The sequence below is a fragment of the Prunus mume genome, linkage group LG7 (genome assembly GCF_029339155.1).
Source record: "Prunus mume cultivar Tortuosa linkage group LG7, ASM2933915v1, whole genome shotgun sequence".
Lineage (NCBI taxonomy): Eukaryota > Viridiplantae > Streptophyta > Magnoliopsida > Rosales > Rosaceae > Prunus > Prunus mume.
In genome coordinates, this window is record NC_142704.1 from 12,307,197 (window position 1) to 12,440,950 (window position 133,754).

At 36.6% G+C, this 133,754-nt stretch overlaps 13 protein-coding genes, 6 long non-coding RNA genes and 3 pseudogenes across 43 annotated transcripts; 5 read left to right on the forward strand and 17 right to left on the reverse strand.

Moving 5' to 3' along the window:
- Nucleotides 1-3,222: 3,222 nt before the first annotated feature.
- On the reverse strand, nucleotides 3,223-7,093 carry LOC148915486 (catalase isozyme 1-like; annotated as a pseudogene). The gene is made up of 8 exons (XR_016128606.1): nucleotides 6,951-7,093; nucleotides 6,679-6,775; nucleotides 5,698-5,975; nucleotides 4,500-5,276; nucleotides 4,256-4,345; nucleotides 3,952-4,019; nucleotides 3,744-3,836; nucleotides 3,223-3,604 (listed from the first exon to the last, which is right to left on the reverse strand). The product of XR_016128606.1 is annotated as a catalase isozyme 1-like (transcript).
- A 5-nt stretch (nucleotides 7,094-7,098) lies between these two features.
- Nucleotides 7,099-11,855, reverse strand: LOC148915487 (uncharacterized; annotated as a pseudogene). Its single transcript, XR_016122276.1, has 3 exons — nucleotides 11,286-11,855; nucleotides 11,091-11,174; nucleotides 7,099-7,238 (listed from the first exon to the last, which is right to left on the reverse strand). The product of XR_016122276.1 is annotated as an uncharacterized LOC148915487 (transcript).
- Nucleotides 8,927-9,969, reverse strand: LOC148915488 (uncharacterized; annotated as a pseudogene).
- A 168-nt stretch (nucleotides 11,856-12,023) lies between the features above and the next one.
- LOC148915489 (catalase isozyme 1-like) lies at nucleotides 12,024-17,042 on the reverse strand. The gene is made up of 8 exons (XM_089055942.1): nucleotides 16,863-17,042; nucleotides 16,592-16,688; nucleotides 14,436-14,713; nucleotides 13,291-14,067; nucleotides 13,047-13,136; nucleotides 12,760-12,827; nucleotides 12,584-12,677; nucleotides 12,024-12,446 (listed from the first exon to the last, which is right to left on the reverse strand). Exons 1-8 carry the CDS (start codon nucleotides 16,875-16,877, stop codon nucleotides 12,387-12,389), a joined length of 1,479 nt encoding a protein of 492 aa, XP_088912068.1. The 5' UTR covers nucleotides 16,878-17,042; the 3' UTR covers nucleotides 12,024-12,386.
- Nucleotides 17,043-20,488: 3,446 nt separating this feature from the next.
- Nucleotides 20,489-23,157, reverse strand: LOC103336678 (uncharacterized). 3 transcript variants are annotated; one of them, XM_008239768.3, is made up of 4 exons: nucleotides 23,011-23,157; nucleotides 21,392-22,140; nucleotides 21,197-21,280; nucleotides 20,489-21,051 (listed from the first exon to the last, which is right to left on the reverse strand). In XM_008239768.3, exons 2-4 carry the CDS (start codon nucleotides 22,089-22,091, stop codon nucleotides 20,981-20,983), a joined length of 855 nt encoding a protein of 284 aa, XP_008237990.2. In that variant the 5' UTR covers nucleotides 22,092-22,140; nucleotides 23,011-23,157; the 3' UTR covers nucleotides 20,489-20,980. The 3 variants fall into 3 exon arrangements, with proteins under 3 accessions (XP_008237990.2, XP_088898225.1, XP_088898226.1); XM_089042099.1 differs by having other exon boundaries at nucleotides 20,489-21,070; XM_089042100.1 differs by lacking the exon at nucleotides 23,011-23,157 and adding an exon at nucleotides 22,461-22,609 and having other exon boundaries at nucleotides 20,489-21,070.
- Nucleotides 23,158-24,126: 969 nt separating this feature from the next.
- Nucleotides 24,127-32,131, reverse strand: LOC148915490 (arabinosyltransferase XEG113-like). Of its 3 annotated transcripts, none has more exons than XM_089041638.1 (13): nucleotides 31,709-32,131; nucleotides 30,519-30,815; nucleotides 30,163-30,368; nucleotides 29,942-30,047; nucleotides 29,358-29,614; nucleotides 29,025-29,160; nucleotides 28,360-28,454; nucleotides 28,209-28,262; nucleotides 27,168-27,281; nucleotides 25,561-25,659; nucleotides 25,323-25,442; nucleotides 24,774-24,860; nucleotides 24,127-24,669 (listed from the first exon to the last, which is right to left on the reverse strand). In XM_089041638.1, exons 1-13 carry the CDS (start codon nucleotides 31,860-31,862, stop codon nucleotides 24,502-24,504), a joined length of 1,893 nt encoding a protein of 630 aa, XP_088897764.1. In that variant the 5' UTR covers nucleotides 31,863-32,131; the 3' UTR covers nucleotides 24,127-24,501. The 3 variants fall into 3 exon arrangements, with proteins under 3 accessions (XP_088897764.1, XP_088897763.1, XP_088897765.1); XM_089041637.1 differs by having other exon boundaries at nucleotides 29,358-29,617; nucleotides 31,709-32,129; XM_089041639.1 differs by lacking the exon at nucleotides 24,127-24,669 and having other exon boundaries at nucleotides 25,310-25,442; nucleotides 29,358-29,617; nucleotides 31,709-32,126.
- A 1,575-nt stretch (nucleotides 32,132-33,706) lies between these two features.
- LOC148915491 (uncharacterized) lies at nucleotides 33,707-35,007 on the reverse strand. The gene is made up of 3 exons (XM_089041657.1): nucleotides 34,330-35,007; nucleotides 34,196-34,244; nucleotides 33,707-33,791 (listed from the first exon to the last, which is right to left on the reverse strand). The coding sequence occupies exons 1-3, from the start codon at nucleotides 34,802-34,804 to the stop codon at nucleotides 33,713-33,715; spliced, it is 603 nt and encodes a 200-aa protein (XP_088897783.1). The 5' UTR covers nucleotides 34,805-35,007; the 3' UTR covers nucleotides 33,707-33,712.
- Nucleotides 35,008-43,626: 8,619 nt separating this feature from the next.
- LOC148915492 (uncharacterized) lies at nucleotides 43,627-46,160 on the reverse strand. The gene is made up of 4 exons (XM_089041928.1): nucleotides 45,167-46,160; nucleotides 44,719-44,800; nucleotides 43,855-43,932; nucleotides 43,627-43,752 (listed from the first exon to the last, which is right to left on the reverse strand). Exons 1-4 carry the CDS (start codon nucleotides 45,781-45,783, stop codon nucleotides 43,627-43,629), a joined length of 903 nt encoding a protein of 300 aa, XP_088898054.1. The 5' UTR covers nucleotides 45,784-46,160.
- Nucleotides 46,161-56,916: 10,756 nt separating this feature from the next.
- On the reverse strand, nucleotides 56,917-59,955 carry LOC103337098 (uncharacterized). Its single transcript, XM_089041640.1, has 3 exons — nucleotides 59,166-59,955; nucleotides 58,713-58,767; nucleotides 56,917-57,995 (listed from the first exon to the last, which is right to left on the reverse strand). The coding sequence occupies exons 1-3, from the start codon at nucleotides 59,639-59,641 to the stop codon at nucleotides 57,021-57,023; spliced, it is 1,506 nt and encodes a 501-aa protein (XP_088897766.1). The 5' UTR covers nucleotides 59,642-59,955; the 3' UTR covers nucleotides 56,917-57,020.
- Nucleotides 59,956-60,123: 168 nt separating this feature from the next.
- Nucleotides 60,124-62,261, forward strand: LOC148915493 (uncharacterized). Its single transcript, XR_016122120.1, has 2 exons — nucleotides 60,124-60,409; nucleotides 61,661-62,261. It is a non-coding gene; the product is annotated as an uncharacterized LOC148915493 (long non-coding RNA).
- A 5,081-nt stretch (nucleotides 62,262-67,342) lies between these two features.
- Nucleotides 67,343-77,797, forward strand: LOC148915494 (uncharacterized). Of its 4 annotated transcripts, none has more exons than XR_016122123.1 (4): nucleotides 67,343-68,555; nucleotides 69,911-75,878; nucleotides 75,955-76,004; nucleotides 77,479-77,797. It is a non-coding gene; the product is annotated as an uncharacterized LOC148915494 (long non-coding RNA). The 4 variants fall into 4 exon arrangements; XR_016122122.1 differs by having other exon boundaries at nucleotides 67,348-72,615; nucleotides 72,913-75,878; XR_016122124.1 differs by having other exon boundaries at nucleotides 67,357-72,615; nucleotides 73,960-75,878.
- Nucleotides 77,798-81,058: 3,261 nt separating this feature from the next.
- LOC148915495 (uncharacterized) lies at nucleotides 81,059-82,398 on the reverse strand. Its single transcript, XR_016122125.1, has 3 exons — nucleotides 82,331-82,398; nucleotides 81,888-81,948; nucleotides 81,059-81,145 (listed from the first exon to the last, which is right to left on the reverse strand). It is a non-coding gene; the product is annotated as an uncharacterized LOC148915495 (long non-coding RNA).
- A 27-nt stretch (nucleotides 82,399-82,425) lies between these two features.
- Nucleotides 82,426-85,479, reverse strand: LOC148915496 (uncharacterized). Its single transcript, XM_089041929.1, has 4 exons — nucleotides 84,468-85,479; nucleotides 84,214-84,290; nucleotides 82,590-82,635; nucleotides 82,426-82,478 (listed from the first exon to the last, which is right to left on the reverse strand). Exons 1-4 carry the CDS (start codon nucleotides 85,114-85,116, stop codon nucleotides 82,426-82,428), a joined length of 825 nt encoding a protein of 274 aa, XP_088898055.1. The 5' UTR covers nucleotides 85,117-85,479.
- On the reverse strand, nucleotides 83,493-84,204 carry LOC148915497 (uncharacterized). Its single transcript, XR_016122127.1, has 2 exons — nucleotides 84,031-84,204; nucleotides 83,493-83,982 (listed from the first exon to the last, which is right to left on the reverse strand). It is a non-coding gene; the product is annotated as an uncharacterized LOC148915497 (long non-coding RNA).
- A 1,943-nt stretch (nucleotides 85,480-87,422) lies between the features above and the next one.
- Nucleotides 87,423-89,894, reverse strand: LOC103343208 (uncharacterized). 3 transcript variants are annotated; one of them, XM_089041643.1, is made up of 4 exons: nucleotides 88,835-89,894; nucleotides 88,350-88,431; nucleotides 87,870-88,028; nucleotides 87,423-87,773 (listed from the first exon to the last, which is right to left on the reverse strand). In XM_089041643.1, exons 1-4 carry the CDS (start codon nucleotides 89,308-89,310, stop codon nucleotides 87,753-87,755), a joined length of 738 nt encoding a protein of 245 aa, XP_088897769.1. In that variant the 5' UTR covers nucleotides 89,311-89,894; the 3' UTR covers nucleotides 87,423-87,752. The 3 variants fall into 3 exon arrangements, with proteins under 3 accessions (XP_088897769.1, XP_088897768.1, XP_088897767.1); XM_089041642.1 differs by having other exon boundaries at nucleotides 87,423-88,028; nucleotides 88,356-88,431; XM_089041641.1 differs by having other exon boundaries at nucleotides 87,423-88,028.
- Nucleotides 89,895-96,667: 6,773 nt separating this feature from the next.
- On the reverse strand, nucleotides 96,668-98,747 carry LOC148915498 (uncharacterized). Its single transcript, XR_016122126.1, has 3 exons — nucleotides 98,556-98,747; nucleotides 97,730-97,790; nucleotides 96,668-96,993 (listed from the first exon to the last, which is right to left on the reverse strand). It is a non-coding gene; the product is annotated as an uncharacterized LOC148915498 (long non-coding RNA).
- A 4-nt stretch (nucleotides 98,748-98,751) lies between these two features.
- On the reverse strand, nucleotides 98,752-101,532 carry LOC103343207 (uncharacterized). Its single transcript, XM_089041930.1, has 3 exons — nucleotides 100,498-101,532; nucleotides 100,249-100,325; nucleotides 98,752-98,859 (listed from the first exon to the last, which is right to left on the reverse strand). The coding sequence occupies exons 1-3, from the start codon at nucleotides 101,144-101,146 to the stop codon at nucleotides 98,752-98,754; spliced, it is 834 nt and encodes a 277-aa protein (XP_088898056.1). The 5' UTR covers nucleotides 101,147-101,532.
- A 5,312-nt stretch (nucleotides 101,533-106,844) lies between these two features.
- Nucleotides 106,845-109,342, reverse strand: LOC107881916 (uncharacterized). Its single transcript, XM_089041651.1, has 3 exons — nucleotides 108,470-109,342; nucleotides 107,988-108,063; nucleotides 106,845-107,230 (listed from the first exon to the last, which is right to left on the reverse strand). The coding sequence occupies exons 1-3, from the start codon at nucleotides 108,916-108,918 to the stop codon at nucleotides 107,051-107,053; spliced, it is 705 nt and encodes a 234-aa protein (XP_088897777.1). The 5' UTR covers nucleotides 108,919-109,342; the 3' UTR covers nucleotides 106,845-107,050.
- Nucleotides 109,343-109,765: 423 nt separating this feature from the next.
- LOC148915499 (uncharacterized) lies at nucleotides 109,766-113,364 on the forward strand. The gene is made up of 2 exons (XR_016122138.1): nucleotides 109,766-112,194; nucleotides 112,591-113,364. It is a non-coding gene; the product is annotated as an uncharacterized LOC148915499 (long non-coding RNA).
- A 1,577-nt stretch (nucleotides 113,365-114,941) lies between these two features.
- LOC103343210 (uncharacterized) lies at nucleotides 114,942-118,069 on the reverse strand. Of its 3 annotated transcripts, none has more exons than XM_089041650.1 (3): nucleotides 117,091-118,069; nucleotides 116,697-116,727; nucleotides 114,942-115,499 (listed from the first exon to the last, which is right to left on the reverse strand). In XM_089041650.1, exons 1-3 carry the CDS (start codon nucleotides 117,567-117,569, stop codon nucleotides 115,182-115,184), a joined length of 828 nt encoding a protein of 275 aa, XP_088897776.1. In that variant the 5' UTR covers nucleotides 117,570-118,069; the 3' UTR covers nucleotides 114,942-115,181. The 3 variants fall into 3 exon arrangements, with proteins under 3 accessions (XP_088897776.1, XP_088897775.1, XP_016652463.2); XM_089041649.1 differs by having other exon boundaries at nucleotides 116,667-116,727; XM_016796977.2 differs by having other exon boundaries at nucleotides 116,661-116,727.
- Nucleotides 118,070-118,144: 75 nt separating this feature from the next.
- LOC148915500 (octanoyltransferase LIP2p, chloroplastic-like) lies at nucleotides 118,145-123,590 on the forward strand. Of its 3 annotated transcripts, XM_089041648.1 has the most exons (6): nucleotides 118,145-118,512; nucleotides 119,846-119,913; nucleotides 121,904-122,359; nucleotides 122,437-122,701; nucleotides 122,841-122,991; nucleotides 123,207-123,590. In XM_089041648.1, exons 3-6 carry the CDS (start codon nucleotides 122,190-122,192, stop codon nucleotides 123,560-123,562), a joined length of 942 nt encoding a protein of 313 aa, XP_088897774.1. In that variant the 5' UTR covers nucleotides 118,145-118,512; nucleotides 119,846-119,913; nucleotides 121,904-122,189; the 3' UTR covers nucleotides 123,563-123,590. The 3 variants fall into 3 exon arrangements, with proteins under 3 accessions (XP_088897774.1, XP_088897772.1, XP_088897773.1); XM_089041646.1 differs by lacking the exon at nucleotides 119,846-119,913; XM_089041647.1 differs by lacking the exons at nucleotides 118,145-118,512; nucleotides 119,846-119,913 and adding an exon at nucleotides 120,603-120,918.
- Nucleotides 123,591-123,744: 154 nt separating this feature from the next.
- LOC148915501 (uncharacterized) lies at nucleotides 123,745-127,478 on the forward strand. 10 transcript variants are annotated; one of them, XR_016122129.1, is made up of 9 exons: nucleotides 123,745-124,188; nucleotides 124,282-124,327; nucleotides 124,646-125,502; nucleotides 125,592-125,723; nucleotides 125,827-126,003; nucleotides 126,132-126,257; nucleotides 126,347-126,409; nucleotides 126,542-127,078; nucleotides 127,256-127,478. XR_016122129.1 is itself a non-coding variant. In XM_089041645.1 (6 exons), the coding sequence occupies exons 1-6, from the start codon at nucleotides 124,648-124,650 to the stop codon at nucleotides 126,707-126,709; spliced, it is 1,521 nt and encodes a 506-aa protein (XP_088897771.1). In that variant the 5' UTR covers nucleotides 123,745-124,647; the 3' UTR covers nucleotides 126,710-127,301. The 10 variants fall into 10 exon arrangements, 1 of the variants encoding a protein (XP_088897771.1); XR_016122128.1 differs by having other exon boundaries at nucleotides 124,282-125,502; XR_016122130.1 differs by having other exon boundaries at nucleotides 123,745-125,502; nucleotides 126,350-126,409.
- The last annotated feature ends 6,276 nt before the right edge of the window (nucleotides 127,479-133,754 follow it).

Genomic DNA, 133,754 nt, shown 5'->3' on the forward strand with positions numbered 1-133,754 from the left:
GATGGTTATTTATAGGCTTCATTGTTTTTACTAGGCTCTGTGGGTTCCCTTCGTGTATCCTATGTTGCATGTGTTGTAGAATGATTGGCTAGTCAGATATGGTATAAATCAAGAGTCTCCCAAGTTCTCAATTAAGAAGAGACTTCTTGGTTGGGGACTTGCATTTGTCTTCGGCATTCTGACCAGGCATGTTATTTCACAAAGATGATGAGCATGTCCTTTGCTTTCTTGTCAATGGCAATTCCCTAGTCCCCCCAAGTCTCTGATCAAGGAATTTCTTAGATAAAGGGTGCTTGGAGCACAATGTGCCGAATGGTAGGGTGTCTATTAATGTATCAAGGAACAATGGGTAGAACCTTGCCGAATAGTAAAGCGGGCGTACCATTCGATGATCACATGAGTATGCATTATGTTGGCTCATGAAATGCCCATTGTCGTTTGATATAGTTGTATACATGTCAATCGTGACGCACTTGTCTTTTTTGGGGAGAGTTGCTCTGAGGAGAATGGCATAACATAAGGCTTCGTCTTCTGTGCGTGCATGGGTGAACCTTTAAATGCGAATGGTGGGCCATATATCAGAGCCTAGGCACACTTGGGTGCAATAATGATGGCGCATATTGGTTAACCTAGGCGGTCCTCATAAGCTTTCCATATAAAAGGGAATGGTTCGTGTTTAGGAAATCACTTAGCATTAAGAAAGCAAAATTTGAGATTTGTGTTAGGCGATTTCCAGCGAGCGATTCCTTTTTGTGAAAGCGATTTACGGTGGAGTATAGGGCAATGCAATGTCCAGTGACTCTCTGAGCCATGTGAAACATGGTATGCATATTTTTTCCTTGCCTTCCGGATTAAATGCCTTGTATTGTTCGAATTTTAAGTATAAACATGTATGAACCTTAGGAAAACGAGGTGGGATAAGAGGATATGCGTCAGAAGCCGTAGGAAACCTTAGTTTGATTCAAGCATGGAATTTAGTTTCCCTTTATTTTTGTTTGCAGATGTCAGAGAGAGAATCAGAATATGAGAAGTCCTCCAACGTTCGATGGGGAATCATCGGACGATGAGCAGACTACCGAGAATGAGGATATCGATTATGATAAAAACGATAATGAAGGTGCCGATCTTAAGATTATGGATTGAGGATCATCCTAGAAACCTGCTGAATAGGGTAGGACAAACTCTTTATATATCGAAGGATTTGGGCTCTTGGAAATTAACCCTTTCTCTGGTGGTGTCACCAACACCCGCCTAGTATTGTGAGTTTATACATGCGAGTTACCAATTAGAGGCTTCTACTTTCGGTCATGATGACGTGGCTTACAAATCATCATTGGTGCCGATTGAAGAGCTGATTGAGGTAGCAAGTTGTAACCGGAGAATACCTCAAAGGCCTTTGTTTGGTATGGACTATCTGGATCTGAGCAAGATAACGACATGGGAGTTGACAAAAATTCGTGCAGACTATCGGGTTCCAGATTTGGTGATTATGCGGATTCCTAGGGAGACAGGAATCACTGAGCAATCCATCAAACAATGAGGTTGTATTTTTTACAATGTCTTCAAGCATGGACTTCAATTGTCGTTGAAGCCATTATATTCAAAGGATTTTGGAGCAGTTTAATCTAAATTTTTGGATTGCTCTTTTGGGAACCATAATTGCCTTGGCCCATGTTGAAAAAGGGGAGCCCACCTATGAGGAGTTTTTGCACCTTTACAATGTGATAAGGGCGAAGAGAAAAGGCCATGAGGCTGGGTGCAGGCCAATTGTCTATAGCGAAGGCCCGAGGACATTTTGTGATGGGAGTACCGACCTCCCAAAAGTCATGGAGGAATCGGCTTGCTCCATGCATTGGGAGTCTGAACCTAATAGGCTGGTTCATTTTCACATCCCCACAACCTTCCAAACAGTCAGTAGGTGCTAGGTGTCGTTCGATAGTGTGGGAGTTATGTTGGTGTGTGTGTGTGTGTGTGTGTGTGTGTGTGTGTGTGTGTGTGTGTGTGTGTGTGTGTTTGTTGTGTGCATATTTCTGTTTCCCGCATATGGCGCCAAACTATTGATGGCCAAAACTAGATGACCACTTATGGACCCAACTTATAGATGTGATGCCTTTGGCCTTGTGGGCCCTTCCGCAGACATGGATGATATGCAAGGCAAATAGCAACGGTAAAACCTTGCGTGCTAGTGTAGTACAGGCCAAAGGCTCTACGATGCTTAGCTTAAGGATAGAGTGAATAGTAATTTAGACATAGTAAGGGCTAAGTAGTGGAATGCTATTGTTACCTCCATTTTGGGGTCTTGTGCCCTTATTTATAGACCTTTGAGGGTGAGCACTTCGAGTTGTGTTTCGATGTGGGATTGTGGACATTGTCTGAGAGGCTACCACGTGTTCTATGTAAGAGAGAGCATGTGAGGCGCCTTCTATAACCAGATTGACAAGGATAGGTTATGCCGAAGGCTCACCTACTTCCGATGGTTGTTTATGGGCCTCAATGTTTTTACTAGGCTCTGTGGGCTCTTTTCATAGGTCCCTTATGTTTCACGTGTTGCGAAATGATTGGCTAGTCAGATATAGTATAAACAAGGAAAACTTTTAGGAAAATCGTGAAATAGGTCTAGAGTGCATGAGTCATTATTCCATGTGGATTTGTCACTTCTTCAGCCACTTACGACTCTTTGGATTTCAATAGAGGACGCAATGCCAACTTCTCATTGGGATCAAGTTTCTTTCTTTTTAAAAAAAATTTGCGAGCAATCTCCCTTTTCCTTTTGAAAAATGGTGAAATTATTCACAATATATGATTATGTTATTGTATTCAATGAAATACAGTATAGAACTTAACCTCCTTATTTGAATTTGAACCTAAAATCAGTAGCCTCCTTGTTTGAGTCCGAGCCTAAAACCACTAGTCTGCAAATCAAGTACTTTTTCTATTGGACTAAGACCTATTGGCAACCTTTATTTTGATTTAATACCCTTATTGAACCCCCCTCACAACTTCAAAACATGTACTGGGCTAAGACCCTGTTGGCAACCTCTTATTTTGATTTAATACCCTCATTGAACCCCTCAAAACTTGAAAATATGCAAAACTTATCTCCGTAGCTCCATGGATGTGTAGATGCCAATAGAGCTGACTGATATAGGCGTTTAAAGGAGATTGCATGAACGCAATAGAAAACGTTGAGACGTCAAGCTTTTGCCACATGACTCACCTGAGTTGGATAAGAATCTAATATTAATACTTATATTAATACTTAAACCAAACCAAATGACAATCGAGTCAGGAATTACGACAGGACATTAATATGCAAGTGAAGTACAAGTACAATTGCATAATATCTTGTATAGAAACAAAAGAAAATCGGCACGTACAACCGGCACTTATTACATTGGAGCTACAGGTCACATTACATGTGAAATTTAGTATAACACTTTCAAAGGATAAACAATTTAACATGTGATTCATCCTCCCATATTGTCCTTTTACCATGTCTTCTTGCCCACTGCTGGGAACTCAAACATCTGACTTGGCATAACCCTCAAATGCTTGGCCTCACATTGAGACGGGATGCGAGCTTTTGACCCAGAGATTTATCTGCCTGCATTGCCAATACAAAGCATAAGACATCAGAACATGGCTGCTTTATTCTAATACTAACCCTTCATATTCCAGTATAACATTATAAAGTTACTTAACTGTACAAATTCACAAATGCAATAAATTATAAATAGACTCACCTGAGACCAGTATGAGATCCAAATGCTGCGAATCTCATGGGTGACACGTGGGTCTGATAGGCATCCACCCATCGGCGGATGAATCGCTCTTGCCTGCATGAAGATACACGATTAAGAACAAGTATGATGTTTTTTTTTTTGGGGCAGACAACTATGATGTTTAAATACAATTATTTTCATATAGAGACATCATAGGGTTGCCAGGTACCTGTCTGGCGCCCAAGATCTGTATCTCTCTCCAGGTTGCTTAAAGTTGTTCTCCTTCTCAATGATGCACTGAATAACCAAAAAAACCAACACACTCAAATATACAAAAAGTTGCCATAGGAATTATTATGTGCAGCAACCTAGGAAAATCCAGAAATGCAATCGGTGCATATGTATATACCTACACTAGTGTATGTGCCCGGGTGACTAAAAAAAGGGAGAGCTGTAAGAAAAGATAATGTACAGAAGAGATGGGGAAACTAAGGTATATTCAAAGCAATATTCCTCAATTGATAGAGACTGACCTTCTCACGCTTTCCAGAAAGGATATTAGGAGGAATGGGGAAGCGCTCAGCATTACGAACAGGATCATACCTTGAAGGGAAGTAATTAACCTGAAGATAACAGTATAGCAACTCATCAGAGAGAACTCAAATGAATAAACAAGCATACAATTGGAGTTGTCCTCCCAGAATATTGAGCAATCCAAGTATACAAGGGCCAAAGGGATTCCATATGAGACATAACAATTGAGTAAAATAATAATACCTCCTCATCCCTGTGCATGAAATTCATGAATCCCTCATGATGATTGTTATGATGAGAACACTTGGGAGCATTCACTGGGAGCTGCAGATAGTTCGGGCCAAGACGGTGCCTCTGAGTATCAGAATAGGAGAAGATTCGAGTTTGGAGCAACTTATCATCTGAATAGTAGACACCAGGGACAACAATGGCAGGGCAAAATGCAAGTTGTTCATTCTCTGCAAAGAAGTTATCAATGTTTTTATTCAGAACCAGACGGCCAACTGGCTGCAGAGGAAGAATATCTTCAGGCCAGGTCTTAGTTACATCAAGTGGGTCAAAGTCAAATCTGTCCTCATGATCAGGATCAATTGTCTGAATATAAAGTTTCCACTCAGGGTAGTTGCCAGCTGCAATGGAATCATAGAGATCCTTGGTAGCATGGCTGTGATTAGCTCCTCCAACCTTAATAGCTTCATCCTCCAACAAACACTTGACTCCACAAGTAGGTTTCCAATGAAATTTCACATACTGTGCTTTCCCTGCCTTATTGATAAGGGTATAGGTGTTAACACCAGAGCCTTCCATGTGCCTGTAATCTTGTGGAACTCCCAGATCATCAAATAGGAAGGTGAACATGTGCAGGCTTTCTGGGTGGTGGGAGAAGAAGTCAAGGATCCTCCAAGGCTCTTGAATGTGCGACTTGGGGTTCGGTTTGAGAGCATGGACCATGTCTGGGAATTTCATTCCATCACGAACAAAAAAGACAGGGAAATTGTTTCCAACCAGGTCAAAATTACCCTGTGTTTAAGAAGAACAAAGTCACCACATGAGTATTCACTACACAGCAAAATAAACCTGAATAAAGTCGTATATAGTGAATAATAATGTTACCAAGAAATGAACCATCTGTATAAGCATCTAGATTACAGATGGTATGCTACATGAGCAATCTTTTACAGCCAGGTGACTACCCCCATTATTAAAGGAAAATGAAAAGGCAAAGAAAAGAAAGGAATGAACGCAATCTTTCATCAAAGTCACAAGATTGCATAATTTCCAACAACTATAATTAGTCAAATATGAATTGAGTACTTCATATTTTGTCACCACAGCCACCTCAGCTGCCACTACAGACACCAATACATATCCACTAAATATGCCTATGCTATTGAAAAAATAAATAAATAACACATTGATAATATAAAGGTAAAAACCTCACCTCTCTGGTGTAAAACTTCACTGCAAAACCACGAGGATCCCTCAGGGTTTCAGGGCTGCCACGCTCATGGATAACAGTGGAGAAACGCACAATGACAGGTGTCTGAACACCAGGGGCTCGAAGGAAGTCGGCACATGTAAGCTGAGAAATATCATGAGTGACCTCAAAGAATCCCTTCGCACTGGCTCCCCTAGCATGGACAACACGCTCTGGGATTCGTTCTCTATCAAAGTTGGCAATTTTCTCCACCAGATGATAGTCCTCAAGGAGAATTGGGCCTGACAAATAGACACAGAAATTTAATTAGGAACTGCACCGACTCAACTCACCATATTTAAGCATCTAGATTACATGCAAAAATAGGATAAAAATGAAATTAGTTGTTATACATTCCAGAAAATCAAATAAAGATGATTGCTGCTTGGTTGCAAATATTCGTAATTTTTATTTACATTTAAAAGGGAGGTTTTCAGACAACCAGATGATCAAAAAATCCATCTTGACAACCTAAAAGGAGGCTGGAGGAATTAAAAGAGAACCAACAGTGCGGGAGAATCATTTTTCAACTAAAGTAAGCATAAAATTTTAAAATAAATGTCAATAGGAAAAGGATCAGCTTCAAATACAAGATATATAAGTATATATATACATATCTTAAATCCCACAAGCGTTTCCAAAGATTAATCATCCTCAACATGGTAGTGGGTGGGAATAACATCCAAAAAGCAGTTTACAGCTCATAATCACATGAATATCAAAATCTTGTTCAGAAAAGTTGAGAAAACCATCACAAAAATTCAAAACCCAGGTAAGCGAAGAACCAATGATAACAAAGATGAATATATACACACAAATAGTGAATAGCATCATAAGATAGATTGGTGTGGAAGCGCAACTAAAAAAACAATAAAAAAAATAAAAAATAAACTGTGTTGCAATTGAAAACCCAGCATCAATCAACGAAGAGTTGTGATGAATTACCTCTAGATCCAACAGTCAAAGAAGAGTTGTTGTTCCAAACTGGAGCACCGGAGTTTGTGGTCCAGAAAGGGGAATCAAAAGCACTTGAAGGGCGGTACTGCAACATACACAACGAAAACGAAACAAGACCATGATGAGCTAAAAGAACAACAAACACAAAATTTCGAGCTACGCTTAAATGACCAATCTGATTGATCAAGAAGATTAATTCATCAAGAAATCAAACTTAAACAAATCAACAAATATTGAGATTAGGACAGGGAAATGAGTACCTTGTAAGGATCCATGGAGAGAGAGGGGGGAGAAGGAGTTTGATAAGAAGGTGAGAAAGCAGAGCAAAGCCACCCAAATGGAAGGTCGTGTGGCAAATGAGAATCCAAGAGCGAAATGTCAAATTGGGGAATTTATAAACACTTGTGGGTCGTGGGCGTGGCTCGCGCTTCTGCGCAAATTACCAACCTCAGCAGGTTATCTTTATCCACACAGAGTGGAAGGTCAAGAGAAGAGAAGACATATCTTTGCCAATTTAGCGTCGCGAGTCAGAACGATTCTCGCCAATCCTGTCAACGAAACATTCTTGTTTGTATGCACAATTGTGGCAAAACGTGCTTCACTCACTTCAAATCTTTTACAACCAATTTTATGAGGAGGGTTTTTTTTAAACCAAATATATATATATTTATTTATTTTTATATATACAATTTTATGAGATTATTGTCCTCATACTAATTTTATACTAATTTATTGCTATTTATCATTTTCAAAAGATTATCACTGTCACGCTGAATTCATCATCCATATATGATTAAGAAATAACAAGTTTCACGATGAACTAGAAAAATCCCTCAAGCACATTAACTTTAACATTAGCATCAGTTTTTGGAAAGAAAAGAAAAAAGACCTTAACTTAAAGATTAATAATTTGTCATATAAGTGAGTTGTTATATTATTTGGTTTAGATTTCATAAAATGGGGGGTAAATGTACAGATTCCAAATGTAGAAACTCAATATTCGTCTGCCATCAATATCACTTTATGAATGAAAATCTAGAATACTAAACTAAAATTATATTTCTTCGCAAAAATTGCATCAAAACATGAGGATAAATTGATGTTCATCCGTACATTGAACAAGCACAATATATCGTGAAGATATTCGATATATTGAAAACCTCGCCGATATTCATGTAGGAAGGCTAAACGATGGGAGCAACAAAGATTATTTTTATGGCAAAAAATTCAACAACAACAACGAACAAACAAACAAACAAAAAGAGAAAAAAAAGAGGAGGCAAAATTGAAAATAATTGAGAACGTCATGCATTCATCGTTCCTTATCCAGGTCTTGGAGCTTTGCTAACACTTTGGCGCAACCACTCATGACAGTGGCGGGTATGGGTGACGTGGTCCACTCACAAGACGCCACGACTACCAAAGTGTACCTTGAAATGTGTGCTCTTAGAAAATAGCACAGAGATTCTCTCACAGGGGATATGCTTGAAATTTATGAACCAAGAAAAAAGACTGGAAGAGGCTGTTTTCTGGTGTTGTTTTGTTTGTGTGAAAGCTGCCAAAACAGCAAATATGCTGATAAGGTTAGATGGGCCGTGAGCTCAGATTAGCCACAAAGACTGTTCCTCTCTGGGCCCAATGTCTTTTTCTACGGGATTTTCTTTTTTAATTATCAATATTTTAACAATTTTTTTTATGGAGCTCCACAATGAACAAATTTTGAAGGTACTTGATGTTAGTTAGAGAACCTCTATGTCTAGTCTAGGGGAACTATGAGTTGAAGGAAGCTTTGAGGTATGCTCATGTGACCCTACTTCTTGTTCTTTATGCATAAACATATTCAAGTTCCATGTTCAAGACTTGGCATCTAATCATTATACTGATCATCTATAATAAATAATAAAACCAAAAACAAAAAACCAAAAAAAAACTATGTAACTAGGCGTTGATGCAATAAGAACTTAAGCATTAGCTTCATGTATGTAGGAAAAGTAGCAAATAATTTCAATTGTAAAATTAATGTGGAAGTGTAGGGATGAGTACAAGCATTTCGAAGTAAACACATGTTAGTGTAATAATGTTGGTGTAACAAAAATTAGAAGGGTTGCTTTGGTTTCTTTTTCTTGTTAATGCCGTTTGACTGGTTGTGTAGTCTCATAGGTTCTTTGACCTCTCTTTGGTCTTTTTAATGAAAGTTCATCTTTACCCAAAAGAAAAAAAACAACAACAACAACAATTTAGAAGGGTTGCAATTAGATAGGCTTGCTAGCCTCCAAGAGGTGCAAGACTATCTTTTGATTAAAGTTCAAGCTCCCAAGTCCAAATTTGGGGCACCAACTAGCCTATCTCATTGCGGGCGCTTAACATTTTCGCTTCCTGCACTTGAAGGGATTGGCGCAGTGGTTCACTAGTAAAATTTGTAATAGCTTAAGACTTCCCTAGTATCATTTAGTAGTTACAAATCACTTTACTTCGCCAGTAGTGAGTCCCAATATCGGCTGAATTTCTCTTTCACCATTATTAGTCTGTCAGTAAAAGCTAAAATTGTAGTATTGTAAGCTAATTCTTGATTTACTGTAATTATTCCCTTATTGGTTAAAACTTAAAATCATCGAAGAAAATCAGAGCACCCTCTAAGAACTTCACCCGTTAAGAGTGCATTGAGGCAAACCTAAAAAAATTCATCATCATCATCATCTTGTCGCGCTTCTTGAATCCACCATAGGAGATTTTAGTTTGGCCCTCTGGATGTCCTCTTTTGTGGTCTTTATGCACCGCTTCTTGGGGCTCATCACTTGAGCTCCCAAAGATCACTCTCTTAGCTTCAGCAAAACTTTCGTTGTGATCTCGCTTGCGTTTCCTTGGGATCTCCAAAGCCTCCAGCTGTTTTTGCATCTCTTTAGAATAAGAAGTTACCATCTTTGATAACTTTTCATTTTCTGCCTACAATATTTGAAGCTGGAATTGATTCTCCTATGTTGTCTTTGCCCTATTCTTTTTCAATCTTTTGATGTCATGTTGATATTCATCAACCAAATTCTGCTATGCCACCAACTGAGCTCTCAGTACTTGCACCTCATAAGATTTTGCAATGAGGCGATGTCTCACACCTGCGATAGTTGTCACATTTTGCACGCTCAATGCCACGACATCGCTCACTAACCAGTTGTCATCCTTCGTTCCCAGTATGCGTACATCCCTGAGAGTCACCAAACTCCTCGCAACTCCAATGGTAGCCTCGTTGTCAAGGAGTAACGAGTTGCTTTCTGTCACTGGTCCTTATGAAGAAGCAAAGTAGGGCATCCAGATCGATGCAACTCCTTGTCCCCATGTCTGTATTGGCGGAGCTAGTTTAAGATCCAAAGAAGATGGGAAGGGATACAACATTTTCTTTCTGCTTTCTTTTTCTCTCTTTTCTCTTTCTTCTTTCCTTTCACTTTTCTTTCTTTCTTTTCTCTCTTCTGCGTGGTTGTAATTCTTCTTTTTCCTTCATTTCCTTTAATAGATGAACCCTAGCACCATTGCACCGTCTAATTTTTCCGCATTCCTCGAGCTCCACAGCCTTCTCGCTTTCCACCGTCTACAACTTTGTCGCGACTTGCGCAAAGTCGTACCTACTTTCCATGGCGCCCGTAATTTCCGCTTGTGGATTTGTCATACCTCTGCGCGTCGACACGTGTCTCCTCTCTCTAGGGGTGGGCATTGGATTTGTGGTTCAAATTGATTTAGGGTTAATTAAAATAAAATGACAGCCCTAGAAACAGTGACCAAGTATCTATCCCATATGACATAAAACATTTAAAAACATCCATGGGACTATATTTAAAAAATCAACATGATAATGTTTAATTGGATTATATAATGTGTTTTGTTTTGTTTAGTTAGATTATAAAATGTTTAAGTTTCTGTTTATTTATTTATTTATAAATACATCCATGGGACTTCTTTCGGTTCAAGGTTCCATTTTTTAAGAAAACCGGTCCAAACCGGACTGTGCCCGCCCCTACCCCTCTTTCTCTCTCTCTGTCTCTGTCTCTCTCTCTCTCTCTCTCCCTCTCTCCCTCTTTTCTTTCTTTTCCTTATATTTTCTCTCCTCTCTGTTTTTTTATTTAAATTTTTTCAATTGTAAGTTTTGTAACATGCATGTTATTTTATTTATGACTCCATTACACGACTCGAAATCCGCATGGAAAAAAGATGACTCAAACCCGACAAGACTCGTTTATTAAATGGGTTGGATTCGGGTTGAGCATTCTTGACACGTTTGTTAAATGGGTTGGGTTAAATAAATCAATGACAGCATAAAATGAACACAGGGTTTGTGAAAAAGGTGATATTTTCAATGACTATATTAATAAATCTTTATTCTTTGAGTAGTTAGATTTTTGCATAAAGCTTACCTTCCTCAACTGATAGCTGCATTGATCTTTTCTCTAGCTCAACGGCATGTCTACTAAGCTCAGATGGCGATAATTGACCAAGCGCTGATAACATGATGAACAAAGAGCATTTTCAGTGCTGGCAAAACTAAAGGCAGAAAAATTGGTATGAAATTTTTTAAATTGAAACAGCAGTGCCATAATACAATGACCTACTCTGGATGTATTCTCTCTGATCAGAATCATCAAATTGCTTCAAGCGGTTCTACATATGTAGAAACCCTTCTGTCCTTTGCTCATCATGGTTCTTCTCAGAACCAACCAAGTGAGGAACCAGAGATTCAGGAGTGAATCTAAGTTGCCTGGAATGAGCAGTTGGCAATCCATTACTGGCCTTTCCAAGAAACATTGGAACAGGTGGTTTACCAGGTGAAAAATCTACCGGAGAAGCCAAGGGCATTGGTGCGAACGCAGATGTCTCATGTTCCTGCTTCTTGGTTCTGTCTCTAGGTAGGTCTTGCTGCTTTTGCAAACAAATCGTTTGAAATTGAGAGAGTAAGTATTTTGTTCTGTCACATCTTGAACTCTTCGCTTGCCTAGTGCTGAATCTAACTTCCTCGCACCACCACCATGCATGAGCTGATCACTTGCACCTCTGATGCTCGTGAATTGGTGACAAGGGGAGCTCCGTGGCAACTCAGGGTTGAGTATCTTAGTTCCCAAAACCTTAGTGGGATCCGCGACTGGTCGTCCTAGAAAAACATTCTTGTTAGGGTTAGAGGTCCGTCAGAGTAGTCATTAGCTGCTAATCAACCCGGGAGAGAGAGAGAGAGAGAGAGAGAGGATAGCAAAGAAGAAATGTAGAGTGTGTTTTTTTTCCTAATCTTATAATTAAGCGTGTGTTATCTAAATCGGGATATATAAGTTGTATTAGTTAGTCGGGTAATGAGAGTATTAAAAACTTAATCTGTTTATTATATTCCAGTAATTAAATAATACAAGTTGACATCAAACAATTGACATTGACTATTTACTCATATCCAGAGTCTAATACCAGGTACCAAACATACTGTACGAGCTTTTGCCACATGACTCATCTAACATGACAATCCAAGTCCACAAACACAAGCATACACACTAAGACAGGACACTAGTATGCATGTGAACTACAAGAACGACTGCATAATATCTTGTATAGAAACAAGAGAAAATCGGCACATACAACCGGCGCTTATTACATTGGAACTACAGTTCACATTACATACCAAATTTAGTATAACACTGCTAGGAATTCAAACATTTGACTTGGCATAACCCTCAAATGCTTGGCCTCACATTGAGACGGGATGCGAGCTTTTGACCCAGAGACTTATCTGCCTGCATTGCCAATACAAGCACATAACATCAGAACAACATGGCTTATTCTAAAACTAACCCTTCATATTCCAGTATCACATCATCAAGTTGCTTAACTGTACAAATTCACAAATGCAATAATTTATAAATAGACTCACCTGAGACCAGTATGAGATCCAAATGCTGCGAATCTCATGGGTGACACGCGGGTCTGATAGGGCATCCACCCATCGGCGGATGAATCGCTCTTGCCTGCATGAAGATGCAAGATTAAGAACAATGTTTAAATACAATTATTTTCATACAGAGACATCATAGGGTTGCCGCCAGGTACCTGTCTGGCGCCCAAGATCTGTATCTCTCTCCAGGTTGCTTAAAGTTGTTCTCCTTCTCAATGACACACTGAATAACCAAAACAAAGTTCCCATATGAATTATTATGTGCAGAAAACAAGGGAAATCCAGAAATGCAATCGGTACATATGTATACACACCTACACTAGTGTATGTGCCCAGGTGACAGAAAAAGGGACACAGCTGGAAGAAAAGATGATGTACAGACGAGACGGGGAAACTAAGGTATATTATTTAAAGCAATATTCCTCAATTGATAGAAACTGACCTTCTCACGCTTTCCATAAAGGATATTAGAAGGAATGGGGTAGCGCTCAGCATGACGAACAGGATCATACCTTGAAGGGAAGTAATTAACCTGAAGATATCAGTATAGCAACTCATCAGAGAAAACTCAAATCAATAAACAAGCATACAATTGGAGTTGTCCTCCCAGAATATTGAGCAATCTAAGTATACAAGGGCCAAAGGGATTCCATATGAGACATAACAATTGAGTAAAATAATAATACCTCCTCATCCCTGTGCATGAAATTCATGAATCCCTCATGGTGATTGTTATGATGAGGACACTTGGGAGCATTCACTGGGAGCTGCAGATAGTTCGGGCCAAGACGGTGCCTCTGAGTATCAGAATATGCGAAGATTCGAGTTTGGAGCATCTTATCATCTGAATAGTAGACACCAGGGACAACATGGGCAGGGTTAAACGCAAGTTGTTCATTCTCTGCAAAGAAGTTATCGATGTTTTTATTCAGAACCAAACGGCCAACTGGCTGCAGGGGAAGAATATCTTCAGGCCAGGTCTTAGTTAAGTCAAGAGGGTCAAAGTCAAATCTGTCCTCGTGATCAGGATCCATTGTCTGAATATAAAGTTTCCACTCAGGGTAGTTGCCAGCTGCAATGGAATCATAGAGGTCCTTGGTAGCATGGCTGTGATTAGCTCCTCCAACCTTAATAGCTTCATCCTCCAACAAACACTTGACTCCACAAGTAGGTTTCCAATGAAATTTCACATAGTGTACTTTCCCTGCCTTACTGATGAGGGTATAGGCGTGAACACTAGAGCCTTCCATGTGCCTGTAATCTTGTGGAACTCCCAGATCATCATAAAAGAAGGCGAACGTGTGCAGGCTTTCTGGAAGGTGGGAGAAGAAGTCAAGGATCCTCCAAGTCTCTTGGATGTGCGACTTGGGGTTCGGTTTGAAAGCACGGATGGCGTCCGGGAATTTCATTGCATCACGGACAAAAAAGACGGGGAAATTGTTTCCAACCAGGTCAAAATTACCCTGCGTTTAAGAAGAACAAAGTCACCACATGAGTAATTACTACACAGCAAAATAAACCCGAATAAATTCGTATATGGTGAATAATGCTACATGAGCAATCTATTACAGCCAGACGACTACCCCCCATAGCTTAAAGGAAAATGAAAAGGCAAAGCTAGGAAAGGAACGAATGCAATCTTTCATTAAAGTCACGAGACTGCAAGATTTCCAATAACTATAATTAGTCAAATATGACTGGAGTACTTCAGATTTTGTCACCACAGCAACCTCAGCTGCCACTACAGACACACCAATACAAATCCATTAAATATGCCTATGCTATTGAGAAAATAAATAAAACATTGATAATATATAGGTAAAAACCTCACCTCTCTGGTGTAAAACTTCACTGCAAAACCACGAGGATCCCTCAGGGTTTCAGGGCTGCCACGCTCATGGATAACAGTGGAGAAACGCACAATGACAGGTGTCTGAACACCAGGGGCTCGAAGGAAGTCAGCACAAGTAAGCTGAGAAATATCATGAGTGACCTCAAAGAATCCCTTTGCACTGGCTCCCCTAGCATGGACAACACGCTCTGGGATTCGTTCTCTATCAAAGGTGGCAAGTTTCTCCACCAGATGATAGTCCTCAAGGAGAACTGGACCTGAAAAATAGAAACAGAAATTTAATTCGGAACTGCACCGACTCAACTCATCATATTTAATCATCTAGATTACATGCAAAAATAGCATAAAAATGAAATTAATTGTTATGCATTCCAGAACATAAAATAAAGATGACCGTTGTTCGGTTGCAAATATTTGTAATTTTTATTTAAATTTAGAAGGTAGGGTTTCAGACAACCAGATTATCTTGACAACCCAAAAGGAGGCTGGAGGAATTAAACGAGAACCAACAGAGCGGGACAATCACTTTTCAACTAAAGTAAGCAGAAAATTTTAAAATAAAGGGTTTACTACCGAAATACTCCTTGAACTTGTAGCTCACTTTCAATTAGCCTCCTATCCTCTTTTTTTAGAAAATTAAGGATAATAACTTTTTTTTCCGCCAATTTCCCCCCTACCGTCTAAATTCTCAACATTTCATCCAATTTGATGTTAAATATAAGGGCATATTGGTCATTTCAAATATTAAAAATTAAAAAAATTAAAAAAATTAAACATTGAAATAATAATGATATATTTGACAGCCACCAACATCACACCCTCTCTTCGATCTCTTTCCCCCTCCTTCTCTTCAACATCCACCAACGTCACCATCCTCCACCCTCTGTCTCTTCTCCCCCCATATGCCCACCCCTCCTCCTTTTCCCTCCCACTCTCTCTTTTTGCGTCTCTCTCTCCCCTGCCATGGTTACAGAGAGGAAAACAAAATTTAATAATAAACATCTTGATATGTTTTGGGTGGCTGTTTAGGATTTTGATCTTGAATTTTTTTTTCTTTGGTAGCTGTTTGGGTTTCCTGGGGGGTAAGGTGAGGTTAATAATAAAGATCTTGAAATTTTTTGGGTGGCTATTTAGGGTTTTGATCTTGAATATATATATTTTTTTGGGTGGCTGTTTGAGTTTTCTGGGAGGTGGGTTGTGGATGTCGAAGAAAGAGGGAGACAGAAGGAGGAGGGGGAGGGTGAAGGGTGGGCGGTGATGATGTCTGTGAAGAGAGAGAATGGGGAAGAGAGAGGAGAGAGAGACACACACACTTTGTAGAGAACAAAAGGAAGAAAAACAAAAAAGAAGATCAAAACCCTAAAGCCTAAGGGAATAGGGCGATGCGAGAGAGAGAGAGAGAGAGAGAGAGGGAGGCAGGAGGAGGTGAGTTGGGGGGGGAGGGGCGCTGGTTGACCTCGGGAGAAGCATCAGGCAGAGGAGGAGGGGGAGAAAAAAACCAGAGGGGAGGGGGAAGAAAAAAAACTGAGGAGATAAGGTTTTATTTTGTGTTATCTTTTTCTTCTTGTTTTCCAAATATTTTTTTAATGATTTAATAGAAAATTAGATGAAATGTTGAGATGTAGACGGCAAGGGGAAATTAGCCAAAAAAGAAGAAGTTTATATCCTTAGTTTTCTATAATAAAAAAAAGATAAGGGGTTAATCGAAAATTAAGTACAAGTTCATGAGACAAATCACCAATATACCTTAAAATAAATGTCAATAGAAAAAGGATCAGCTTCCAATACAAGATATATAAGTACGTATATATATACATATCTTAAATCCCAAAGGCGTTTCCAAAGATTAATCATCCTCAACCTGGTAGTGGGCGGGAATAACATCCAAAAAGCAGTTTACATCTCATAATCACATGAATTTCAAAATCTTGTTCAGAAAAGTTGAGAAAACCATCACAAAAATTCAAAACCCAGGTAATCCAAGAACCTATGATAACAAAGATAAATATATGCACACAAATAGTGAACAGCATCATAAGATAGATAAGATGATGAAGCGCAACTTAAAAAAAAAAAAACAACCGGGTTGCAACTGAAAGCCCAGGATCAATCAACGAAGAGTTGTGATGAATTACCTCTAGGTCCAACAGTCAAAGAAGAGTCGTTGTTCCAAACTGGAGCACCGGCGTTTGTGGTCCAGTATGGGGAATCAAAAGCACTTGAAGGGCGGTGCTGCAACATACACAACGAAAACGAAACAAGACCATGATGAGCTAAAAGAACAACAAACACAAAATTTCGAGCTACGCTTAATGACCAATCTGATTGATCAAGAAGATTAATTCACCAAGAAATCAAACTTAAACAAATCAAGAAATATTGAGATTAGGACAGGGAAATGAGTACCTTGTAAGGATCCATGGAGAGAGAGATGGGGAGAAGAAGAAGGGAGTTTGATAAGAAGGTGAGATAGCAGAGATAAGCCACTCAAAGGGAGGGTCCTGTGGCAAATGAGAATTGAAGAGTGACATGTGAAATAGGGGAATTTATAAACACTTTTGGGTCGTGGAAGGTCCCTCGAGCTTCTGTGCAGATTACCAATCTCAGCAGGTTATGTTTATCCAAACACACAGTGGAAGGTCAAGAGAAGAGAAAACATATCTTTGCCAATTTAGCGTCGCGAGTCAGAACGATTCCCGCCAAACTTTTCAATTGAAAAGTAAAAGAGATTAAAATGAGTAAAAAGGAGTAGAAACACCATAATTGACTGTGTAATTATAAAATTTATGGAATCGTCTTTTTATTTTTCAAAATTTGTGAACATATTATCGCTAAATAATGAACACAAAAATTGATTTAAATATAATGTTGGTGTTGATTGCAATTAATAGCTAAGAACATTCACAATGGACTCTCTAAACCACCTACTTAAACAAATTTTAGGGAAGAATTCGAAAAGTACAACTTCAAACATGCCCTCCATATCAACCTCCTAAAATAGGGAGACCTCTAGGAACTTCTAAATCTGAGGAGAAAGAAAAGACTTCTGACTCCCTATAATTTAATGATGTTTTATTTAATGAGTATTTCAAACTTGTAATTAATGCTAACTATTTTTTATATTATTTTTAAATATAAATGGACCAATTAAAAAAAAAAAAAAGCTAAAACATTTATGACTCTCTAAATTAGGGAGTATGGTTGGAGTTGAAATTTTTTAAAGAGCTCATAAAATAGTTTTTTTGTATTTTTACCTAAATTTTAGCTAAAAAATAGATAGTATCATTGTGGATGCTCTATCTATAGAGATTTGATTGAAACAATTAAAAACATTTCACGGCGAACAACAATGGCAAGACAAAATGCAAATTGTTAATCTGATTATTGTTCTTAATTGAATTATTAATTTTTGTTAATATTTTATTTTACTTAAGAAAAATAAAGTCATTCGTATATCTCACATTATCATTGAACTGGTTTCAAGACAACAAATTTAACAACAAATGCCAAACCTCTATATTTAGGATCTGTGCATTTAACCGCATTTTGTGAAATTTAAGTCACTCAAATAATCTAACCATTTAATATATGACACATCATCAATCTTTAATCTAAGATTTTTTTTTTTCAACATTGAAGCTAACTTTAAAGGTGTTTAACTAAAACACCCAAAATGGGGGTTGAAATTATAAAAAAACCCAAGCACTATTTAAACATATAAACACACCAAAAACCCATCATTACACACACTCAAAACCTATTTATAAACACACCCAAAAAGTTGACTTTGGGGTTGATTTTGGGTGTGTTTCTATGTTTAAATAGTGTTTGAGTTTTTTTATAAATACATGTCTAGGATTGAGTTTATTTATAAATTTGTAATATTTTTTTCATCATGCTTCCTCCTTGAAAAAACTGTAAATAAAATTAATTTATTGCTATTTACCTCCGGTTTATAGATCGAACCCTAAAGCACAAAGTGAGCTTCAGCACTTTGATTTTCTAGTCACAAAAATCGAGCAAATCATGTAATTAAGAAATTAAGAAATAACAGATATTAAGATGAACTAAAAATCTCAAGCACGTTTACTTTAATGTTAGCATCAATTTTTGGAAAGAAAAAAAAACAGGACTTTAACTTAAAGATTGATGATGTGTCATACAAGTGGTTAGATATTTAGTTTAAATTTCGCGGATAAATGCATTCTAAATGTAGAAATTCGATATTCATATGGCATAAATATCACTTCATGATTGAAAATCCAAAATACTAAACTAAAATTATATTTCTTCACAAAAATTGCATCTAAACATGAGGATAAAATGATGTTCATCCGTACATTGAACAAGCACAATATATCGTGAACAATATATTCGATATATTGAAAACCTCCATATTCATGTAGGAAGACTAATCAATGAGACCAATAAAGAATTATTTTTAGGGAGTTTCACTAAAACACTCAAAATGGGGGTTGAAATTATAAAAAAACCCAAACACTATTTAAATATATAAACACACCCAAAATCCATCATTATACACACTTAAAACCTATTTATAAACACACCCAAAAAGTTGACTTTGGGGTTGATTTTAGGTGTGTTTATATTTAAATAGTCTTGAGTTTTTATAAATACATAGACGCGTTTATTTATAAATTTGTATTATATTTATTTATGTTAGAGATTAACTTTAGATGACAGATCTCTAATAGAGCACCAATACAATCTATTAAAAAGATGGTATACAAGTTAGTATCTAAAGTTGATCTTCATAATATTTTTCTTATTTTTAATGGCAAAAACTTCAACCACCAAAAAAATAATAATAATAAACAAAAAAGGAGGCCTGGAAAATTATTATTATCATAATCGTGGTGGGACCAAAATTGAAAATAATTGAGAACGTCATGCATTCATCATTCCTTATCCAGATCTTGGAGCTTTGCTAACACTTGGGCGCAATCACTTATGGCAGGGGATATGCTTGAAGTTTATAAAAACACAGACAAAATAAATAAATATAAATAAAAAACTGGAAGAGGCTATTTTTAGGTGTCGTTTGTGCGAAAGCTGCCAAAACAGGAAATATGCTGATAAGGTTAGAATGGGCCCGACCTCAGATTAGGCCACAATGAGTGCGATTCTCTGGGCCCACTTCAAAATTGGATACTTAAAAAACGATAAATGAAAATGACTGAACTCTGGGCTCGCTCAGTGTCTTTTTTCTACAGGACTTCTTCTTTGTTACTTGTCAATGCTGATGTTGTAAAGTCAAGAATGTGGAGCCAAAAATAATAGAACCTAATTGATTGAAGATGAATAATGGTAAAGCTTGTCTGCTAACACTCACGTGAAGCCAAAGAAATATGAGTAAGCAGCCACCGAATTCTGCCTACACATAAGGCTTCCCCCTACATACCATCTGAGAAGAAATGAGAGCCCATGTATAGAATAAAGAAAGGAAGGAAAGAAAGAGGGTGAATGAGTGGAGAGAAAATGAGATCTGAGAGATATTCTCCAAGAGAGAAGATACATATATTATAAACACTAAAATTGTAGCTTTTTTTTTTTTTACATAGTGGAAAAGTTACTGCTGCTGCTCACCGAGGATGTAGGCAAGACCGAACCTCGTTAAATATTGTGTCTCATTTACTTTACACGCAGCTTAATATTCCAGCATATCCCGTTCATTTTGCAACAACTAACAATCTTTTTTTATTTTATTTTTTATTTTTAACGGAGCTCCACAAAGAACAAATTTTGAAGGTGATTGTCATGATAATTACTTGATGTTAGAGAACATCCATGTCCAGGGGAACTATGAGTTCAAGGAAGCTTCGAGTTATACTCATATGACCCTACTTGTTCTTTATGCATAAACATATTCAAGTTCCATGTTCAAGACTTGACATCTAATCATTCTAGTGATCATCTATAAAAAAAAAATTAAAACAAAAACTACGTAACTGGGCCTTGATGCAATAAGAACTTTAACATTAGCTTCATGTATGTAGGAAAAGTAGCAAATAATTTCAATTGTAAATTTTAATGTGGAAGCGTAGGAACGAGTACAAACATTTGGAAGTAAACACGTTAGCATAATAATGTTGGTGTAATAACAATTAGAAGGGTTGCAATTATATAGGCTTGCTAGAAAATTCTAACATCCGTTATAATGGATAAAAATGGTTGCTCTTGTTGGAGCAATTACATTACAACATCTTCTGCCGTGGAAAAAACACATAAAACATAAAAGAAGAATAAAAAAAGAGAGAGATAACAAATTATACTGGTAAGAGTAGACTACCTCCTGTTGCTCTTGTTGGAGGGGAAAAAGCAATGAGGGGCATATTACAGTAGAAGAGTCAGCATCAACTTCACAGCTACAAGTCCCGAGCTGCAAAGTAAGCTCAAGGTATTTGGGAGAGTTCATTCTGCTGGCCATCACCAAAACCAGCATATCAATGTATTTTGAATCTCTAATCGCTTTCCACTTGTTGGACTGAACACGCTCAAATTGCCTATAAAAAATTGCTTGTCATTGAAGACTTCCCCAATATATTTAGAGCCATCATCCTTTGGATCTCTTTTGCTGCATGATGCATTGATCACTAGAGTTAAATAAATCAATGACAGCCATAAAATGAACACAGGGTTTGTGAAAAAGGTGATATTTTCAATGACTATATTAATAAATATTTATTCTTTGAGTAGTTAGATTTTTGCATAAAGCTTACCTTCCTCAACTGATAGCTGCATTGATCTTTTCTCTAGCTCAACGGCATGTCTGCTGAGCTCAGATGGCGATAAATAACGAAGCGCTGATAACATTATGAACAAAGAGCATTTTCAGTGCTGGCAAAATTAAAGGCAGAAAAGTTGGTATGAAACTTTTTAAATTGAAACAGCAATGCCATAATACAATGACCTACTCTGGATGTAATCTCTCTGATCAGAATCATCAAATTGCTTCAAGAGGTTCTGCAAATGTAGAAACCCTTCTGTCCTTTTCTCATCATGGTTCTTCTCAGAACCAACCAAGTGAGGAACCAGAGATTCAGGAGTGAATCTAAGGTGCCTGGAATGAGCAGCTGGCAAACCATTACTGGGCTTTCCAAGAAAAATTGGAACTGGTGGTTTACCAGGTGAAAATTTAACCGGAGAAGCCGAAGGCATTGGTGCAAACGCAGATGTCTCATGTTCCTGCTTCTTGGTTCTGTCTCTAGGTAGATCTTGCTGCTTTTGCGAACAATATCGTTTGAAATTGAGAGAGTAAGTATTTTGTTCTGTCGCACCTTGAACTCTTCGCTTGCCTAGTGCTGACTCTAACTTCCTCCCACCACCGCCATGCATGAGCTGATCACTTGCACTGCTGATGCTCGTGAATTGGTGACAAGGTGGGCTCCGTGGCAACTCAGGGTTGAGTATCTTAGTTCCCAAAACCTTAATGGGATCCGCGACTGGTCGTCCTAGAAAAAAATTCTCAGGATAATTTGGCATAAAGTTCCTATTATCATTCTGTACATCTCTCAATGCTATCTTTTTCATCGGTAATGTTGATTGCTTATGGCACACAGATGAACCAACCACACTGGTTCCCAGTGCATTGTTGTTGAGGTTAGAGCTCACCATTTGAGGGATCAGAACAACTAATTTGGCTAAGAGGATCCTAAGGTCCTGGCTGCAGAGGCATTAGCAGAAAAAGAAAGATATAATCAATAAAGATATCCTTGAGTGAAAACAACAGCCCCAATTTAACCATCATGCTAAAACACATTTAGCTTAAACAAATAGCGGATACAACAAACATTTTCTTCCTGCTGCCCTACTTGAATGAAAAGAATCACACAAAAAAACAAAAATTTAACTCCTCCTGCTACACAACTTGAGGGATTTAACTTTTTATAGGAGGGAAGCCACAATCTATGTCGAAAATGTAGTCATTATAACATGGAGTCACCATAAATGGCATGTTATCATAGGGAGATAAAGTTCAATTACTCAAGAAAATAGGAGCACTTTGCCAGTTTCTGAAAATGCCCTCCATCCTGAAAGCAATCTCAAATTTAAAAGACCCACCTAGAGAGTGTTTAAAGCTGGTCACTTTATCAAATCACATAGTGGGGAAATATTTCAACCATCCAATCTCAACAATTGGTAACAAGAAAAACAAATTTGATGAGCCCATGAGTCCAATTTTAACAACATATAGACATCACCTGCCTTTTTCAAAACCCATTTGCAAAACATAATAAGAAAAAGAAGAAACTAATCAACTCTGCTCTAAACTGAGAGTATCAGTACAAATCTATGGTGGGTATTCATCAACTGTTTTGCATACAAAAGTTGCAGTCTAAATGGAGCTGCCACTATTCATAAACCCTATGAAGAAGAAGTTCAAGAGCCAAAGGAAATTAAATTGAACAAGATTCAATTATATAATAAATATTTGTGCGTGCGTGCGTGTAAGAGAGAGAGAGATAGAGAGGGTACGATGCTCAAATTTGTGATAGATAAACAGCAGAGATTCATAGAGTGGAGAAAGAATTACCGTTTGGAGTTTGGAGTTGGAGTTGGAGTTGGGGGGATCTGCAAGTGTTTGGAATGGATCTGAGGGTGAGGGAGGGAGACTGTTCAAAAAAGGAAATTTGGCTCCAAAGGAGGCGGAGAGGTTTAAACTGGGTTTAAAATATAGGCGGGCCCCACGCTACGTAGATTGGGCCCATCGGCGGCCTATGCAGGAAGGTGCTTTTTGGATCCAACAACTTCCATTCCATGTTGTGCGTTTACTGAATTTTTTGTATTTTCACAAAAACTCGTGAAGTTTTTAAAATTGCATTAAATTAACCACCTCTTTGTTTTCAATTTATTTACATTGATACTCATAGAAAATTTTTTTCTTCATATTTTCACAAAACTTATGAGGTTTTTAATCGAATGAATTTTGTAAAAACAATTTGAAATTTCGAAGGATATTAGTGTAATTTTTGAAATCTCGGGAGTTTAGTAAAAATACTAACAATCTTTATAAGGTGTCAATGTAAAAAATTCTATCTACTACCCGCCAGTAAGTTACCTGAGCGAGTAGTTCATTGTAAACAGGTATAAAAATGTCGACTATATTTTACCTTTCAACGATTTACTTACATTGTACAGGTAAATTAATAGACTAATTGGCCAACCAAGTTACGTATATATTTTACACCAACAAAACCACTCATTAATCAGAGAACATAAGCAGCCAGCCGAGTCCTTAACTCGGCATTTATCTGCAAATCTTTAGTTTCATATTCGAAATCCAACGTCACCTCTCCTCCCCTTCCCTCCCCTCCCTAACTTTGACAAAAATAAAATAAAATCAAGGACCATAACCATAAGCATAAGTCCCCAACAAAAAGACAGAGAGAACCAAACCAACGAACCCATCCACATGCTCAATTTCTCATGAACCATTATGTACTATGAATCATAATACCGACCCCCATCTATCCCCACCCTTTGGATCCCAAAATGCAAGTGAACGTTACAATCATCTAGAATGGAAGTAACATGCCCAACATAGTGTGTAGAAAGACACTACTGTAGTAGATCATGTTATGGGGTGATCCTACTTTTTTTTTTTCCAGCAAAATAAATATACTGTTGTCACATGGAAAAAGAAAAAAAATTAATTCTAATTAGTTTATTGATAACAGAAAACCCTATATTTCCAAAAAAAAAAATAAAGGATTCCATTTCAAAATCTTACAAAATAAATAAGAAACGTGTAAATAAAAAGTTTCCGTTTTTCTTTTATTTTGAGCTATGGAGATACTGATACACGTCAAAAAATAATTCTTTACTGATACACAAGATGACGGCATTTCAGCATCAAATTACATTCTTAAGATGGGCACAGCCTCTCCATGTACAAATGTGGATGCAGTCCTCTCCGTTGGATATAATTATAAGTTAGGAACTAATTTGTGTGATATATTTCTTTCCGTATTTCTCCCATGCTCTGCTTGTGTGTTGACAAACATACACACGTGTAGCTAGAGTTTTATGTTGGCGGGTGATCATCCTCTGGTGTTTGAGGTGGGATAGGTTTCCAACCTGGTTTCTCATCCCAGTACATGTCATAGTATATGTGACCAGGAGTGTGTTCCGCCACACAACACCATATACCAATGTACCGCTTCACGCGGTTCCTGAATTTCTCTTCCCTTGCCTGAACATAAATTCATATATCATCAGAACATGATAAATAAGCATGTACTAACGGTTCAACCATTAATATGAGACCAAAGAAAAAAATATATCGAAAAGACTTGCCTTGTCAGTGAAACCTGGGAAGGCATCTTGCATAGAAGAAAACTGAATTACTTTTACATCCTTGAATGAGGAGAATATTGTCTTGAACTGCATATAGAAGTGAAATACAATATGGTAAGAACATTAGAGTTAATAGAAACATTGCTAGACAGAGTTGGAGGAAAAAAAAACATTCTAGAATATTATGTCTCAAAAGTCAGTCTGAGTCCTGACCACCTATATCTTGTCACAGTACTTATCCCCTTTAAAGGCCACTTAAACTCTGACCATTTCATGAGCCAATGATGAATATAGTTTGATTAACTGATAATGTTTGAACAAACTGGCCCAGTTTCAGCTTCATAATAAATTAGAGATGATTATAGACGCCGGCCCTATAAGGGTGTCCCTCAAATAAGTTATTTGAGGGATCCCTCAACTGAAGCTCTGCATATAGAGTGCCAAAAATGACAGATAGCCTTTCACTAAACCGTATATGTATATATTAATAGATGTATAGAGTCTTTTCAAGAAAATAAGTGCGTACACACACGCACACATTCAGAATACCGTTTCTTCATTGCTTCTCTTTGGAAATCTCAGCACTCCTGATGAGCTGGTAGTATTTGAAGCAACGCAGTCTCGGGTTCCTTCTTGACAAAGCTGGACCTCAAGCCATGATTCTTTCACCTGAAAAAAAGATTCATAAATGTATAAGTTGTACTCTAAGAGAGGGGGGTGGGGTGGGGGTAGAGAAGAAAAGTGCTACTTTTGAGTTAAGTGTTAAGTTTCACTGATACTCATTTACCTGTTTTGGCATCAATGGATTGTCAAAAAATGAGTATTCTCTTATATTGATCTGGGGCCCAAATATCTCCTCTGGCAATTCCTTGAGCATGACATTTACCTGCGTTCACAGTAATCTTTCATTAGCTTCCAGAAGGGACTCAGAATAGGAAAACCAGAGTAAAATGTGACTTTGAGATCCCTTAATATTCCTATGATTTATTTGTTCAACTCATAGGAAGCTTCACTCAGTACAAACAGACCCATTATTATGAACAACAGATTTCAATTCGGTTTAAACGAAATGTAAGCTTTGACAAATGATGGAAAATAGCTATAAAGTAAACAACAATTTTTAGAAATAAATATTAAGAACTACTCCAGATAAACAAAAGTTGGGCAGGAAGAAGCTGGTCCAGACTAATTTCAGAGAGAGCTTGGTATGGATTAAAGAAAGAGGTAAAACAAAAGCAAAAAAGAGAAAATCGATTGTTCTGAGGTAGCTGTAGGAAAACAATATAACTGACATCCGCTTCTTACTGCCTCTTTTTCTCTCGGCGAACCTTTTTCCAGTATATTTTGTATTTCATCTTTATCTACAATGAAAACCTTTTAAATGATTATAACAAAGGGTCCACAGATAGGATAGAGAAAGAAAAGAAAAATAAAATTATGCACACAATCCTTGTGGTTAGATTGTAAAATTCGTATTGTCCTTGGGGTTTGCTTCATGACACTTATTGTTTCTTTTATGTGGTTTCCTCAGTAACAAAAACTCATTAATTTTTAGAGAAAATGAAGCATTTGCATGCAGCACGATGATTTTTTAGGTTTCCATGAAAAATAATTTGTGAAAAATACCATACATATTGTGGTTTCCTCCATAAAAAGTGGAGATTAAGAATGAAAGAAACAAGGGTCACATCATCTATTCAGCACACATTTTCAGGGAATCATACCAAAAATCAAGTGACCATGCTTAGTTTCCTATCGGAGTCAAATTTTGTGTAATTGAGGAAAATCCAAGGGAAGCATAACCCCTAAACCATCATGACGGTGCCAAACTACATCCAACAAGACACAAATGACAAGGAAAAGGCACTTCCAGAATCCATACCCTCTAGGAAAACCCCCTTTGCAACTAATCATGCTCAAGAATGGCGAATAGAAGATCATAATCAATTTCAATCAGAAAATTTAACTGACATTTCTAGTAATCCTTATAGGTTTTCAACCAGGGTAGTGACATCTAAATAATCAGCACAAACACTGGTCAACAGACTGAATCAGAAATTTAAATAGGGGAGGAAGGCTAAATTTCTAATTTAGACCATAGCAAGGATGACCAAGTTAATATTATGATCATTATTTTTCTCCAATGACATTATAATTCACTCACTACTTCAAAAACTAAACTCTAGTGGCAAAAGCCATGAATTTGTCTGTCAGCTGTCTTGACGTCGAGAATGTAACTGATATCCTGCTGTTTAAGTACAACGGCTGCTTTAATAGGAACTTGTCCCAATGGATGTCAACCTCTAACAACGAAAATTTTCTGAGCAATCTTGTCTATTGAGGAAGCAAAGAAAACAAAAGTATATAAAATTAACTCCGACAAACAGGACATACCTCAAATACATGGTCAAGAGGGCAAATAAAAGGTTGTCGAGTGATAGATCCCTCAAGGACACCAGGGTGGGGAAACCACAGCCTATCCAACCTGCACCACAGTGGAGGAACGACCTGAAAATCACAAATACAAAATATGAAGAATATGAACTCCATATGCATTAGTTCAGCAACAATTATGGATTTCAAACCAGGTACGTAATATTGGCACAATGTTGATTGATTATTTAGCGGACAGATTCTAGAGCCTTATCCTTATAACCAAACCAATAAGCAAAACAGCACGGTATATAGGCTAAGACCAATTTGATGTAAGTGACCAATTTGATTGCACTCTGTTAAAGTTGATGCATCCATCCTAAGACACTACTAGTGGAGAGGCCTAAGAGTTTGTATAACACCCTGCTCATGTGTGGATGGACTAAGCCAAACTGATAGATTAATTATGTAGGATGACATGGAGCATGTGAGGCCAATTGGGCCTAAAACATGGATAAATTGCCCACTCTGATACCATGTTGAAGTTGGAGCATCCAACCAAAGTGGGCTATAGTGGAGAAGCACATTATTTTGTGTATCGAGATGCAAGGCATAGAGTGCCTCATGTGCCATTTCTATATTCTCATAGAAGAAACAACTATTTACTTATGATTATGATAGTTAGGATCTTGCTACATGTCAAACTTGCAGGACCCTACAAAATTTACACTAAACCTTGTATGTGATAGTAAATGAGACATGCACGATAGAACCTGTTGAATAAGTCCACAATTTCCATCCCTTTATAATTCTATTAACAGCTATCAGTGTCATGCGAAGCATTTTCAGGTGAAGAGAAGCTAAATACACAAAAATAGTAACAATTGATTGTGACAACGGTGAATCAAAATTTGCAATATCACCCAGATATGTATAAATAAAACAAACACAAATTCCTTCATTTATCCCACACTAAAATTCATTCACTCATTTATCACTGAAACATTCCAGTCCAACAAAAATGTGCAGTGAAATAAAACAAAATGATAGATATTTTCTCACCAAGGTGCGATTCAACAAGGAAGCAATAGCAAGTGCCATCCTTATCTGCTTTATCTGAACAAAGCCATTTCGGATATAAATTATATGATGCAACACTGTAATATCCAGATCATTGCTAAAAGTAAACGGAAGCAGGTTAGTACATACATACTTGGTAATTAATAAGAGAAAAATGTGATTTAACATTATGCTCCCCATCTAGTAACAAGCTCTTCGGAATAGATGGCTTAAATGACAAAAACCCTCCTGCATAAATTTCCAAAGATGTCAAGCGGCATTAGCATGAGAACAGTCATCAGAACAATATGAACAAATGCCAGAGTAGCGAATCCAGATATTCAAGTGGTCAAATTTTCAGTTCTATGCAAACTTTTTTTTATTGCTGATGAGGTGGCAAGGTTTGAAGAAAATTCAGACTTAGGCAGTGGTTTGGTTATTGGAATGAACAGAGAAACGGACTGGCATTCCTATAAAATGTCCATTTCCCCAAAATGATACCAATTTTCAATTCTTCCTACTTTACTCTCCAGCTCTCAGCATTCTATTCTAATTCTAATTCCATTATGTTCTATTGGTTAAATCTACCAATCAAAGAGTACCTTAGTTTCTTCAGTACAAGAGCAAATTTCAGAAATGTAAATGAGCATGAAAGATCAAGCTCCATGAGATGGGAGGAAACTTAACTGAGAAGATGCAAAGAAAATGATACACATTCACTTTCACAGAAGCAAGAAGTTGCAAGAAAAATGCATCCTAAGAAGATCGAGAAGATGTGCAATGCATGACACAAATATTGGTGATATTTTATGTTAGTACCTGGTGCATCATAGTATTCTGGTGGGTCATAGAAAACCATGCCTTCACGTAGTCGGTGGCGCTTTCCTTCAGTACCCGCATACTGGAATGTGGTATGCACTGCGTATGGCTCCAACCTCAATTGCTGATACATGGCCTGCCATTAAACCATTAAAAAGCTTAGGACTTGTGTGATACACAACCTTTTATAGCTTATATGGACTACGTTCATGCAAGAAACCTAAGTTTGAGGGTGCAATTGAGGAAAAGATGGAAGAAAACTATAAATCCATGCCAAGATTAACTATGAAGATACAATGTCCAAACTACCAAAGAAAAACAATACAACCCTACCTGGACAAAATATGTATGCCCGCTACAAAATATGCTTGCAGGCAAAACTCCCAGCTTCAGATTTCCATCAAAAGCATACACAAGTCCACTCTCTCCATCAACAGGTGGTCCTAACTGCTTCCTTACAAGATCATTAAACCCATTCTGATCCCATATCTTTTCATCAGCTAGAAGCATATCTTTCCATTCCTTAGCCAATCTTTTAGCAGCATCTGTTGGCCGCCAGTGGAAAATTCCAATATTGTAGGCAGCACCAACTGCTAGAGGGAAGAAATCAGCAAAATAACCAAAGCAATAACTTTAACATAAACAATCAACAAGGGTAACAACAGAGACTACGCTGGAGTCAAAATTGAAGAACAGTAATGAAGGTATCCACAGAAACAGGGAAAGTTACGGATCCTATACTAGTATCCCCAAGGGGTAGACCCCTCCCAAAGTATTAGCATAGTTATAATTTGCGGCTGGACACAAATTCATGTCACCAGATACAGAGATCCAGCACATGGAATAGCTGCAAACATTTTATGCACGTATAGGATAGTGGAGATGAAAAAAGAAGTATTTTTACACAAAATCTTCACCTTGTTGCCAAATGTCCAACCTGTCATCAGTGACTGTTGGTACAACTTGATCACTGGAAGTCAAGACATCTGCTTCAGGATAGCGAGCAAGATATGGAAGTGGGTCCTGTTCCACGAAAAAAGATATATGATAACTCATAATCGTCAGACGAAACAAACTAAACAAGTAAGCATTCTTGACAAAAAAATATTAAGAATTAAAGTACTAGCTGAAAAACTACCTTTAACCAAACCATGTCAGTATCGCACATCAAGAGCTCATAGCCATAAGGGAGGATTGAGTCTATCAGTATAACTTTTTCTCTCCCCATCTTGTGGAATGTTGGTGATCCCCATCCAACATCTATTGTGCTCATATGGCTGCCCATATCAAATACTGGAACACCTTTCCAGTACAAAGCCTCCAACAGTTTGGTGTCCATTGCACCTAAGCCATCAATTTCAAACTCATAAGTGCGGCATAAATAGAAATACAAAAACATATGTTTCCTTACAAGGAAATGGAATAGATATGTAAAGAAATTGGAAAGGCCAAAAAGACATAAAAGTGCACAACCCAGAATGAGGGGTAGCTTACCAATGAGAAGGTTAGAAAGCCCCAGATCAGTCAAGTGTTTAACCCAAGTCAGGATAAAATCCATGAATGCATAGTTCCCAAAGGTCACAATAATGACGTTATCCTTAACTCTTTCCTGAACCAGTTCTTTGCTCAGTCTAAATTTCTTCAAGGCTGGCATTTTCTTTGCGTGTAGAGGAGCTTCCCAAATGGGTCTTGTTGACATGCTTCGAGGCTCTAGGGAAGGTGTGGGAACTGCTTGAACTAGTGTTGGTTGAGATACATTGGGTGCTTGCTCTACAGGAGGAGAACCTACATCTGTAGCAATTTGTGAATTCACAAAAATTAAAGACATGCAGGGAGAGGGAGACGACTGAAATCATAGACAGAAAGCTTACTGAATGAACACCAAATATTGCAAGAAAGGGTGCATTGACAAGAAGCAAATGGCTTGAGTTCTACAATATTACTGATGGCACCATGGAAAATTAAATTTACTACTTTACTATGTAGGAACCGCATGCAGTGTAATCATTAATAAAGCGAAAATATTTTTTATATATACATATATACAAAATTTGGGGCAGATACCCAAATCCCATTTCACATTGGGGTCTGCCAATAGCTCAATCAACTCTTATGCAAACTCCAGAATGCTAATATGAGGAAATTAAAATATGAAGAAATGATATACAAAAGTGCCACAATGTTTAAAGCTTGAAACTTTTGGTGTGTAACAACAAACAAGAACCACAAAGTTGATCCACTCTTTTCAACCCAAGAAAAAACACAAAAAAACTAAACTAAAGCACCAAAAGTCAGACGTTTGATCACAGGACAAGAGCAAAGTTTGGTTTAGTTTCTAAATGAGCTTATGCTGTCACAGTCGAATCAGTTAAATCACTTAGCGATATACGTTAGTAGTTGTCATTAGTTAGAGATGGGGCGGGAAGAGTGAAATGGATCCTGTATAAACAAGAGCACCATTGCGACTCCACAAGAATAAAAGACAATGAAAATACAATTTCCAGTGCTGAGCACATAAGCGTTGAATTATTCAACGGGCAACTAAAATCTCAAAAACCCATTTCCAATATGTGATGAAAGTGATAGAAATTGAAGGATAAGCGTAAGAAACAATAACAAAATCAATGGGCCAGGAAACCCAGAAGAAAAAGCAGAGAGAGAGAGAGAGAGAGAGAGAAACTGACGGGAAAGCCAGGAGGTGGTGGAATCTGCAGCAGACTTGCCAGAGTAAATGGCCGATATCACATACAAAGACGAGAAGATGATCCCAATTATTACAGTGGCGTATATAGTCACGAACACTGGCTTCGCATTGTCAAAAGCATTCCTCCACCCCATTGTTTCGGTTTTGGGATTTGTTTGCTTGTTTGATTATCCTTCCCACGCCATTAACATCATCTTCTTTCTTCTTTCTTCTGGGGAAGAAGAAGAAAGAAAACCCTAAATCCGAATGGAATCAATCTGAATCTGAGAGGTTTATTTCACTTGTTTCTCTCTGAGCTCTCAGGTTCCCAACTGCTAAAGGTCAACTCCAGGCTGAGCCTCCATGTTTGTCTCCTTTATTTGTCTCATTCTTTACTCTCTTTGCCTAATTTTTTACCAGTAAAGTTATTTCAATATGAGAAGGGAAGATTCTGATATAATTGAATAGTTTATTATGAAATAATTGACTAATTAAAATGTTGATTATTCTATCTTGTATTTCGTAGGTGAACAGACTTCCTTCAAATTTTATTTCATTATTTTGTGTACCATTTTGCCCTCGTATATTAAAGAATCATCTGTTTTAGTACATTTATTTCTCAAGGGCATTAAGGAACTTTCAAAAATTTAACCCTTCTTTTGCTTGATCGGTAAGAAGATAATAAATTTTAACCCTTTTGCAAATATTAAATTTGTTACGTTCCACGTCAATTTCATCCACATGTCCACCTCTGTCAATCCTTCTTTGGCTTCGACTTCGACTCCGACTCCGTGGCGGCAAAGATCGGCTTCCGCCGACTTCGACTCGACTTCCGCCGACCGACTTCGACCGACCGACCGACTCGACCGACTCGGCTCCGGCCGTGCGGCGCATCGGCCGACTCGACCGACTCCTGCTCCGGCGGGCGGATCGGCCGCAAAGATTGGCTTTGACTCCGACTTCTTCGACCGACCGGCTTCAACTCCGACCGGCTTTGACATTGGCGGAGGTGGCTGCGGCCGACCGACCGACTCGACTCGACCCGGCTGCGGCAGATCGACTTCGACCGACTTCTTCGACCGACTCGACCGGCGGCCGCGGCATCGGCCGCAAAGATCGACTCGACCGACTGACTGCACGCAGATCGGCTCGACCGACTCGACGGCTTTGACATTGGCGGAGGTGGTGCGACCGACTCTAACTCCGGCGGCCGGTGCGGCATCGATCGGCAAAGATCGCCGACTCGACTTCTTCGACTCGACGGCCGACTTCACTTCTTCGCAACATCTGCTCCCCAACCTAAAAAGATAAGAAATTTAGTGTGCATGAAGAGCCTCAAACCTTGACCCTCAAAGGAGGAAAGCCTCGTTCACAAACCACTTCACCAATCTTGTCTTTGTGCTATTTTGTCAGTTACACAATATTTATATTAACAATCAATGGTTTTTTTTAATTTTATTTAAAGAAAATTATTTCACATATGGGCCTCCTCTTTGGCCTAATTCAAAACAAAATTTCATTCCTATATATTAAAATCCAAAAAGAAAATACACTGTCTCAAATCCTAATTAGTTGTTATGTCTAATACCTAATTTTTCTTCATTGTATTCAATCCCAATGTGGCCATCCCAAAGTGAGCTCCAAATTGACATTCCGTGATACATATGGGACTTCATCATCACGTAGGCCTTCATATGGGACTTCATAACTTAAGCCTTTTGGATACATCATGTCCTCTCGAAACAAAAGATATGTACACACACACACACACACACACATATATATATATATATATGATATGCATACAAATACGATGAATAAATAGAAGGATAAATTTCACTTTACTATCCAGAGAAAGATGGAAGCATAATTTCCTTTATTTTGTTCAGTTATGCCCATGATATATATACAAATGACAACTTTTAAATTAATATTTCAAGATTATATATGTGCGTGTCTATATATATGTATGAATGTTTTGGAAATAATTTACTTTAAATCGTAATTAAATTGGTACCTCTACCTTCGGATCATCTTCATGTGCATTGCACTTCGGGCTTGGAGGCAACAAAGTTTTGTCCGTGCTACAAACCAACAGATTGAGAGAATATTTTCTATCAGTGGAATGGAAGTCATGCATACAGATGAAAAAGCAAACAAAGATCAAAAAGCAATCTTTTACGACTATCTTGTTTATTAGAGATAAAGAGCTAGCGTAATTAGCTACTCTCTCTCCATCCGCTCGCACTTTAGTGTTTACATATTGGGCTGATTGAAATAAAGTAGAATTTCCATGTAATATGATATCCATTAAAATACCCCTTAATTATTTCTTAAAATTTCCATCTCGTCTCCTTCCAAAACTAAATAAATAAATAAAGAAAGAAGAAGAAGCCTTCCTTTTGTATTATCTAAGACTACAGAGCTGCAAAAAGATTTAATATACAAATTAATTAAGCAGCAGATGAGCAGTTTAATTCGTGTTTACCTTGAAGAATTTCCCTTGGAGTCCTTGTGAACATGACTAGTCTGACCTGCTGAATAAACCCACAACATTATTAATTTAACAGAAAAAGAAAAAGATTTAACAGGAGAAAAAATCATAATAGGTAGAGGAATTACTATCCAAAAGCCTTGTCGACATTTTATCAGGGGTATTGGCGTTCATTCGCTTATTACATAGTCTTGAACCACCTAAACACATAAGGAATATGGCAGGCAAAAGGGATGCTTTCAAAGGATTATCTGCATTCCGAAGGCAGTAAACATACTGAATCACAGAGCAAATGCACTGTGAGATGCCAGCAACGAGTCCATAAATGTCAGGAAGAGTACCAAAAGGCGTATATGGAGGAATTGGTGGATGATAAAACCACATGAGCATTCCCCATCTCCTCAACTCAACTCTTTCCTTTTTACCTCTGTAAATTAGCTCCCCAATGGAAATGAGCAGAGCTGCAATAGCCAACAGCATCCCAAGTAGTGCATAGTGGGGTCTTCTTGGGGAGGAAGCCTGATCACAAGCAGCTGAAAACATCTCTAGGCCAAGGTTAGTGGCTAAAAATCTCCACTCGGCTGGTTCTGAAGTATCCGACATCCCTGAATCTCAAGAAGGGTCTGTACAGATTACTACTAGGTGTTAAAGATGGCTCAAAAGAAGACTGATCTCCACGACGAGTATTTGCAAACTAGGAAACCAGTTGTTGCTCTCTCAATTTCCACAGCTAATAAGCAAGTGCTTTCTTTGAGACATAAATACCTCTGTTTGGTTACTGAGAAAACGGAGGAATTTACATAGAAAAAGAAGATGTTATAGTGTTAGTAAAGGCAATAATGCTGCCACAAGGGCAAGTTTTCTAGGTAAGGGAGAAAAAAGCCTTGACCCATGAAGGAAAGCTTGAGAGCACATTGCAAACAATGCTGCTACAAATTGGTAAATTAAATAAAATCACAATGCTAAATTAAATTTACACAAGAATAAATTTATTACTAGAACAAGATTGACATACCTGAAAAAGAATCAAAGAATGTATGGCCAAGGTAAAGGTGGAGACTTGAAGGAAAACCGCAAGGGTTAAAATTATAATAGTATTAAAGAATCTATTAAAAATTAAAAATTATGGAAATTTTCTTATACTGTTAAAATTATAATAGTATCGAATTTTAGTGCAGTCAAAATAGTTTTCTACACATTATTTATTTTATGATTAAAATAATTTTTAGGGTGTGATGGTCAAAAAATAGATTTAACACAAGAATTACATAAGTGAAAGTAAAATTGCTTTAAAAAAAAAAAATTACCTAAACCCTAAACATAGGAGGGTTTGTTTTTCTTGGTTTCTGTCCCACTGACTTGTCTGTCTTGGACGGAAATCACAAGACTGGGTGGGCTATAGCCTATAGGCTAACTTCTTTAAAAACAAAATCTAGGTGTTTATTTACTCTCAGCCTAAACAAAATCAATGTATTATTATTATTTTGTTGTCCATCAGCACCTCAAGCTTTTCATTGCGGTTTATTGGTTTTGGGAATGATTAGATTTGGTTCCTCTATTTTCTCAAATTCACATCTGATTTGGATGTGGATTATGAAGGGGTTTGTTGGTTTTCTTATGGAATTTATGCTCACGGACATACAATTAAGATTTTAGCTTATGGGATAATTAGAGCTGCTTTACAAACACGATTTGGTGGTCAGTGAGAAAAAATTGATGTTCTAAAGCAGCTGTATCTCACCTAAAAATAACTGAATAAAAACACTAATTGGGTAGAAACAAGTATTAGAAGATTGTGATTCACTGTTACATGTACCATGGAAACCTAATTTGAAAGCGAGAAGTGCATAGAAATAGACGACAGATTAGCAAATTTTCAACAATTAAAATGATAAACGAAATGATACAGAAATGCGCAAGAGAGTCTTGAACTTGAATTTAAATTGAGATGATGTTCCTTTGGTATGTTTATTACTGAGTAGCTCAATTAGAGACTGAGATTTGCTTTACTTCTTTCCCCCTTTTTTTTTTATTTTTTAAATTTCATTTTGTGTCTTGCAAGTTACCCATCACAACAAACCTACAAACCTACAATCAAAACATGAAGAAGATGAATTCATATCCCTATCCAAAACTTGCAAACCTACAATCAAAACATGAATGCACATGTATCTGGGCTAGCTCCTAATTGGATGTATATATTGAGAATGAGAAATGAGGGATAGAAAAAAAATCTCCAAATTGGATGTTTATATTGATTTGAGGCCTTTGTTTTTTAGAAAGAAAGATAGAAAGCTTTAAGCTATATCAGAATTTAGTTTAGCAATTGTACTAGCTGATGCACACAGCTAGAAAATGACAAAGGAAAATACTCAGAGATGGAAAAAGAGAAGTGAACTAATTAGCCAAGCACTGTTGATGGACAAAACTTCAAGCATTCACACACGCTGAAGAAAGAAAAGGGCACATAGGAGTGGCAGCACAAACTTTAGCTTTTGAGTTGGAATTTGTCTTGAGTTCAATTATAACTATAAAGAAACAATGCCGCCCAAGCACCCGGCGCCGCACAAGCACTGTCGGTGGACAAAAGAAAGAAAAGGACACTTTGGCTTAGGGGTGGCATTTTAAACCGAAAAACTGAAAAACCGCAAAAATCAATGACAATTTACAGTAATGAAACCGCAATCGCAGTAAACCGAACCGCATTTGCAGTTGCGGTTGCGGTATTTGATTTTCAAAACTTGCAGTTACCGCAAACCGCAAAGTATAGCCACACGGATAATGAAGTTGAATTCTACAAGGAAATGGAACATATGACAACTTGTAAGTAATTAGTTTATTTATGCTAATGTTATTTATGCTTCTTCTTATAATAAAATGTACTAAACTATGTTGTTTTATTTGTAGATAACATTGGTGCTCAAACAACACAACGGGGTTCTTCAAATCCACTCACCACCAACACTTGAGTTTGTAACTTTAGTTTGTAACATTGGTGCATTGCATTTTCCTTTTAGTTTGTAACTTTAATTAACTTTGAATTGAATTTTTCTTTTTGATTGTAACTTTAATTCATTTTGCTTTGTGTTTTCCTTTTGGTTTATAACTTTAAAGGATTTAGAATTGGAATGCTTGAGAAGTTTAACTTTAATTGGAATGCTTGAGAAGTTTAACTTTAATTGGAATGCTTGGAATTGTAACTTTAATTTTCTTAGGTTGTGAATGCTTGAGAAGTTGAGTAGATTGTGAATTTATGTATGTTTGAAAAATTGAGGTTGTGTATTTATTTATTTAGGTTGTGAATTTATGTATGTTTGAGAAATTGAGTTTGTGTATTTATTTATTTAGGTTGTTAATTTATATTTTTGTGAATGCTTGAGAACTTGTGGTTTTAAACCGCTAATTGAATCAATCGCATTTTGCGGTTTCAAAATCACCAAACCGTAAATAATCGGTCGGTTTGCGGTTTGAGTAAAAATTTGCAGTTACTGAACCGCAACCACCCCTACTTTGGCTTTTGAGTTGGAATTTGTCTTAAGTTCAATTATAACCATAAAGAAACAATGCCGCCGCTAGAAAATGACGAAGGAAAATACTCAGAGATGGAAAAAGAGAAGTGAACCAATTAGCCAAGCACTGTTAATGAACAAAACTTCAAGCATTCACACACACTAAAGAAAGAGAAGGGCACATAGGAGTGGCAGCACAAACTTTGGCTTTTGAGTTGGAATTTGTCTTGAGTTCAATTATAACTATAAAGAAACAACGCCGCCCCCCCCCCCTCCAAAAAGCACTGTCGGTGGACAAAAGAAAGAAAAGGACACTTTGGCTTTTGAGTTGGAATTTATCTTGAGTTCAATTATAACTATAAAGAAACAATAGGGCCCCCCCGCCCCGTTTTATGCGTTTCACTTTTAGGTTATTACTTTGGTACATGGGCAAGCCGAAGGCAACAAGAGAGTCCCAAACAAATGAGGGGATTTTAAGCGGGGTTTAAGTGTGGAGGCGCCTTTGTGAACGGGGATTGGTTTAGTTGGTAAGGTTTTTGTACTGTGTGTAGCCCCATTAGTGTTCGGGTCACGTTGCAAGCAATCCTCATTGGTGTGCGATAGGTAATTTCTACATAAATTCGTGTTGGTGGCAAGTTGGGTGCCACGCATAAGTCCTTCCTCAAGTCACAGGTCACCTAGCGTTAGTGATGAGAGTAGCCAATCTCCTCCTAAACTTTTTTTTTCTTTTTTTAAATGTGGGGGCTCCTTTAATAGCTAATCGAATGGTTTATATCAACTTTCAATTTATACTAAAACCGGGTTGCAATTACCCATTTTAAAAATTTGTCCGTGAAGTTTTCCCAAGTAAAACGCATTCCAAGGTATGAGTCAAGTTCTCACTCCACCCTCTGACTCTGAGAGCACCATTTATCTGAGAAGTTCACTTTGAAAACCATGAGAAGTTCACCTTGAAAACCATGTGAAACTCATGTAACAAGGATATCATTTTTTGCTATTCTCGATCAATAACGCAATGACACGTAGAATAACTTTTCCACATGTTATTATGTTATTGGTTGGATTACATGTAAGTTTTAGTCTGAAGTAATTCTTATCTCTCCTTATAAACCCACAAATATATACAAATCCAGAAAAACACATGAGAAACAGAGCAATCCCAATTCGGTGTATCCTATTATCAATTTCTTCCTTCAGCAACCACAATAAATTATTCCCAGCGAACCCACTCTGCCTTTCTAAATGTTGGGATCTATACATGCCATCTACAATTATCCGTTCCTCATTTAGTTTGACCAAGGTCTCACTCCACTTGTTTTTCATTTTTTTTTTCTCGATATTCCTTACTTCCCCCTTCAATTGGAAATGTCTAAGATTCAATAGTTGAAATTTTCTGAGTTCTTGTTTACAGTCGTCGTGCGTACGAAAAGGTAAAAGAGTTTTTCCATTTAAACTCCGCACTTTTCTTTGTTCATCTAATACTTAAATCATTAAGTTGTTAAGTTTTATTATTGTGAAAAAGACAAAAAAGGTCATCCAACTTAATATTTAACCCTAATGCATCTATATACACAACCACCACTCTTCATATTAGATATTAGAAAAACACAACTCCTCTACATCTTATTGCCAAATTACTTTTCTCTTTTAAAGAGGTAGAAAACGTTGAGGAGCCAATCAATAAAACTAGAAAAGTTGTCCTTAGAGTTTGATTGGTCTTATTGTACAAGCAATCAATCATACAAAAACCATGCCTGCCTTTGACTGACTCTAGCTCTATGAGCATCAAAATAAAATTGAGGGGAACATGCATGCCTATTAAATTAATTCCCGATGATCAGGTTAAATACATATTATTAATATTGTAATTTAATTCATTAAAACCAGCATCTCCATTCCATCCATATATGATGTTTGTCTAGTTTTGGAATGAAATTAACATAACTAAGGAATTTAATTACCTAAGTTGACTGGAGTCAATTCCGCTTAAGAGCCGGAATGGAAATACAGAGAGGGTGGTATTTCTATGCCATGGAACTACTTGGAATGTAAAATCACTGCAAATGCCCTTTCATTAATTGGCTGTATTAAAATTAGAAAAGAAAATAACTCCAAGATAGTGAGGAAATGAAGTGCATTCCTATTCCAACTGTATTATTCCTGTCAAACAAACAGGGCCTGATTACGAAGTAAATTACTTGGTTCACTTAGAACCCACCTTTTTTTGTTTTCAAACGGAACCTCCAGTTTTTGTCACTTTAGTCACAAAAAGCGGAGGTTGGGTTAGGATTAGATTACAACAAGGGTTGTAAAATGAGTTAAAGATTATGTTAGACCAAAGTTCAACTATTTTCAATTGTAAAGAGAAAAAAAAAAAACTTCAAGAGTTTTCGAAATTTTAGTCTTGGAGATCTAGCAATATAAATTTTAGTCCTCAATAGAAGGGGACTGATATATATTTAAAGTCAAAGTCTTTGCTAAATACAAGAAGTGCATGTCCTTAGTTGCTTAACATGCTAGCATAAACTATACTTCCATCATTTTTATTAAAATTTGAAATTGAATTTTTTAAACTTAATTTAGCGTAGTATTATTTAGAGTCAAGACATCTTACTAGGATCCAATATTATGCACTCGATCCTAGGCTCACATTCCAAATTTTCCACATAATTGTTTATAATATGTATTTGAATCCATGTTGGACTCTTCTTTTGGGCTATTTTTTGTCAAAGTTAGGAAGAAAATGGGAATTTTCTCATGCGCAATGCTAAGGCGTCATTTGGGTTCGAACTTAAGATCACTGACTTGCAAATAAAGACCCTTTTTTAACTGAACTAGACTTCCTTTGATGCCATTGATATTTTTTTAAAAAAATATTAATTATAAAATGGGACATTTTAGAAAAAGTAAAAGGAGAGAGAAAAATTTTAAAAGAAGCAAAAATGGACAAAAATGCCCTTATTTATTTTTAGATTTCTAAGAATCCAATACATTTGCATGTCTTTGATTTGAAAGTTGAGCGATTTTTGTCTTTTTTGAAAAAGCTTTGGCTTTTTTCAAAGTGAAATTTTTTTTATGTCTAAAACCTAAAAAACCTTTATAAAAACGATGTAAATCACAAGCAAACGTCATGGGAAGCTCAATAAATAAACTAAAATGTTAGAATATTTAGCCCAAGCTTACATTTTACAAGTTGCGGTCTACCCCTGGCCAAGTCTGACCCACGAAAAAGGTAAATAAATGTATTTTGTTCTGTGTTTATTCCATCAAATGGTCTTTGTTTTTGTATTGAATAGATGCTCTCACATTGCAATGATTTGGTCGCATTTTATGTACTGGGTCTATTGATTTGATTTGATTCTTCCATTTTCTGATTCTCCCCATCAATTTTCAAGTACCCAAATTTATCATCTTAATAATGGTTAGGTTATGGATCATTGGTGTAGAAACCAGTTTCAGGCTCTCTCATGTCTGCATTGTTCACTTGTGTGCTTGTTTAAGTTTCTATTTTGCATTTACTTTTGATATGCAAACCAGCAGCAGCGAAGGACGCAAGAAAAAAATTTCAGAAAAACGTATTTATTTTGTTTTCAATAATAGGGATCTTTTTTTAGTTTGTTTTGGGTTTGGATTTTTAAAAATGGGCATACCAAACGAGTTTCTGAGCCTTTAAACTTAAAATTTATTTTTAAATTTATAAAATTGGACTCAAATCAAATACCAAACAAGCCCTAAATATTCTCAAAAAGACTGGGCTGTGGAAGCTCAAATACTGTTTGGTGGTTTATGCTATAAATTTGACCTCTTTTAAATTGTTGTATATTATGCCGGTATTTAATTTCCCATACATTGGTTCTTCATCTTTGTTGGACGTTGGAGTCAGTAATCAATTGTACAAGTATATCTCCATGTTTGTCTCGTTTTTCATTTATCTCATTCTTTACTCTCTTGGCCTAATTTTTTACTAGTAAGAGAAAGTTTGGTTTGGTTTAATGTGAATCTGTTATCTTGTATTTGGTAGGTGAACGTGAACAGACTCTTCCTTCAATAGTAAAATACTATAAAAATCAGAAAACTTAAAAAAACTTAAAAAACCTAAAAACTAAAATGCCCAATAGTAAAAAAGAAAAGAAAAAAAATAAGCCCACAATTCCCCCCCCCCCCATATTTCTTCTTTCCTTTTTTTTCAACAATCAAACAAAGCTAAATTCCCAAATTAAACAAACAAAAAAACCAAAAATTAAAATATTCGTTGAAACCATTTTAACACCAACACCCTTGCGAGCAATTGGGTACTTGGAGAACATGGCAATGAAGGTGATGGTGGAGGCGAATGAGAGAAAGAAGATGCAGAGGAGTAGATGCTTCTAAGACCAAAGGCTATTGGCGGTGAGGACAATAAAAAACATGAGTTCTGGTATAGTGAGAACTTCTAGGGCTACGATGCAGGTGAGGCTTTGTCTCTTGATTCCATGGCTGGTCTGGTGCAATGGTTTGGGATGTCGTTCAGGCAAGCATGTCAACATCCAGCACCCTCTTGAGGTATGAAAACGAAAACAACCTTGTCAAAGCCTTTTGAGGTATGAAAAAGACGCATATACCCATCCTACATCTCACCTATAGCGTAGACTTGACTAAAATTCACAAAAAATGTAAGTATGACTAATTCGCCGATTAATATAAAGTTAGTGGACCATTTGAATGAATAGTTTAATTGAGAGACCAAAATCCAAATCATGTATAAGTTTGAGAACTATTTGAGTAAATAACCCTAAAGAATCATTTGTTTTAGTACATTTATTTCTCAAGGGCATTAAGGAACTTTCAAAAATTTAACCCTTCTTTTGTCTAATTGGTAAGAAGATAATAAAAGCGATTGATGAAAAAAAAATTATGAGAGCATCTCCAACCGATATGTTAAAAGTGCCACATAGACATTTAACAACTAGAAATAACATCTTACATCACTCCAACCGATGTGTCAAAGTGATGTGGAATGAAGGTGGAGGTTGAGATGTTATTTTTGACATCCCAGAAGCAAGATGTCAAATAAATATTTTATTAGTTTTTAAAGACAACTAGTTGTTACTTTCATTTATTATTTTATTATTTTAATTTTTCTTCTTCTTTATCTTAAATGATTTGACTGTTGCAATAATTATTTATTTGACATATCGGGTGGAGTGTAAAACCGTGTAAATGTCAAATTGCCACATCAGCCATCAAATTTAAATTTGATGTTTGGTATTTGACATCTCCCTTGGAGATGCTCTGATAGATTATGGTTCATAAAACCCATAAATTATGGATCCTATTTTAGCTTAGTCTCAATCTTTTAAATGTTTCCGTTTTTCAATGCTTTTGGAAATATTAAATTTGTTACGTTCCACATCAATTTCTTCGTTACATGCCACTATGTGACAAATGTAGTTCTTATCTCTCACAATATTTACACAAATTTGATGTTTTAATTAGGAAATCTACTCTTTTTTTTCATTATGAAAAATTTGAGTTTTGTTTCAAGGGTGACGTGTCAACTTTAAATCCTTTGGATTGAAATTTAAATGACATGGCATGTGGGGAATGAAAGTCTAGCAGATCCTAGGAGAGAAATTCAAAGTAGAGGATCCGAATTCTGTTTTGCTTCTGATTACTTCGATCGGTACCTGATTCTCATTCCCATGGGAGCACCCATCCATTCAGAGACATAATATAATAATGAATTAAAAGTGATTAATAGATTCAATTAATAATAGGAAGCTTTCATTTTAATAAAATATATATTTTACTAATTTGGAAGATAGGAATACAATTTCACCTAATTAGCAGAAGGCCAAACACCAAAAAGTAATACCTAATTTTACAATAATATAATTAAAAAATATCAAAATTACACACAATGCCACTACTACGAAGTCATGCCACATGTCCACCTCCGTCAATCCACTTTTGGCGCAGATTGCTCGCAGCTCGATACCGCAGATGTGGCGTTGCAATAGCCGCGGTAGCTCCCATAGCATCGGATACCACAATTGCGGCAGTCTAGATGCCACGATTGCGAGTTCAGATACCGCAGATGTGGTCGCGGCAGTCTAGATGCCACAGTTGCCATAGGTCCAGATGCGCGGATCCAAGCTGACAGACCATATCTTGCGACTCAGACCATCGCTCCAATCTGCGGCTCCAGTGCAGCTCCATCACTGTTCTTTGGTTGCCCTCAACCTTAAAAAGAAGAAGAAATTTAGTGTGCATGAAGAGACTCAAACCTTGACTCTCAAAGGAGGAAAGCCTCATTCACAAACCACTTCACCAACCTTGTTTTTGTGGTATTTTTTTAGTTACGCAATATTTATATTAACAGTCAATGGTTTTTTATTTATTTATATAATAAAGAAAATTATTTCACATATGGGCCTCCTCTTTAGCCTAATTCAAAACAAAATTTGATTCCTAGATATTAAAATCCAAATAGAAATACTCTGTCTCAAATCCTAATTAGTTGTTATGTCTAATACCTAATTTTTCTTTATTATATTCAATCCCAATATGGCCTTCCCAAAGTGAGCTCCAAATTGACATTCTGTGATACATATGGGACTTCATCATCTTCATCACGTAGGCCTTCATATGGGACTTCATAACTTAAGCCTTTTGGATACATCATGCCCTCCCGAAACAAAAGATATGTATATGAATAAATAAAAGGGTAAATTTCACTTTACTTTCCAGAGAAAGATGGAAACATAATTTCCTTTATTTTGTTCAGTTATTCCCATGATTTATATACAAATGACAACTTTGAAATTAATATTTCAAGGTTATATATGTGCGTGTCTATATATATATATATATGTTCAAGGGTATATATGTTCTATATATATATATATATATATTTCAAGGTTATATATGTTCCATATATATATATATACATGTATGTATGTATGTATGCATGTATGTATATATATGTATGTATGAATGTTTTGGAAATAATTTACTTTAAATTAGTACCTCTACCTCCTGATTATCGAAAAATGGTATATTGGCAGGTGCATAATACTTCGGGTTTGGATGCAACGAAGTTTCTTCCATGCTACATACCAACAAATTGAGAGAATATTTTCTATCGGTCAAATGGAAGCCATGCATATAGATGAAAAAGCAAGCATAGAAAAGAAAGCAATCTTTTACGACTGTCCTGTTTATTAAAGATAGAGAGGTAGCTTAATTAGCCACTCTCTCTCTATCCGCTTGCACTTTAGTCTTTACATTTTGTGCTTACTGAAATAAAGTAGAATTCTCATGTGATATGATATCACATAAAATCTCCATCTCGTCTCCTTCCAAAACTAAATAAATAAATAAAGAAGAAGAAGCCTTCCTTTTGTATTATCTCAGACTAAAAAGCTGCAAAAAGATTTAATATGCAAATTAATTAAGCAGTGTAATTCGTGTTTACCTTGAAGAATTTTCCCACGAGTCCATGTTATCAGTGGTATTGGCGTTCATTCGCTGCCGCAACTGCTCCTGCGGCTCCCCATGTTGCCGCTGCCGCTCCAGCCTCTGCTCCTGTGGCTCCCCAAGCCGCCGATGCTGCAGCTGCTCCAGCTCCAGCTCCTGCTCCTGCTGCTCTATGTTGGCGTTCATTCGCTTATTACTTAGTCTTGAACCAGCTGAACAGATAAGAAATATGGCAGGCAAAAGGGATGCTTTGAAAGGACTATCAGCATGCCGAAGGCAGTAAACATACTGAACTATAGAGCAAATGCACTCTGCGATGCCAGCAACTAGTCCATAAATGTCAGGAAGAGTACCAAAAGGCGTATGTCGAGAAGGTGGTGGATGATAAATCCACCAGAGCATTCCGCATCTCCTCAACACAACTCTTTCCCTTTTACCTCTGTAAATTAGCTCCCCGATGGAAATGAGCAGAGCTGCAATAGCCAACAGCATCCCAAATAGTGAATAGTGGGGTCTTCTTGGGGAGGAAGCCTGATCACAAGCAGCTGACAAGATCTCTAGGACAAGGTAAGTGGCTAAAAATATCCAGTCTGCTGATTCTGAAGTAGGCCTCATCCCTGGAACTCAAGGAGCGTCTGTAAAGATTACTACTAGGTGTTAAAGATGGGTCAGAAGAAGACTGATCTCCACGACGAGTATTTGCAAACCAGGAAACCAGTTGTTGCTCTCTCAATTTCCACAGCTAATAAGCCAGTGCTTTTCTTTGGGACAGAAAAACCTTTGTTTGGTTACTGAGAAAACGGAGGAGTTTATATAGAAAAAGAAAGGAACTTTCCAAGACGGATCCTCTGCTTTCTTTCTTTAATTATCTGATTTTCATCCCGCCCAAACTGAAAACAATGAGAAGAAGGTGCTATTGTGTTATGGGATTAGTGGAGAAGAGGTTGTAGTAAAGGCAAGGCAATAACGGAAAGGAGAGAGCTTCTTGGAAAAACGCAGTGTGGTGGAAAAGCTCTTCCCAGGGGTCCCTAGCTAATGATATCTAAAGGCATTGTAATTTTCATTAACTTTATAATGATATCTTCCACTCAGTTTGTGCATGCTTTATATTAAAATACAACAATGCGCTGTCAAATACAGCTGTAACAAACTAATTATTTACTGCTTTTAATATCATCTTCTTTGTCCATCACTACCATTTTCAAAACAAAAGAAAAAGGATCTGTGACCCATCAAGGAAGTTTCCTAAAATGGAACATAAAGTTTACACACGGTTTGGTTGCACCTGAGATTAAGAATGAAAGAAACAAGGGTCATATCATCTATTCAGCACCCATTTTCAGGGAGTCATGCCCAAAATCATGTGCCCATGCTTAGTTTCCTGTCGGAGTCAAATTTTTGTGTAATTGAGGAAAATCCAAGGGAAGCATAACCCCTTAAACCATCATGTGAGGGTGCCAGACTACATCCAACAAGACACAAATGACAAGGAAAAGGCGCTTCCAGAAACCATACCCTCTAGGGAAGCCCCATTTGCAACTAATCATGCTCAAGAATGGCGAATAGAAGATCATAACAGTTTCAATCAGAAAATTTAACTGACATTTCTAGTAATCCTTATAGGTTTTCAACCAGGGTAGTGACATCTAAATAATCAGCACAAACACTGGTCAACAGACTGCATCAGAAATCTAATTAGTAGAGAGGGGAAAAGGTTTACTTGGAAGGCAAAATCCATGAATTTGTCTGTCAGCTGTCTTGATGTCGAGAATGTAAGTGATATCCTGCTGTTTAAGTACAACGGCTGCTTTAATAGGAACTTGTCCTAAAGGATGGCAACCTCTTACAACGAAAATTTTCTGAGCAATCTTGTCTATTGAGGAAGCAAAGAAAACAAAAGTACATAAAATTAGCTCCGACAAACAGGACATACCTCAAATACATGGTCAAGAGGGCAAATAAAAGGTTGTCGAGTGATAGATCCCTCAAGGACACCAGGGTGGGGAAACCACAGCCTATCTAACCTGCACCACAGTGGAGGCATGACCAGAAAATCACAAATACAAAATATGAAGAATATGAACTCCATATGCATTAGTTCAGCAACAATTAAGGATTTCAAACCAGGTACGTAATATTGGCACAATGTTGATTGATTATTTTAGCGGACAGATTCTAGAGCCTTATCCTTATAACCAAACCAATAAGCAAAACAGCACGGTATATAGGCTAAGACCAATTTGATGTAAGTGACCAATTTGATTGCACTTTGTTAAAGTTGATGCATCCAACCTAAGACACTACTAGTGGAGAGGCCTAAGAGTTTGTATAACACCCCCTCACAGAAACATTCCAGTCCAACAAAAATGTGCAGTGTGTTGATGCGAAAAAGTGGTTCGGTACTTTTGGGCTCAACTTAGTGATGTCTGGGCCTTCGGAGTGCTTAGGTTTCGGTAGGGCGTGATCCTGCAAAACAACGGTCCGCTCGGTAAGACTTAAGGCACCGGTGTGGTACCGGCCGAAGGCTCTCCGATGCTTAAGTGAGTACGGATTTAGTAAGAGATTTGAACATATGTAAAGGCAGTATGCCGAAAGTTCTCATTACCTCCATTTTGAGGAATTGTGTTCCTTTTATAGACCTTAGGAGGTGTGCAAGTTTTGTAGAATTTCGATGTAGGACTATAGACAATCATTATGGAGGCTCAACGTGTCTAGTGGGCGATTTTGTCCTTTTTCGTTGCAATCGGTAGCTTGGGTGCCGAGGGCTTCCCCGCCGATGCCATATTTTGTCCACGCGTCTTGTTCTTATTGGCCGCTGATTTTGGTATCAACACAGTGAAATAAAACAAAATGACAGATATTTTCTCACCAAGGTGCGATTCAACAAGGAAGCAATAGCAAGTGCCATCCTTATCTGCTTTATCTGAACAAAGCCATTTCGAATATAAATTATATGATGCAACACTGTAATATCCAGATCATTGCTAAAAGTTAATGGAAGCAGGTTAGTACATACATACTTGGTAATTAATAAGAGAAAAATGTGATTTAACATTATGCTCCCCATCTAGTAACAAGCTCTTCGGAATATATGGCTTAAATGACAAAAAACCTCCTGCATAAATTTCCAAAGATGTCAAGCGGCATTAGCATGAGAACAGTCATCAGTACAATATGAACAAATGCCAGAGTAGTGAATCCAGATATTCCAGTGGTCAAATTTTCAGTTCTATGCAAACTTTTTTATTGCTGATGAGGTGGCAAGTTTTGAAGAATATTCAGACTTAGGCCGTGGTTTGGTTATTGGAATGTGTTAGAATTTCCTTAAGCACAATCAAGATCTTTCACACAAACTGTAACACGTATAAAGACGTGAAGCCATACTTGGAGCCATCTTCCTTGAGTACACAACTTCTGAACTCATCCAATCCGTAGCAGCATCAATCCTAGCAAGAACAAGAACGGCTCAAGACTTCTGCTCTAGCTCATAATCTGTTTCAACTCTCTCTTTATGATGAGAATAGGTTTAGAGAACGTGTCTGATGAGAGCAGGGCCTTAAGCGTATATAGGGCTAGGTCAAGTCGTCTCTACTCATCACCGAGGGCCAACTTGACTAATCTTCCAAGCCCACCAGATCGGTTCACGCATAAATGGAAATAAATAGGACCCCTTAATAGGCCTTCCTTATTTCACTAGGTTTCGGGCCTCAAGGTACAACTTAATTTAAACTCTTATCAAAACCTGATATAACTTAGTATCTAGTGCACCGATCTAAATAGGAAAACATAACATTCTCCCACTATATCAAGCACTAGAACACTAAGCTTCTGTATTCCGAAAGGTTTGATAATCTTTATTGGCCATGAGTTTAAAACAGTTAAGTCCTTCCCCTCAAGCTACCATGAAAAGTGATTAGACAAAACAAACTATAGACAAGCACTGCTTTCTCTATTAAAAACAGGTCATCTATAATCACATAATGCAATCTCAAAACACATGAAGCACCTACAACGCGAACCTTAATATGTACTAATCCTTACTATGAATCTTTATGCATTTCAGTACAAGTACCCCTTTACGACTTAGTAAGAGTCAATCCGCAATGTTATTAAAACAATAGTATCTCAAAAGAGACCATAAACTCATATGCATAAACAAAGTTGCATAATAAGTTTAAACAACTAAATAGTCAAAATAGTAGGATTTATTCAATAATAAATAAAATTGTCAACCAAATTAACATCCTTAAATGCAAATCCCTCAATCCAGAAAACATCAAAATAAACAAAACAACCAAACTAGTAAAATATCGGAATGGAAAACAAGACTCCCACTAGATTGCAACATCAAAACTAGGAAATAGTTCCATGCTCTCAACATGTCTCAGAAAAGCTTCTGAAGGCAAAAATTTTGTGAATGGATCTGCAATCATATCTTGAGTTCTGATGTGATCAAACTTGACTAGTTTGTCCGCTACCTTCTCCCTCACTATTAAATATTTTCTATCAATATGTTGAAGTCCAGATGACATCTTGTTGTTCATGCAGTGAAAAACCGTTGCAGTGTTGTCATTATATATCTATATTGGTCTAAAGATCGAGTCCACCACCTTAATGTCTTTAATAAAATTCCTTAGCCATGTTGCATGAGAAGTGGCTTCATAGCAAGCTATGTATTCTGCGAACATGATTGAACTCGAAATACTAGTTTGTTTAGCACTCTTCCAAGCAACAACTGGTTCTGCCATCTTGAAGATAAAACTTGAAGTAGAGATGTAATCATCCTCTACTTTTCTAAGATTCGCATCAGCATAACAACAAGCTCTAAACTCTCGGTGCGTCTGTAAATCAACATATAAGCCTTTGTTCTCTGTAGTTACCTTAGATTCTTCTTTCCAGCTATCCAATGTTGCATTCCCGGATTTGATTGAAATCTCCCTATCTTGCTAATGCATAAGGTTAGGTCTGGCCTTGTACACACTTGTGCATACATAATGCTTCATACTAAAGAACCTTATGGCTTCTTCCTCATCTCATCATCTTCTTCTTTATTTTTAGGGCAATGTTCCTTCTTTGAATCCCCTTTAGCTAACGGAACTTTCTGTCCAGAATACATACTCATGTCAAAATGTTTGAGTACCCTCTCAATGTATGTTTTCTGTGATAGGCCTAGAAGGCCTCGAGCTCGATCTCTCTAAATTTCAATGCCCAACACAAGAGCAGCTTCTCCCAAATCCTTCATCTCAAAATTATTTGAAGGTAGCTCCTTGGTGTTCTTCAGGAAATTATGGTCACTTGTAGCCAAAAGTATGTCGTCGACATACAACACCAGAAAAATGAATCGACTCCCACACTTCTTCAGATAAATGCATTGGTCAGCTATGTTCTCTTCAAAACCATAAGAGGAAACAATTTGGTGAAATTTGAAATACCACCTCCTACTTGCTTGCTTCAGTCCATAAATTGCCTTGCCAAGTTTGCAAACCATATGCTCTTTTCCCTCCTTTGCAAACCCTTCAGGTTGCCTCATATAATTTTCTTCTTCGAGCTACCATTCAGGAAGGCAGTTTTGATATTTGCTTCAGGATAACGAGCAAGATATGGAAGTGGGTCCTATTCCACGAAAAAAGAAATATGATAACTCATAATCGTCAGACGAAACAAACTAAACAATTAAGCATTCTTGACAAAAAAATATTAAGAATTAAACTACTAACTACCTTTAACCAAACCATGTTGGTATCGCACATCAAGAGCTCATAGCCATAAGGGAGGATTGAGTCTATCAGTATAACTTTTTCTTACCCCATCTTGTGGAATGTTGGTGATCCCCATCCAACATCTATTGTGCTCATATGGCTGCCCATATCAAATACTGGAACACCTTTCCAATACAAAGCCTCCAACAGTTTGGTGTCCATTGCACCTAAGCCATAAATTTCAAACTCATAAGTGCAGACATAAATAGAAATACAAAAACATATGTTTCCTTACAGGGAAATGGAATAGATATGTAAAGAAATTGAAAAGGCCAAAAAGACATAAAAGTGCACAACGCAGAATGCGGGGTAGCTTACCAATGAGAAGGTTAGAAAGCCCCAGATCACTCAAGTGTTTAACCCAAGTTATGATAAAATCCATGAATGCATAGTTCCCAAAGGTCACAATAATAAAGCAGCAACAAACAAATACATATTCATTTTTTGATAGCTTCCCCAATACTTATCATACTTCTTATGCATATTCTCAGCCACCAACTTAAGAAAGATATCTTTGCTTTGACTCCTGTAGGGGGTTTTCGTTCCGACAGCTGCAAATGGGATGAGCTGCCGTAAGAAGCAAACTGATGAAATTACCCCTTGTGTCCGAGTTCAAAGATCAAACCCCAAGAATGCTTCGAAAGGGTAGCGGAGCCTTAGGAAGCACCTTGGTTATCTTCACCAACAAAAAAGACAATTGCTTACAGATAGATTCTTAGCTTGGCATGAGAAGCTTGTGGCATGGGAGCAAAACCATCATGAGTTTTAGCATAAACAGATAGGGGGCTGTGAATTTCTATGAGAAATAAGGGTTTTAAGACAAGGGGGAATGGATTCTAAGAGGGTTTGTTGAAGAGAGAGACGGATGGGGGGTTAATGGGTGTGTTGAGTAGTTTCCGGCAGCTTGACAAAAAGTCTGGCAAGCTCTGGAATGATTTAGCAGAAGAGAAAATGAAGGAATAGGGCACGAAATTGTAGAGGTTTCAGATATGAGAGATGAAACTTGCTTCCTGAATATGTGTTGAGTTGATGGGTAGGAAATCCCTCTTTTTATAGGTGCTGGAAGCTCCTTATTCCCAAGAAACCCTAGATGGTTCCTTCCCAATCTACCAAATCTCTCCCTCCCTTTCTCTTCTCTTCCTTTAACTCATCCTATTTGGTGAAATTCTCTCTTCCCAATCGCACAAAAACAGGGTTTGGGGAGCTCTAGGCTTTTCCCGCAGCTGTTCCAGTAGGGGACTCCCATTTTCAGCCATCTTTCTTCCTTCTTTTCTCCCCTCTTCCATGGCTAGGTCTGATGAGGGGAAAGAAATGGGTATGTACACTGGTTTGAAGGGTGCCTTGGCTCCTACGGACTCTAATATCCCTTGGTTCTTTGCGTGTTCCACCTTGGTGTTCGTTCTTAGCCCATGTGCTGGAGCCTCCCAGTAGCTCACTGACATAACACTTTGGCTTTCATTGTGGTTCATGTTTCCAGCTAAGTGATGGAGACTATACTTACTGGAGACTATGGATAGTTTCTTGGCTGCTTGGGCTTTTGCTAAAGTGATTGGTTAGCCTACCAAGGGAATGGGCTTAAATGATGGGCTATTTTATTTATGGTGATGGGCTAATTTCCTAGGGTATTGGGCTCCCTTTTCCTCTCTTTTATGCTTACCCACATATTTGGGCTCAAGAAACGGGCTTGAGTTTCGGGGCTCCCAAGCGGCCCAAAACTTCCGTTTCTTGGCTCATCAATGGGCCTCATGAAATTTCGTTACCATCCATGCCACAACCCACTCAGCAAGCCTTGGGAATTTGTGTGGCTTGGGCTCACATAAGCTTGTAGCATGGCTAGGTGTAATAATAATGATTTTTCGCTTGGCATTGCATGTGGCTTGGCGTGCTTGAATTTTGTCACCTTTAAAAAGGGATATGATGCTTGACAAGATAATTAGCATGGGCTTGTAAAGCCTTATTTCAACTCTTAGCGTGACATATTGCACAGCACGTGGATCATGACTCGTACAAGCGTGAATGACGAACTTTTGCATGCTCCAAATAGGGTCTTTTCTTAATACGACATTGCGCTGGGCCGGAAATTCATTTGGGCCGAACCGTGGATTTTTTGGGCCTCAACAACTCCATCTTTGCAATTGAGCATGAATCACACAGAGTTAATTCAAAAACAAATTTGAAGTTACATACAAAGTACCTGAAAATTCTAAAGTTGCATCATAAAACACTTTCAAAAACTTAATAAAGCCATGTGCATAATTCCAATCCAATGAGGTGGGAGCCTTTTTATTTTCATCCATACAAAATTCACAAAAATATTATGTATCTTGCTCCTCTAAGCACTCAAAAGCTTTTTGATATTTTTCTGCAACTTCTAACATTGAATAACTAGAATTCCACCTTGTCAGAACATCTAGACATAACCCCTTATGTGAAGAAATTTTTACTCGCTCTGCACATGCCTTAAACTTTTGGGACCTCGCTGGAGAAGACTTAACATATCTCACCACATTATGAATTCTAGTGATTGACTCATGATAATCTTCTAGACCCTCCTTAACAATGAGATTTAGTTTGTGTGCACTACACCTCATGTGCATATTTTCACCGTTCAATATTGAACCAACTTTTTTGGACAAACATGCAACAGTGAGATCATTTGAGCTTGCATTATCAACTGTCATAGTCAACACCCTCTCAATTTCCCACTCTAATAAACATGTCTCAATTGCCCTTCCAATTGTGTCACCCTTGTGATTTACAATTGTACAAAAATTCAGAATTTTTTCTTCTGTAATCTCCATTCATTATCTATATAATGTGCTGTGAGACACATATAGTTAAGATTTTGGCGAGATGACCAGGTGTCTGTGGTGAGACCAACTCTTTGGCAATTACCAGCTAAATAATTTTTCAACTTTATCTTTTCTTTTTTTATAAAGGTTTAACACATCTCTTGCAATTGTAAAGCGAGATGAGGCTTGAAATCTAGGTTCACAAACACGTAACATGTCCTTAAAATCCTCACCCTCTACAACTCTAAAGGGTTGTTCATCAAGTATGACAAACTTAACAATTGCTTCTCTACATGCCTCTGGACTATAACTTGTTGCAATAAGTTTTCCTTCTTCCTCCCCTTTCTTTGGTTGGAAAGACAAAATTTTTTGCTTCTTATTATCTCGACCAGGATACTCCTTACATTGATTTGCCAAATGACTCAACAAGTTTGATGTCCCATTTTTCTTGCTACCACATGCATATATTTTATTGCAATACTTACATTTTGCTTGAGGTTGTTTTGGATCATCTTGCAATTTAATAAAGTGTTCCCAAACAACTAAAGGAGGTCTAGAAGGTTTTCTCTTACCTTCAATGGGAATAGAATCGCTGGGTTTTGTTTCTTGTGGCAACACTTCAACATTTGAAACTTTGACATCATCAAAGTTGAAGGCACATCAATTGGTGGTTGACTTGTATTTCCAGTTTGGTTTCCCATGGAAGTTGAAGTTGAAGTTGCCATTGGTTTAATAAAACCATGTTATAATAACTTAATATTATGCTTGAATGATGAATCACCGAGTTCTTGAACCCAAAAATAATAAACACTTACCAAATATGCTGATGAAGGGTGTGGGAATTCTTCTGAGCTTGCTCAAACTCGTGGACCCTTGGTAAATAAAGCAAGCATGCTATCTAATATATTAATAACATATGGGAGTTTGTGAGCATATTGAGCATGCTGTGTTGTCTGCAGGAAACAAATATTTGAGAGTTTCTGAGCATGTTTAGCATGCTGGGTATGGGTAAGGTCAATATATTAATTTTTATAGTAAATTTGGCTTACACCCTTCAAATTTAATTTGCTGTACCTAAAACCCTTCACTTTTTGTTCCTATAAATAATACCCAATTTGTATTAGTAAAAACCCATGACTAGGATCCAACTCAGCAAGTTACCTAATTAAGTATAAAATCTGATTTATTGTACTTTTCAGATTCCAAAAATACCCCCAACTAAGCCATTATTGCATTTTGTATATTAATGTAAGAATCAATATGGAAACAGTTTTTAATTGGATTGTATATAATGACAGATGTTGAATTTGGAAAGATCTCCAAATGGTTGTAATGGATGTAGGAATTAATTTTGAAACATTTTAAAAAATTTAACAATAAATTCAAATTTAGGTAATCGGTTTGTTTAATAAAATGTTTATGTTATTTTCTTTTTATGAATTATACATGACTAATAATCCACTTTATAATTGTTTATGAATAAAACTGTACATACTAATTATGTTGAAAAAATAATGTACCTATTACTTGTTTGTTTTATGAAAAACATAATTTACCTAGTATGAAAAGTGTACATAATTATCTATTCCAAATAATGTACCTATACACATTTACAGGTATAGTGTAAAATAATTTACCTGTGGGTAAATAATGTACCTATATTTTATATAAATTATTGTGTACCTATTTTTAATTATGAAAAATATACGCAATTACAAAGTAACTGACTTTGTTTTTTTTTTGTAAATAATATACCTATATTTTATATGCATATATTTATATTATATTTTTCATAGGTACATTATTGGATATGTAATTTACATATTTTTTTTGTTGTTGTAATTTTAGGGGGCGAGATGTGAGAGGGAATGACAACTAAAAGAAATGGGGTGATTGATATGCTATTAATAGGGAGTATATTAATTACAATTATGGTACTTAATGAAATGCTTGAAATAAATTATAAATAAAATATGAAGTTTGGTGGCAATGATGTAAAAACATAGAAATACTACGACCTCTTATATCATACTAGTCATTTAAATTTGAAATTGGGTTTTACACATAGATTTATATAGTGATGGGTATATGTCAAGGAAATAGAAAATGTAGGGATCTATATTGGACAAGCCCTAATTTTTAATTAATGTAGATTTATATATTTTACAATAGGAACGTATGGGAAGAATAATATTTTATATATATATATATATATATATATATATGAATGTAGATATATTTGATTGGTTCGGTTTTGGTTGGATTTTAAAAACTTGATCTGCCATCCAAACCGATCCAATTGGATTTTCAATTTTCTGATCCAATCCAATCCACCGATGTTATTGAAACCAATAAAAATTGAATTGGATTGGATTGGATTGGTCGGTTTTAGCGGATTGGTTTGGATCCTGCACTGACATAATTGATTGAATAGTTTATTATGAAATAATTGACTAATTAAAATGAAGACTTTTCCTTCAAATTTTATTTCATTATTTCGTGTTTACTATTTTGCCCTCGTGTATCTCATTGGCATTAAGGAACTTTCAAAAACTTAACCCTTCTTTTGTCTGATTGGTAAGAAGATAATAAAAGTGACAAAAAAACATTTATCATAGATTATTGATCATAAAACCCATAAATTATGGATCCTATTTTAGTTTAGTCTCAATCTTTTAAATGTTTCCATTTTTTAGCCCTTTTGGAAATATTTAATTTGTTAGTTCCACGTCAATTTCTTCTTTACATGCCACTATGTGACAAATGTAGTTCTTATCTTTCACAATATTTACACAAATTTGATGTTTTAATTAGGAAATCTACTTTTTTATTATTATTATATAATTATGAAAATTTTGATTTTTTGTTTTAAAGGTGACATGTCAACTTTAATTCCTTTGGATTGAAATTTAAATGACGTGGCGTGTGGGGAATGAAAGTCAAGTAGATCCTCTACACTGACATCATTGTTATGATCTGCTTTACTTTTGTTCTTCATATGCCACCTAATTAAAATTTAATCTAAGGGATTTAAAAGTTGACACATTATTTCTAAAAGTAAAGCAGATCATGACAGAGAAAATCAATATAAAGAATCCATATCCCATGGGAGCACACATCCATTCAGAGACATAATATAACAATGAATTAAAAGTAATTTATGCAGAGGATCTGGATCCCATGGGAGCACACATCCATTCAGAGACATAATATAATAATGAATTAAAAGTAATTAATAGATTCAATTAATAATAGGAAGCAGATGCCACTACTTCGAAGTCATGCTACATGTCCGCCTCCGTTAATCTGCCTTCACTACTCGTCGCTGGCGCAGGGGCTTCAGCAGCTGATCCTGCCCCAGCAGCAGCTCCTTCTGCCACTCCATGTGTTGCGCATTCAGCTCCTCTTGCTGCACCTTCAGCTTCCTCTGCTGCGCTTGCAGCTCCTCCTGCTGCTTATTCAGCTCCTCCTGCTGCTTATTCAGCTCCTCCTGCAGCTGCTTTAGCTCCGCCAGCTGCTCCCGCAGGAGGAACCAATGGATGTCCTCCTGCCGCTCCTCAAGCTCCTGGAGCCGATGCCGCTGCTTCTGCAGCAACTTTTGCTGCTGCTGCCGCTGCTCCTGCAGCAGCTTCTGCTGCCGCTGCCGCTGCTCCTGTAGTCGAAGTTGCTGCTCTTGTAGCCGAAGTTGCTGCTCCTGCAGCGGCAGCCTTTGCTCCTGCAGCTGCAGCCTTTGCTCCTGCAGCTGCAGCCATTGCTCCTGTAGCTGCAACGGCTCCTTTTGCCGAGCCTGCAGCAGGAGCAACGGCTCCTCTTGCCGCGCCTGCAGCTCTTCCTGCTGCTCCTGCAGCTCATCCTGCTGCTCCTCCAGCTGCTCCAGCTGCTTACACAGGATGAGCCAATGGCGTTCCACCTGCCACTCCTCATCCTCCTGCTCCTCCAGCTCTTGCAGCAACTGCTCCTGCCGCAGCAGCTCCTGCAGCCACTGCTCTTCCAGTTCCTGCAACCACTGATCCTGCCGCCTGAATTGCTGCTGATGCAGCTTCTGCAGTCGCATCCGGTGCTTCTGCAGCTGGTGCCACCACTGCGGCTGTTGCTGCCGTTGCTCATGCTGCCGATGCTGCTGCTCTTGCTGCTTTTGCAGCTTCTGCAGCCTTCGCCACCCCTGCTCCCGCAGCAGCTGCCTCCGCTGCTCTTGCAACCACTCCTGCTCCTGCTCCTGCTCTTGCTCTGGCTCCGGCTGCAGCAGTAGTGGCTGCTGCTCTATGTTTCCCTGAGCCTAAAAAGGTAAGAAATTTAGTGTACATGAAGAGACTCAAACCTTGACCCTCAAAGGAGGAAAGCCTTGTTTACAAACCACTTCACTAACCTTGTGTTTGTGGTATTTTGTCAGTTACGCAATATTTATATTAACAGTCAATTGTTTATATATATATATATATATCACATATGGGCCTCCTCTGTGTCCTAATTCAAAACAAAATTTCATTCCTAGATATTAAAACCCAAACAGAAATACTCTGTCTTAATTCCTAATTAGTCATTATGTCTAATACCTAATTTTTCTTTATTGTATTCAATCCCAATGTGGCCTTCTCAAAGTGAGCTCCAAATTGACATTCTGTGATATATATGGGACTTCATCATCTTCATCACATAGGCCTTCATATGGGACTTCATAACTTAAGCCTTTTGGATACATCATATCCTCCCGAAACAAAAGATATGTATATATATGATATGCATACAAATACGAAGAATAAATAAAAGGGTAAATTTCACTTTACTATTAAGAGAAATTTGATGATTTCCTTTATTTTGTTTAGTTATTCCCATGATATATATACAAATGACAACTTTTAAATTAATATTTCAAAGTTATATATGTCCATGTGTATATATATATATATAGATGTATGTATGTATGTATGTATGTATGTATGTATGTATGTTTTGGAAATAATTTACTTTAAATCGTAATTAAATTGGTACCTACCTCCTGGTAATCAACAGATGATATACTAATTGCATGCGACAAATTTTCTTCCATGCTACAAACCAACAGATTGAGAGTATTTTCTATCAGTGGAATGGAAGCCATGCATACAGATAAAAAAGCAAACAGAGAAAAGAAAGCAATCTTTTATGACTGTCTTGTTTATTAGAGATAGAGAGCTAGTTATTTAGCCACTCTCTCTCCATCCCATAACACTTTAGTCTTTGCATTTTGTGCTAATTGTAATAAAGTAGAATTCCCATGTGATATGATATCCATTAAAATTCCCCTTCATTATTTCTTAAAATTTCCATCTCATCTCCTTCGAAAAGTAAATAAATAAATAAAGAAGAAGAAGCCTTCCTTTTTTTATTATCTAAGACTAAAAAGCTGCAAAAAGATTTAATATGCAAATTAATTAAGCGGCAGATGAGCAGTTTAATTCGTGTTTACCTTGAAGAATTTTCCCAGGAGTCCTCTATATCAGTGGTATTGGCGTTCATTCGGTTATTACTTAGTTTTGAACCACCTAAACACACAAGAAATATGGCAGGCAAAAGGGATGCTTTGAAAGGATTATCAGCATGCCGAAGGCAGTAAACATACTGAACTATAGAGCAAATGCACTGTGAGATGCCAGCAACTAGTCCATAAATGTCAGGAAGAGTGCCAAAAGGGGTATGTCGAGGAGGTGGATGATAAAACCACCAGAGCATTCCCCATTTCCTCAACACAACTCTTTCCTTTTTACCTCTGTAAATTTGCTCCCAGATGGAAATGAGCACAGCTGCAATAGCCAACAGCACACCAAATAGTGCATAGTGGGGTCTTCTTGGGGAGGAAGCCTGATCACAAGCAGCTGACAAGATCTCTAGGCCAAGGTTAGTGGCTAAAAATTTCCACTCTGCTGATTCTGAAGTAGCCCTCATCCCTGAAACTCAAGGAGAGTCTGTAAAGATTACTACTAGGTGTTAAAGATGGGTCAGAAGAAGACTGATCTCCACGACGAGTATTTGCAAACCAGGAAACCAGTTGTTGCTCTCTCAATTTCCGCAGATAATAAGCCAGTGCTTTTCTTTGAGACATAAATACCTCTGTTTGGTTACTGAGAAAACGGAGAAATTTACATAGAAAAAGAAAGGAGCTTTCCAAGACGGATCCTCTGCTTTCTTTCTTTAATTATCTGATTTCCACCCCGCCCAAACTGAAAAACAATGAGAAGAAGGTTTTAGTAAAGGCAATAACGGAAAGGAGAGAGCTTCTTGGAAAATCGCAGTGTGGTGGAAAAGCTCTTCCCAGGTGGCCCACACGGTTTATCATTCACTTTCCCAGGTGGCCGACACGGTCCCCTCCTTTTCCACAGAAGAAAGCAAAGCTTGTAGTCCCATATGAAAATTCAGAGAGTTGCAATTCATCTTTGTGGAGCCCAATTTAGAGAGACGCAGTAGCAGAAGAAGAGAGTGTTTTGACCAACTGGTTTCGATTTGTGGTGCCGCCATGGCTGGCCGGCTTTTCAGTTCACTGTAAAGTTGGGTTTTTCAGAATTTTATGGGTGCACTGAATATATCAATGGGTGCGTGTATAATTTTCTGTTTTCCACCCTTCTCTGTCCCGTGGTGCCGTTCACTCTCCTAGTTCTTCTCATTTTCTAATTTCAATTATGCTTCTTATAAGCCTCAGAGCTTCACTGACCCCAGGTAATCGTCTAATCTTCTGTCAGTTGCAGATTTTTTAAATCAACATTTTATTTCTCAGGTATAATTTAAGGTGTTGTTTGATTAGTATTATTATTATTTTGTGCATCAACTCCTCAAGTTTTTCATCGCGGTTTATTGGTTTTGGAAATGATTAGATTTGGTTCCTCTATTTTCTCAAATGCACGTCTGATTTGGCTGTGGATTATGACGGGGTTTGTTGGTTTTCCAAGTCTTGTGCATTTGGGTCTTTTGCTTTTATATATGCATCAATTGTGTTTGTATATCACCTTCTGTGTACCAATTAAGCTGTTTTTTAATTGCCTATAGTGAATCAGTGCCGTATAGATTTAATTTTGGGAAGGAATTGTATGCATCTGATTGTTGGGAATGTGCTGGTAGCTCCATTGAGTTCATTCAGATCATTGCTAATTTCGATTATCTAGCCTTAATGATATGAATGTCCATGCTTCATCTGTGTTACCTGATAAAATTCTATCCAACATGTTAATAGACTTGCTAATTTTTATTACCCAGCCTTGGTTTACTTTATTGGGCTGCTGGGTCAATAATGTTGCAGTAACCATATATGAGTTTGATGCAGTTGCTATTTCCTTTGGGTCAATGATGTATAATTTTACTACATAAAAATTAGATAGTTAAATTCAAGAAATAAACTTGCAAGTGCACAAGGTTAATGCAATGTAGCCAAGGCAAGTATAAGGTCGTTCCCATAGAGACTGAATAAACTTTCAAGTTGTTGTGAATTATAAACTAATTTGACTAAGTAAAAATATAAATGCATAAGATTATTTAATTACTCATTATAATTGATTTAAAAGATAAATGTTAAGGAAAATAAACATGTATTATTGTAATATTATTAGGCATTAAGGAACTTTCAAATATATTTTGTCTGATTGGTAAGAAGATAATAAAAGCAACTGATGAAAAAACATTGATGATAGATTATGGATCATAAAACCCATAAATATATTTTGTCTGTTCGGTAGGTACGTGATTCTCTGCTTTGATTTTGTCTGCCATGTGATCTAAATTCTCTACTCTGATTTCTCTGTCATTAAAATTTAATCTAAGGGATTTAAAAGTTGACGCATCATCCTAAAAGTAAAGTAAATCATGACAGAGAAAATCATCTAAAATGTTCCCATGAGTCCTTCTTATCAGTGGTATTGGCGTTCATTCGCTTATTACTTAGTCTTGAACCACCTAAACACATAAGAAATATGGCAGGCAAAAGGGATGCTTTGAAAGGACTATCAGCATGCCGAAGGCAGTAAACATACTGAACTATAGAGCAAATGCAGTGTGAGATGCCAGCAACTAGTCCATAAATGTCAGGAAGAGTACCAAAAGGCGTATGTCGAGGAGGTGGATGATAATACCACCAGAGAATTCCCCATCTCCCCAACACAACTCTTTCCCTTCTACCTCTGTAAATTAGCTCCCCGATGGAAATGAGCACAGCTGCAATAGCCAACAGCATCCCAAATAGTGCATAGTGGGGTCTTCTTGGGGAGGAAGCCTGATCACAAGCAGCTGACAAGATCTCTAGGCCAAGGTTAGTGGCTAAAAATATCCACTCTGCCGATTCTGAAGTAGCCCTCATCCCTGAAACTCAAGGAGGGTCTGTAAAGATTACTACTAGGTGTTAAAGATGGGTCAGAAGAAGACTGATCTCCACGACGAGTATTTGCAAACCAGGAAACCAGTTGTTGCTCTCTCACTTTCCACAGCTAATAAGTGCGTGCTTTTCTTTGAGACATAAATACCTCTATTTGGTTACTGAGAAAACTGAGTAATTTACATAGAAAAGGAAAGGAACTTTCTAAGACGGATCCTCTGCTTTCTTTCTTTAATTATCTGCTTTCCATCCCGCCCAAACTGAAAACAATGAGAAGAAGATGCTATAGTGTTATGGGATTGGTGGAGAAGAGGTTTTAGTAAAGACAATAATGGAAAGGAGAGAGCTTCCTGGAAAATCGCAGGTGGCCCACACGGTTTTTCACTTTCAAGTCCCTAGCTAATGATATCTTCCACACGGTTTGTACAAGCTTTATACTAAAATACAACGATGAGCTGCCAAATAAATACAGCCGTATAAGATTAGTTACAGAGATTAAACTAAGACTACCTAACAAACGATTTTGTATTCTCCAAAGAGGGAATGCTAGCAACCTTCTCTTTAACCTTCTCCTTTTAGACCTTCTCCATTTTCCTCATGACATGTGTCATTCTCATTACACTTAAAACAATGTCATTAATGCATTATACAAGCTAACTTTTGCTTTCCAAGTTTACCCTATTTAATTGATTTATTTATTTTTTTTGACAACTCTCTTACCATCTTAATAAATAAAAATTTTAAATTTTAACGTCAATTATTTTTTTGGTCTTTGCTTCTTGTTTGTACAGGTTTTGGCTCTCCTCCCTTTTGCCTTGGGTTGTTATAAATGTTTCTCTTCATGACCATTAAAAAATAATAAAAATAGAGTAGAGCAACATATTATAGCCGCTTGTATAATATGGATGGAGACCACTCTTTTGTTTTTTCTTTTGTTAATCTAAACTGCAATTTATTTATTTATTTCATATTGAATTCAATTTTGATGATTTTTTATTCTTTTGCTTCTATATATTTTATCTCAAGCCTATGCAGTTGGGGGATATTTTGGTTTATTTAGTAGCATAAAAAATGCAATCAAGCAATTTCCTTTATAAAAAAAAGTTAGTCTGTAAACTTTGTACCATTGAGGTGCTTACGGATGTGAATGATGTCTTTTATATATATAAAATAGAAAATTGACATTTCTTTTGTGTTAAAAAAAGAAGAAGACGAAAGCAGACATTTTCTTTCAAAAAAATAACTTACGTTAAAATTAAAAAAAAACTTTTTATTAAGATGGTAAGAGAGTTGTCAAAAAAATATATAGATTAATTGAATAGGGTAAACTTGGAAAGCAAAAGTTAGCTTGTGTAATGCATTAATGACATTGTTTTAAGTGTAATGAGAATGACACATGTCATGTGAAAAATGGAGAAGGTCCAAAGGAGAAGGTTAGAGAGAAGGTTGCTAGCATTTCTCTCTCCAAAGAATCAAAAGATTTGCTCTAGAATTTCATATGAAATAAAAATTATATAATAACATGAATTAATTATGCCACATGGATAAATAACCAAATGATAAAAGTAATAACAGTAAGGTCATGTAGCAACTAGACATGGCTTAAGAAAAACAAAAGTTATTCAAGACGTAATAAACATTTGTTGAAGCTTCATCTCCTCATATGTCCTAGATAGCATCTCTCCACATAGCTAAAGCTATGCTAGCTCTCAATGTGTAAGCATCCTCTCTTTGTTGGTCTTGGGAAATTTCCTAGTGATGGACTTCTTCTAGTCATTCCACTGTTCACTATTTATTAGTATTATATAAAAAGAAAGATAAGAAAGACTAGTTTAGATCAAAATAAAACAAGGAAGTCTCAACGATGATAAGCATCTGTGCACCCAGTGGCTTCTACTAACAACACGTTTTTCAACAACAATATCTTTAAAATATTATATATCCCTACTAACAACAATATCTTTAACAAGACTTGCATCGTATTGATCTCAAAATATATATATCCCTACTAACAATTCTGCCATTCTATTTTGAATTCACTTAGGACTTTTTTGTATTCTCTGACGAATCAAAAGATTTGCCATCTGGAGGATTCATATGAAACACAATCATGTAATATAACCAAATAAGAAAAGAAAAAGGAATATTTAAACAAAGAGAGGAAATTTAAAATAAATAAAAAAATAGAGAGGAAACAAAAATGATATATTTTAAATGAAGGATTTCCTCTGCATCAGAAATTTGACAGTGAAATATCGAAATAGGCTTGAATATGGGGAGCCCATCTTGTTTTCTGTTATTAATCAAGAACATTAATAAAGCTCACTGAACCAATGTCGATATCTTGGTTGGGGAACTATATCGAACATTTGGTGGGCATGATACCCACTCTCATATACCCAAATTGTAACACCCCGACTCTATTTAATTTTCCAATTCAAAAAGTTAAAACTAAATTAACTGTGAAATTATGAAACTACCCTTGGGGTAGGGTATTTCGGTTATTTTCTTGTCCGGAAGGATTTTGGGACCATAAGTGGTTTGGTTGCGTAGGTGGTTTTGAGATGAATTCGTGGACAGGCGGTAGGCTTGAATCGGAGTTATAACGAAGTTTTGGCGATCAAATTTCTTTCGGTGGCAAAATCGTAAATAATTCGAAAAGGGTATTTGTAAAAAAATCAGATTCTTTAATTTCATTTTCACTCTTTTCTCTCTCTCCCGTATGCGTTCTCTTTCTCTCCCGCGGACTCTCTCTTGTCACTGCTCACCGAACATAAATATCCACGCCGCCACCACATCCGCCACCCCAAACCCTCGAGATCGGTCCCGTTCGACTCGTAGTGAAGTCCCACTGACCCACCCAATTTCCCCGGAAAACTCAAGAATCGACGACGTTGAGACTCGTTCGAATCAGATTTCTCCGATCGTTGCGCCGCCACTTCAGCCGTCCATTTCGGTGATTGAGGTGAGGTTTCTTCCTCTTTTTATCTGTTCTAGCTGGCCTTTGAGTAGGTTTGGATCGATTTGATGCGTAGAAACCGATTTGAAAACCTAGGTTTTTGGCCGGATTTCAAAGTAAAATTCCAACCAGTTGCCGTCCAAGTTGGACCTCCCCGTAGTTGAATGAAGTGATCCTTGCCTCGAGTAGTATCTAGGGTAGGAAGGGTGAGCTGTGGTGTGAAGTTTTTCCGTTGTCGAATTTCTCTGCACACCCGCTAGCTGCCAGCGCGTGTGGCGGTGCGTGGACAAGTGTGGTGGAGCTGCAAATTGTTCCAGTGTGATCCTTAGGTTGTCATGAGCGTGTAGGATTTCACGGATCTCGATTCCTAGGTCGTTTGACTATCGAATGGATTATCGCATATTGTGCGTTATCCGGGTTCGATCTTGTTCTGATCGTTGGATCGTTTTCAAATTGAAGTATGTTACTCTAGACAACCTTAGGATCGTGTAGGATTCGACAGATTGAAAAACGGAGATCGTGGGTCCCGTGGGCCCGTTGACCCGAATTGGGAAATTTGACCGTCGGTTGACCAAGTGTCTTCCGGTGTTTCATCGTGCGAATCGGGTAGTTAGACTTAGAACACGCTCTTCCTCGACTCACCGGAAACCCGAAGCTAGGTTTTATTTTAAAGTTCTCGTTTTGAAGCGCTTGATGTTCATCGATTTTCGTGATTCAATCGTTCGACTCAAGATACGCAGCAGTGGGACCTCTAAGGGTCAAGTTGTGTAGGACTACTTGTGAGTGGACTTTTCTTTTGAAACTCAGTATGATTTTATTCATGGAAATATAGCATATTGTTTTATTATGTCTATTAATTATTTATATACGCTCGAATGTGAATTCGAGGTTTTCATAAAACTTATTATGATATTTGAATTTTGAGAAGCTATATTTACATGCGGCTATGCATGGGGTACTTGGTGGTTAATATGAGCTATGGAAAGGTAATGTTTGATCTGTTAATTGGAGTGCGTTAAGCACTAATTTATGTACCTTCCCTGATCTGAATTTGGTTACGGATATTGGATACTTTTGAAATTATTAGAACTCAGAACATCCTTGAGGGGATGTTGCTGTGGACCCTGGATTTTGGGTAGTCTGCGCGCGTAAGACGGTATTTCGAGGTACAAGCTTTGACCGTGTCAGTACGTCTTGGTGAGAGTTAGTCCCCAGTTGGATGGGTCGTTCCTAGACACATGATGAATTAAGGAATGGCTCGCCATGTGGACTAGTCAAACAGTCCCGGTTGGATTGTTTCCCCGCTACAATTAAATATTGGTTATATTTATATACTATTATTATTATTATTATTATGTATTTATATATATATATATATGAATGTTCCTTTGTTCTATTTCTCGGTAAGAATACTTCCTCGCCAGTCGTACCTTTGAGTACGTTTATGAGAGTCTAATCTCTCGGGACTCTTAAGTTGAATGGTGGGTTTCGTGAAGCATTATTCATGGATTACAGATTTGAGATCCGGTAGATATACGTTAGTATATATTTATATACTGTTTCTAATGGTTTTGTTATGCTTATGGTTTCATTGCATGTTTTAATAAAGGTGGGGGTTATACTACTTTGATTTCACTTGAACTGAACTTGATTTTTGTCTACTCACAACTTTCTGTTTTTTGCCCCACCGCCAACAGAGCGATCGAGCTCTGATTGAGCTGGACGGTGCATCTTGGAACTCGAGTCTTCGAGAGACTCTTGGTACTTTTTCCTTTCAGTTAAACGGTACTTGGTTGTATTTTGAATTCGTAGATATGCTCAGATCGGCCACGAGGGTTTAAATTTGTGAGGTCGAGGCCTTGTTTGTAAATTATTGTATTGCTTGTAAAGCATGCCGCCGATTAGTTGTAATTAATAAATTTTGAACAGTTGAATTTTGGGAATGTTCAATTTACTGGAGACTCCAAATTTTGGTAGAAAGTCTCGATCTTTAGTAAGTGGGCCTATGATCGGGTTGATGTCGGTAATTAGGCTGGTCCGTCCGCATTCCGAGGAATTTGAGTAGTCTTGTCACAAATCGCTTTCTTTCATCTTCTTCAATAGGAGGTTCGCTTTTTTCTCTATACTCCACAAAGTAATTCAAAAATTATTCTTGTTTCTTATTATTGTTTTCATTCAAGTAGTGTAATCAATTTGGAAGGACCATCTACCCATCGCTCGTCTTTTGCACAAACTGCAGCTATTCGCTATCTCGTTGGTTCCTTCCACAACAACTCAGGTCGTTTGTTTCACAATGGTCACCTAATTTGTTCAGAAACAAGGTTCTAACAGGGTTTGGCGATGGATTGTTGGGGGTGACAACCACGCAAAGGTTGCAAGGTCTCACATAAAAGAAAAATAGAGAAGAGATAGAAAGAAAAATAGAAAGAAGTGAGAATCTTGCACAGAAGAATGAGATTTTTCATAGGGCTTGTTATTTATAGCACCTGCTCAAAAATCTCACACAATACACCATTTAATCAAATACTTCAAAATCAATAAGCTTTTGAATACCACCAGACTTATGTTTAGTACTTAAAAATTCTAATTGAATACCACTAGATTTTAAAGCTTCAAAACAATCTATTTTAAAATCCTAATTGAATACCACCAAACTTTTATTTATTACTTAAAAATCTTAATTGAATACCACTAGATTTTTAAGCTTTAAAACAATCTATTAAAATCCTAATTGAATACACCCTCCTTAATATCATCTTTGTCTATGACCCATCAAGGAAGTTTACTAAAATGGACACGAGAGCAAGTCACAAGAGTAAGGGAGAAAAAAGCTTGAGCACATTGCAAACAATGCTGTTATAAATTGGTAAATTAAATAAAATCACAGTGCTAAATTAAATTTACACAAGAATAAATTCATTACTAGAACAAGACAGACATACCTGAAAAAGAATCAAATAACGTATGGCCAAGGTAAAGGTGGAGACTTTAAGGAAAACCGCAAGGGTCCCACTTTGGGAGGCAAGTCCCCACCTTTTCCACAGAAGAAAGCAAAGACTGTAGTCCCATATGAAAATTCTGAGAGCTGCAATTTATCTTTGTGGAGCCCAATTTAGAGAGACACAGTAGCAGAAGAAGAGAGTGTTTTGGCCAACAGGTTTCGATTTGTGGTGCCGCCATGGCTGGCCGGCTTTTCAGTTCACTGTAAAATTGGGTTTTTAAGAATTTTATGGGTGCACTGAATATATCAATGGGTGCGTGTATAATTTTCTTGGGTACAAATGGAGGCCCATTGGGATGAATTTTCACAAACAGTAATTGCCCCAGCAAGGACAAATACGTCTTTCCTCCAGTCTCTCAGTCGCTCGCTTGGCCTCTCTTTCTCTCGGTCGGACGCCTGCACAGTCTACGACCGCCAGCTCTCTTCGCCAACCCATTCGCAGAATCGCAGAGCACAAATCGAGACCACCTCTCTCTCATCATTCCCATTCTCCGATTCCCCAATTCCCAACATCCTCCACCATCGATCACTCCAAACGAAAAAGGTAAATAAATGTATTTTGTTTCTGTGTTTATTCCAGCATATGGTCTTTGTTTTGGTATTGAATTGATGCTCTTACATTGCAACGATTTGGTTGCATTTTATGTACTGGGTCTATTGATTTGATTTGATTCTTCCATTTTCTGATTCTCCCCATCAATTTTCAAGTACCCAAATTTATCATCTTAATATTTGTTGGGTTATGGATCATTGGTGTAGAAACCAGTCTCAGGCTCTCTCGTGTCTGCATTGTTCACTTGTGTGCTTGTTTAAGTTTCTATTTTGCATTTACTTTTGATGTGCAAACATAGGAGGGTTTGTTTTTCTTGGTTCATTCCCTGTTGAGTGTTCACTGACTTGTCTGTCTGGGACGGAAATCACAAGACTGGGTGGGCTATAGCCTATAGGCTAACTTCTTTAGAAACAAAATCTAAGAGTTTATGTACTCTAAGCCTAAATCCTCTCAGCCCACTCCAGCCACTACCCAGGTTTTCAGAACGTTAGCCTTTCCCTCCTATTCTCCACCTCTGCCAACCTTCTCTGTCCCGTGTGCCGTTCACTCTCCTAGTTCTTCTCATTTTCTAATTTCAATTCTGCTTCTAATAAGCCTCAGAGCTTCGCTGACCCCAGGTAATCGTCTAATCTTTTAGTTGCAGATTTTTTAAATCAACATTTTATTTCTCAGGTTTAATTTTGGGGTGTTTGATCAGTATTATTCTTATTATTATTTTGTCCATCAGCTCCTCAAGTTTTTCATTGCGGTTTATTGGTTTTGGGAATGATTAGATTTGGTTCCTCTGTTTTCTTAAATTCACATCTGATTTGGATGTGGATTATGAAGGGGTTTGTTGGTTTTCTTATGGAATTTATGCTCACGGACATGCAATTAAGATTTTAATTTATGGGATAATTAGAGCTGCTTTACAAACACGAATTGGTGGTCAGTGAGAAAAAATTGATGTTCTAAAGCAGCTGTATCTCACCTGAAAATAACTGAATAAAAACACTAATTGGGTAGAAACAACTATTAGAAGATTGTGATTCATGTTACAGGTAGTATGGCAACCTAATTTGAAAGCAAGAAGTGCATAGAAACAGACAACAGATTGGCTTATTTTCAACAATTAAAAGGATAAACGAAATGATCCAGAAATGCACAAGAGAGTCGTGAACTTGAATTTAAATTGAGATGATGTTCCTTTGGTATGTTTATTACTGAGTAGCTCAATCAGAGACTAAGATTTTCTATACTTCTCTCCTTCTTTTTTTCTTTTTTTCATTTCATTTTGTGTCTTGCAAGTTATAAGTGCTTCCACTTGTTTAGAATCCTCTGAATTTGGTTCATTTGTATGCTTTCAGTATGTTCTGTAAATCTGGAAAATATCAACCCCCTGCCCACAAAAACAAATGCGAATCTTTTCACTCAGTGTAAAAAAGAAAAACTTAGAGATTCAGCCCATTGTATTTTCAAATCCTGGCTCCGTCCCTACAACTGGGTATGTATTGTGTTTCTTGGTTATATTGTAGTTGGTTCAACCTCCCTAGAGTGTTGTTTTTCTTGCAAATTAGTTCTAGATGACAATTTTTTTTAAAGTACAATCTACATAACAGAAGATATTTCCCAGGAACTGTTTTTAGAAGAAAACAAAAATTTAACAGTTATGGAAGCTTAAATATTCTAAAAAAACTGGGCTGTGGAAGCTCAAATACTGTTTGGTGGTTTATGCTATAAATTTGACCTCTTTTAATTTGTTGAATGTTATGCCAGTATTTAATTTCCCATACATTGGTTCTTCATCTTTGTTGGAAGTTGGAGTCAGTAATCAATTGTACATGTATATTTGATAGGATTTACTTTTTTTTATTTTTAAACTATGATCCACATCTACCATTACTTGCTTATAACTTATTGATTTAAACTCTTTCAATTCTTTTTATAATTGTATGCTTTTGTTTTGTACTTTTTCCTATTTACTTTTATTTTACGGTTTATTGCATCCCATTACAAACGCAAAAGCAAACAATGGAACTGATTCCATTCCATCCTAATTCCCAGCCAAACTATGTACTAGATTCTATTCTTTGTTTAATTCCATTTCATTGCCTTTCCTACTCCCATTCTCAATCCCTTAAGGCCTGTTTGGTGGGCTGGCTTCGACGTGGGCTTTTCTCTCCCTCAGCTTCCTTTGCATTCGTCTCTACTCTTTTCTGAATCTCTCTCTTATTTGCTTTCTCCACCATGGTTTCAACGGCCCCTCTGTGTTTGCTGTGATTTTAGCCATTGTTGCTAGGTAGCTTTTTTCTTCTCCATTTTCTTATCCATTCAAGTTTTATTTTTCTCGATTTCCATGTTTGATTCCAACATTTGAACTCCGTTGATTTGGCTGCTTCACGGTTTACTTTCTAGAACTTTTTTATGAATCTAACTCATTGGTTGATGTGGGCATTTCTGTTTGATTTAAGTTTTGGGATTTCCATATTTGATTCTATTAAGTTTTCACAATTCAAAAACCGCACAAGACGACCTGTGTTTTCTTTTTTTCCTCTTTTGATCTAAAATTTTCTTCCTTTTTGACATGGAATTTGTCAATATAATTAGTCACAAATATTGGGTTTTGTTGAAGTTTTGTTTTGGGTTGTTTTTTCTCTTATTGGGTATGCACTGGAAGGTTAAATGGTTTTAAGGAAATTTCATGGCTTTGGGCAATTGGGCCTTCTGGGAGAGTTTGATTGTATAGGCTGAGGCTGAGTCTTGTGCATTTGAGGCTCTTTCCAAGTCTTGTGCAATTAGGTCTTTTGTTTTTATATATGCATCAATTGTGTTTGTATATCACCTTCTGTGTACCAATTAAGCTGTTTTTTAATTGCCTATAGCAAACCAGTGCTGTATAGATTTAATTTTGGGAAGGAATTGTGTGAATCTTATTGTGAGAATTTAAAAAAAGCCAAAACTTGACCCTTAATTTCAAAAATGTCGGTTTTTGTAAAAAATTTCAAATGTAGCAAAAAACTCACCTAAATAGACGCAAATGCCCTCAAATTTAAAACGTACATAAACCTACATAACCTAAGGAGGGTATGGATTAAAGAAAAAGAGGTAAAACAAAAGCAAAAAAGAGAAAATCCACTGTTCTGAGGTAGCTGGAGGGAAAACAATATAACTGACATCCTCTTCTTACTGCCTGTTTTTCTCTCGGCAAACCTTTTTCCAGTATATTTTGCATTTCAGCTTTATCTACAATGAAAACCTTTTAAATGATTATAACAAAGGGTCCACAGATAGGATAGAGAAAGAAAAGAAAAATAAAATTATGCACACAATCCTTGTGGTTAGATTGTAAAATTCGTATTGTCCTTGGAGTCATGCCACATGTCCACCTCCGTCAATCCACCTTCACTACCCGCCGTTGCCGCGGTCCTCCTTCATACCGCCGCTGTCGCTGCTCCTGCTGCCCTAGTAACTGCCTCAGCAGCCGCTGCTCCAACTCCAGCTGCTGTTCGAGCTCCTGCTGCCGCTCCTGCTGCCGCTTCTGCTCCAGCTCCAGCTCCTCTATGTTGCCCTCAACCTAAAAAGGTAAGAAATTTAGTGTGCATGAAGTGACTCAAACCTTGACCCTCAAAGTAGGAAAGCCTCGTTCACAAACCACTTCACCAACCTTGTTTTTGTGGTATTTTGTCAGTTACGCAATATTTATATTAACACTCAATCGTTTTTAAAAAAAAAGTTGGGTTTTTTAGAATTTTATGGGTGCACTGAATGTATCAATGGGTGCGTGTATAATTTTCTTGGGTACAAATGGAGGCCCATTGGCATGAATTTTCACGAACACTAATCGCCCCAGCAAGGACAAATACGTCTTTCCCCCAGTCTCTCAGTCGCTCGCTTGGCCTCTCTTTCTCTCGGTCCAACGCCTCCACAGTCCACGACCTCCATCTCTCTTTGCCAACCCATTCGCAGAATCGGAGAGCGAGCACAAATCGAGACCACCTCTCTCTCATCATTCCCATTCTCCGATTCCCCAATTCCCAACATCCTCCACCATCGATCACTCCAAACAGAAAAGGTAAATAAATGTATTTTGTTTCTGTGTTTATTCCAGCATATGGTCTTTGTTTTGGTATTGAATAGATGCTCTTACATTGCAATGATTTGGTTGCATTTTATGTACTGGGTCTATTGATTTGATTTTATTCTTCCATTTTCTGATTCTCCCCATCAATTTTCAAATACCCAAATTTATCATCTTAATATTTGTTGGGGTATGGATCATTGGTGTAGAAACCAGTCTCGGGCTCTCTCATGTCTGCATTGTTCACTTGTGTGCTTGTTTAAGTTTCTATTTTGCATTTACTTTTTATAGGCAAACATAGGAGGGTTTCTCTCCCTTTTGATGTTCACTGACGGAAATCACAAGCCTGGGTGGACTATAGCCTTTAGGCTAACTTCTTTAAAAACAAAATCTAGGTGTTTATGTACTCTTAAGCCTAAATCCTCTCAGCTCACTCCAGCCACTACCCAGGTTTTCAGAACGTTAGCCTTTCCCTCCTATTCTCCACCTCTGCCAACCTTCTCTGTCCCGTGTGCCGTTCACTCTCCTAGTTCTTCTCATTTTCTAATTTCAATTCTGCTTCTTATAAGCCTCAGAGCTTCGCTGACCCCAGGTAATCGTCTAATCTTCTTTTAGTTGCAGATTTTTTAAATCAACATTTTATTTCTCAGGTTTAATTTTGGGGTATAATTTAAGGTGTTGTTTGATTAGTATTATTATTATTATTATTTTGTCCATCAGCTCCTCAAGTTTTTCATTGCGGTTTATTGGTTTTGGGAATGATTAGATTTGGTTCCTCTGTTTTCTTAAATTCACATCTGATTTGGATGTGGATTATGAAGGGGTTTGTTGGTTTTCTTATGGAATTTATGCTCATGGACATGCAATTAAGATTTTAATTTATGGGATAATTAGAGCTGCTTTACAAACACGAATTGGTGGTCAGTGAGAAAAAATTGATGTCTAAAGCAGCTGTATCTCACCTAAAAATAACTGAATAATAACACTAATTGGGTAGAAACAACTATTAGAAGATTGTGATTCATGTTACAGGTAGTATGGCAACCTAATTTGAAAGCAAGAAGTGCATAGAAACAGACAACAGATTGGCTTATTTTCAACAATTAAAAGGATAAACGAAATGATCCAGAAATGCACAAGAGAGTCGTGAACTTGAATTTAAATTGAGATGATGTTCCTTTGGTATGTTTATTACTGAGTAGCTCAATCAGAGACTAAGATTTGCTTTACTTCTCTCCTTCCGTTTTTATTTTTTTCATTTCATTTCGTGTCTTGCAAGTTATAAGTGCTTCCACTTGTTTAGAATCCTCTGAATTTGGTTCATTTGTATTCTTTCAGTATGTTCTGTAAATCTGGAAAATATCAACCCCCTGCCCACAAAAACAAATGCGAATCTTTTCACTCAGTGTAAAAAAGAAAAGCTTAGAGATTCAGCCCATTGTATTTTCAAATCCTGGCTCTGGGCTGTGGAAGCTCGAATACTGTTTGGTGGTTTATGCTATAAATTTGACCTCTTTTAATTTGTTGAATATTATGTCAGTATTTAATTTCCCATACATTGGTTCTTTATCTTTGTTGGAAGTTGGAGTCAGTAATCAATTGTACAAGTATATTTGATACGATTTACTTTTTTTATTTTTAAACTATGATCCACATCCACCATTACTTGCTTATAACTTATTGATTTTTCCTTGTTTTTAAACTCTTTCAATTCTTTTTATAATTGTATGCTTTTGTTTTGTACTTCTTCCCATTTACTTTTATTTTACAGTTTATTACATCCCATTACAAATGCAAAAGCAAACAATGGAACTAATTCCATTCCATCCTAATTCCCAACCAAACTATGTACTAGATTCTATTCTTTGTTTAATTCCATTTCATTGCCTTTCCTACTCCCATTCTAAATCCCTTAAGGCCTGTTTGGTGGCCTGGCTTCGACATGGGCTTTTCTCTCCCTCAGCCTCCTTTTCTTTCGTCTCTACTCTTTTTTGAATCTCTCTCTTATTTGCTTTCTCCACCATGGTTTCAACGCCCCCTCTGTGTCTGCTGTGATTTTAACCATTGTTGCTGGGTAGCTTTTTTTTCTCCATTTTCTTATCCATTCGAGTTTTATTTTTCTCGATTTCCATTTTTGGTTCCAACATTTGAACTCCGTTGATTTGGCTGCTTCTCGGTTTACTTTCTAAAGCTTTTTTCTGAATCTAACTCATTGGTTGATGTGGGCATTTCTGTTTGATTTAAGTTTTGGGATTTCCATATTTGATTCTATTAAGTTTTCACAATTCAAAAACCGCACAAGACGACCTGTGTTTTCTTATTCTCGCTTTCTTCAGTTCTCTGTTCTTGTTTTTTCTCTTTTGATCTGAAATTTTCTTCCTTTTTGACGTGGAATTTGTCAATATAATTAGTCACAAATATTGGGTTTCGTTGAAGTTTTGTTTTGGGTTGTTTTTCTCTTATTGGGTATGCACTGGAAGGTTAAATGGTTTTGAGGAAATTTCATGGCTTTGGGCAATTGGGCCTTCTGGGAGAGTTTGATTGTATAGGCTGAGGCTGAGTCTTGTGCATTTGAGGCTCTTTCCAAGTCTTGTGCAATTAGGACTGTTCTGAGAGAGCTTCTATAGTGAGTGGAAAGTTATAAGGGGTGTGTTTGAGGGGTATCTAAGAGCCATCGAATAAAATCCAACGGTGAATTTTCAATGTTGTCTTTTTGGTAAAACCGGGTTGAAATTACTAATACCAAAAGAGGCAATCCGAAAGTGCACAGCACGCTCTTTCATCCTGGTTAACCCGCCTTCCCCGCAAGCCACACACTCTGCAATATGTTCTTCTCTCTCTCTCTCTCTCTCTCTCACCATCTCTGGTTTGTGGTTATCAAAGAACCAAAATCCATTCGGCAAATATCTTGCAACCAACACAGACAAAACGGAGGGTTTTGAGTTTTTTTTATTATTGACACTTTATCGCCTCAAAAATTCATTTCCTAATGCCCAAGTTCTCCTCATTCCTATCCTCTCTCGCACTCTCCCAAATCTTGCCTCAGCTCCAGCTCGCCAGCCATCTCGATATTGTCCAATCCCGTTCTCCACCCATCCATCGTCATAATCCAGCTCTCCTCAAATTCGGAACCCTAGTTTGACCCTATCCAAGCCGCCGCAACTCACGACCTCCATTGTCGACCTCCACCGCGAAGCCACTATCGCGACTCCATAGCCAAGCCACAGTCGTGACCTCCGTCGTCGTTCTCCACAGTGGTGAGTTTTGATATTGGTTTTGTACTCTCTGTCTGTTATAAATTCGTTGATCCCCCCTTTCTTATTATTGCAACAGTAGGGGCATTCATGGCGCCGCGCCAGCCTTCTCTCCTTTGCTCTCCAACTGTAAGTCCTCTTCTTCTCCATCTTCAAATTTCAGTACTCCTCTTGATCTAAACCACCTACTTCTCTGGTTCTCTTCTTTATGTCATTCAATTTCAATTTTTTTTTTCTTTCTAAATTCTACTTTAGGGATTTAGGAATTAGGGATTCAGTTGGGCATTTAGAACTTAGTGGTTAATTTTAGAAATTCTAATTTAGCGATTCATTTAATGCCTAATTTATAAGTTGTGGCTTTTTGAATTATCAAGTGGACTACTTGTTTTTAATTGATAATTGATAATGGTATTATTGTAGTTTTTAATTGATCTTTGCATATTTCAGATTTTAGCCTTACAATTTTAGTGGCTGGGTGTGTAGACAGGTTATTAAATTCTTCTAGTATTAATGGAAGTTGTGTTACTAAATTATCAGTACCTACGCTCTTGGTTGACATGGTTGTTCTGAATTGTAAGATTAGCTTACTATTCGATGGACCCACTTGCTGATATTAGGAAATTGAGTTATTAATTGAAATGAATGGGAATGTGCTTGTTTCTTATGCTATTAGATTTTGTGCGAGTGTGATGCTAATCAGCCATTGAAATACACATCTTTTGGTGTTAATATTTGAAGTGTTGGAACATGGGAAAGTTGAAAATAGGCATCTTCATGAGATGCTTGAGCAAAATTTGAAGTATTACAAGAGCATTAAGTAGACCTCCCTTGATATGGCTTGCTATAAAATGTAAAATATGGATCTGATTTCCTTGTTCTAACGGTGCCCTCGTAGATTATTTGTTTCAATTCATGATTCTCTTACACCTATATAGAAACATAGGATTGGTTTGTTTTTATTTTATCAGGAATTGTTTGTTTTTTAGAAAATGGAGAATATTGGACTGCTTCAGAAAATTGTGGTTGTTCTGTTCACTATTGCCTTCTTTAGGAAGCTTATATAACGTACATGTGGAGCTTCTTGAGTCAGACAATTCCACATTGCCCCATTTTTTGCCAAACCATCTGATGATTTTTTAATGGTTCTTTTTGTTCCTAATCATGTTCCCGTAATATTACTTTGAACATGAATAGTTACTTTTCTTCAATCTTATCGGATTGGAATGCAGCTGTTTTTTAGTTTCATTGTTCTGTGTATTGCTATTATGGATGTTGTAGTTGTATCTGGTTCTGTATTGATGTTATGAATGTTGTTTGGTTATATTGATTATTGGTTGGTTGATTAAGTTCACCCCTTGAGGTGTTTTGATGTTTGGTTCTGTCCCTCTTATTTAGTTTAACATTTTCTTTGTGCTTTATGTGTTCCACTTTTTCCGATTTTCTCTTGCTGGTGTTCTAGGTTAGGAAGCTATTTGCCTATTAGTATGAGTTTCTTAGGTCTTTTAGTTTCTGATTGTGGTTTTCTTGTCTCAGTTTCTATTTTGTTTTTTTGGTCTTTGTTTCTCCTTTTCGCTAATTTCTTGTTTTGCCATCTCTTCTGCAGGTTTTTTTTTTTAAATGACAGTTGGACCTAGATTTTTGACTTATGGAAGATTGTTGTCCTTGAGAACCATCATCAATTTGGCTTGGGACAATATTCCATTCTGTCACTGGAAGTGTGCTGTAATTATATGGAAAAAAAAACATGTAATTGAGGAACTATATTTTAGTCATGTAATTTAGTCCTCATTCGATGAAATTGAGTTCAATTTACTTGAGAAATTTCAGTCTTGAATTTGTTCTTTTTATATTTGCAAGTGTGTGCAATAGAAACATATTGTTTTTTTTTTTTTCAAAGAACAATGGAAAATTACTTTTACTTATATTATACATTGAAGAAAGAACATTGTATACGTTGTGTATTTTGCCCCTGTATCCTCCCCCTCTCTCTCTCTCTCTCTCTCTCTCTCTCTCTCTCTCTAAGATGGACTATTGGAGTTTTTGTATTGCTAATGTATACCCTCCTATTGCCCTAGTATTGCTGTTATATAGCCTCCAATTGTCTTCGTATTGCCATTGTATTGCCCTAATTGCCTTTGTATTGTTATTGTATTGCCCTTAATTGCCTTTGTATTGCCCCCAATTGCCTTTGTAATTGAAGATAATGCCATAAGGAGTTTTTAACAATTTTCAATGTATTTTTCTGATTTTTAATTATTTATTTACGAATTTTTAAAAAAACAACAAAAGAAGGATCAAAATGGATAGTGGTGCAATCACTGGAGGACAGTCGTCAGCCACACTGACCGCGCCCATTCAGCTTCCGTCATGTGTCACTCCATACAATTTAATAATAATTTCTAGGATTTAACTTACAAAATTTATAATAAATTAAATACAAATCCAAAAAATTCACCGAAATTTGGTAGGAACTCCTTGTGACATTCTTTACGCCCCAAAACTCCAAAAATATAATTTTGACTTATAAAATTTGAAAATGATGACAAAAACTCAACTTTGTTTCAAAACAAATCAAAACACTAAATTATGTTCCATAACATAACACTCGTGTTCTTCAATTTTGACGCTTAGCATGAACTCAAATAGGTGGAATCATGATTTTATGTTATCAGGAGTTTGTAGCAATTTTCAGCGTATTTTTCTGATGTTTAATTAATTTTTTATGAATTTTTAAAAATAAATTTGATCAAAGTATCAAACCTGACACGTGGCGCATTGACAGGAGGACAACCATCAAACACACTGACTGCACCCCATCAACTTCCGCCATGTGTCGCCCCACACGATTTAATACTATTTTTCTAGGATTTAGCTTATAAAATTGCTAATAAATTAAATACAAATCCAAAAAATACTCCGAAAATTAATACGAGCTTCTTGTGACATTCTCTACGCCCTCAACCTCCAAAATATAATTTTGACTTATAAAATTTGAAAATGATAACAAAAACTTAACTTTGTTTCAAAACAAATCAAAACACTAAATTATGTTCTATAACATAACACTCGTGTTCTTTGATTTTAACGCTTACCAAGAACTCAAATATGCAGAATCATGAGTTTATACCTTTATAATCGAAGATAATGTTATCAAGAGTTTGTAGCAATGTTCGGTGTATTTTCTGATATTTAATTCATTTTTTAATGAATTTTTAAACATAAATTTGATAAAAATATCAAACCTGACATATGGCGCGTTGACAGGAGGTCAGCCATCAAACACACTGATTGCGCCCCATTCAGCTTCGGTCATGTGTCGCCCCACACGATTTAATACTATTTTTCTTGGATTTAACTTATAAAATTGATAATAAATTAAATACAAATCCAAAAAATACACCGAAAATTGATACGAACTTCTTGTGACATTTTCTACGCCCTCAACCTCCAAAAATATAATTTTGACTTATAAAATTTGAAAATGATAATAAAAACTCAACTTTGTTTCAAAACAAACCAAAACACTAAGGGCCAGTTTGATATTCTTGAGTTGTGAAAATAATCATTATGATTCTTTGTAAGATAAATCAGCTATGAGATAAAGCAGTTTGGCGTTCGATAAAATTTTTGTTAAAAATGTTGTTGGTACTAATTCCATGCATAATTAGAAATTGATTATTGCATAATTATTAAACTCAACGGCTCTTTGAAACTGATTCCTGCATAATCAGAAAATGAAAGCACCTCATTAGTTGCTTTCATTTATAGCTTTCTCTCACAAATTTTTTTAACAATAAGTGATTTTCTCATAGTTAACCAAACGGGCTGGTCTTCCCAAATTTTTTAAAAAATCACTTATCACCCCAAATAAGCAATGTCAAACGGGCACTAAATTATGTTCTATAACTTAACACTCGTGTTCTTTGATTTTAACGCTTACCATGAGCTCAAATATGTGGAATCATGATTTTAGACCTTTATAATTGAAGATAATGTTATCATGAGTTTGTAGCAATTTTCAGTGTATTTTTCTGATATTTAATCAAATTTTTATGAATTTTTAAACATAAATTTCATAAAAGTATCAAAACTGACACGTGGCACATTGACAGGGGGACAGCCATCAGACATACTCACTGCGCCCCATTCAGCTTCCGCCATGTGTTGCCCCACACAATTTAATACTATTTTTCTAGGATTTAACTTATAAAATTGATAATAAATTAAATACAAATCCAAAAAATACACCGAAAATTGGTACGAACTTCTTGTGACATTCTCTACACCCTCAAACTCCAAAAATATAATTTTGACTTATAAAATTTGAAAATGATAATAAAAACTCAACTTTGTTTTAAAACAAACCAAAATACTGAAGTATGTTTTATAACATAACACTCATGTTCTTTGATTCGACAATTACCGTGAACATAAATATGTGGAATCATGATTTTAGACTCCATAGTCAAAGACAATGTTGTAAGGAGTTTGTATCAATTTTCGGTGTATTTTTCTAATTTTTAATTATTTTTTAATAAATTTTAGAAGTGAAATCCAAGAAAAATAATATTAAATTATAGAGAATCACACGTGGTTGCAGCTGAAAGGAGAGCAGTCATTGTTTTCGACAGGTGGCGTCGTACAATTGCGCCACATGTCATTTTGTTTATTTTTTTTTCCAAGTTTATCTTTAAAAAATCATAAAAAAATTATACAAATTTATAAATAAACCTAATCCTAGACATGTATTTATAAAAAAACTCAAGCACTATTTAAACATAGAAACACACCCAAAATCAACCACAAAGTCAACTTTTTGGGTGTGTTTATAAATGGGTTTTGAGTGCGTGTAATGATGGGTTTTGGGTGTGTTTATATGTTTAAATAGTGCTTGGGTTTTTTTATAATTTCAACCCCCATTTTGGGTGTTTTAGTGAAACTCCCAAAAAATTAATTAAAAATCAGAAAATAAACCGAAAATTGTTACAAATTCCTTATGACATTGTCTTTGACTATGGAGGTCTAAAATCATGATTTTACATATTTATGTCCACAGTAAGCCTCGAATCAAAGAACATGAGTGTTATATTATAGAGCATCAACTAGTGTTTTAAATAGTTTAGAAATAAATGTGAGGAAGCTTCTGCAGTTGCTCCTACTACTGTAGCTTCTACGCCCACTCCGCTTCTGCAGCTTGTTGCACCCTCTGTTGCTCTGTCTCCTGCTTGCTGCAGTCGTTGCTGCTCCCTCTGCTCTATGTTGCCCTCAACCTCAAAAAAAAATTTAAGAAATTTAGTGTGCATGAAGATGAAGAGACTCAAACCTTGACCCTCAAAGGAGGAAGCCTCATTCACAAACTACTTCATCAACCTTGTTTTTGTGGTATTTTGTCAGTTACTCAATATTTATATTAACAGTCAATGGTTTTTTAAAAGAAAAATATTTCACATCTAGGCCTCCTCTTTGGCCTATTTCAAAACAAAATTTCATACCTAGATATTAAAACTCAAACAGAATTACTATGTGAATCTTAATTAGTTGTTATGTCTAATACCTAATTTTTAATTTTTCTTTATTGTATTCAATCCCAACGTGGCCTTCCCAAAGTAAGCTCCAAATTGACTTCCATGTACATATGAGACTTCATCATCTTCATCACGTAGGCCTTCATATGGTAACTTTAGCCTTTTGGATACATCGTGTCCTCCCAAAACAAAAGATATGTATACCCTATGTATACTCTCTCTCTCTCTCTCTCTCTCTCTCTATATATATATATATATATATATATATACAAATACGATGAATAAATAAAAGTCTAAATTTCACTTTACTATCTAGAGAAAGATGGAAACATGATTTCCTTTATTTTGTTCAGTTATTCCCATGATATATATACGAATGATAACTTTTAAATTAATATTTCAAGATTATATATGTGTTTATATATATATATACATGTATGTTTTCGAAATAATTTACTTTAAATCGTAATTAAATTGGTACCACTACCTCATGATCATCAAGAGATTGTATATTTGCCCTGATTGCATGCAACGAAGTTTCTCCCGTGCTACAAACCAAGATTGAGAGAATATTTTCTATCAGTGGAATGGAAGCAATGCATACAGATGAAAAAGCAAACAGAGAAAAGAAAGCAATCTTTTTTGACTGTCTTGTTTATTAGAGGTAGAGAGCTAGCTTAATTAGCCACTCTATTTCCATCCGCTCGCACTTTTGTCTTTATATTTTGTGCTGATTGAAAAAAAGTAGAATTCCATTAAAATCCCCCTTAATTATTTCTTAGAATTTCCATCTCATCTACTTCCAAAACTAAATAAATAAATAAAGAAGAAGAAGCCTTTCCTTTCGTATTATCTAAGACTAAAAAGCTGCAAAAGGATTTAATATGCAAATTAATTAAGCAGCAGATGAGCAGTTTAATTCGTGTTTACCTTGAAGAATTTTCCCACGAGTCCTTGTTATCTTGAACATGAATAGTCTACTGATAAGAGCTGATCACTGGACCTTCTTGGGTTCGAAGATAAAATTATGTCTTCATGGCATCCACAGATGATGCATTTTCATGGACATCAGCTTGTCCTGTACAATAAAATCATAAAGCTGTGTCGTATTGTACATGTTTCATTTATAAATTGTTTTTGAAATAAATTACAAAATAAAAAACTGGAAAAAGTAGAGGACATTATTAACCTGAAAAGGCCGCTGCTCTATTGGCGGTTTTCACCGTCCGATACATCTACACACATTAATAATTTTGATGCATATTAGAATGGATAATAGAGCATTGGCATTACAATCATAATTTGACCAGTTGTTTCTTGGGGTTTTACACCCTCTCCCCCAGTTCATTAAAAAAATAGAGTGAGAGAGAGAGAGAGGAGAGATTACAAAAAATTTACAATTTCTTTTGGTTCTAGACTTGTCGAAATACAGTGCAAGTACATAAATATTTCGGAAGATTCACTATTATACCCAATATTTTGGCCTAAATTATAAAAAAGAAAATCTACATGAAATGGACTTTAGAAACACACCCAAAACTCATTTACAACATAGCAAAGAGGCTTTGAACTTCCTATAAATTACAAAACTACCATCGATTTTTTAAAATAAGCCCAACCTCAAAACACTCAACATGGCATTAAAGTAATTTAATAATCAAAACTAAATTCAATAGTGTCAACTGTCATTTTATGGGTTTGTTTATAAAGATTAAATGATATAGGGTTAATCTATATCACTGATGCTGAGAATTGGTATATAAATAAATAGTTCAATCATTTATCTATATATATAAAGCAAAAGGCAGAAAATGGTGAAAACATTCAAAATACCAAAAAATTCTCTTAGTTAATTCAAACATTAAGAATTGATTATTAATAAAATGAGAATAATATGGTAAATTCACATTTTTATATTAAAAAAATTAAAATTAAAAACAAAATCAGATAATAGGTCCTACTTTTATAAAACATAACTACCCATGTTATCTTTTCTTAATTCTAAAAATAAAATAAAAAATAAAAAAGAAAATCAATTGGCAAGCATGTGCCAAGGGGCTAGTATGAATGATGTGCAATATTATAGGGAGAATTTCAACAAGACCCTTGAGGTTTGGCATTATTACAGTCAAACTGAACAGGTTTCATTTATTACAGACAGTCACACCCTTCCGTCAATTAACTTTAGTGAGTTTCACTAAAACACCCAAAATGGGGGTTGAAATTATAAAAAAAACCCAAGCACTATTGAAACATATAAACACACCCAAAACTCATCATTACACACACTCAAAACCCATTTATAAACACACCCAAAAAGTTGACTTTGAGGTTGAGTGTGTTTCTATGTTTAAATAGTGCTTGGGTTTTTTTATAAATACATGTCTAGGATTGAGTTTATTTATAAATTTGTATTAACTTTAACTGCATAAGAATTTTATCTTATTTTAACCCTCAGCAATGTCCTTTTGACCGAGAGAGAGAGAGAGAGAGAGAAGAAGGGCCGGGTGTGGTTGCACTGGGGAGGATGGTGGTTTGGGACAAAAGACAGGAGCCAGTCAAACGCTATACCATTTAAACACCTATACAATGTTAACTAATCTAGGCTGTAAAAATTGCAAATTTTGTACACTGCATCTGTACTTAAGCTTCATTAGTACGTAATATTAGTGTTTCAACTTCAACAGCCACATTAAGATGAAAAGCCAAACATGCGTATAATAGTCAAAGGTACAAGAAGAACACACATTTAATTAAAGAAATGATGATGTGGTTAGGAAAACTAGTTAGTGTTAATTGATTGATTAGATCACCTGTAAATGAGATTTGACATGGGCCAAGCTGAGATCTTTGACATCCATAAGCTCAAGAACTGACTCTGGTGTAGCCCCTAATGTATAAACCCATAACATTATTAATTTAACAGAAAAAGAAAAGGATTTAACAGGATAAAAAATCATAACAAGTCCTCTTCTTTACCATTTTGTTTTTGTTTTTAACTGTAAGTTGTTGAAGACAACGTATACACAAAGGATAATTAAAGAAGAAAGCAAGGACTAGTTCTTACTTTCATGGCCACCCAAAAGCTCAACAGCATGAACAAAGCGACCTTGAATAGCGGTAGTCCAGCGCAGCCGAGGGGCTCTCCACCTGGATCGAAGAAGACCCCCTTGAGCCTGAAATAGCGGGCTTGAACTTGAAGTGCTAGTAATTGTAGAGGTAGGGGTAGAGAAATTACTATCCAAAGGCTTTCTCAAGATGTTGTTATCAGTGGTATTGGCGTTCCTTTGGTTCTTACCTAGTTTTGAACCACCTAAACATATGAGAAATATGGCAGGCAAAATGGATGCTTTGATAGGATTATCAGCATGCCGAAGGCAGTAAACATACTGAATTATAGAGCAAATGCACTGTGAGATGCCAGCAACTAGTCCATAAATGTCAGGAAGAGTACCAAAAGGCGTATGTCGAGGAGGTGGTGGATGATAAAACCACCAGAGCATTCCCCATCTCCTCAACACAACTCCTTCCCTTTTACCTTTGTAAATTAGCTCCCAGATGGAAATGAGCACAGCTGCAATAGCCAACAGCATACCAGATAGGGCATAGTGGGGTCTTCTTGGGGAGGAAGCCTGATCACAAGCAGCTGACAACATCTCTAGGCCAAGGATAGTAGCTAAAAATATCCACTCTGCTGATTCTGAAATAGCCCTCATCCCTGAAACTCAAGGAGGGTCTGTAAAGATTACTACTAGGTGTTAAAGATGGCTCAAAAGAAGACTGATCTCCACGACGAGTATTTGCAAACCAGGAAACCAGTTGTTGCTCTCTCAATTTCCACAGCTAATAAGCCAGTGCTTTTCTTTGAGACATAAATACCTCTGGTTGGTTGCTGAGAAAACAGAGGAATTTACATAGAAAAAGAAAGGAACTTTCCAAGATGGATCCTCTGCTTTCTTTCTTCAATTATCTGATTTCCATCCCGCCTAAACTGAAAACAATGAGAAGAAGATGCTATAGTGTTACGGGATTAGTGGAGAAGAGGTTCTGGTAAAGGCAATAATGGAAAGGAGAGAGCTTCTTGGAAAGTCGCTGTGTGGTGGAAAAGCTCTTCCTAGGTGGCCCACACGGTCTATTTTCATTGACTTTATAATGATATATTCCACATGGTTTGTACAAGCTTTATATTAAAATGCAATGATGAGCTGTCAAATACAAGCTGCATAAGATTAGTTGTAGAGAGTTGACTAATTATTAAGATTAGCTGTCAAATACAGCTACATAAGATTAGTTATAGAGACCCATCGAGGAAGTTTCCTAAAGTTTACACCCATTTTGGTTGCACCTGAGATTAAGAATGAAAGAAATAAGGGTCATATCATCTATTCAGCACCCATTTTCAGAAAATATAACTGACATTTCTAGTAATCCTTATAGGTTTTCAACCAGGTAGTGACATCTAAATAATCAACACAAACACTGGTCAACAGACTCCATTAGAAATCTAATTAGTAGAGAGGGGAAAAGGTTTAGTTGGAAGGCTAAATTTCTAATGGAGACCATAGCGATGATTACCAAGTTAATATTATGATCATTATTTTTTTAATAACGTGCGTTACGCGAGACTTACAAAGTGTTGTAAATATGAGAACTGTTGACTCAAACTACGCTTTCCACGAGCAAAAGATGCGAACGTGTCCATCTATCTTGGTTATATTGTAGTTGGTTCAACCTCACTAGAGTCTTGTTTTTCTTGCAAAATAGTTCTAGATGACAATTTTTTTAAAGTACAATCTACATAACAGAAGATATTTCCCAGGAACTGTTTTTAGAAGAAAACAAAAATTTAACAGTTGTGGAAACTTAAATATTCTCAAAAAGAGAACTGCTTTTTCCTATTTACTTTTATTTTACAGTTTATTGCATCCGATTACAAATGCAAAAGCAAACAGTGGAACTAATTCCATTCCATCCTAATTCCCAACCAAACCATATGTACTAGATTCTATTCTTTGTTTAATTCCATTTCATTGCCTTTCCTACTCCCATTCTCAATCCCTTAAGGCCTGTTTGGTCGCCTGGCTTCGACGTGGGCTTTTCTCTCCCACAGCCTCCTTGCTTTCGTCTCCAGATTTCCATGTTTGATTTTGATGCAGCACAAGCAACAAAGGTTTCAAACGGAAACCTTGAGTAACAAGAAATCTGAATTCCACCAGAAATTAAGAGAAATTCTCTTGGGATAATAGTAACAAGAAATCTGGATTCCACCAGAAATTAAGAGAAATTCTCTTGGGATAATTTTATTAAAACCTGAGATGCCGAAAAAACGTTCACCAAATCTATCTAAATACACATCTCTCAACCCTTGAGCTGCTAAGGGAGTTATTACATTAAAACTGAAAAACAGAATTTATTCCGAAAATTAACTACGAAACTTTGAATACAGTTTTGGAAGGCCAAACGACCTCAGGATGCAAAAATCCATCATACCTTATAGCATTGCTATAAGTTTAACTCGTGGCGTCATTCCCTTTCCGAAATGGTATTTTGCATTCTAATCGGAGCTCGGACGACAAATCTGCAAATTCCCGCTACGTCCTTTTTCTAGCTCAACCGCGATAAAATCTGTCATTTGTTCTACATCAGATTCCAACATTTGAACTACGTTAATTCCATTTCATTGCCTTTCCTACTCCCATTCTCAATCCCTTAAGGCCTGTTTGGTCGCCTGGCTTCGACGTGGGCTTTTCTCTCCCTCACCTCCTTGCTTTCGTCTCCAGTTTGAGCGAGCTTCTCTTTTCTGAATCTCTTTATCTTACTTGCTTTCTCCACCATGGTTTCAACGCCCCTCTGTGCCTGCTGTGATTTTAGCCATTGTTGCTGGGTAGCTTTTTTTTCTCCATTTTCTTATCCATTCGAGTTTTATTTTTCTCGATTTCCATGTTTGATTTTGATGCAGCACAAGCAACAAAGGTTTCAAACGGAAACCTTGAGTAACAAGAAATCTGGATTCCACCAGAAATTAAGAGAAATTCTCTTGGGATAATTTTATTAAAATCTGAGATGCCGAAAAAACGTTCACCAAATCTGTCTAAATACACATCTCTCAACCCTTGAGCTGCTAAGGGAGTTATTACATTAAAACTGAAAAACAGAATTTATTCCGAAAATTAACTACGAAACTTTGAATGCAGTTTTGGAAGGCCAAACGACCTCAGGATGCAAAAATCCATCATACCTTATAGTACTGCAGTAAGTTTAACTCGTGGCGTCATTCCCTTTCCGAAATGGTATTTTGCATCCTAATCGGAGCTCGGACGACAAATATGCAAATTCCCGCTACGTCCTTTTTCTAGCTCAACCGCGATAAAATCTGTCATTTGTTCTACATCAGATTCCAACATTTGAACTACGTTAAAAATACATGTATTAAACATGAAAATGCTAAATTCTTTGTACGGGTAATTACTCTAGGTGTCTTTATTAGACTTCCCAAGATCCCAAGAGCCCCAAGCCTAGCATCCGCTTGTCCTGCTCCTGCACTGGTTGTAGCAGTCGCCGCACAGACATGCTCCTGCATCGGCCGCAGCTGCCACCTTTGCTCCTGCTGCTCTATGTTGCCCTCAACCTAAAAAGGTAAGAAATTTAGCGTGCATGAAGAGACTCAAACCTTGACCCTTAGAGGAGGAAAGCCTCGTTCACAAACCACTTCACCAACCTTGTTTTTGTGGTAGTTTATCAATTATGCAATATTTATATTAACAGTCAATGGTTTTTTTATAAAGAAAATTATTTCCTTTATTTTGTTCAGTTATTCCCATGATATATATACGAATGACAACTTTTAAATTAATATTTCAAAGTTATATATATGCGTATGTGTGTATATATATATGTATGTATGAATGTTTTGGAAATAATTTACTTTAAATCGTATTTAAATTGGTACCTCTACCTCCTGATTATAGAGAAATGGTATATTTGCAGGTGCATAATACTCCGGGATTGGATGCAACGAAGTTTCTTCCGTGCTACAAACCAACAGAGTGAGAATATTTTCTATCAGTGGAATGGAAGCCATGCATACAAATGAAAAAGCAAATAGAGAAAAGAAAACAATCTTTTACGACTGTCTTGTTTATTAGAGATAGAGAGCTAGCTTAATTAGCCACTCTCTCTCTGTATCCGCTCGCACTTGAGTCTTTACATTTTGTGCTTATTGAAATATAAGTAGAATTCCCATGTGATATATGATATCCAATAAAATGTCTCTTAATTGATTCTTAAAATTTCCATTTCCTCTCCTTCCAAAAATAAATAAATAAATAAAGAAGAAGAAGCCTTCCTTTTTTATTATCTCAGACTAAAAAGCTGCAAAAAGATTTAATATTCAAATTAATTAAGCAGCATATGAGCAGTGTAATTCGTGTTTACCTTGAAGAATTTTCCCAGGAGTCCTCTATATCAGTGGTATTGGCGTTCATTCGGTTATTACTTAGTTTTGAACCACCTAAACACACAAGAAATATGGCAGGCAAAAGGGATGCTTTGAAAGGATTATCAGCATGCCGAAGGCAGTAAACATACTGAACTATAGAGCAAATGCACTGTGAGATGCCAGCAACTAGTCCATAAATGTCAGGAAGAGTGCCAAAAGGGGTATGTCGAGGAGGTGGATGATAAAACCACCAGAGCATTCCCCATTTCCTCAACACAACTCTTTCCCTTTTACCTCTGTAAATTAGCTCCCAGATGGAAATGAGCAGAGCTGCAATAGCCAACAGCATCCCAAATAGTGCATAGTGGGGTCTTCTTGGGGAGGAAGCCTGATCACAAGCAGCTGACAAGATCTCTAGGCCAAGGTTAGTGGCTAAAAATATCCACTCTGCTGATTCTGAAGTAGCCCTCATCCTTGAAACTCAAGGAGGGTTTGTAAAGATTACTACTATGTGCTAAAGATGGCTCAGAAGAAGACTGATCTTCACGACGAGTATTTGCAAACCAGTAATCCAGTTGTTGCTCTCTCAATTTCCATAGCTAATAAGCAAGTGCTTTTCTTTGAGACATAAATACCTCTGTTTGGTTACTGAACGCTGCAATTCATCTTTGTGGAGCCCAATTTAGAGAGACACAATAGCAGAAGAAGAGAGTGTTTTGACCAACTGGTTTCAATATGTGGTGCCGTGCCGCCATGGCTGACCGGCTTTTCCTCCACCCCATTGTTTCGGTTTTGGGATTTGTTTGCTTGTTTGATTATCCTTCCCACACCATTAACATCATCTTCTTTCTTCTTTCTTCTGGGGAAGAAGAAGAAAGAAAACCCTAAATCCAAATGGAACCAATCTGAATCTGAGAGGTTTATATCACTTGTTTCTCTCTCAGCTCTCAGGCTCCCAACTGGTAAAGGTCAACTCCTGGCTGAGCCTCCATGTTTGTCTCCTTTATTTCTCTCATTCTTTACTCTATTTGCCTAATTAAATTTTAAAATGTTGATTATTCTATCTTGTATTTGGTTGGTGAATGTACTCGTCCTTCAAATTTTATTTCAATATTAGACGTTTACTATTTTGCCCTCGTGTGAAGAATCTTATCTCTTAGTACATTTATTTCTCAAGGGCATTAAGGAACTTTCAAACCTTTAACCCTTCTTTTGTCTGATTGGTAAAAAGATAATAAAAGCAACTGATGAAAAAACATTTATGATAGATTATGGATCATAAAACCCATAAATTATGGATCCTATTTTAGCTTAGTCTTGAATCTCTCTCTTGTTGCAAGGTAGCTTCTTTTTCTCCATTTTCTTATCCATTCGAATTTGATTTTTCTCGATTTCCATGTTTGATTTCACTTTTGGGGTTTCCATATTTGATTCTATTAAGTTTTCACAATTCAAAAACCGCACAAGACGACTGCGTTTTCTTATTCTCGCATTCTTCTTCTCTGTTCTTGTTTTTTCTCCTCTGATCTGAAGTTTTCTTCCTTTTTTACGTGGAATTTGTCAATATAATTAGTCACAAATATTGGGTTTCGTTGAAGTTTCTGTTTTGGGTTGTTTTTTCTCTTATTGGGTATGCACTGGAAGGTTAAATGGTTTTGAGGAAATTTCATGGCTTCGGACAATTGGGCATTCTGGGAGAGTTTGATTGTATTGGCTGAGGCTGAGTCTTGTGCATTTGAGGCTCTTTCCAAGTCTTGTGTGCTAAAATATGAAAACTATAAGAGAATATTTGTTTGTGGGAATTTTCTATATATTCTTCTCCTTGTAGGAGGTCATATTTATAACACAACAAAACCTGAATGGGCAAGTAAATAATAAATTCCTAAATCTATTTACAGTAGGAAATCAGGAATTAAAGTAAATCAATTACAAATAAAATAGGAATCCTTGGTGTGTAAGGAAAGTAAGTCAATATCCACAAGTCACGCCAACACTCCCCCTCACGTTGGTGCATAGATGTCGCCAATGCCCAACTGATCCAGTGAATTGTGGAATGCTTTACTGGAAATCGCCTTTGTCAAAATATCCGCCAATTGATCCTCGGATTTCATAAAAGGAAACTGAAACACTTTAGCCTCAAGCTTCATTTGATGAAGTGTCGATCCACCTCAACATGTTTAGTACGATCATGCTGAACCGGATTCTGTGCAATGGCTATAGCAGCCTTGTTGTCACAAAAGAGATTCATTGTTGATGTAGGTTTATACCCAAGTTCAGTAAGCAACTTTCTTAACCAAAGAAGTTCACATATCCCTTTAGTCATACCTCTGAACTCGGCTTCTGACCTGGATAAAGCTACTACATTCTGTTTCTTGCTCCTCCATGTCACCAAATTACCTCCCACAAATGTGAAGTAACCCGATGTGGATTTTCTATCATTACATTACCTGCCTAATCTGCATCTGAATAACCATCAATATTTAGATGACCATGCTTTGAGAACATAAGTCCTTTTCCAGGCGCAGACTTCAAATATCTAAGTATCCGAAGAACTGCATTCATGTGGTCTTCACTTGGAGAGTGCATAAATTGACTGACAACGCTCACGCATAAGCAATGTCTGGTCGAGTATGTGACAAATAGATCAATCTTCCTACTAACCTTTGGTATCTTTCTTTGTTAGTTGGAACTTGATTCGGATATTCTCCAAGATGATGATTCTGAACAATAGGAGTGTCCGCAGTTTGCAATCTAGCATTCTGTGTCATCAACAAGTCCAAGACATATTTCCTTTGAGAGAGAAATATGCCTCATGCGATCGAGCCACCTCAATTCCCAAGAAATACTTGAGTCCACCTAGATCCTTCATCTCAAACTCTGTAGCCGGATAGTCTTGTAGCTGTGATATTTCCTGTTTATCATTCCCAGTAATAATCATATCATCAACATAAATTATTAATGTTGTTACCTTCCCTTTCCGATGTTTCAAGAACAAAGTATGATCTGAGTTGCACTGTTTGAAACCATTGTTCTTCATTGCCATGGTGAACCGTCCAAACCATGCACGTGGTGACTGTTTCAACTCATACAATGCTTTTGTAGCCTGCAAACTGTTCCAGTCTGAGTAGTATTATAACCAGGAGGAATGTCCATGTACACCTCCTCCGTGAGTTCGCCATGTAGAAAAGCATTCTTTACATCAAACTGGTGTAGTGGCCAATCCAAATTAGCTGCAAGGGACAATAAGACTCTGACGGTGTTTAACTTTGCAACTAGAGCAAAGGTTTCTTCATAGTCTATACCATAGGTCTGTGTGTACCCTTTTGCCACAAGTCTTGCCTTGTATCGCTCGATAGATCCATCTGCATTGTGTTTTATAGTAAACACTCATCTACATCCGATAGTCTTTTTTCTCGTGGTATAGTCTCCAATGTCCAAGTCTGATTTTTCTCAAGAGCTTTCATCTCCTCTTTTATAGCTTGGACCCACTTAGGATCTTTCAATGCTTCAGAGACCTTGGTTGGAATATGGATAGCAGACAACTGATGCACAAAAGCCTTGAGTGGTTCAGACAGCTTCTCAGTAGATACATGATTTGCAATTGGATACTTGGATGTCTTGCTAATATCAGGTGAATAGCGATTTGGTGGCTTCCCACGATTTTGCCTGAAAGGTAATTGATATCCAATAGTTTTATCCTCTAAATGCACAAGTCTAGTAGGAGTACTTACCTCAAGGATATTCTCAGGAGATTGGTCTGTTGGTACTGTTGAGTTAGAGGGTCTTCATCTTGTTGTTCTGTATTGTCTGTAGGTGTGAGACTCGGATCAGAAATATCTTCGTATGGATCAGGTGGGTCAGGTAATTGATCGCTATGAATGGGCGATTGGTCGCCGCAGAGAGTAATCTTGTGCTCCAGACTCGGGATGATCAATTATTTCGTACATACGAGAATTTCTTCGTTTTCCAAGTTGCTCCAATTCGCTCTTCATTTCGTATCTCCCCCTGAAGCGTAGAATTGGATGATGGGTCATGGAAGAACAGCTCAGATTCCAGAAAGGTCACATCCAAAGTGACATAGGTACGTCGGGTAGGAGGGTGATAACAACGGTAGCCTTTCGATGAGTGGCATAACCCACAAAAACACAACGAAGTGCACATGGATCAAGTTTGCTACGTTGATTTTTGTGGAGATGAACGAAAGCCACACATCCAAAGATTCGGGGTGTGAGTACCAAAACAGAGGCAGAGGTCGTGTTGCGCAAGCACCTGTAAGGGAGTTTTAAAGTCAATACACCAGAAGGCATGCGGTTGATTAGGTGAACTGCGGTGACAATAGCATCATCCCAGTGATGGCGAGGAACATGAGCGCCAATCAGAAGTGCTCGGGCGGTTTCAAGAAGATGTCGATTCTTTCGTTCAGCAACACCATTTTGTTGCGGTGTCTGAGGACAAGTCGTCTCATGGATAATTCCATGTTGTTGGAAGTAAGTCTGAAAGTCATGATTGACAAATTCTCCACCATTGTCGGAGCGAAGAATCTGGATTTGAGCATTAAACTGAGTTTTCATCTGTTTGTGGAATGATTGAAAACGGGAAAACACTTCGTTTTTATTCTTCAGCAAATAAAGCCATGTCATCCGTGTACAATCATCTATGAATGTGACAAACCATCTAACACCAGAGGGAGCAGTGATAGGTGAAGGTCCCCAGACATCAGAGTGAATTAACGTAAATGGAGTAGTACACTTGTTCGTACTCAACGGGTAGGGCACACGGTGACTCTTAGCCAAAATACAAGTATCACATGTGAAGTCGGAGTCCTTGAAACCTGAGAATAAATCTGGTATAAGATGCTTCATATAACTAAAAGACGGATGTCTCAATCGACGGTGCCACAACCAAATTTGCTTTTGTTTGCTATCAAAGGGATGCGTCACACTGTTAGCTATGCCAGGACTGAAGTCATCGACATAATATAGCCCCCCTCTCTTAGTACCACGACCAAGAATCTCCTTAGTGTGAATATCCTGAAGCAAACAAAAATTCGGGTAAATGAGTACACAACAATTCAATTGTTCAGAAGCTGACTAACGGACAACAATTTAGTAGATAAAGATGGAACAAGTAAAGTATTAGACAGTGTGAGAGAGGATGAGAGTGCAACATGCATCACAGATAAGTAACGCCATTGGCATTTGTCTGAGTTCGTCGAGGTTGTGTAGTATTGAAAATCATCAGGATCAAACGTCATATGATCAGTTGCACCGGAATCAATTATCCAACTCCTGGAATCAATCTTATCGGAAGTATGGAATCCATAACCAGTACCATTACTGGTCGTATTGCATTGTCCTCGATCTTTAAGAGTAGCCCACCAATCGGGGTAGCCATGCAATTTAAAACAAGTCTCACGAGTGTGTCTCGGATCACCACAATATGCGCAATCTAGTCCATGTGTCGGTGTCGTTAGTCGAGAAGTCATAATCTGTGCAGCGGAAGATGCATAGGATATAGGTAGAGTAGGAATTCGGATCGGGATCTGAGCCTGAGTCGGGGCTAGAGTCGAAGTCGAAATCGGGATCGAGGTCTGAATCATAGACAAATTCGGGGTTGTGGTCATCATCGGAGTTGGGGTCGAGATCGTCTTCGGAGTCGGGTCGGGGTCGTCGTCGTCATAGTCGAGGTCGGGGTTGGGGTCGTCAAAATAGGATCCTGATTCAGGATCAAATTCGGGCCAAAGTCTGCATCTGTAGGAGCTGAGCCATTTGGGCACTCAACTCAGGTATGGTTGGTTGAGAAGGAGAAAAGGAGTCGGCGGTGCTACCTCCATGAGGGTTGAAAAAATCATCAACCCCCATAGCGGCGGCGGGGGTTTGAAACTAGAGTCAGCAATTCCAAGATCGCCGCTCTGATACCATGCTAAAATATGAAAACTATAAGAGAATATTTGTTTGTGGGAATTTTCTATATATTCTTCTCCTTGTAGGAGGTCATATTTATAATACAACAAAACCTGAATGGGCAAGTAAATAATAAATTCCTAAATCTATTTACAGTAGGAAATCAGGAATTAAAGTAAATCAATTACAAATAAAATAGGAATCCTTGGTGTGTAAGGAAAGTAAGTCAATATCCACAAGTCACGCCAACATTGTGCAATTAGGACTGTTCTGAGGTAGCTGTAGGGAAAACGATATAACTGACATCCTCTTCTTACTGTCTCTTTTTCTCTCGGCAAACCTTTTTCCAGTATATTTTGCATTTCAGCTTTATCTACAATGAAAACCTTTTAAATGATTATAACAAAGGGTCCACAGATAGGATAGAGAAAGAAAAGAAAAATAAAATTATGCACACAATCCTTGTGGTTAGATTGTAAAATTCGTATTGTCCTTGGGGTTTGCTTCATGACACTTGTTCTTTCTTTTATGTGGTTTCCTCAGTAACAAAAACACATGAATTTTTAGAGAAGATGAAGCATTTGCATGCAGCACAATGATTTTTTAGGTTTCCATGAAAAATACCATACATCCCTCATATTGTGGTTTCCTCCATAAAAAGTGGAGATTAAGAATGAAAGAAACAAGGGTCACATCATCTATTCAGCACACATTTTCAGGGAATCATACCAAAAATCATGTGGCCATGCTTAGTTTCCTATCGGAGTCAAATTTTGTGTAATTGAGGAAAATCCAAGGGAAGCATAACCCCTAAACCATCATGTGGGTGCCGGACTACATCCAACAAGACACAAATGACAAGGAAAAGGCACTTCCAGAATCCATACCCTCTAGGAAAACCCCCTTTGCAACTAATCATGCTCAAGAATGGCGAATAGAAGATCATAATCAATTTCAATCAGAAAATTTAACAGGGATTTCTAGTAATCCTTATAGGTTTTCAACCAGGGTAGTGACATCTAAATAATCAGCACAAACACTAGTCAACACAGACTGCATCAGAAATTTAAATAGGGGAGGAAGGCTAAATTTCTAATTTAGACCATAGCAAGGATGACCAAGTTAATATTAATTTTGGGGTATAATTTAACGTGTTGTTTGATTAGTATTATTATTATTATTATTATTTTGTGCATCAGCTCCTCAAGTTTTCATCGCGGTTTATTGGGTTTTGGAAATGATTAGATTTGGTTCCTCTATTTTGCTTTTTTGCCACGGATAACAGATTCACATTAAACCGAACCAAACTTTCCCTAAGGCAAAGAAGAGAGTAAAGAATGAGAGAAATAAAGGAGGAGACAAAGCTATTTCCTTATGAGAAGGGAAGATTCTAACATAATTGATTGAACAGTTGATTATGAAATAATTGACTAATTAAAACGTTGATTATTCTATCTTGTATTTGGTTGGTGAATATACTCGTCCTTCAAATTTTATTTCAATGTTTGGCGTTTACTATTTTGCCCTCGTATATTGAAGAATCATATCTTTTAGTACACTTATTTCTCAAGAGCATTAAGGAACTTTCAAAAATTTAACCCTTCTTTTGTCTGATTGGTAAGAAGATAATAAAAGCAATTGATGAAAAATGCCATTATGTGATGGAAATATTAAATTTCTTATGTTCAATGTCAATTCTTCGTCACATGCCACTATGTGACAAATGTAGTTCTCTGACATATTTAAACAAATTTTATGTTTTAATTTGGAAATCTTTTTTTTTTTTTTTTTAATTATGGAAAATTTTGAGTTTTTGTTTTAAAGGTGATGCGTCAACTTTAAATCCTTTGGATTGAAATTTAAATGATGTGGCATGTGGGGAGTGGAAGTCAAGTAGATCCTATCAGAGAAAATCAAAGCAGAAGATCCGAATTCTATTTTTCTTTTGATTTCTTCAGTCAGTACCTGATTCTCATCCCCATGGGAGCACCCATCCATTCAGAGACATAATATAATAATGAATTAAAAGTGATTAATAGATTCAATTAATAGTAGGAAGATTTCATTTCTGCTTCTGCAGCCGTTGCTGCTCTGGCTGCCACTTCTGCAGCTGCTGCTGCCGCTACTGCTCTCACTCCTACTTCTGTAGCTTCTACACCCGCTCCTGCTTCTGCAGTTGCTGCACCCTCTGTTGCTCTGGCTCCTGCTTGCTGCAGTCGCTGCTGCTCCCACTGCCCTATGTTGCCCTCAGCCTTAAAAAAAAATTTAAGAAATTTAGTGTGCATGAAGAGACTCAAACCTTGACCCTCAAAGGAGGGAGCCTCATTCATAAACTACTTCATCAACTTTGTTTTTGTGGTATTTTGTCAGTTACTCAATATTTATATTAACAGTCAATGGTTTTTAAGAAGAAAAATATTTCACATCTAGGCCTCCTCTTTGGCCTATTTCAAAACAAAATTTCATTCATAGATATTAAAACTCAAACAGAAATACTCTGTGTGTCAAATCTTAATTAGTTGTTATGTCTAATACCTAATTTTTAATTTTTCTTTATTGTATTCAATCCCAATGTGGCCTTCCCAAAGTGAGCTCCAAATTGACATTCCGTGATATATATGGGACTTCATCATCTTCATCACGTAGGCCTTCATATGGGTAACTTTAGCCTTTTGGATACATCATGTCCTCCCAAAACAAAAGATATGCATACCCTATGTATACCCTCTATATATATATATATATATATATATATACACACACAAATATGATGAATAAATAAAAGGGTAAATTTCACCATACTATCTAGAGAAAGATGGAAACATGATTTCCTTTATTTTGTTCACTTATTCCCATGATATATATACGAATGACAACTTTTTAATTAATATTTCAAGATTATATATGTGTTTATATATATATATATGTGTGTGTGTGTATGTTTTCGAAATAATTTACTTTAAATCGTAATTAAATTGGTACCACTACCTCCTGATCATCAAGAGATTGTATATTTGCCCCGATTGCATGCAGCGAAGTTTCTCCCGTGCTACAAACCAAGATTTTGAGAGAATATTTTCTATTAGTGGAATGGAAGCAATGCATACAGATGAAAAAGCAATCAGAGAATATAAAGCTAGCTTAATTAGCCACTCTCTCTCCATCTGCTCGCACTTTAGTCTTTACATTTTGTGCTGATTGAAAAAAAAGTAGAATTCCATTAAAATCCCCCTTAATTATTTCTTAGAATTTCCATCTCGTCTACTTCCAAAACTAAATAAATAAAGAAGTTTAAAGCCTTCCTTTCGTATTATCTAAGACTAAAAAGCTGCAAAAAGATTTAATATGCAAATTAATTCAGCAACAAATGAGCAGTTTGTTGGAAGTTTGAATGAAATTCAAGAACCTTAGTCCCACATTGGTAGAAAGTAGAAAGAATGAGGTCTTTATAAGTGTGGAAGTCTCACGCTTAGTAATGGAAGTGAGCCAAGTAGAAGCAATTTGGGCTTCAAAATCTACTTGGGCTTTGAATATTATATAAAATTATATAATATTTAATGGTAAAAAAGATGGGCCTTGGGCACTTGGGCACTTTGAGATTTAAAATTATTTTCGCCAGATTCTAAGTCCGAGTGCTAGGGCTTAGAATACAGATAATTGAATCCTGGGATGCAAACTTCAAGCCCCGAGAAGGGGTGAAATTACTGTATTTAGGACATTGCATTAGGACATTACTGTATATAAATTCTATTTATATAATTGTTTTAATTAGTCACTGATTGTTGTTTTTCAACACAGTTTAATTCGTGTTTACCTTGAAGAATTTTCCCACGAGTCCTTGTTATCTTGAACATGAATAGTCTGCGCTGATAAGAGCTGATCACCAGACCTTCTTGGGTTCTGAAGATAAAAAATTATGTCTTCAGTGGCATCCACAGATGATGCATTTTCATGGACATCAGATTGTCCTGTACAATAAAATCATAAAGTTGTGTCGTATTGCACATGTTTCAAAATTGTTTTTGAAATAAATTAAGAAATAAAAAACTGGAAAAAGTAGAGGCATTATTAACTGAAAAGGCCGCTGCTCTATCGGCGGTTTTCACCGTCCGATACATCTGCACACATTAATAATTTTGATGCATATTAGAATGGATAATAGAGCATTGGCATTACAATCATAATTTATGCATATTAGAATGGATAATAGAGCATTGGCATTACAATCATAATTTGACCAGTTGTTTCTTGGGGTTTTACACCCTCTCCCCCAGTTCATAAAAATAAAAAATTAAATTAAATAAAAAATAAAAAAAATAGAGTGAGAGAGCGAGAGAGCGAGAGATTACAAAAAATTTATGATTTCTTTTGGTTCTAGACTTGTCAAAATACAGTGCAAGTACATAAATATTTTGGAAGATTCACTATTATACCCAATATATGGGCCTAAATTATATATATAAAAAATCTACATTAAATGGACTTTAGAAACACACACAAAGCTCATTTACAACATAATAAAGAGGCTTTGAACTTCCTATAAATTATAAAACTACCATCGATTTTTTAAAATAAGTCTAACCTCAAAACACTCAACAGGACATTAAAGTAATTTAATAATCAAAACTAAGTTCAATAGTGTCAATTGTCATTTTATGGGTTTGTTTATAAAGATTAAATTATATAGGAATGCTAAGAGTTGGTATATAAATAAATAGTTCAAACCTTTATCTATATATAAAGCAAAAGACAGAAAATTGTGAAAACATTCAAAATACCAAAAAATGCCCTTGATTAATTCAAACATTAATAATTGAAATTATTAATTAAATGTGGATAATATGGTAAATTCACATTTTTATATTTAAAAAAATTAAAATTAAAAACAAAATCAAATAATATGTCATACTTTTATAGAACATAACTACCCATGTTATTTTTTCTTAATTCTAAAAATAAAATAAAATAATAAAAAAGAAAACCAATTGGCAAGCATGTGTCAAGGGGCTAGTATGAATGATGTGCAATATTCTAGGGAGAATTCTAGTCAAACTGAACAGGTTTCATTTGTAACAGACAGTCACACCCTTCCGTCAATTAACTTTAACTGCATAAGAATTTTATCTTATTTTAACCCGAAGCAATGTCCTTTTGACCGAGAGAGAGAGAGAGAGAGAGAGAGAGAGAGAGAGAAGGGCGGGGTGTGGTTGCGCTGGGGAGGATGGTGGTTTGGGACAAAGGACAGGAGCCAGTCAAACGCTATACCATTTAAACACCTATACAATGTTAACTAATGTAGGCTGTAAAAATTGCAAATTTTGTACACTGCATCTGTACTTAAGCTTCATTAGTACGTAATATTAGTGTTTCAACTTCAACAGCCGCATTAAGATGAAAAGCCAAACAAGCGTATAATAGTCAAAGGTACAAGAAGAACACACATTTAATTAAAGAAATGATGATGTGGTTAGGAAAACTAGTTAGTGTTAATTGATTGATTAGATCACCTGTAAATGAGATCTGACATGGGCCAAGGTGAGATCTTTGACATCCATAAGCTCAAGAACTGACTTTGGTGTAGCCCCTAATGTATAAACCCATAACATTATTAATTTAACAGAAAAAGAAAAGGATTTAACAGGATAAAAAATCATAACAAGTACTTTACCATTTTCTTCTTGTTTTTAACTGTAAGTTGTTGAACACAACGTATACACAAAGGATAATTAAAGATGAAAGCAAGGACTAGTTCTCACTTTCATGGCCACCCAAAAGCTCAACAGCATGAACAAAGCGATTGTGTAGAGAGGTAGTCCAGCGCATCCGAGGGGCTCTCAACCTGGATCGAAGAAGACCCCCTTGAGCCTGAAATAGCGGGCTTGAACTTGAAGTGCTAGTAATGGTAGAGGTAGGGGTAGAGGAATTACTATCCGAAGGCTTTCTCAAGATGTTGTTATCAGTGGTATTGGCGTTCCTTTGGTTCTTACCTAGTTTTGAACCACCTAAACATATGAGAAATATGGCAGGCAAAATGGATGCTTTGATAGGATTATCAGCATGCCGAAGGCAGTAAACATACTGAATTATAGAGCAAATGCACTGTGAGATGCCAGCAACTAGTCCATAAATGTCAGGAAGAGTACCAAAAGGCGTATGTCGAGGAGGTGGTGGATGATAAAACCACCAGAGCATTCCCCATCTCCTCAACACAACTCCTTCCCTTTTACCTTTGTAAATTAGCTCCCAGATGGAAATGAGCAGAGCTGCAATAGCCAACAGCATACCAGATAGGGCATAGTGGGGTCTTCTTGGGGAGGAAGCCTGATCACAAGCGGCTGACAACATCTCTAGGCCAAGGATAGTAGCTAAAAACATCCACTCTGCTGATTCTGAAGTAGCCCTCATCCCTGAAACTCAAAGAGGGTCTGTAAAGATTACTACTAGGTGTTAAAGATGGCTCAAAAGAAGACTGATCTCCACGACGAGTATTTGCAAACCAGGAAACCAGTTGTTGCTCTCTCAATTTCCACAGCTAATAAGCAAGTGCTTGTCTTTGAGAGACATAAATACCTCTCTGTGGTTACTGAGAAAACAGAGGAATTTCAATAGAAAAAGAAAGGAACTTTCCAAGATGGATCCTCTGCTTTCTTTCTTTAATTATCTGATTTCCATCCCGCCTAAACTGAAAACAATGAGAAGAAGATGCTATAGTGTTATGGGATTAGTGGAGAAGAGGTTCTAGTAAAGGCATTAATGGAAAGGAGAGCTTCTTAGAAAATCGCAGTGTGGTGGAAAAGCTCTTCCCAGTTGGTCCACACGGTTTATTTTCATGTACTTTATAATGATATCTTCCACACGGTTTATACAAGCTTTATATTAAAATGCAACGATAAGCTGTCAAATAAAGCTGCATAAGATTAGTTACAGAGAGTTAACTAAGACTGACAAACAAAGGATTTAGTGTAACAAACTAATTATTTACTGCTTTTATAATAATCTTTGTCTATCACTACCATTTTCAAAACAAAAGAAAAAGGATCTGTGACCCATCAAGGAAGTTTCCTAAAATGGAACATAAAGTTTACACACGGTTTGGTTGCACCTGAGATTAAGAATGAAAGAAATAAGGGTCATATCATCTAATTCAGCACCCATTTTCAGAAAATTTAACTGACATTTCTAGTAATCCTTATAGGTTTTCAATCAGGTAGTGACTTCTAAATAATCAGCACAAACACTGGTCAACAGACTCCATTAGATCTAATTAGTAGAGAAGGGAAAAGGTTTACTTGACAGGCTAAATTTCTAATGGAGCCTATAGCGAGGATTACCAAGTTAATATTATGATCATTATTTTTTTAATAGAAAAGTTGGTAGAGGTCCAAAAATCCAACCAATAGTTGGGTTTAGTCCTCGAATTATTGTTTATTGGTACAAGTCATTTGACTAGTTTGCCATGTAGATTACATTCTATTTTTGACATCTGACTCTATCTTTTGTATTTAATTGATTTGTATTTAAATTTTTTGTTCCTATTATATCCCTATTGTCTAACGGGTAAGATGAGGATTTATAGGCCATTAATGATTAGATTTGATCATGAAATTAAAGGAATAATTACATTTTGAATGTAAATGTCAAACCATCACTTTTTTCTTGTGCTTGATTTGTGCAAATTCCTATGCTACAGGTACAATACCCTACTAACCATTGAACTTGATATACCTATCTAATAGGTATGGTACATATTTGATGCACCTCTGTACTAAGTAAAACACATATTGGATGCACCTCAATGCCAGGTAAAACACATATGTTTAAAAAATAATAAATAAATAAAAAAGTTATACCTCCATATTAGGTATATTAAAAAATTAACATTTTGACAAAAAAATTCCATCCAAGAATTTTGAAAAACTCAATATATAAATTTATAGCTAAAAAGTAGGTATATATATGCTACCAATTTAATAAAGCTACGAATATAGAATTCTAAAAAATATAGTTTCCATATGTATATAGCTGAAATTTGAATTAAATAGGTTTTTAATTTGTGAGTCATGAAATCATCATTTAAATTGAATGTCATAAGCTTGATTGTAGGAGAAAACTGATATTTAAAAGTGGTATTTGCATGTACTTGCCATTTTCAACCAATGTCATTATTGTAAATGTCTCGAATATGGTGGCTACAAGGTTTGCTTATGTGGCCATACAATTGATTGGGAGGATTGCAATTGAAGAGAGTCCAATTAGTGTCCTGCATGCATTGTATCTAAATGAAAACGAACCTATATCTAAGAAGCCCTTTTTTTAATCACGCGCGTTATGCGTGACTTACAAAGTGTTGTAAATATTTTTTCGCAATTGTATTTATTTCAACAGTTTTATATTTTAAGCACGCGAGTGTGATAAATTGTCGTCTTAAAAGTTTTTCTTTATTGTTGGTATTTTTCTAGACGTCGATTTTAGCAGTTTACACGCTATAAAAGAAGCCAAACATACACTTGCCTATTTTACATGAAAGAAATCTTTTGCAATAATCTTCACTCATTTGATTTTCAAATTTTAAAGCGATGCCCATGATTTTAACCACATAAAACCACTATAACACTGTCTCTTTTAATAAGGGAAAAATGACAAAAGGAACAAAGCAAAGTCAAGGGGCAAGACTGATGCATGGACCATTATTTCAATTTTAGTATTTATATTAATTATAATTTTTGTTTTCTTGCGTAGCATTTTATTCTTGGATATAGTATCTATATAATATATAAAAAACACAAGATTTGGTCCATTCCAGTGGACGGGGTCAACCGGTCAGCCCCGGTCCGAAGAGAACCATATGGTTGTACGTGTCCTAAGACCGAGTGGGCCTCTCCAAGCAGCAACCCCTATATGGGACCCGCCCCAGGTTCATATGAGAACTGTTGACTCAGACCACGCTTTCCACAAGCGAAAGACGCCGGGCCAAACGGACTGATTATTTTAGCGGACAGATTCTAGAGCCTTATCCTTATGACCAAACCAATAAGCAAAACGGTATATAGGCTAAAAGTATTTAGTGTGTCCTCACCTCTGAAACTAAGAAACACATCATACCTTTCTTGAAGGAGGCAGCAAAAGGAAGAGAAGAAGAAGAAGAAGATGAATTCATATCCCTATCCAAAACCTGCAAACCTACAATCAAAACATGAATACACATGTATCTGGGCTAGCTCCAAATTGGATGTATATATTGAGAATGAGAAATGAGGGATAAAAAAAATCTCCAAATTGGATGTTTATATTGATTTGTGGCCTTCGTTTTTTAGAAAGTAAGATAGAAACCAGTTGCCTGTAGCCCCATTAGTGTTCGGGTCACATTGTCAGGCCAGCAGTCCTCATTGGTGCTCGATAGGTAATTTCCTATATAAATTCATGCTAGTAGCAGTTGGTAGTTGAGTGCCACGCGTAAGTCCTTCGGCTCGAAGTTACTGGTCACCCTAGCATTGGTGGTGATAGTAGCCACTCTCCTCCTAAACTTTTTTTTTTTTTTTTTCAAGTGTGGGGGCTCCTTTAATAGCTAATCGAATGGTTTACATCAACTTTCAATTTATACTAAAACCGGGTTGCAATTACCCATTTTAAAAATTTGTCCATGAAGTTTTCCCAAGTAAAACGCATTCCAAGGTATGAGTCAAGTTCTCACTCCACCCTCTGACTCTGAGAACACCCTTTATCTGAGAAGTTCACTTTGAAAACCATGTGAAACTCATGTAACAAGGATATCATTTTTTGCTATTCTCGATCAATAACGCAATGACACGTAGAATAACTTTTCCACATGTTATTGTGTTATTAGTTGGATTACATGTAAGTTTTCGTCTGAAGTAGTTCTTATCTCTCCCTATAAACCCACAAATATTTACAAATCCAGAAAAACACATGAGAAACAGAGCAATCCCAATACGGTGTATCCTTCACAATAATCAATTTCTTCCTTGAGCAACTACAATAGATTATTCCCAGCGAACCCACTCTGCCTTTCTAAATGTTTGGATCTATACATGCCATCTACAATTATACGTTCCTCATTTAGTTTGACCAAGGTCTCACTCCACTTGTTTTTTTTTTCTTTCGATATTCCTTCCTTCCCCTTCAATTAGAAATGTCTAAGATTCAATAGTTGAAATTTTTTGAGTTCTTGTTTACAGTCGTCGTGCATACGAAAAGGTAGAAGAGTTTTTCTATTTAAACTCCACACTTTTCTTTGTTCATCTAATACTTAAATCTTTAAGTTGTTAAGTTTTATTATTGTGAAAAAGACAAAAAAAGTCATCCAACTTAATATTTAACCCTAATACATCTATACACACAACCACCACTCTTCATATTAGATTTTAGAAAAACACAAACTCCTCTACATCTTATTGCCAAATTACTCTTCTCTTTTAAAGAGGTAAAACGTTGAGGAGCCAATCAATAAGACTAGAAAGGTAGTCCTTAGAGTTTTATTGGTCTTACTATAGAAGCAATCAATCATACAAAAACCATGCCTGCCTTTGACTGACTCTAGCTCTATGAGCATCAAAATAAAATTGAGAGGGGAACATGCCATGCCTATTAAATTAATTCTCGATGATCAGGTTAATATTGTAATTTAATTCATTAAAACCAGCATCTCCATTCCATCCATATATGATGTTTGTCTAGTTTTGGAATGAAACCTAACTAAGGAAGAATTTACCTAAGTTGACTGGAGTCAATTCCACTTAAGAGCCGGACTGGAAATACAGAGAGGGTGGTATTTCTATGCCATGGAACTACTTGGAATGTAAAATCACTGCAAATGCCCTTTCATTAATTGGCCGTACTAAAATTAGAAAAGAAAATAACTCCAAGATAGTGAGGAAACGGAGTACATTCCTTTTCCAACTGTTTTATTCCGGTCAAACAAACAGGGCCTAAGTTTCAAGTGGTTGATAGTGAATAGGACTAATGTGACAGGTTTACCAAAGCAATGTCGTTAAAAAAATATATATAAAAAAAAGAGTGGTGATTTACTCCTATTTTATAAACTTACACTCCTTTTTATAACTAAAAAAGGAGTGTAAGTTTATAAAATAGGAGTGGAAATCATTGCCCAAAAAAAATTGTTGAAGTTTGATAATGTTCTTGCTTATAGGCGCGGGCGCGTTGGAACGATCCCGCTTTGAAAGCTCAACCTCTGGAGAATCCGTTTCGCATTGGAATCAAAAGTATTACATTTGATTTGATTCTTGCATTTTCTGATTCTCCCCATCAATTTTCAAGTACCCAAATTTAATATCTCTCCCTCCGCCTCCTTTGCTTTCGTCTCCAGTTTGAGCGAGCTTCTCTTTTCTAAATCTCTCTCTTATTTGCTTTCTCCACCATGGTTTCAACGCCCCTCTGTCTGCTGTTGCGAGGTAGCTTCTTTTTCTCCATTTTCTTATCCATTCGAGTTTGATTTTTCTCGATTTCCATGTTTAATTCTAACATTTGAACTCCGTTGATTTGGTTGCTTCCGCCTCGTTTGCTTTGGGTTGTTTTTTGTCGTATTGGTTACGCACTGGAACGTTAAATGGTTTTGAGGAAATTTCATGGCTTTGCGGCTCCACAAGAATAAGGGGCAATGAAAATACAAAAAATTTCCTTCAAATTTTATTTCATTATTTTGTATTTACCATTTTGCCCTCGTATATTAAAGAATCATCTGTTTTAGTACATTTATTTCTCAGGGGCATTAAAGAACTTTAAAAAATTTAACCCTTCTTTTGTCTGATTGGTAAGAAGATAATAAAATCAACTGATGAAAAATCATTTATGATAGATTATGGATCATAAAACCCATAAATTATTCTATTTTAGCTTTGTCTCAATCTTTTAAAAGTTTCCATTTTTTAACCCTTCTGGAAATATTAAATTTGTTACATTCCACGTCAATTTCTTCGTTACATGCCACTATGTGACAAATGTAGTTCTTATCTCTGACAATATTTACACAAATTTGATGTTTTAACTAGGAAATCTATTTTGTTTTTTAATTATGGAAAAATTTGAGTTTTCCTTTTGAGGAGTGAAAGTCAAGTAGATCCTAGTATAGAAAATTAATGTAATTGAAAAGAGTGGTGATTTCCCCACTCCTATTTCTTCTATTTTATCCACTTACACTCCTTTTTTATAACTAAAAAAGGAGTGTAAGTGGATAAAATAGGAGTGGGGAAATCATTACCCATTGAAAAATATCAAAATTACACACAATGTAACTACTTCGAAGTCATGCCACACGCCACATGTTCACCTCCATCAATCCGCCGTCACTACCCGCGAAAGCCGCTGGAGCCTTAGGGGCGCCTTCGATAGCTGCAGCTGCTTCGGCTGCAGCTCCGGTAGCTCTGGTATCTGCTCCCACAGCAGCAGCTCCGGTAGCTGGTCCAGCTCCATCCCCCGCTCCCGCTGCTGCTGTTCCCGCTCTCGCTCCCGCCGCTGCATAAGAAATTTAGTGTGCATGAAGAGCCTCAAACCTTGACCCTCAAAGGAGGAAAGCCTCGTTCACAAACCACTTCACCAACCTTCTCTTCGTGGTAATTTGTCAGTTACACAATATTTATATTAACAGTCAACGGTTTTTTTTATTTAAAGAAATTATTTCACATATGGGCCTCCTCTTCGGCCTAATTCAAAACAAAATTTCATTCCTAGATATTAAAATCCAAACAGTATATACTCTATCTCAAATCTTAATTAGTTGTTATGTCTAATACCTAAATTTTCTTTATTGTATTCAATTCAAATGTGGCCTTCCCAAAGTGAGCTCCAAATTGACATTATGTGATACATATGAGACTTCATCATCTTCATCACGTAGGGCTTCATATGGGACTTCATAACTTAAGCCTTTTGGATACATCATGTCCTCCCGAAACAAAAGATATGTACACATGCACACAGACAGACACACACACACACACACACACACACACACACACACACATATATATATGTATGATATGCATACAAATACGATGAATAAATAAAAGGGTAAATTTCACTTTACTATCCGAAGAAAGATGGAAGCATAATTTCCTTTATTTTGTTCAGTTATTCCCATGATATATATACAAATGACAACTTTTAAATTAATATTTCAAGATTATATATGTGTTTATATATATATATATATGTATGTATGAATGTTTTGGAAATAATTTACTTTAAATCGTAATTAAATTAGTACTTTTACCTCCTGATTATCGAGAAATGGTATATTTGCAGGTGCATAATGCTCTGGGATTGGATGCAACGAAGTTTCTTCCATGCTACAAACCAACAGATTGAGAGAATATTTTCTATCAGTGGAATGGAAGCCACATACATATGAAAAAGCAAGCAGAGAAAAGAAAGCAATCTTTTACGACTCTCTTGTTTCTTAAAGATAGAGAGCTACCTTAATTAGTGACTCTTTGTCTGTCCACTCGCACTTTAGTCTTTACATTTTGTGCTTAAAGAAATAAAGTAGAATTCCCATGTGATATGATATCCAATAAAATCTCCCTTAATTATTTCTTAAAATTTCCATCTTGTCTCCTTCCAAAAATAAATAAATAAATAAATAAATAAATAAGAAGAAGCTTTCCTTTTGTCTTATCTCATACTAAAAAGCTGCAAAACGATTTAATATGCAAATTAATTAAGCAGCAGATGAGCAGTGTAATTCGTGTTTACCTTGAAGTATTGGCGTTCATACGGTTATTACTTAGTCTTGAACCAACTAAACAGATAAGAAATATGGCAGGCAAAAGGGATGCTTTGAAAGGACTATCAGCATGCCGAAGGCAGTAAACATACTGAACTATAGAGCAAATGCACTGTGACATGCCAGCAACGAGTCCATAAATGTCAGGAAGAGTACCAAAAGGCGTATATGGAGGAATTGGTGGATGATAAAACCACATGAGCATTCCCCGGCTCCTGAACACAACTCTTTCCTTTTTACCTCTGTAAATTAGCTCCCCAATGGAAATGAGCAGAGCTGCAATAGCCAACAGCATCCCAAATAGTGCATAGTGGGGTCTTCTTGGGGAGGAAGCCTGATCACAAGCAGCTGACAAGATCTCTAGGCCAAGGTTAGTGGCTAAAAATATCCACTCTGCTGATTTTGAAGTAGCCGTCATCCCTGGAACTCAAGGAGGGTCTGTAAAGATTACTACTAGGTGTTAAAGATGGGTCAGAAGAAGACTGATCTCCACGACGAGTATTTGCAAACCAGGAAACCAGTTGTTGCTCTCTCAATTTCCACAGCTAATAAGCAAGTGCTTTTCTTTGAGACATAAATACCTCTGTCTGGTTACTGAGAAAACGGAGGAATTTACATAGAAAAAGAAAGGAACTTTCCAAGATGGATCCTATGCTTTCTTTCTTCAATTATCTGATTTCCATCCCACCTGAACTCAAAACAATGAGAAGAAGCTGCTATAGTGTTATGGGATTATTGCAGAAGAGGTTCTAGTAAAGGCAATAATGGAAAGGAGAGAGTTTCTTGGAAAATCGCAGTGTGGTGCTATGAACTTCAATATGTTGTCTTCACTCTCTCAATTTTTTTTATATTCATGTACTTTATAATGATATCTTCCACACGGTTTGTACAAGCTTTATATTAAAATAAAATGCAACGGTGAGCTGTCAAATACAGCTGCATAAGAGAAGTTATAGAGAGTTAACTAAGACTAAGAAACAAACGATTTAGTATAACAAACTAACAAACAAACGCTTGGAGTGGGCCCCTCCAAGCAGCAACCCCATATGGGACCCGCCCCATGTTCATATGAGAACTGTTGACTCAAACTACGCTTTCCACTCGCGAAAGACGCCGGGCCAAACGGAAGCCGCGAACGCGTCCATCTATCTTGCAAATTAGTTCTAGATGACAATTTTTTTAAAGTACAATCTACATAACAGAATATATTTTCCAGAAACTGTTTTTAGAAGAAAACAAAAATTTAACAGTTGTGGAAACTTAAATATTCTCAAAAAGAGAACTGCTTTTTCCTATTTACTTTTATTTTACAGTTTATTACATCCGATTACAAATGCAAAAGCAAACAGTGGAACTAATTCCATTCCATCCTAATTCCCAACCAAACTATGTGCTGGATTCTATTCTTCGTTTAATTCCATTTCATTGCCTTTCCTACTCCCATTCTCAATCCCTTAAGGCCTGTTTGGTGGGCTTTTCTCTCCCTCAGCCTCCTTCGCTTTCGTCTTGAATCTCTCTCTTGTTGCAAGGTAGCTCTTCTTTTTCTCCATTTTCTTATCCATTCGAATTTGATTTTTCTCGATTTCCATGTTTGATTTCACTTTTGGGGTTTCCATATTTGATTCTATTAAGTTTTCACAATTCAAAAACCGCACAAGACGACTGCGTTTTCTTATTCTCGCTTTCTTCAGTTCTTTCTTCTTCTTTTTTATCCTCTGATCTGAAGTTTTCTTCCTTTTTTACGTGGAATTTGTCAATATAATTAGTCACAAATATTGGGTTTCGTTGAAGTTTCTGTTTTGGGTTGTTTCTTCTCTTATTGGGTATGCACTGGAAGGTTAAATGGTTTTGAGGAAATTTCATGGCTTTGGACAATTGGGCATTCTGGGAGAGTTTGATTGTATAGGCTGAGGCTGTCTTGTGCATTCGAGGCTCTTTCCAAGTCTTGTGCAATTGGGTCTTTTGCTTTTATAACATGCATTAATTCTGTTGATACCATCATTGGCCTCGCGTGCTTTCTCCAATATACTGGCCTCCCACGCGGGTTAAGTATCATAGTCCCTATCATCTGACAAGGCAAGAAACCCATGCACTTAAAGAAAGGCCCACGCCTCCTTCTAGCTGGCCTAACATGCCTAAGCAAGTGGACCACTTAAGTTGGTCTCCCACACGCCGCAAGTACCAAGATTGGCCTCTTTCCTGTGCCTCAGGTGACCAACCCAAGCTGCCCATTAAACAAGGGGCACGCATGGCTCCCCTCTTCTTCCTGTATAATGTAAGAGGCCCAACTCCCATTGACAGGGGCTTATGAGAGACCTCCTACAGGTTCTCCATGTATATTGTAATAGTCCTTCGTAGTGAAATATAAATACCAAGCTCTACAGTGAATGTAACCCGATTCATGTGTGAACCACGCTAAATCTGTATAATGTGTGTGATTGTCCATATATCCTCTAGGGCCCGTGCTAAATCACCTGTTAATAGTTGGCGCCGTCTACAGGAAAAGTAGACAAAAGGTCTCGTTTTCCTTTATCATACTGAGCTATATTCATTGGCCCAGCCCCTTGGCGAAGTGTGCTCAAGACACCTATGTGTCTCTCCTCTGAAAATTAAGAACAGCAGGCGAAAATTAGATCGGCTCTGGGGAGTGGTCGTGCCACACTAGGGATGGAGCTATGGAGAGTTGCTCCTGAAAAACTCCTGGTGGCTGCCATCCGAGCTCGTTGACTTGCATCTTTCGTTACCACATCTCCATGGCGAAGTCACTTGAGCCAGTAAAGTCAGCGAGGTACCTCCATCACCGCTTAAACTTTGGCACGCCAGAGAACTTGCCACTATGTATACATGCACCACTTCGCTGTTGTCACCATTTTGAAGTGAGGGCGTCACTCCATGGGCTCCAACGCTCTCGCAGTCCACATCGGCTCATACGACGCATGCCGCTGCCAGGCTCATACACTGGCGGCAAGGACACGGGCTGTGTGCGCCCCCATCGTCTTTCCTGAGACGCAGACTAACGAAAGAGATAAGAATCTCTTTTTTCCAACTTTTGTTATTTCACAATAAAATATCGTATCTCATTGCCACGTTATGATGTTATCAAATTATCTAATAAAATCCATCATGTGATAATTTGGCAAACCATGTTTGGGTCTACAAATACTCTGAGTCAATAACATGAACCGCACCAAGCCAGTTATAAAATCCAAGATATATATGGCTCCCCACAGTTGGAATATGTATCATTTTAAAACTATTAGGAGGGGAGCTGGACTCAGCTTTACCCATGTGCCCGCTAAAGAGAGAATAAATCTATTCCTGCCATGATATTTACATTATAATATTGTATACTATGACTTTCTCTATTGCAAAGTCCAAGTGTGCGGAGTGGATGCGGACTTCTATTTGTGACCATTAGATTCCTTGTACGTTGTAGATTTAAAACTTCATTGAGAACATCTATTTCTATCAGAGCTTTTCAGTCTTTTGGCAATAGCCAAAATTTCCCGCGCTTACACCTCCAATCTACTAACCTCTGTTTCCTTCTTCCACCACAACACCTTCTCTTCTCTGTGCTTTCATCCCTGCCAATATCACGGCTGCTCCTATGGGTTATAATATTTTTATTTCTTCTTTTCAACACCTTCTCTTCAGTGTGCTCTCATCCCTGGCAATATCATAGATGCTCCTCCAGGTTAGAATATTTTTATTTATTTATTTATTTATTTATTTTGCTTAATGATATATGGGTATTTTCCATTTTGCTTATACAAAGTTTTCTGATTTTCTTATGGCATGGGATTGTTTACTAATAAGATTTGGGTTTCGTTGGAAATCACGAAGGTTGGAATTGGAAAAACAGAAAGCACTGATGTATGGGTTATATGGATTTGGCTACTAATTGGTCTTTGTTTTTTGTATGGTTTTGGCTAAGTTATTCTATTTCATTTTCTGGTTGAAAGTTTATCTAATTCAGGTTTCATATGCACTTATGAGTTTGGCTTTTGGTTTAAGCATTGCTACATTATTCTTTGCTATTGTTTACCAATGTCCCATTGACCAATATTTTTGTTATTTTTTGCTTTAATAGATGAAACTTTAGAGATGGGGAAGCCCACAAGAAGGACTCGGGACATATGAATTTATGGAAGATACTAATGAAAATAATTCAGATTTATTTTTCAATCCTCAAGTAGAAGATCAGCATGTACCAAAAATTGGTCAAGAGTTTGAATCACTTGAGGATGCCTATAACTTCTATAACAACTATGCAAAACAAGCGGGATTCAGTGTTCGAAGTTATTGTCAGCAAAGGAGTAAAACTTCTGATGAGATCTTGAGAAAAGAATATGTGTGCTACAAAGAGGGAGTATATTCCAAAGAAGTTTCTAATGGAAGTGAAAGGCGGCGAGGTGTAGTACGAAGTGGGTGTAAGGCTAAGATTGCGTTTTTGAAGGTAAGAGAAGGAACAAATCAACAATTTGGTGATGTTAATATCCCAACACATCAACAATTTAGTCTTCTTGAAGTGCAAGCAGGAGGGATGCAAAACATTGGATATACAAAGAAAGATTTATATAACTACAAAAGACAATTGCAGAGAAAGATGAAGGGGCATGATGCACAAATGTTGAGTGAGCATTTTATTGGTGAGCAAGCAAAAAATGAATCATTCTTTTTCATGATAGAGGCTAACGATGATGATAGGCTTAAACATTGTTTTTGGGCTGATCCAATATCTAGAGGAGCTTATAAGTTTTATGGTGATGTGGTTGTATTTGATACCACTTACAATACTAATCGATATGGTATGGTATTTGCCCCATTGGTAGGGGTTAATAACCATGGTCAAACTATTCTTTTTGGTTGTGGGAATCATACACGAAGGAAGAATTTGAGTCAAAGTGGATGGATGTGGTCCACAAGGTAAACCAAATGATGATGAGTGGCTATCTTCAATCTATAGAATACGTTCAAGATGGGTGCCAACATATGTGAAAGATATTCTTTTTCAATAAGAATGTCAAGTAGCCAACGAGTAGAGGGTGTTCATACATTTTTCAAGCTCTATATTTCAAAAAAGAAATTCTTTAATGGATTTCATACTACGGTTTAATAGAGCGCTTGCCCAGCAACGTCATGAAGAGATAATTATTGATTATGTTGATGTCAATGAGCAGCCTATGTTGAAATCTCCATTGATAATGGAGAAGCAAATGGCTGTCATTTATACTTGTAAAATTTTCTACAAGTTTCAAAAAGAGTTGTGGAAATGTTTGGCATGTGTACTTCAACTTGCAAGAGAGGATGACAATTTATGCTTTTATAAGGTAATGGAGAGGAAAAAAGATGGTAGCTTCAAGTTGAAGGTGCGAGAAGTCATGGTTGAGAAAGTTGCAAACTATGCTTCATGTATATGTATGAAATTTGAATTTGAAGGATCTTATGCAGGCATGTGTTGGCATACATGAAAATGAGACAAATTGGGTATTTGTCAAATAAATATATATTAAAGAGGTGGACAAGTGCCCAAAATTTGATATAGTTGTGGAAGAGGGTGGAAGGCAAATTACTACTGAAAGTGGTGATAATTCATTATTAATGAGGCAAACAAGATTGTCTAAACTTGCTTTTGAACTTATTGATGGTGCCTTGGTATCTCAAGAGGCAAGTAAAGTTCTACTAGAAAGTTTTGAAGGTATGCGAGAAAAGATAAATTTTGTGGTGTGTCGTAGTAACAATATATGTGGAGGCAATAATGAAAATGCAACTAGTAGTTATCTTTCACCACATTTGAATGACCCGCTTCAAGTAAGGGCGAAGGGCTGTGGTAAAAGATTGAAGAGAGCAAAACAGAAAGCAATGAATAAGAGTAAATGTCATCGCCATGGGTGTGGACAAACATGACATGACAGAAGAACTTGTACAACTCACATTATTCAGTAAGAAACTAAGTTGAATTTTTTATTTCAATTTATTCCATTCATAGACATAATATAATAATGAATTAAAAGTAATTAATAGATTCAATTAATAATAGGAAGTAGATGCCACTACTTCGAAGTCATGCTGTTAGAAAATTATAATATTTATATTTAATTTTTTAATAATTGAATGAAAATTAAATTGTGGGACTTGTGATTTTAAGTACATGACTTTTATGAATTGGTATGTATCTATTGGGAATAGTCATGTTCTTAACCGAGGAAAAATAAAGTATTATTTATTTTGTTTGTAAAATAATAATAATTTATGTGATAAGTTGCATTGTTTCATATATGAAAAGTTGTATCATTTCATAGAAATTAAAACATTGCATCTTGGCTTGAGTTGCATTGTTTCATATATGAAAAGTTGCATTATTTCATAGAAATTGAAACATTACACTTCTTGGCTTAAGTTGCATTGTTTCATAATAAATGAAACATTGCACTTCTTAGCTTATGGTTGCAACATGAAAAGACACATTTGTTGATATTTTTCAGTCACATCTTTTCTAAACAGAGGTCTTGTTGCCTATAAATAGAGAAGATCCTATAACATTTCATTCATCCAATTGTCATCCAATAGTAGTTTTTATAGCATTCATAGCATTATATTTTTAGAAATATAGTAAGTTCGTAAGAGACAAAATTATACACAAGTTTGAGTTCGCTTTTCTTGGAGGCATGTCCACCTCCTTCAATCCGCCTTCACTACTTGCCGACGTCGCAGGAACTTATGCTGCTCCTGCTCCTGCTCCTGCTCTGCTACTCGCCGATGTTGCAGGAACTTCTGCTGCTCCTGCTCCTGCTCCAGCTCCAGCCGCCGTTGCAGCTCCTGCAGCCGCTCCTGCTGCTCCTGTAGTTGCTGCAGCTCTCGCCGCCGCCGCTGCTTTTGCTGCTCATACTGCTCATACTGCTCATGCTGCTCCTGCAGCCACATCTCCAGCAGCTGCTGCTGCTCCTGCGGTTGCCTCCGCTGCTCTTGCAGCTGATGCTGCTCTATGTTGCCTTCAACCTAAAAAGGTAAGAAATTTAGTGTGCATGAAAAGACTTAAACCTTGACCCTCAAAGGAGGAAAGCCTTGTTCACAAACCACATCACCAATCTTATTTTTGTGGTATTTTGTCAGTTACGCAATATATATATTAACAGTCAATGATTTTATATATATATATATATATATATAAATTTCATATATGGGCCTCCTCTTTAGCCTAATTCAAAACAAAATTTCATTCATAGATATTAAAACCAAACAAAAAATATTATGTCTCAAATCCTAATTAGTCATTATGTCTAATACCTAATTTTTCTTTATTGTATTCAATCCCAATGTGGCCATCCCAAAGTGAGCTCCAAATTGACATTCTGTGATACATATGGGACTTCATCATCTTCATATGGGACTTCATAACTTAAGCCTTTTGGATACATCATGTCCTCCCGAAACAAAAGAGAGAGAGAGATATATATATATATATATATATGAAATACATACAAATACGATAAATAAATAAAAGGATAAATTTCACTTTACTATCCCCTTCTATTGAGGATCCTCAAATAATTTTATTTGAGGGACGTCCATTAGGGCACCCTATAATTTTTTCTAATGATCCAAACCATTTATTTTTTAGGTCTTCATTCATAGATCATCTTTATAAAAAATTAGACAAATCGAAAACCGTTTTGACATCCAATTGTGTCTTACAAAATCAATGAACACAGTCTTCAAGAAAGTACTAAAATTTCAACAACTCAATTGGTGGTCAAATGATATCGGATTCAAGTGATTTTTGTAGAGATGATCTTTGAATGAGTATCTACAAAATAGACGGTTTGGATTAGTGAAATACAATCCGGAGTGGGCCTATAATGGGTGTCCTCAAATAAGCTTATTTGAGGATCCTCAATAAACTTCTATATATATATATATATATATATATATATATATATATGATATACATACAAATACGATAAATAAATAAAAGGATAAATTTCACTTTACTATCCAGAGAAAGATGGAAATATAATTTCCTTTATTTTGTTCAGTTATTCCCATGATATATATACAAATGACAACTTTTAAATTAATCTTTCAAGGTTATATATGTGCATATATATTTATATGTATGTTTTGGAAATAATTTACTTTAAATCATAATTAAATTGGTACCTCTACCTCCTGATCATAAAGAAATGGTAGATCTACCTTGATTGCATGCCACGAAGTTTCTTCCGTGCTACAAACCAACAGATTGAGAGAATATTTTCTATTAGTGGATGGAAGCCATGCATATAGATGAAAAAGCAAATAGAGAAAAGAAAGCAATCTTTTATGACTCTCTTGTTTTTTAGAGATAGAGAGCTAGCTTAATTAGCCACTCTCTCTCTCTCCATCCCCTCACACTTTAGTCTTTACATTTTGTGCTGATTGAAATAAAGTAGAATTCTCATGTGATATGATATCCATTAAAATTCCCCTGAATTATTTCTTAAAATTTCCATCTCGTCTCCTTTCAAAACTAAATAAATAAGACTAAAAAGCTGCAAAAAGATTATGCAAATTAATTAAGCAGCCGATAAGCAGTTTAATTCGTGCTTACCTTGAAGAATTTTCCCACGAGTTCTTGTTATCAGTGGTATTCGCGTTCAGTCGGTTATTACATAGTTTTGAACCACCTAAACACATAAGAAATATGGCAGGCAAAAGGGATGCTTTGAAAGGACTATTAGCATGTCGAAGGCAGTAAACATACTGAACTATAGAGCAAATGCACTGTGAGATGCCAGCAACTAGTCCATAAATGTCAGGAAGAGTACCAAAAGGCGTATGTGGAGGAGGTGGTGTATGATAAAACCACCAGAGCATTCCCCATCTCCTCAACACAACTCTTTCCTTTTTACCTCTGTAAATTAGCTCCCAGATGGAAATGAGCAGAGCTGCAATAGATAACAGCATCCCAGATAGGGCATAGTGGGGTGTTCTTGGGGAGGAAGCCTGATCACAAGCAGCTGACAAGATCTCTAGGCCAAGGCTAGTGGCTAAAAATATCCACTCTGCTGATTCTGAAGTAGCCCTCATCCCTGAAACTCAAGGAGGGTTTGTAAAGATTACTACTAGGTGCTAAAGATGGCTCAGAAGAAGACTGATCTCCACGACGAGTATTTGCAAACCAGTAATCCAGTTGTTGCTCTCTCAATTTCCATAGCTAATAAGCAAGTGCTTTTCTTTGAGACATAAATACCTCTGTTTGGTTACTGAACGTTAGCCTTGTGGAGAAAGGAATTTATATAGAAAAAGAAAGGAACTTTCTGAGACGGATCCTCTGTTAACAATTAATGTTGGAAGTGTAAAAGCCGGAAATATTAGCTTGACTTGTGGAGACTGCAGCTACAAGTTCCAGGCCTTAGGAACACAAACCCGCACCAGCTACCTACTTGTAATTAATATTAATACAACGATGAGCTGTCAAATACCGCAAAGTAAAGGTGGAGACTTGAAGGAAAAGAATCAAAGAACGTATGGCGAAGGTAAAGGTGGAGACTTGAAGAAAGCAAAGCTTGTAGTCCCATATTAAAATTCTGAGAGCTGCAATTCATCTTTGTGGAGCCCAGTTTAGAGAGACACAATAGCAGAAGAAGAGAGTGTTTTGACGAACTGGTTCAATATGTGGTGCCGTGCAGCCATGGCTGACCGGCTTTTCGTGCCATTTTGGCATTGATTATTTATGGGAAAATCACTTTCTTTGAAAGCGACGTGCGTGTTAGTGTGTTTGGAATTTTCACAAACAGTAATTGCCCCAGCAAGGATAAATACGTATTTCCCCCCGTCTCTCAGTCGCTCGCTTGGTCTCTCTTTCTCTCGGCCGACGCCTCCACAGTCCACGACCTCCAGCTCTCTTCGCCAACCCATTCGCAGAATCGCAGAGCGAGCACAAATCGAGACCAACTCTCTCTCATCATTCCCATTCTCCGATTCCCCGATTCCCAACATCCTCCACCATCGATCACTCCAAACGGAAAAGGTGAATAAATGTATTTTGTTTCTGTGTTTATTCCAGCATATGGTCTTTGTTTTGGTATTGAATAGATACTCTTACATTGCAATGATTTGGTTGCATTTTATGTCCTGGGTCTATTGATTTGATTTGATTCTTCCATTTTCTGAGTCTCCCCATCAATTTTCAAGCACCCAAATTTATCGTCTTAATATTTGTTGGTTTAGAAACCAGTCTCAGGCTCTCTCGTGTCTCCATTGCTCACTTGTGTGCTTGTTTAAGTTTCTATTTTGCATTTACTTTTGATGTGCAAACATAGGAGGGTTTGTTTTTCTTGGTTCATCTCCCTGTTGAGTGTTCACTGACTTGTCTGTCTGGGACGGAAATCACAAGACTGGGTGGCCTATAGCCTAGAGCCTATAGCCTTTCAGCTCTGCCAACCTTCTCTGTCCCGTGTGCCGTTCACTCTCCTAGTTCTTCTCATTTTCTAATTTCAATTATGCTTCTTATAAGCCTCAGAGCTTCACTGACCCCACAAAAACATAGGAGGGTAATTGTCTAATCTTCTTTTAGTTGCAGATTTTTTAAATCAACATTTTATTTCTCCGGTTTTATTTTGGGGTATAATTTAAGGTGTTGTTTGATTAGTATTATTATTATTATTTTGTCCATCAGCTCCTCAAGTTTTTCATTGCGGTTTATTGGTTTTGGGAATGATTAGATTTGGTTCCTCTATTTTCTCAAATTCACATCTGATTTGGATGTGGATTATGAAGGGGTTTGTTTGTTTTCTTATGGAATTTATGCTCATGGACATACAATTAAGATTTTAGCTTATGGAATAATTAGAGCTGCTTCACAAACACGAATTGGTGGTTAGTGAGAAAAAATTGATGTTCTAAAGCAGCTGTATCTCACCTAAAAATAACTGAATAAAAACACTAATTGGGTAGAAACAACTATTAGAAGATTGTGATTCACCGTTACATGTACTATGGCAACCTAATTTGAAAGCAAGAAGTACATAGAAACAGGCAACAAATTGGCAAATTTTCAACAATTAAAAGGATAAACAAAACGATCTAGAAATGCACAAGAGAGTCTTGAACTTGAATTTAAATTGAGATGATGTTCCTTTGGCATGTTTATTACTGAGTAGCTCAATCAGAGACACTAAGATTTGCTTTACTTCTCTCTCTTTTTGTTTTTTCATTTCATTTTGTGTCTTGCAAGTTTTAAGTGCTTCCATTTGCTTAGAATCCTCTGAATTTGGTTCATTTGTATGCTTTCAATATGTTCTGTAAATCTGGAAAATATCAATCCCCCGCCCACAAAAACAAACACAAATCTTTTCATTCAGGGTAAAAAGAAAAGCTTAGAGATTCAGCCCATTGTATTTTCAAATCCTGGCTCCGTCCCTACAATTGAGTATGTATTATGTTTCTTGGTTATATTGTAGTTGGTTCAACCTCACTAGATTCTTGTTTTTCTTGCAAATTAGTTCTAGATGACAATTTATTTGAAGTACAATGTACATAACAGAAGATATTTCCCAGGAACTGTTTCTAGAAGAAAACAAAAATTTAACAGTTGTGGAAACTTAAATATTCTCAAAAAGACTAGGCAGTGGAAGCTCAAATACTGTTTGGTGGTTTATGCTATAAATTTGACCTCGTTTAATTTGTTGAATATTATGCCATTATTTAATTTCCCATACATTGTTTCTTCATCTTTGTTGGAAGTTGGAGTCAGTAATAAATTGTACAAGCTGTTGAAGAATACACAAGTCTCACATCGGAAACTTAACAAAATAAAAAGTCTCATATAATAAATGATTCCTAATAACATCGAGGCCTTCTGTATAAAACCCAACGCCTGCTAAACAGGTGGTTAAGTTGGGGACAATATCTATGCTGCTAGTAGTAGGCCAAGGATCCGTCCCTCTTAACACAAGCATATTTGATAGGATTTACTTTTTTTATTTTTAAACTATGATCCACATCCACAATTACTTGCTTATAACTTATTGATTTTTCCTTGTTTTTAAACTCTTTCAATTCTTTTTATAATTGTATGATTTTGTTTTGTACTTCTTCCTATTTACTTTTATTTTGCAGTTTATTACATCCCATTACAAATGCAAAAGCAAACAATGGAACTAATTCCATTCCATCCTAATTCCCAACCAAACTATGTACTCGATTCTATTCTTTGTTTAATTCCATTTCATTGCCTTTCCTACTCCCATTCTCAATCCCTTGAGGCCTGTTTGGTGGGCTGGCATCGACGTGGGCTTTTCTCTCCCTCAGCCTCCTTTGCTTTCGTCTCTAGTTTGAGCGAGCTTCTCTTGTCTGAATCTCTGTCTTATTTGCTTTCTCCACCATGGTTTCAACGCCCCTCCGTGTCTGCTGTGATTTTAGCCATTGTTGCAAGGTAGCTTCTTTTTCTCCATTTTCTTATCCATTCGAATTTGCTTTTTCTCGATTTCCATGTTTAATTCTAACATTTGAACTCCCGTTGATTTGGCTGCTTCTCAGTTTACTTTCTAAAACTTTTTTCTGAATCTAACTCGTTGGTTGTTGTGGGCCTGTTTGATTTAAGTTTTGAGAATTCCATGTTTGATTCTACTAAGTTCTCACAATTCAAAAACAGCACAAGACAACTGTGTTTTCTTATTATCGCCTTCTTCAGTTCTCTGTTCTTTTTCCTCCTCTGATCTGAAATTTTCTTCCTTTTTGACTTGGAATTTGTCAATATAATTGGCAAAAATATTGGGTTAAGTTGTAGTTTCTGTTTTGGGTAGTTTTTTCTCTATTGGGTATGCATTGGAAGGTTGAACGGTTTTGGGGAAATTTCATGGTTTTGGGCATTTGTGTCTTCTGGGAGAGTATGATTGTATAGGCTGAGGCTGAGTCTTGGTCTTGTGCATTTGAGGCTCTTTCCAAGTCTTGTGCAATTGGGTCTTTTGCTCATATAATGTGCATCAAGTGTGTTTGACAATATCACCTTCTGTGTACCAATTAAACTGTTTTTAATGGCTTGTAGTAAACCAGTGCTGTATAGATTTAATTTTGGGAAGGAATGCATCTGATTGTTGGGAATGTGCTAGTAGCTCCATTGAGTTCAGTCAGATAATTGCTAATTTCTATTATCTAGCCTTAATAATGTGAATGTCCATGCTTCATCTGAGTTACCTGATAAAATTTTACCCAATATGTTAATGGTATTGAACCTTTCACTCTTTAAGTTAATTTGTTGTCATGAATCATGATCACCATTTTAAACATTCATGTTTCTTTATTTTTATTACTTTTGAAAAATTTGTGTTCTTGGATGCAATACAGCAACATATGAATGAATAATCTCTGGGTTTTTTTTTGTTACTTTCCATTGATGTACATATCTTTCTTTATGGAAGCCTAAGCTTCCTGGTGTGAGACCTGTCATTTGAAAGGCAAGCAAATCAAGAGCTGATCTTCTCATTGAGTCATTGAAGCTGGTGATAAAATATACTAAACATTAATAAAAAGGTAAAAGATTTAAGTCCAGGCCAGCTCAGTGCTGTACCAAACAACTGAGAAGACTCAAACCCAGGCCAGTCCAAGCCAGCCCAGTCCAATACTCGAAGCCGAATCCATGCCAGTCTAGGCCAGCTCACCAAACATGAAGTAAGGGCTATCACCAAATTACAAGGATCATAAAATATGACTCTCACGGCAACTCATTGTGTCGCCTCAATCCCAACATACCCAATCTGCAAGCATCAACATAAACCTCCTCGATCTATCTCCCAGCGGATCTTATCAAGATCAAATAGAGTCTCAAATGTTAAAATTCCGCAGTCGACCTCTTTAACCTTCGAGCCAAGAAACGAGTAAGTTTCCTAGTCAAGTATTTTTACATGCACATATTGTCCCGTGCAACGTACAGGATCAACTTAGAATTGTGCAGGTGTGAGTGCTTCAATCTGTACGAGCAGCAGGTTCCATATGGTCAGGCGTGGGCTTGGCAGAAGAGCATAGTTAACGAGAAAAAAACTTTGATTCAGAGGAATGAGGATTGCTCGGACTCGCTGTTTGTTCTTCAGCATCATCCTGTGTATACCTTGGGGACTGCTAGTTCAGAGCAGTTCCTTAATTTTGACGTCAAGGACTCACCTTTCGACATTTATCGAACCGAACGTGGCGGTGAGGTTACGTATCATGGTCCTGGTCAGGTACTATGTCAATGGATGAATTCATCATTTGAACTTTTTATGTTTGTCCTTGGTGGTGAAGAATGAATCACAATTTGAACATATTACTTAATTGTTTGGAGGCTCAATTTCTCTAACTTGTGTGTGTGTTGCACTGTAGATAGTTATGTACCCCATTATGAATCTCCGAAATCACAAGATGGATCTTCATTGGTACCTCAGGTCACTTGAGGAGGTGATCATCCGTGCTCTTTCAGAGACATTTTGTATCAAGGCATCACGGTTTGAGGGCCTCACTGGTGTTTGGCATGGTATGCTTCCTATATGAAAGACATGATATTTCGCCTTTGAAAATAATAGCTTAGCATATTTTCATAGCCATGCCATTTGGTTGCTCTCGTACCTTCCATTAAAAGCAGTGATTTCTTATTTCCCTAATTCTGTTGTCTTATAAAGATAAAAGAATATTGGTAGAGGAAATAAAACTGGGATTTTCCTTTGATGTTTGTATCAAACTTTTCTTCAGGAAACCAGAAACTGGCAGCCATTGGAATACGAGTATCACAGTGGATAACGTATCATGGCTTAGCGTTGAATGTCACCACTGACTTAACCCCGTTTTGTTCAATAGTGCCCTGTGGTTTACGAGACTATCAGGTTGGAAGTGTTAAAGGCTTGCTGAAGGAATTTCAGTCATCCGCCGACTGCGAAAGAGCACGTCTACCTGATCCTGATGATGGCCAGCTACTTGATATTACTTGTAAATCTTTGATCAAAGAGTTTTCAGAAGTTTTCCAGGTTAGAATCAATCATGAAACCACCTCAAGGTTGGAGCTATTAGAAAGGAAACCTGTAAACCATTTGGAAGAGGAAACTAATTAATTGAGGGCTTGAGCCTTACATCTCTGAATCATTGTTGATGTGAAACACATATTAGCCCATGGATTAGAAAAATATGTTGGGCTTATTCATTAAATAAGCCGTAGTCTACGAGGTCCAAAAACGCGCTAATAATAACCTAAGTATTATAAAGGGAGCTTGAGATTCAGGCCCCTAAATCCTATATGGAAACTTGGGATAATCCTTTGTTCTGGGGCGATTTATAACTATCCAATTAAGAATTCTCAGATGTATTAGCAAGTGCATCAAGGATGCAGTCATCGATTCCCATTCTCAAAAACAAAAGAACACTCAAAACACCTATACATTACAACACTGCCACTGAATTCATAGAGCCAAACCCAATTTTCACGAAGAAAAATCCAAACAAAGACTCTAAAAAGCCCAGCCCACTTTTACAAAAAAAACAAACCCAAAATAAATAAAAACACGCTACCCAAGGCACCCTGCCAGACTCTGTCTCTCACCTCTTTAACCATCGATATCCTCCATAACCACCCGAAAACCTACATACATAAACACCAAAAAATCGAAAGGAAACTGCAAAAGCATCACAAAAACAAACAACATTTCTTGAAAAAAGATTACAATCTTGTTCGAAAACAAAGGTAAAAGCAGAACTCAAACCCATTTACTTATTTTCTGAAGTTTCTTTTCCATTCAAGTTATTAACATGCAATAACACTTGGGTTTTGTAAAAGAAACCCGAATCTGCAAGAAAGATTCACCACAGCCTCAGGATTCAAGGTATGTCCACTTTCTATATTTTTATATTTTTATTTATTTATCAGTATGACTATATTATCTGAAGCTCAAAGGCCTAAAACCAGAGTGAGGAGGAAGCTCTCTTCTCTCTGGTTAGTTAGTTAGTTTCTTCCCTCCAAGGCCTCGAAGCCACTCTCAGACTGAGAGTTTGAGACTGCGAGACTGCTCTGTTAGATTAGATGATGACATGAGATGTGCCTATTTTGCTTATTAGGCTTTGGGATGAGATTGCACTTCTGTTGCACTGCAATAGCAGTAGAACTTTGTTTATTTAAAATAATGTGTGTCATTGAATTACAGATATGTCAGACAAAGAACCTTTGACAACCGCAAAAAGGCCCAAGGAAACAAAAACAGCCGCATCATCACCAACCAAAACCACAAACAAAGCCAGCATAAAACCTAAGAAAACAACCAACACAAAAGCAAAATCCAAAACACCAAAGCCAAGATCAAAAAGACTAGACGATCCAAACTATGTTCAAATCAAAAGCAATATGCTCACTTTTCAGACCACATTGAGCAACATAAAAGACAGACTTAATGCAAACAAACAGGCCCTCAGACACCTAGCCAAGACACCATTTTGGAACCTAATCAGTGCTTACAGAGAGGGCTACCTAACAAACACAAACTGCAAAAAGTCTAACTATGACATTCTTAGACTAATCAATACCTACAACCCTGAGACCAAAAAATTCAACTTTGGAGCTGGCAATGAGTACGCAATTACAAGCCAAGATGTGGCTGACATCTTTGGGTTGCCGAACCATGGCAAGCAGCTTCCAAACACAACAACATCAACTAGACCGAAACTGGATTTTGTGAACAAATACTTCATGGAAGTCGAAAAGATCACCAAGACTGAAATTGATAGGTTTCTGGACAAAGCAATGGAGGATGAGACACCTCAAGGGCCAATGGATGTCACAAGGTTCATAATTCTAGAGTTATTCATCAGCAACTTATTCTGCAACTCAGGATGTACACTAGCTTGGACATATGTGACAACAATAAATACCGTGAAAGATATGAAGCAATATAATTGGGCAAAGGGAGTGCTGGACTACATGCACTTTGGTTTGGACCAAGCAATCAAGAACAAGAAAGACAAGAAAAAACAGCCAAGTGTCAGTGGATGCCTTGTTCTAATACTGGTAAGAAACTACATCTCATTGGTTCTTAATACTATGATCGCTTTCTCTTCTTATGTATTAACATGTCACATTGAAAACCATGTTTGTAGTATTGGTTGTGTCAAAGAGGTAATTTGATAAGTCCTATTGTTGGAAGAGAAGACATGACTCCGGCAGCTGTGAGATGGAGCCTTCCAGAGATGAACGTGAAGCTAACTCATTTGAAAAATGAGCACATTAAGGTACTCATCATCCAAATATATATATATATATATATATATATTATTTATATACTATGGCACTACTAATTCACAATCGTCGCTACTGACTCCATTACAAAAACAGATAACCATTGCTGAAAATGAAGACGACAATGAAGACAAAGAGAGTGATATCGAGCATAATGATGGTGGAGATGACGAAGATAATGAAGAGAATCAAGACCAATTGCTTAAACAACTGCATAAAAGGTATAAACAAGCGGCTCACGATCAAGAATCCAAATTAACTTCGTATGATTGGGTACGCTAACCTAGACTCCACAAATATTTAGATTTGATACATAGATTTGAGTTTTATAGCTGGATTACTACTAATCTGAATAAGGTATCTTATTGACTAACTTGATTCTATTGTTAATGCTTGTACAGTGCAAGGGTAAAAAACAGAATACTTGCAAAGGGGAAAATGATATTGCTCAGCAACAACTGTTTACCAGTGGTGAAACTGCGAAAAAAGATGCAGAGGAAACAGTATCTCAAATCCATGCGCAAAAGGTATACTTTTCAGCAATTAGACAAGATAAAACATTCAAATATCCAAGTACAACAACCTTAATTCAATAATTCTTTCTTTCTTATTTCAGCAGGAAAAAATGAATGAACACAACATGGATGAAGACATTGCAACTGACCAGAATGAACAAGTGGTATAAAAACTCAAAAAACAAATTCAAACTACTTTCCCCTTATTTTATGAAAGAAAATAAAAAAACTATATATTTTTTTTTCCTTTTAAAACAATATTGATGACCACAATTGACACCACTGTTAATGTCCAGCTAGGGAAGCATCATCAAAAACTTGAATCCCAACCCGACAGCCAAGAAAAAATGTATCAAAACATTTTTGCAGAGATGGTGGGGTCAATACCAGAGTACTACAAGGATGAAATGAAGCCTACCATGAACGCATCCATGAGCTCAAAGAAGCAGTTGATTATTGGATAGACAAAGCAGATGATCTCAAGTATAAGATGCAGGTTGCAATTCAATCCTGCATGGAAAAAAATGCATTTATTGAAAAAATCTGTAGTGAAAAGGAAGCTGCACAGAAAAGAACAAAGAAACTAAAGAAGAAGCTTGAACAACAAGAAGAACAAAACAAAAAGCTACAAGCACAACTAGAGGAAGAGAAATTGAAGAGGAGGCACCTGCAGAATAACTATGAACTGCTTGAAAGAGAGAAAATGTTATGCATTGAGACCATGAAACAAAATGACTTTGATATTGCATCTTTGGCACTATGGGGTTTACAACATTCTTGATGCCATCTGCAAGCAAAGACTGGGAAGCATACTGGAGATTTTCACTTGATGGGTAAGAAATGTTTATTATGTTCAAACTGAAACAACAAGGCACACTAATAAACTGAAACAACATGGCACACTAATTCGCACATTGGTACATATAAAAGATTACTGTTATTACATTGATCATACTGTGACAAAACTGTTATTACACTGACCATGTAATGTGACAACACTGCTACTGCAGGAGTGCATTTTGGAATGGAAAAAGAGAGTCATTGTACAAGGGTTGATATAGGATACATCAATATCTAATAGATGCCTATAAAGAGTTACTTCAAGTTGAGGGGAAGACCAACCCTGTAACACATCAAAATGCATGTGGTGATTTTAATGGAACCCAACAATCCTATCCTTTGGAGTTCAAAGTTTTAGATCAAGAATAGCAATTTTGTCCCATTCCATCCATATATGATGTTTGTCTAGTTTTGGAATGATTTGGAATGAAACATAACTAAGGAATTTACCTAAGTTGACCGGAGTCAATTCCACTTAAGAGCCGGAATGGAAATACAGAGGGTGGTATTTCTATGCCATGGAACTACTTGGAATGTAAAATCACTGCAAATGCCCTTTCATTAATTGGCTGTATTAAAATTAGAAAGGAAAATAACTCCAAGAGAGTGAGGAAATGAAGTGCATTCCTATTCCAACTATATTATTCCGGTCAAACAAACGGGGCCTAAGTTTCAAGTGGTTGATAGTGAATAGAACTAATGTGACAGGCTTACTAAACCAATGTCATTAAAAGAATATGTTGAAGTTTGATAATGTGCTTGCTTATATATATATGCCTGAATTTGTATTGGAATCAAAAGTATTACAATGTCTAATAAACGGAAGTAAATTACTTGGATCACACCTTTATTTTTTTTATTTTTTTTCAAACAGAACCTCCAGTTTTTGTCACTTTGGTCACAAAAAGCGGGGGTTGAGTTAGGATTAGATTAGAATAAAGGTTCGAAAATGAGTTAAGACTAAGTTAGACCCAAGTTCAACTGTTATAAATTGTAAAGAGAAAAAAAAAAACTTGAAGAGTTTTGAAAATTTTAGTCTTGGAGATCTAGCAATAGATATTCAATTCTGTCAAAACATTTGATACATATTTATCAGTTGACAGTATTAAAGTCAAAATTCAAGTGATCTCTTACTCTCTTTTCTGTATTGTTTGTGTGTGTATATATTATATATCTAAAGTCGAAGTCTTTACTAAATACAGGAAGTGCATGTCCTTAGTTGCTTAATCATATGCTAGCATAAACTATACTTCCACCATTTTTATTAAAATTTGACATTGAATTTTTTAAACTTAATTTAGCATACTATTTTTTAGACTCAAGACAATTTACTGGGATCCAATATTGTGCACTCGATCCTAGGCTCACATTCCAAATTTTCCACATAATTTTTTTATAATATGTAGTATTTGAATCCATGTTGGACCCTTCTTCTGGGCTATTTTTTGTCAGCATATGTTAGGAAGGGAAGGGGTATTTTTTCATACGTATTATTAAAGCGTAATTTGAATTCGAACTTAGGACCCCTAACCTACAAATGAAAACCATTTCTTCATTGAACTAGACTCTCGTTGATGCCATTAATATATTTTTTTAATTTAATTATAACAACTTTGTAAATCACAAGCAAACATCACTGGAAGCTCAATAAATTAACTAAAATGTTAGAATATAAGCTTACATTTTACAAGTTGTGGTCTACCCCTGGCCAAGCCTGACCCACGTGTCCATTTTATTATTAAGTCAACTGCGGCTACCAAATAATTAAATAAACTGGTTAGTCCATAATTAATAATTGTTAAGTAAATTACTTATAAATATATAGAATGTCAAGATGATAAATTATTGCAAGATATAATTTTTTAATAGGAGAATCGATCAAAACTCCAAAATTACAACTGGCTTTGTCCAAGCTTCCTTGAATTAATGCCACTTGTATTTTTGTACAATCCATCATGGGTTTATGCAAAAAATTTGTTTAGTTTAATGTTTTATTCTACGCATGTACATATTACGTACGTGCATGTGTACTTCGAATAAAATGCAACCACGTGTCTACAGTGGCATGCATGGGTCCGCACGCCAATTAAAGATCATAGGTCAAAACATGTTTATATATATAAATTAGTTTGATTTAATTATATAAATATTTAAGAATAAATTATTAGAGTTGACAGTTGATGCTTTTACTCTGTTTACCATTCTGATTAATGAATTTTAATACTTAGTTTAATTGAATTGTGACAAAGAACACTTTGAAAACAGCTAGCCGCACCTTATCTGTAAAGCAGAGAACGACTTCTACAGAAAGCGATTATGTGAATTTATATTATTATAATATGAATATTTGTACAAAAGTTTCCTAGACTGAAATCGGCTTGGCGGAGTCTCCAGCTGTTCGAACATCGATTTCCTTTTACTTTCTAGATTATGTACATGTACTCTTTTCTCTAGGGTGCTTTTTTTGGTCTGGAAAATTACTCTAGGTCTAGGGTGTAGAATAGGATTTAGGGCAACAACTCAAAACCTAAAGCTAAAATCTTAAAATCGAAGTCGTAAACATTTCAAAAATTGTATAAATGAGTTAGGTCAGTTGGGTAGAGCAATGCGTTTACCCCATATTCAAATGCCTTTCACTTAATTTAACATAATTTAGATTATCACTTTATAAATAAATAAATAAAATGACAAAGAATTGTTTATGAGATTTCGTGCAAAGGGGACTATGCACAATTATCTTCCAATGATCACAATTTCCTTCAAGTATTATCCATGTGAAAAATCAGCCAAATCGCACATTCATTAACAATTTTATTTTTATCTTCTAGATTGTATTCATTTTCACCCTTTAGATCACCTAATAATTTTATATATGGTTTTTATAAATATTTTTTCAAGTGATGATCTTTGAGAAAAGTCATGAAATATAGATGACCCTAAAATTTGAAATGTTGGGTAAAGATTCACCAACTCATACATAAACTCAAGAAAAACTTACATATGAGCTCACATTCATAAAACCCCTAAATTATGTACCCAAACTCATATCCCACATAAGTAGATTTTCGATCGTGAGTTAAAGTATAGGAGTTCGTAGGATCTTCAAATAATCGGGCACAAATTAAAAATGGACCCTAAAATTTGAGTGATTTTGTGTAATTAGCCATATAATTTATAGTTTGTATTTGAAAACATCATGAGAAGGTTGTTATTATTTAGGAGTGGTTTCCACCCCTAAAGGTGCAAAATACCAAATGAAACATGCATGGGGGAGGAACAAGTGGTACTGTTTTTGTCTCTCATCCTATCTCATCCCATACCCTTCTGTCTCATTCAAGAATAAACAAATATGCAACAAACAGGAGAGATACATCATAATCATTAATTAAGTTTGAATCCAGGAATGCATAATAATAATACAGCAAAATTGACTTGTTTTGAGCAAGGGGGGGTTATGATACTATATAGTGGATGACCGATGACCCCATCCCACCCCTCAAAAAGTTGAACTTATCTGAATCCAAAACAAAAACAAGTTATTTAAAGTCCATGCAAATTGCAGCAAACTGGGGCTGCCCTTCTAGGTGGTTTTCTCACAAACTAGGAGTCGTCTGGTTTTGATTTGGGCCCACAGACTTACGACTTTTGACATACAAACATACATACATACATATACGTACAGACGTTCATCTTTGAGACACGTCATGCGTTGACATGCATTAATGATAGATCATGGGTTTGGTTCTTAAATCTGCAACATCTTCCTTGTCTTGATATATATAGAAATATTGTACATGTTCTCTAGGATACATGAAAGTTTCACATTCAAGTTACATATATAGAAAGCACAAGATAAAAAATCAGTCAAAAAATCAATATGATTTTTTAACTTGTGGTCTCCCTGCTCTTTCCTAGGTTCAATTAACAAGCAAGGTTCAATGATCAGAGTGTTCAAGATCAACTTGAAGCAGGGGTAATGACCCCACTCCAGGTTGGGAACACAATGAGTGCGTGATTGTTAAAAGCTGCTTTCTTTTAAGTTGTAAACTTGTTGAGCTAAGTCTCTGTCAAATCTTGTATGACAACAGTAAAAAAATTTGAGACGTTGGTTTTGAGTGGGGTGACGCTCGGATCTTTAAAATTAATTATCAACAAGAAAAAATCTTAAGATATAATATAATTGTATACAATCAATGATAAGAAAGTTTTTCTCAATCAACGGCCATACACATCCAATAATAAGAGGGAGAATGATAGCACAAAATGATTAATTCTAGTCAAATTGCTTACGAACACTTATAACTAGTTTGGCATCTGGTCAATATGCACATTCTAGTAAATGATAATAGCGGTGGGAATTGATACGATATAACTTTTTCGGAAGCTGAAGATCGCAATCTGATCTGGTTATAGTCTTTTTGTTGATTTTTTTTTAGGTGACACGAAAGTAAAAGGATATGATGATAGTTGATGGGTTGTGCAATTTTGGTTGAGGGGTTGTGGGGTTCACTTGCGCATATGTATGGTTGCTAGGGCTGCTAGTTAGCAAGAGATTGATTAGGGAGTGATTTAGTTTGACAGAAAAAGGAAGGAACATTTTGAAAAAGCAAAAGGAGAGAGAAAAATTTTAAAAGAAGCAAAATGGACAAAATCCCTTTATTTATTTTTAGATTCTTAAGGAATCCAATACGTTTATGTCTTTGATTTGAAAGTTGAGTGGTTTTGTCTTTTTGAAAAAGCTTTTTTTAAAAGTGAAAATTTTTATATCTAAAACCTAAAAAACCTAAAAAGGAAAGCTGATGTCAATCTCTTCAAAAAGATTTGAGACCTTTTTGGTATGTGGTGGATCGCAAACTCTTCTTTCAAGAGAGAGAGAGAGAGAGAGAGAGAGAGAGAGAATCTTGTCATTATACACATTCCCAATTTGTACAAAGTATATATATCGTGCATGTATATATATAATAATATGGTAGTGTCTCGTCCTCAAGAGTAAAATCCAACAAATTTTTTTATTTTTATTTCGGACTTGGAGTGGAGCTATATACACTATCAATTATCAAAGGTGAATGTCCACTTCAAGTGTCACATTAGTCGACCTAGTGGGCTCTCTCTCTCACTCTCTCTCATATAGAAAATAATAAGAATGATAGCTGGAACCAGGCACTCTCAAGAACAAGAAAAATAGCCAAAAAATCCAATTCAGATGATCCAAAATTGACTTCCCTCTTCCAACTTAAGTTTATTTTAAAACTTTAAGATTTGAAAAGTGATGATGTGGTATACCACAGGTATGGATTTTATCAAATAGGTTAAGTATAGTGCTACTCCATGACTAGGTCAGAAAATTAAAACTATATATGCTGCCAAGAAATTATGGAATCTATGCTTTACCATAAAAAAAAATATGAGAGTTAAATAAATAGAACGAACACAAGATATGATCTTTTTTTCTTTTCATCTGATATAACCACAATATTTAGTTTACAGCTGCCTAGGTTTGATTCATCTTCCTTAGAAGGTCACTATCATGATCTCATCTCATTGTCTCTTGATTAATAAGTCTAGCTTACTTTTTCGCTTCCTATATTGTTTTGCCTTGGATTAGGTAAAAACTTTTGTGCTGTGTACCAGCCTGTTGTTTCTAGCAAAGAGTGTTTATGAGCAGAAATGCTTCTTATAAAATTAGCCTTAATTGTCGTAATTATTAACTTATTATTTATTATCGTCAAACTAATTTTTATAATTATCTACTTGACGTTTTAGAACAAAACCAAAGCCCTAATTCTTTTAAATGTCCCTTCTGGGTGAAAATGAAAAAAGATTTGTTTTTGTATTGAGAAGAAAATAATAAAACTATTTTGTACCATCTCAATTGATCATCTTCTATATAATCTCTTTAATAGAAATGGATTGAGATGCATAAGATGATCGTTTGAGCTCGATGTAACAAATAATACGAGATACTCATAAGTAAATTGCTCTATTTTCTATTGAGTATCTGTTTGGTACCCTTTTCATGATTGAGTTTTAGTTTTTATGTTTTTAGTAGAGATACAGAGAAAATAAATGGAGACAAAAAGAGATCTAAGAGGTGGTGAGAGAGATGAGTAAAAGATGAAGAATAATGAATAAAACAAAAACTTGAACATGAAAAACAACTAAAATTCGATACGTCTTTTAATTTTCAATTTTCATTTCATGTAATTCATCTCTTCCTCCTCCATTCACCCTTCATGCATCATTTTCCATCCCTCCCTTTCTTCTCTGTATTAATCTCTAAAAATAAAAACTAAATACCAAAAGGAAAAATGTCACCAAAGAGGCCTAAAGTAATACCACAAATGAATCTGGATCTCACCAATGGCAATGTAATAACAAAAAAGCAAAATATATAAAAACAAAAAGTAGTACATGTGGCATGAGTTTGCTCAGGACACGTGGATGCATGAAGTAGATATGCAGGCATGAGTTTTCTCTCCCTCTCTCTGTGTTTCAACATTGCAAACTTTTTGGATGCATGGAGTGGATATCGTGGTCATTCTTCTACTTTTCCCTTCGTTAATGTCCAAAGTTGGCATCACCTTGACTTTCTCTTCCAATTCTTCTTTCCTTAGCTCACATGTTTGTGGACATTTGTGCTATGTATGGATCATGGATGGATACAACGGG

Bases quoted from the DNA above. Each gene is read 5' to 3' on its own strand.
- LOC148915489 (XM_089055942.1), bottom strand. The intron at 14,714-16,591 runs GTAATTCATCAC...TCTATTTTTCAG, and splicing joins TTTGACTGTTGGACCTAGAG to GTCCAGTTCTCCTTGAGGAC. The intron at 12,678-12,759 runs GTACCTGGCGGC...ATCTTCATGCAG, and splicing joins AGATCTTGGGCGCCAGACAG to GCAAGAGCGATTCATCCGCC.
- LOC103336678 (XM_089042099.1), bottom strand. From the start codon at position 22,091: ATGGTGAGCTCTAACCTCAACAACAATGCACTGGGAACCAGTGTGGTT. The intron at 21,281-21,391 runs GTAGGTCATTGT...TAATGTTATCAG, and splicing joins TCAGAGAGATTACATCCAGA to CGCTTCGTTATTTATCGCCA. The intron at 21,071-21,196 runs GTAAGCTTTATG...ATTTAACTCTAG, and splicing joins GCAGCTATCAGTTGAGGAAG to TGATCAATGCATCATGCAGC.
- LOC148915490 (XM_089041637.1), bottom strand. From the start codon at position 31,862: ATGGGGTGGAGGAATGCTTTTGACAATGCGAAGCCAGTGTTCGTGACT. The intron at 29,618-29,941 runs GTGAAGATTTTG...TCTTCCCTCTAG, and splicing joins GTTGGACATTTGGCAACAAG to CAGTTGGTGCTGCCTACAAT. The intron at 25,660-27,167 runs GTATGTCCTGTT...CTGTGAACGCAG, and splicing joins CTCTTGACCATGTATTTGAG to GTAAATGTCATGCTCAAGGA.
- LOC148915491 (XM_089041657.1), bottom strand. From the start codon at position 34,804: ATGTCGGATACTTCAGAACCAGCCGAGTGGAGATTTTTAGCCACTAAC. The intron at 34,245-34,329 runs GTAATTCCTCTA...GGGTTTATTCAG, and splicing joins GTCGACAAGGCTTTTGGATA to CAGGTCAGACTAGTCATGTT. The intron at 33,792-34,195 runs GTAAACACGAAT...GTTGGTTTGTAG, and splicing joins TCCAAGGGAAATTCTTCAAG to CACGGACAAAACTTTGTTGC.
- LOC148915492 (XM_089041928.1), bottom strand. From the start codon at position 45,783: ATGAGGCCTACTTCAGAATCAGCAGACTGGATATTTTTAGCCACTTAC. The intron at 44,801-45,166 runs GTAAACACGAAT...GTTGGTATGTAG, and splicing joins TCGTGGGAAAATTCTTCAAG to CATGGAAGAAACTTCGTTGC. The intron at 43,933-44,718 runs GTACTAATTTAA...CTTCTTTTTAAG, and splicing joins TCGATAATCAGGAGGTAGAG to GTTGAGGGCAACCAAAGAAC.
- LOC103337098 (XM_089041640.1), bottom strand. From the start codon at position 59,641: ATGAGGGCTACTTCAGAATCAGCAGAGTGGAAATTTTTAGCCACTAAC. The intron at 58,768-59,165 runs GTAAACACGAAT...GTTGGTTTGTAG, and splicing joins TCCTGGGAAAATTCTTCAAG to CATGGAAGAAAATTTGTCGC. The intron at 57,996-58,712 runs GTAGGTACCAAT...TTACCTTTTTAG, and splicing joins CATCTGTTGATTACCAGGAG to GCTCAGGGAAACATAGAGCA.
- LOC148915496 (XM_089041929.1), bottom strand. From the start codon at position 85,116: ATGAGGGCTATTTCAGAATCAGCAGAGTGGATATTTTTAGCTACTATC. The intron at 82,636-84,213 runs GTGATCTAATCA...TAATGTGTGTAG, and splicing joins ATGTCAAATCTCATTTACAG to ATGTATCGGACGGTGAAAAC. The intron at 82,479-82,589 runs GTTAATAATGTC...TTTATTGTACAG, and splicing joins TAGAGCAGCGGCCTTTTCAG to GACAAGCTGATGTCCATGAA.
- LOC103343208 (XM_089041641.1), bottom strand. From the start codon at position 89,310: ATGAGGGCTACTTCAGAATCAGCAGAGTGGATATTTTTAGCCACTAAC. The intron at 88,432-88,834 runs GTAAACACGAAT...GTTGGTTTGTAG, and splicing joins TCCTGGGAAAATTCTTCAAG to CACGGAAGAAACTTCGTTGC. The intron at 88,029-88,349 runs GTACCAATTTAA...TTACCTTTTTAG, and splicing joins TCTATAATCAGGAGGTAGAG to GTTGAGGGCAACATAGAGCA.
- LOC103343207 (XM_089041930.1), bottom strand. From the start codon at position 101,146: ATGAGGGCTACTTCAGAATCAGCAGAGTGGATGTTTTTAGCTACTATC. The intron at 100,326-100,497 runs GTGAGAACTAGT...TTTATACATTAG, and splicing joins GCTTTTGGGTGGCCATGAAA to GGGCTACACCAAAGTCAGTT. The intron at 98,860-100,248 runs GTGATCTAATCA...TAATGTGTGCAG, and splicing joins ATGTCAGATCTCATTTACAG to ATGTATCGGACGGTGAAAAC.
- LOC107881916 (XM_089041651.1), bottom strand. From the start codon at position 108,918: ATGACGGCTACTTCAAAATCAGCAGAGTGGATATTTTTAGCCACTAAC. The intron at 108,064-108,469 runs GTAAACACGAAT...GTTGGTTTGTAG, and splicing joins ATGAACGCCAATACTTCAAG to CATGGAAGAAACTTCGTTGC. The intron at 107,231-107,987 runs GTAAAAGTACTA...TTTCTTATGCAG, and splicing joins CATTTCTCGATAATCAGGAG to CGGCGGGAGCGAGAGCGGGA.
- LOC103343210 (XM_016796977.2), bottom strand. From the start codon at position 117,569: ATGAGGGCTACTTCAGAATCAGCAGAGTGGATATTTTTAGCCACTAGC. The intron at 116,728-117,090 runs GTAAGCACGAAT...GTTGGTTTGTAG, and splicing joins TCGTGGGAAAATTCTTCAAG to CACGGAAGAAACTTCGTGGC. The intron at 115,500-116,660 runs GTACCAATTTAA...TTACCTTTTTAG, and splicing joins TTTATGATCAGGAGGTAGAG to GTTGAAGGCAACATAGAGCA.
- LOC148915500 (XM_089041648.1), top strand. From the start codon at position 122,190: ATGACTCTCACGGCAACTCATTGTGTCGCCTCAATCCCAACATACCCA. The intron at 122,360-122,436 runs GTAAGTTTCCTA...AGAATTGTGCAG, and splicing joins ACCTTCGAGCCAAGAAACGA to GTGTGAGTGCTTCAATCTGT. The intron at 122,702-122,840 runs GTACTATGTCAA...GTTGCACTGTAG, and splicing joins CGTATCATGGTCCTGGTCAG to ATAGTTATGTACCCCATTAT.
- LOC148915501 (XM_089041645.1), top strand. From the start codon at position 124,648: ATGTCAGACAAAGAACCTTTGACAACCGCAAAAAGGCCCAAGGAAACA. The intron at 126,258-126,346 runs GTATACTTTTCA...TTCTTATTTCAG, and splicing joins CTCAAATCCATGCGCAAAAG to CAGGAAAAAATGAATGAACA. The intron at 126,410-126,541 runs GTATAAAAACTC...GTTAATGTCCAG, and splicing joins CTGACCAGAATGAACAAGTG to CTAGGGAAGCATCATCAAAA.